Genomic DNA, 131,051 nt, shown 5'->3' with positions numbered 1-131,051 from the left:
GCAACCCCCAGACAAATGGTTAAGAAGCAATAATTCCAATTTCCCAGAGGAACCATGAAGAGAAGATGATATAAAAAAGATTAAATCGCAAAGATTTTCAAATGTATTCTAAAATGGCCAACTACAGTTAAAAAATAGATCTGAAGAGACAAGAGTGATTCTCCGTCAGCTTTTTGGTCAAACCAGAGTATAAACGTGTATTTTGCTGTTGAGACCTGCGTCATCAGACAGCTATTTTCTCCTCTCTCTTTTTTTTCCTGCTTGAACGTAAACAGGCCACATTAATTATCCACAGAGATGGAAAAAGTCTGCAATTCACGCGCCATATCCATTCGTACGCAGAGAGGCGGCCATATATAATCGATGGAAAAACACTTTTCGTTGGATATAGAAGGTGAAAATTGCTTTCAACAATCTGAAATAGAAGTTATAAGCTAGAACAAACAGATTCGTGCGTGTCTAAAACTTAACAATGTGCCTGTTTTTTTTTATGCTTTTCAGTATTTGTGTATTCACATAACAAAATATGCTTGGTAGATGAGAGATTTGCTGTTTCTGGGAATAAATTCTGGAGCAAACTGGCAGATTGAACCAAAAACTGTCAGCTCAGGCGCCCTCACATAGACAGGAGAAGAATGTGCTCAATTAAAGTGATCACCCAGAGTGGGCTCTGGTGGACGGGAGCGACTGGGCTGATCAGGGGAAGGCGGTGGGAAAGGTCAGGTGGCGGAAGAGGCAAAAGGACAACCTGCCCAGAGTTATGAAACATTTATTTTAGATTAAAAACCAGTGACAGGACTCATGTGGAGTTTGGAAGGATAACGAAACACAATGTTCACCAGGCAGCTGCTCCAGTTCTTCTAGTCATCATATATCAGCAAATCAGAATCAGTATCTCTTTGGACCTGCTTCCAATTCCAAAGTGACACAATGATTAGAAATGAGCCCCAGCGGAGCGCCCCCGTGTGGCCGCTTCCTTTAACCTTACGCTAAAGCGGCTAACGAATGCAGCTATGACTAAAACTCCCTCTTCCATCACATAAATGCAAGAATATTGTAGTCCATCCAACAGCTCGAGCTGCGTCATCTGTTTTGTTGACAGTTTGTTTGTACCGAGGGTCCAAATCTGCCATATTCCCGTCGTTACCGCTTGGATTTTCTTCAACGACAGTCTTGGTTTTACTGCGCGCCACCTGCCAAGAACACTCAGGAGGAAATCATTTGTGCTAATGGAGCGGCGGGAAGAACAGAAACGGGTTAGGGTGCAGATTGGGTGGTTGCTCATGACTCCACCAGTTCCAGATGTGCTTTTTCAGGAAATTCGATTTGGTGGCAACATTTATTTATCACGCCTTCAAATTCCTTCAATTATTCCTCCCCGCAAAAACCACAAATAGGGATGTTAAAGAAGGCAGCAAAGTCGGGAAACGAAAGACTCATTAAGAAAAGCAAGGGGATTAATTAGAGATTAGTTTGAATGTGTTTTTAAAGGAAAAAGTCTTCACGGGCGGAATGTTCAGCAGTTGGTGGTAACAGCTCTGAGTATTTAAACGAGGGCAAACCTGTTGGAGGCGTTCCAGCTCAGCAGTAAAGCTGCTTGATTAAAGGAAACCCCAGTAAGACTCACCAACATGGAGAATTCTGGGTTTTTCATGACAGTTATGGGGACAAAACGTCGAGAAAATTCATATAAATTATGATATTATGCATGATCTACTGGTGATAGTTCTCTCTCATTTTCTTTTTCAACATTTTGTTGAAAGATGTTTAAAGGGGATCAGAGCTGTCATGGCAGATTTAATAAAGCGGGCAACAAAGACTGAGGGCTCAGGAGCAGGAAATGGTTTAGGGGTGGCAGCTGAGGAAAAGAGCATGATCTGCAGCATTTGAAAGGTATAGAAGCACAAGCTTATGAAGAGCTTATGAAGAGCCTTAAAGGTGAGAGGCAGAATATTAAAATCAATATGATGTTTAACAGGGGGGCTGTGGAGCTGCCGAGGACTGATGTGTTCTGTGGATGGAGTCTTGGGAATGTCAATTTACCAGTAGAAGCTGGTAAATCAGGAATATACTGGAAACCTTTCTTAAGATTTATCAATATTTGTGTGTCTACTTTGTTGTGATTACATCTGTTATCTTCATCCTGCTAGAAAATAGTTAACTAAAGTTAATTAAAAAATTGTGGTCTAGGTTGATAGAAAAACATGTTCCGATGTGGTCCGGACCACTTGTGTGACCATATTCTTTTGGACATCCAGAATCCAGTGGATTCAAAGTGGGAGGAGAGCTGGAGTTTGGAGGGCACATTTACAGCTGCAACTCCCGATTCCCCTTGTGATCAACCACACGACCAAGAGCACAACTTTAATAAAATAGCCCTGGTTTATTAGCTGTCAAGCAACAGTGCAGCAAGAGTACTCCTAATTAAATTGGATGCCACTTCTCGCTAAGTTGGCGTGAAGAACTTACACAACTTTCTGTTTGTAAAGCAGTTTTCGCTAGGATTATGTTTGGAGTCACACTAGATGGCAAATTGGATTGTCTTGTTTTGTTGTTTGCACCAGTTGGCCTTTAAGGTACGCCATAACAATCAATAAACAAGTTAGCCAGCGAGGTAGCAGACACAGCTAAATCAAGAGCGACCTCCGCGTCGTTCCCACAATACTTTGCCATCGTTGGCTAGGTTCCCACAGTTTCTACCACACACAGCAGACTGTAAATAACTCTGCATCCAGGTCTACAAAATATAAGAGAAATGTAGCGCATCTGCAGATCGGATAGGCCAGCTTGCCCGTCGAGCTAAGCCTCCCTCAGCTAACAGATGAGCTGCACCAGTTCGTCCAGCTGGCCTTTTGTTCTGCCAGGGGTAGAGCTAAGCAGGGTTTCACCAGGGAAGCCACGTAACCACCTGGCGGTGTGATTTGTTACAGTTATGGCACAAGTTTATCAGTGTTTCCACTGTCAACAGTTGTGAAGAGTTCCAGTCCGCATCCTCCCACTTCTGGGTTTCCTTTGTTTGTGTAGCATATGGTACAAGTGGAGGAAGCCTCACACCCACAGCATCGATTGTAAACGTGCCACAGAGGTGATTTAGTGCCTAGTTTAGGAATCATTTCAGCATGTATCAGAACTCCTTCCACGTCACGCTCTTCTTTGTTGTGTGTAGACACATTTCTTTATTTGTTGTAAGCAACGCCGTTTTACGGTGGGGTGCTGCCGCAGTGTCACATCCCTTACTTAGTTGGTGCATCGTCACCCAAGGCAGATCAAGGATCCTGGACTCTGCTATAAAGTGGAAAAGACCTGAACAGAGAGGAGATCCAGATCAGACGCGGCTAAGCAGTCATTTCCCTGAACATGAACCTATGTATGCTAAACACACTACACACGCTTCTGTTCTTGCTCCGTCTCAGGCGAGCTCTTGAAACCTTTGGCCTGTTTTGATCTCATGATTCAGATTCGGACACAGGTGTGGTAGGATCCACTTGAAACACAGCAGATCCTGACAGTTTTAATAAACGGCTTTATTAAAAACCTGCAGGTAACAGCACAAAAGGAATCACAAACCTCTTTGGCTTGCAAAAAACACCACAAGACCACAAGAGGGCAAAGTCCAAACAGACACAAAGCAAAACCTCTTGGACGGGGACAGGGGGTTGTCAGGTTTACCAGGGCATCGGCAGAGAAGAGGAGTCCAAGGCAGGCAGGGTCAAAAACAGTAAATCTGATCCATCAAAGTCTGGCAAGGCATAACTGTACAGCAATGGCTTAAACAGGCCTAAGAGGGAGCAACAGGTGAAAATGATGAAGGCTGATCAGATGAGTGAGAAGGAAGGGTGTGGCAGAGTGAGCGGAATTTTCCACCTCAGCACATGAGCAGAAGAGCAGTGACAGATTCAAGCCTGTAAAACTGTAATCGGACCTCCCAACATGAAACCCACTGTGGCCTAAGAAAGTAGCCCTTGGCTGTTATGGGTGTTGGTAGTAATCCCTCATCAGAGGGTTGAGTGTAAAATTCAGTGGAACCGTCCCTCTGAGTTTGTCCTTTAACCCTCTGAAAGAGTCATTCACCTGTGGCGACAGTTGCTGCAAGCAACGATAAAAGCAACGTATTTTAGAAAGCCTTTGATTGCCCGTGCTAGGAGACCGATCCTGGTACCACCACAGTGCCTTTGCAGGTCTCATGGTTCAAAAAATAGGATTTGAAAGGAGGCAGGATAATATTGTAATCTGTGTTAATTGACCCTCATTCCTGTCATCACCGAGTCAATGAAAATGAATTCAAACAGAGCAAATGTGTCCAAAGCAGCCAGCAGCTAGCCTGAATTCAGCTACTGCTCTCGCTCTTGTTCAAACCTTGATTCTTTTTTCCTCCATCTTGATCTCCTGATGATGTTTGTGGGCCTCAGAGGATATAGAAGCTGCAGAAGATGAAATAAAACAAGAGATGGTATGTGTCAGTCAAAGGGTCTCCTCAAAGGTAAAATGTTACTTTTCTGCCTTTTCCACTTTATTCCTGCACACACACACACGCACGCACGCACGCACGCACACACACACACACACACACACACACACACACACACACTGCAAGAACTGCAAGGCAAGCAAAAAACACGCCTCTGGTACCTCTTCATCTTCCCGCTCAACCGGCACAGCTGAGGCCTGTTTTTATCATCTGAGCATCTGCTCTTTTTTTTCAGTCTTTTTACCTTGAAGCAAAATTGTTTTCTCTGCAAAATAAACCAAAAATGTCTTTGACAGTAGCCATGTTTTAGTCTTTTGTCAGTGGTTTTAAAGCTCGGCCTTTTTTTGTTTTCGTTTCTTGCCTCAGACTAAAAGCATCCTTGAAAAATATTGTAATTTCCAGGCAGTTTCCAGGCAGAATAACTAAATCTTTAATCTTGTTAGACTTGAATCTTCTGTCGAATATACACGAGACCAGTGTTTGTCTCACTTTTATCCCGGTCTGACAGCTTTACTGTCGGTCCCACCCCAGACACGCCCATGGTTAATTGCCAAAGTGAGCAAATCACACCTCACAACAGTGCAAATCGTTTATGTTGAGGCTTTAGCCATCTGTGTTTACCCTCATACACCAGAGACCGGTTTTGGAACAGGCGACCTCTTAGTCATCTGCCGTAATGCGTAATAATAATGAACAATTGAATCGTTGGAGAAAATAGAGGGATGCAGTTCTCTGTGCAGTGAGTGTCAGCCTGGGCTGTATTCCCCCAAGATTTCCTGCACACTTAATGTTTTAGCAACGGAGAATTATAACCTCATTTTGTCCCTAACCAAATGTGATGCATGGAAGGAGCATAGCTCAGCATCTTGTGAGCAGCTCGGTGAAAAATGTGGGCCGAGTATTGCGTAGAGTGAACTCATCGGGGAAAGTGTAGAGCAAGAATAATCAATTATCACACCTCCCACCACATTCCTTTTGCTGAGGCCTCTTGATTATTTAAAGGAATTAGCTATTGATCAGCTAAGTGAGTCAGCGGGACAGCTGCCAGCCTGCTAGCAGGTCAGCAATACTTGCCGTTTACTATACCGCCCCACTGCTCATCAGTCTGCTGAAGCATGGGGAGGGCTGGTTAAGCATTTGGCACTTCTCTCTTGGCATTTGACTTCAGATGAGTGAGCAGGGGTTCGGAAATTAACAGGTACTAATTATGCATGGGAGGCAGGCAGCCTCAAATCAAGGTCAGCGGAAATCTCACGCCATATGCTGGTGGGCTGGACTGAATGTGCACGTCCCAGCATACTCCCTGTTCATTACCAGCATTATCATCCGGTGTGTCTGCATTCACACCAGCGTAATCAGCCACCGGAATCGACCATCAAATGAATACATTGTGCTTTGCAGGGACAATTTATAACAATAGCCGGCTTCAGGCGAGGCGTCTGTCGTCCTCGTAGTTCCCATAATCAGTCCAGCCAAGCTGCCGCCGGTGGAAAACTTCAGGGAGATGACACGTTTTTTGTTTGTTAGTATAAAAATATTCAGCCTGTTTGAAGGCAGGCATTGCTATAACAAAGGCAACGGAGATGAAATGGGAAAAAAAGTGTCTGCAGAGCAGCTGCAAAAACAGCATGTAGGGAGAGCAGCGTGGTTGGCGGAGACTTGATGGTGCACAACTCCGTTGATCATAAAGTACACAACGTCGAACTGTCTCCAAGTGGGCCACTGAAGGTAATGGGAATGTAAAAAGGTAAATCTCAACACCCTTGTGGAGGCTTCGCTTGTTTTAATCAGCTCTAAATTTAATTGGATCTAATGTTGACAGCAAGGATCGGCTGCTCTCACCTCATCGTTACTTTATCATTAATAATTAAATAATAAGTGTTTCTAATGAATTGAGCTCGGCCAGATCCCAAACGCAAAGGCTCTGAGCCCTTCCCCGGGGCATTGTGTCAGGGTTGGGGCACTTTATGTGGCCTTTCGTCACAGACCAATTTGCCCTGTGAGAGCCTATCATGGGCCTCCTGCGTCTGACAACAAAGAAAACCTGCGGGGGTCATGACAGCCCTTAGAATCGTCCATCACGATCAGTCGTTACCTGGCAGATAGGATGTATGTTTGTAAAAAAAAACAACGATCTTTCCCAGGAATAATCCCAGCATAGCTTTAAAATCCTGCTCCTCGCCTTGCTGTGCAACTTTTGCTGCACCGCTGCCGCAATTCAGACAATCGAAGAGAAGAGACAGGCGGAGACATAACGGATGCACCTCGGATCAGGAACACGGCTGCAGATTTCACATCCGCTTCAGTGTCGATGTGGTCTAAGGTCAAAGCAAATTGAGTCAATAAAACCTTCAGGTGAAAAACACAACAACAAAGAATCAGAATATTTAGAAAAGGCTGTGAAAGAAGAAAGGCAGTCACCCACTGCCCGCAGGAGGAAGCCCTGAACGGAAAACAGGACCAGGAGAGCTCCCAGCTGTGGTGAAACATGCACAATCCAAGATGCTTTGTGTTCCTGTGGATACTCTCATTTCAGAAACATCGGAAACGGGCAGCCTCTATTCATCATTTGGAGACTGGAAGGAAAATTCCCTCCCAGCCAAAACTGCCCCAAACCAGCCGTGGCAGCAACAAACGACTGCGGCAACAGTTGCAGGTTTCAAAACCAGACCGCAGCGCTCGAGTTGAGCCCCCGCATCGCCCTGCAGGTCCACCATATATTGATAATTAATCTCCAATATTGTTTTACCATTAAAAGGAGCCACTGTAACACTGGTGCCGCATCCCGGTCCCACAGCCTCCACGGCGCACGTCCACAGGATGATACTGACACCAGAAGCTGATTAAAATCTGCCACAGCCCGCTGCACAGAGGACACTCAGGGTTATCTTGGGCCTGCAGTGCAGAAGACGAGTCTCCCTCCTCCGCTTCCACTCTGTCATCACAGCCATCACACCTTGTTTCCTCCCTTTCTCCCTTCCCATTTCACGTTATTCTCAGATCAAGAAAGATGTGGAAAAGAATGCTTTTGAGGGACTTCAAAGTGGAGACTGCTGATCTGATATCTATATGAGTTCAGGTATGTCTAGAAACTCTGGAGAAATGTTTCTATAGACATGTGGCGATTACATGCTACATTACAATGAAACTCATTACTGCTTATGGCAAATTAATTACATGCCTCTCAGCTGAACTAAATTAAAAGCTGGCTGGACGTGATGTTCAGCTGGAAGATGGATGAACGAGGATGTGTTTGGAATCAAGGTGGAACAACTGAAGCGACATTAATTAATTCTGTCAACCTGGGGAAAGTCAAACGCTGCCTCACTTCTGGGGGCAAATGTCTGCCTCGCTAGAAAAAGCTGCTCGGTGCTAATTTGGGCGGTTTGCAGGTGTCGCATGAATGCATTTCCAAATCTAAAAACCAGAAAGGCACTAGTTGTCTCGCACGCAGCAGGTAGAATATCAGTCAAACAGGAGACATCAACAATAGATAATGCTCAATCAATAACTGTGGCAATAACTGTCTGTAATCACAAGAAGAACCTTTATGATACAGAGCTGAGCTCAATAAAAGTAGCAACTCTCCACCGACTGTCATTTGGTGACAGTTTCCCATTACTGAATCCGGGGACGATGTAAGACTCGCTGTAAGCCTCTCCGGTCCTTCTGCCGACGCTTTTCACCGGAGGAATGAACGCTTTGTTCACATCACCAGTCCAGCTCACCCACCACTGCGACTCCCAACTGGAGCAGGAACCGGTCTGAGGACGCGCCGCAGCCATCCTCCCAAAGAGTGTGGAGACACCTCCAGGTTTTTAAGTTCCAAATTGAGCATTTCTATCAACATTTGTCCCTTCCATTCTACGCTACATTAAAAAGAAGCATAATGAGTTGCAGAAAGACATCACTGTTCTTGGTATTTCCACATTGTCAGTGGCAACCTCCGTGCTCCCAGATTTGCTGCAACTCACTGTTGCTGCCAAAAATAACTGCGGTGGCTGATGTGCAGGTGACACCGAGGGCAAATGCACCGTTTGCGCCCATGCATCACTTTCACTGTCAGTGGACCTCATCTCGCTGAGGTCGGCAAATCAGCCGTGCGAGGGTCAGCTTCATGCTGCCCCCTGGCCTAGCAAAGGACAAATTCTGACAAAATGTGGGGGGGGGGGATGGAGGCATTTTGGGCGAGTGGGCACAAGCATCAGAGGAATTGTTCGGGTGTCCCACAGGTACGCCGTGAAACCACTGAAACGAGCTCTGCTAATTATAAACTCGCCTCAGTTTCGGAATCATCAGTCAGACTTAATAATGTTTTCAATTTAACAAGGCAGTGAGGAAATGACTCGCATGTGGTAATTAGTAATAAGTAAATCCGTTAAATAATAATAAGCAAGTAATATTTTGCGTAATATTTCCCAACACAATTCAACTGTAAATGGAATTAACGATTCCTCAAATTTACACTGATATTGAAATCCAATCAATATCAATAACTGTGTTAACCAGTTAATCAGTCAGACCCCCACCCCCCCGCCATGAGAGACGTAATGGAACAGTCCAGATGTGCCGCCTCCGCTCGGGAACCCTATGCTGCGCAGTCAGCTGCAGATGCCCAGTTATTCATCTTCATCAGCACCCAGCTGCTCCTCGGCGGAGCTGTTTGTGCATCACACCCTGCTGGACACGCTGGACCAGCTCCATCTCCAGGAACTTTTGATTGACCTGTTTGTTTTTTTGCCATCAATCCTGCGGGGCGTCTCATAATTAATGTCAAAATCCACTGCAGCATCTGGGGTGGTTCTGTATGCAGCCTCACCTGTCTGACCGCCCTGAGCGTGACTCCGAGCAGAACCTGACTCTGGTTTGTCTTCCTGACACAAATCCAGCCTCAGGAGAAAAGAACCCCAACAATCCAGAAACCAAACAAAATGCATTGAGCCAGCATCCAGACAGGATTCAGGGTCGGCTCCGCAAATGTCAAAACATCCTCGACTGGGACTGTTTTTATTCTTTCTCTTTTGTCTTCCAGCAAAGCAAAAAGAGCCTAAATCTTTGGCATTCACACTGTTTAACTGAATAATATTTACTCTCTGAAACTCCTTGAACATGAATGATAAGTGTGTGTTTTTATGGGTGGGGGGCTTTTTCGTTCTTTTTCATGTAACACATAAACAACTTGGGGATTTTGACCACACACTCGGTTCTCCTAGATGGTTCTCTCCATCTATATAATGGATTCACTCAAATAGTGCATCCGATCAAGCTGGAGAAGCAGAAATGTGCTGTGTTTTGTAAGAATGTCTTTATTTCCATAGCAACCAGTGCATCACGTTTGTCTGTCCTGACTAATGCAGAATGAATCAAGGACTCAACTACAGCCACGTTCTATGCAGGGCTTTTGAAAAGGAAAAAATGGAGAGAGAAATGTGTTTTTGATTGCTTTAATGATGATACCAGTTTCAAAGTTTTACAGTGTGACTGAAATGGATCTACTTTGCATTTATGCTCTGTAAATATCCTGTCAAAATGGGATTTAACACACCTCTACCTAGGTTTGTGGTATCTGTTGAATTGTTGCCAAGAGAATTTGTTCCCTGGATCGAAAAAAGATTGTGGCTATGAGCCTTGACAAACAGGCCGAGCGAACGCTCGTCTAAATTGGCCTGTCTGGTGCGGATGTCTGGAAGTGAAACCAGGCTGAGCCTTCACAAAAATGCTCCTGACCCGTTGGGGGAAGCGACTCTGTCGACAGAGGATGCTAATATGAAATTACAGCCCCTATTTGACTTTACAGCTAAATTGAGAATTTATGGGGTGTAGAATTACGAATTTCCACAGAGACGAGGGGAGGATATGGATATGACTGTCAGAGAGTAAAGATGGATGATGGAAACGGTATCGTGGATGTGGCCTTTAGTGTGATTTAGCTGGGACGTGCGTAGGGTTTGTTTATTCAGAAATGTTTTTTTAAATAAATAAATAATGTTTGTTTGGATGTTGCCTGACCATACTGCAGCCTACCACCAGGGGGTGGATATAAATATTCTGAAGATAATTACAGGATGTAGGGCAGGAACACTACAGGATCATCATCACGATCAAAGGATCTTAAACTAATAAATATGGATTCTAAAGTGGAGCAGATCTTTTTTTACATTTTTAAGAAGTTAATATCCACATGTTCCTGTTCGAAGGCATTATTTCACATCGATAGTCGGAGATGATGTCGTTAATTGTCCGATAATCCCTGATAATCCAGGGATGTCATTCTCTTGCAGGTGCAGCCTGAATAGCCAGATTAGTGCTGCACTGTGGTTTTATTCAGACTCCTTCAGCACCGCGGGCAGTACGAGGCTCTCGTTTGAAAACACAGAGGTTGTAGCGGTGCAGACCGAGAATAAACTCACCCCTGATCCCCACATATCACGGAGACAACCTCCCCTCCCCGCAGGCCTTCAAAGCAAGCAGAGGTGATCCTGGCAATGTTATATCCATTGTAGACGGCGCTGTATTTCTTTAATCTTTGAAGATCAATGTATTGATTCTTCCTCTGATTTTAACCTACTGCCAAACAGCTCTTATTTCACGTTCTCTACTGTTTTGCCTTGAAAGGATTTTGAAAAATGTTCCCTGCTCTTTTATGATTTGCTGTTATAAAAAAAGGGGGGGGGGGGGCATTTTATGTTTAATCAGTAATTTATCACCTCCGCTGAGGAGGTTGCATGTCAGCCGGACTTTGTGAGTTAACAGGATAACAAAAAGTTTTGAAAAGATGTCGATAAAGGATGATCTTCCAATGATCATCAACAAATGACCTGCTTGGTGGACGTCTGGGCTCTAGTGTTCTAGTTAGTTTTAAAACAGCCTTGTTGCACTGCAGAAGCTCTCGCCACATGAAATCAGTCACTAATTCAAACTTGTAGGGCGTGCTTTATGATTCCCCCTCCTGAAATCAGATATTATTACCACAATAGGAATATTCCTATAGCACATAATGTGCGCATGCATATGCAATCTCTGGGTCCCCGAGTGTCCTGAAAATGAGGAAGGGACAATAAAATCTGCATTTATTTTACTTACAAACGTGCTCCACATCTATCCGCCATGATATAGATTTGTGTTGTTTCCCCACGTGGCTCTGTGGCGCCGGCTCATTTGCATTTCATTACTATTTTCAGGAAGGTGTGAAAATCAGGTGCAGAAGCTGCTGCAATCATGCCTGAATAAAGGAGGGAAATCGCGACCGTCTCACGACCGCCTCACTGTAGCGTATCTCTGCAGTGGGAAAACAGGAATATAACAGGTGTTGACATGGCTGACGTCAGCACATCTGGGTTGGACACCAGTCCTATACGGCGGGATCAATTATGGCCCGAGCGTCGGTCCAAGCTGCCCCGGCGGCGTCAGAATATCGAAGAGGCAGGCGCGGGCGCCCAGGCTGAACCGGTCAAATAAAGTCACTAAATTTCAGTTTCACTGTTTTTTTAAAGCCTCAAAAACAAATCATGTTTGACAGGGCTGGAAAACCAGCCGGGCATCACTGGGCAGCGGATCAGAACACGGGCAGCAGCTCTCAGATGAAAAAGGCACGGAAACGGCATAAAAGGATGCAGCAGAGCGACGCGATGAAAGCGTTGAGGGATTGACGGGATCCGGACAGACAGCGCGTGCAGGTGGCAAAGATTCTGGAACACAAGCACGAGATTGTTGCCTTTCACCTGAGACCCATCAATGTGTCAGAGCTAATCTGGACCTTTTGCTTTCATGATGTTGGCTCAGCCCTGGTACAGTCCCCAGGAAGCCAAAACAGGGGGGTCAGAAGCATTTGCCGCATCCTGATGCATGAAAAGAGTCAGAACGCTCACAGCCCATAAAGTGAAATGTCCTCCTGTAGGTCCAGGTTACATCTTTAATGGTGAAATATTAATGCTGTTTTACCGCCGTTGTAAAATCGACACATTAGGACCACGACATAGTGAACTTTTCAGTTCTTTCCAAGGACAAGAGGGCTCTGGTTTAGTACCCAAATATGTGCTAAATTACACTTTAATCATTGTTTTACCCGGTTTGAAGACATTTTAATTACAGACAAAAGGATTACTTGAAAAAAAGACCCCTTGAAAAAGACCTCAAACCCTTGGAGGTATCACAGAAACAAAAAAAAGATTGCATTTTTATTGTTTATCACAGAAATCTTGAGACAAGCTATGCCAAAAAATATATAATTTATAATGGGGTATTTGCACCGATAACTGTAATATAAGTCAGAAACTATGAGAGAGAGCAAACATTTATAATTTCAGAAAAATGTCTTTAATACTAATATTTTAACATTGATAGTAAAAATGCTAATTCAGCATTGCCATCTGGTACCGCATTGAACATTGGAGTTATGAACTCCACAGTGGTGAAATATGCAAAATATGTGCATCATCCCTGAAAACCACTTTAGAAAATAGGTCAATAAATGCACATAAAGCAGAAACTCATTGGCCAGTTGTCTGGCCGCAATATCTGCCAGCTCCTCTTTATTTTATAAATGCGTTTGAGATCTTTACGGTGCCGGTACCTTTTCTCGTGCTTGGCAGCGACAACCAATCTTTGAGTGAATGTTTAGTGAGACAGTGGTTATTACGGTTCTTCAAGTATAAAAGTAAGATATGGAAATGAATTTGAATTTGCTTGATGGCGCTGAGGTTCAGAAAATGAGTTTCCTGTAAACAACGAGAGCACAATCCATTCATTTACGAGATAGGAGAGTAAACTGGCACACTACAATACATCTGTATCCAGGAGCAGAACAGGAACTCTGGCTCATAACAGCCTTAAACACTCACCAGGAAACAATGCAGTCAACTAAAGCCTGCGAACTTCTGCGCTAATATTGGCTTTGCAGAATTCTACAGTGTAACACTCTGATACTTGCAACACCAAACGTACAGGAATAGAAGAACACAGACCCACGCAACGGTGTTGCCCTTGTGTACACAGGTAGAGGGGATCCAATCACAGATCCCAACTAGATTACTGTCCAGCAAACACAGTTTATGGAGGCTCCTCTGTGGCTCTGTGGCTTGGAGCCACTGCTTTCTGTTGCTACTGGAGCGATACTGCAAATGAGGTATTCACCAAAGGCACAGTGGCTCTTGTCATCTGATGTCTCTTGATATTTTTCATGACTGCTAGAACGATGCTTTGTTAGATGGGGAAAAAAAACATTCTCTCTTGGTAACAAGTTATTTTCTAATGATTTTCTAAACAGCAAGTCTGATTCTGTATATTTCCCAAAGAGGGATATATTTTAAAACATCCTTCTATGAAGGTCATTGTGACTCAAAAGTAGCTTTAACAGCTGAATTAATGGAATGATAGAACTTTTTTAAAGAAAAAAAGACTTCACTTCTCTTCTGCTAATCTGTGCTAGGAGATAACGCCCTTCCTTTGACAGAGTGCGGCACAGAAACTGTGCATCATGGAAGCGGAGTGTCTGAGTTACCTTGTCAGATCTGCCTGAAGTCACTGTAAATTTCACAGATGTTGCACCAAACTAACTTGACATCAGACTCCCACGCAGATAAACCTGATCCCTGCAAACCAAGAGAAACTATTTGTGGTTTTGGCTTCAAAGCGTCTCAGACAGAAAGTTCAGAAAGTCATTATCAACTCCAGGGCAGCCATCACGGACCATCTGAGCTCACCAGGCTGCCAAGGTGTCATGATCATATCTGCCAGTTCTCATATGCGGAGGCCTCATCTGGCAACACTGACAACAAGAGTTGAGTGCTTTTCTGTTTTTTGAAAGGAAAATTATGCTGCCGGGCAGAAAGTGGGTGTTTATATCACACACTGCTGCACACAACATTCGCTCGGAGGCCCATCTCTCCCGTGATTGAGCCTTTTAACTCGAAGGGATGAGGTTGGGAATGACAGGCAGAGAAATCCAGCGTTGAAGGCAGATGTTAAATCTGTGATAAGACCATTGTGGGCAGGGCACACGTATTTATGCGAGCATCAAAAAATACAGCTCTTAGGCATTTTGAAGATAAACTAAAGTTCCTTGCCGTGTGACTCAGGGGTGACCTTGGCTGAGCAAATCTAGTTCAATTTCTCATTATTATTATGTTACAGGAGGTCTCTGCAAAACGTTCCCGCCTGGAGACTGTTTTATCTTCGGTCTGCCCAATCGTAGCTGGCAGCCAGTCCTAGTCCTCATTTAGCGGCGGCTCAGAAGAAAGTCTTTTGGAAGCTACTAATTCGGACAACAAATAAGCTCCCGATTTCCTGCGTGCTGAAAAAAAGACTAACGCAAAGCTGTGTGGGGAAATGGAGCCCTCGAGACACGCGTTTGTGAAATGATCTTTGTTCCTTATTATTTCCAGCCGCGCAGCTATGCAGTGCAATCATCGAACGCACAGCTATACGCACGACCCGACCGCACACGAGGCAGAAAAGAACTAAACCTGCGCTGGGATTGAAATCAAGCTTTGCATTGCTAAACCAGCGTGCTTCCTGGATGATGCCAGCCTTCTATTGTGCCATCCTCATCAATCAACACCCACATTAAATGCAATACGGTAGCTACACGTTGGTCGCTTTTCGGAGCGGATGATTGGTGTTTGATAACTTCTCACCCAGAAAGGAAACAGGAGCGCGTTGACTTCCTGTGAACAGGAATCACTCTAGTTTCCCATATCTCTGCTCTCTTTTTGAAACAATCAGCACTTTCCAGCCGGAGGGGCTCCTCACCCAGCGGTCCCGGGCTCTTCGTTAATATTACAGACACGTTATTTGTTGGAAACCTCTTTCACACGCTCTTTCTCTCGCTCCCCAAAGTTGAATCATCCTGCAGTAAATACGGTGTGAGGCAGCCGAGTCCAGCGGGAGGAAAGGGAGGAGAGCAGAAAGAGATTATCGGAGATGCTTGTAGAATTTTAAAGATCCATTATCTCAGACCGGCCTGATTTAATAAGAGCGCAGGGGTAACAGAGTATTAAATCTATCCGAGCATTAATGGAAAATTCACCTAAATGGTGTCGTTTTCACCTGAAAGTCTTCCTCCAGTTTCCCTGCGACATAATGGGAGGTTAATCGGACGACAGGAGGCACAGAGACGAGAGACTGATTTTCTTTGCTGATTCAGCTGAGCCGATACGGCGATGGTTTTACGAGGATGAATCTTTCCTTGGGTCTGCGTCAGCGGGGTCCATAAAAAACGCTTCTTTTCTTTTTCTTTCTTTTAATTGTTGCATCTCGGACTAATCTTGCAGCCTGTCTTGCTGTGAAACATGTAAATCAGCCACGAACGCTTCGTTGCCAGCTGCTGCTCTCGTGTGTGTGTCCCCCCTCCCTTCTTTTCACTTGGATGTTATTTTTCCTCGGCCTTCGAATTCTCAACATCCCCGCTGAAGATTGGACTGAGCGCCCACACTCCTTTACATAAATTAAACAGTCCTCTTCAAGCCCTGACAGGCCTTTCAGCGTATGAATCTGCATCGCCAGGCTTCATTCAAGCAGAGAAGGTGGGGGTGGAGAAGCTGCCGATCCACAAGCAGAAGTTACTTAAGCGTTACCATTTAAATACGGTTTTCTTCCTGAGCGGTTTGAGCACGGCGTTTGCTGCAGCAGGGGTTGTAGAGAACAACAGCAAACACTGGACTCGCCATCATACTGCAGCGTTAACAGGCCTGTGGAGGGCTTCGTTTTGAGCTGAACGTATCAACATGCTGCCTTTTTATTTAGCCACAAACAAAAAACTATGAAAGGACTGTTACCTCAAAACCACCCTCATATGAAAATGCCAGCAGATAATGCTGATGGTAGCGGAGGAACCAGTACCAGCAGTGCAGAAATAGACTTCAGGGTCGCCTGTGCTCTTCTGACTGGATCTGTGAAGCCATCATGATGGTTTTTGTTAGCTGTGGCCTGTAATTTGCCTCATGGAAAGAGCAGATGCGACCTATAACCCTATAATTGTAGTGTGGAAAGCCTCGATTTAGATTTCCTTAGGGCCCAGATCTATCAAATCAGTTCAAGAGCCAAAACAAGGTGTGATTGGCTGCGTACTATTGGCCAGTCGCCTGCAGGCTCGGTGTCTTCTCTATTCCACGAAAGTGGATGTGTTTGTCTCAGCAGTAAAGGCTTCAGACGATATCCTCCGGCTTTTTTCGCAGAGTTCAACCATCTCCAAAAACATCTAATAGTCTCTAACCTCGTCACCCGCGGAGACACACACTCCTGGGACGTACACACTTTGCATCGGATGCATCGTCTCTAAAAGATCATCCAGGGCATCCACCCTCAGGTCCAGGTCAGCGCCGTCACCAATACTTTAGGTTTCCTCAGGACTGACGGGATCTTTCATCAGGTAACGTGAAAAAGTAAGAAACACATGCAGCCCTGAATTCTATAAAGAATCATAGCTTTCATGTTTCTGATTCAAGATGTCCCATTAAAGGGAAAAAGATGCAAGGATGCAGTAAGAAAGAACCACCTCTGACATGTCTTTGTGGGTTAGTGAGACACTTTTTAGCCTCACTCAAAAGGAGGCAAAAGCTGACGAGGTGCCGTATCAAAGAGCGTTTGCATCAGGAATAGGACTAAAACTGAGCACTTAAGCTGTGTGAAAGGGCAGCGAGTCCGCGCTACACTCAGCCGGCAGCCGAACAAATGATGCAACGGTCGGCCAATATTCCCTTTTTCATTAGAAGATTTGCAGCTCTCATCAGCAAACCGAGCCAAGCCTGTTGAATTTTAAATACACTGATCTGACCTCTGGTTCACTGTTCAAGGGACAACCGCTGAATCCTGTGCTAACAAAAGTCAACGTTTGCTGACCCGGTCAGCGTTTGGTTTACTCCTGATATGGTGAGGTTAAACTTTCAGCGACATCAATTCAGAAGATGTTCCGCAGCCTAGAAAGAAAAAAACAATAGAGATATATGTAGAGAATATTGCCCACACAACTCCGATCTGGGAATGTTGTCAGAGCTGTCTGACCTTGATTGGTGGATTCAACAGACAGAAGTTCGGGGTAATATGTTGTCGTTACCTTGAAGGTACACTTGTTCTTGTTGACAGACTCCCTCTCCGTTCTGCTGTCTCCTCCTGAGTTCCTCACCCACGCGCTGACCCCAGAACAGGTACAGAAGTACGGGAGCAGCAGCGCGCAACCGCTGAAAGAGCTCTCACCATCACACTGAAAGGAAGGTTCTGGGCGGCTGTAGCTGCCGTCTGCTCTCCCAGCTTTCATTTATCCATTTCATTTAGCGCTCTGGTGCTCTCGCCGGTCAGTCCAGGCCCGGGGTGAAGATACAGTGACTGATATACAGTAGACAGCAGGCAGCTAATCCCCGACAGTGTCTCTGCAATACAGAGTTGCTCCAGCTGCTTTTTCACTCCTTCCCCAAAAGGCTATTAGGTTTTTATTACTGTTTTTCCAAACACTGGTAGAGACAGAGTATAAAGGCTCATTTATGCTTGTTTTCAGCAGCAATTTCCCCTCACTTCTGGGGACACTGTGACCAATGGATCAGGAGAAATGCAATAACAAGGATTATTTCAGAAGCCTCAACATTTATGATGTTTCCTCACAAAGGCTGAAAGACCAACAATGCTGGGCTGGGCCAGGCGGCACGGCAACACCCACATTTTGGATATCCTAGCTGCGTGTGAGTGGTGCATGTTGTGAGATGGGAGAATGTAGCAGCCCGCTAACCTAACTTGTTTTTTTTTCTCTTTGGCTTATCCCCATCCGGCGCCAACTAATTTAGCTTTTACTGTTATAGCTCCCCTTTAAATGAAGCCAGAGAACTGCGAGGAGACAGAATTAACTATAGATTTTTATTATATTACTGGCCAAAGAACAAATAGAGTATATTATTGTGTAAAGTCATGGCGAGTAGCTGAAATCAGACAGTCGTTGTCTGTGATGTTCTCATCCTCCCAGGTACCTTTTGAACAGGTGCTGTGGGAGTGAATATGGCACGTACAGTAAGTGGACGTTTTTCACAGCGCTGCTGATATGGAGCGGAATAAACGCAGAAGTGGTGCAATAATGCAGAATGAAGTGAATATGGTCACTGACAACAGCGTCTCGCTGACCTCCCTGTAGCACCCCCTCAGGTATTATCATATAATTAGCTTTGGGTTTAATATCTGCTGAATGACTGTTTCTTGCAGGTATTCTGTGATAATGGCAGGTAGGGGGAAAGAAAAAGACTCAGAGGAGTCAAACTTTTTTTTTTTTACTCCCCTGGTTTTTGACAAGGACACAAAAACATAGCAGGAAACCGCAGCTAATATTTTGAGCAGCAGTCAGGACGCAACGTTCCTGCGGTGACTTTTCTAGAGTTTGGGATCTCTGAGGGGTTGGAAATCGGCTGTTATGCAAAACAGGATCCTCCAGGAAAAGTGATAAAGAATCTTTAAAACACCTAAAAAAAACCCCGTCCTTGGCGCGGACCATTGTCATCAATACTGGGAATTGGGCAATCCATAGCATGAGGAGGAGGAGGAGGAGAAGAAGGAGCTGTGAAGAGCTGGGATTTTATCAAAGTCAAGGTCAGAGAAGCAATAATATCTATTTATGCACAGCACGTGTTGGATTGTGTTCCTGCTTGCTCCCAAATGTGCTTAAAGTTAGAAGTTTTCCAGAGAACAATGTGAAGGTAATACGCCCACTGGGGAATAACTCTTCCGATCTCATCAGTCACTCAACATTTAACCAGGTCCTGTAATTTTTTCGTCAGATTCTAGCCTGGTTTTCCATTTAAGGACAGTGGGAGACAGGTTTGAGCACAGTCTGTGCTGCCATGAAGTAGATGTTTAATATGTAAGGGCACAAAATAGCATCAGAGTGGAGGAGCATCACTGCAGGAATGGACTCCCACATCCCCTGCCAGCTTGTTTAATGAAAATTACAGGAATCAACAGAAAAAGATCATTTTTATACACAGCAATGCGAGCAAACACACAGAGAGCCCATTTAAGCTCATTCTTCAGGGATTTATGAATAAATATCATTTCAACTGCAAATCTATGAAGTCATTCACCACTTTTATGGCTTTTTCACCCCATTTGCTGATAAGAACAGTATTGAGGGCTTAAGCAGGGACAACTGTAGTACTTCAAACTAGTTTTTACTGAGCAGAGTTTTGGCGCCGAGGCAGCATTTTCTTTGCCAGTCCTGCTACGCCGTCCCAGGAATGAACCATGCACCGAGCTCATCTGATGAAGATGGATGTTCCTCACAGGTTTAGATGCGAGGAACAAACATTACTGCAATCTCAAACACAGGAGCGCTATACACTCTTTGCAGTCCCTTGGTCCCGTCGTCGAGGGGACTGCAATTCTTCAGCTGCAGATGACACGGTACAAGCTACATCCTGCCCCGCTGCTTTTATCACTTTCATCAATGCGTTTAGCTCTGCAGAGTGCTGCAGTGTTGTGGAGAGCGCGGCGCCTTTTCCCTCTTATACAGAACAGGCAGTTAATATGTTCCCGCACACGGCGTTACTGCCGTGCATGGAGAGATGGACTCAGAAGTCAGAGAATTGCCTGCTGATAACGCTGTTTGTTAGAGTTCACCCCCACGTTTATCTGCATATTCTGATCCATCGCAGACGTCCCGCCGTGCACGCAAGAACGCAGCGGGCCAGTAAGTGGCAAAGGTGAGTCTGTAGTGTGAATACATAAAAGGATGGAAGCAACATTGATATTGCGAGCGTGGCACATGGCAGGAAGGCGCCCGGGGCGATGCATGTCATAATGGCATCGGAGGATCAGATTGCACTTTCCAGCACACGTGCCTTCATCCAGAACACTTGTTTGCCTTTCTTTGGAAGCAGTAATCAGCGGCAGAGAGCTAAGAACTAGCCCTCTTCCTCCCAAGTCTCACTCATCCATTCTTTTCTGCACAGTTTCCAAAAGGAACACGACAAAGGAAAAGCTTTGCAGCCCGCTTGGTTTCAAAAACCAACCTCCACCATCAGCAGCAGTTGTTCCATAACAAAGATGAAGAATTAATCATCCCTCATAATGACCACTTGCAGACCTTTAATACCTCTCAAAGTGCAATTCCGCACATTTGTGGGTGTAATTAAATGTCTCGTCGACACTGAAGCTGATCAGAGAGCGAAGTCACCCCATGCTGACTTGACCAATGCAGCGAGCTCCTAAAGGGCTGGAGTGGTCTTTTAAAGATATCCGCTCCCTCGGAAAACCACCCGCAGCAAAAGAGGTGTTAATGAATCAACGCTGAAGTCGCTGTGGTGGGATTGGATTAGTTCATCCACTTTATTTAATGCCCATCCCTGCATAGTTTTGGGAAGAGGAGTGGCAGGAAGGCTGAGGTGTGTCTTTGGTGTTATTAAAGGAAGCTTTGGGATAAAACTGGAAGTAACTGTCTCCCCGGCTCTCATATCTCTGCCAGTGTTAAAAATGCATGAGCCACATCGGATTGCACTTTGGGATCTTCATATATCTACATTTAAGCGCCAAAAAGGTGGAACAAACTGTAGTTTATGAATGAATAATGCTGCGAAAAAGCGATCCTTCACAAGCGCGCAGCACCGCAGGGAGCAAACCTTTAAGAAATTACCAACGCTTAGCTGTGAGTACGGCCCCGGAAATCAAAGCACACAATTCCCGTTTTGTTTTTCCGTCATTCCGAATTCTCTTTCAAGGGCACCGTCTGACACGCATTGAAGTGCAGAGGAGGTTCGGCGGATCAAGCGGTGCTGCGAGGGTGCCGGAGCTGGGACCTTTGAATGGAACTGAACTCATGTGATCTCGTCGGCAGCGCCGAGCCAGAATACTTTCAGCATGAACTTTGCAAACATGAGCTCCAACTTATTGGAAGTACGGAAACAATCTTTGGTTGGTGTGTAGATGTCTAATCAGAAATCAATATATGCTGCAGGTCGTGCACATGACAAACTGGAAAACATCGTGTATCGATAAGAGCCGCTTGGTTGAATAAAGTCTTTAACAAAAACCATGACCCGTGTTCACTCGGTTCACACATTTCTTTATCAAGTGAGCAAATGTTGCTGATTGAAAAGGGAAATGAAGAAGCACTGACGTGGATTTCTCTGAACTTCTAAACGCAGGGCCACCGTCTCTCTACCAACTCTCCCTCTGCAGCCTAAAAACTCGCAGCCTCCTTTGATTTCCAAAATGAAAGCCAGCGTCTGACTCCGAGTCCTTCGGCTGATTGTTAATCAGAATTAAAGGTGAATTGTACCTTCTGGAAGCAAAAATCTACAACGTCACCTCTGAGCAGCCAGACTTTGAAAGACCCAGAGAAGCCAATTTTACCTCAGTGTGTAATTTTCAGGATATCATACCTGGTTGGCCCCTCCTGAGGAGAAATAATTGGATTGAGCTGAACACACACCTCGTGCGGATCTGAGAGCAAACACAAATTCTGGCCCGAGAAATGTCTCCTTGATTATCTTTTGGGTGAAACGTGACGAGAAACTGAGGCTGACTTGGTTCACTATTTTATTTTGAAAAGACTTCAGGCGGGTTGTGGTTCCAGACGCGTCCCACGGTACGATGTAGCCCGTTAATGATGCTCTTATTCAAAGGCAATCAATAAATTCATGTTTTTTTCTTGTCCAATCAACTCAGGTCTGATGAGCAGGCAGAGCTGCTTTTATCAAAGGTGGAGAAAATAACACACCGAGCGTGACTGGGAGGAAGATGTTTTCCTTCAGAGGAATGAGGAGATTATTTGCATTCATGCTTTGAATCAGACAGCATTAATAATTACAGGTGTTCAGCTCAACCAGAATAAAAAAGCTTCATCAAGGATGCTTTCGAGTATTCACTCTGATAACATATATAAAACAAGACATTTAAAAGAAAAAGTCCAAACAACCTTTAACAAATGATTTTTAGACTAAAAGAGCTGATGTGCGTAGCTCAGATGAGCTGTTTAAACAGCACTTCCTGTCACTTCCTACTAATGGAAGCACAAACAAAAACCTGATGACTAACACAGCACGCTCGCAACCAAGGTTGTTGCATTTTTAAAATCTAATGTGCAAGTGAATGAAAAAACTGTTATTAAACTTAAAGTTTGCCAAGTTTGAGGTCACCTAACAGACAGAAAGAGAACTGTGTCACACAGCATTTTTTGATATTTTTGTCAGCCAGCTGACGGCCTGAGGCACAGGAGCTTCGGCGCAGAGGCGACCTCTCGTAAATTGGACGCAGTCGTTCGGCTAACTGCAGGGTCACAAGCAAGTAAACACCTCACCGGGGGAGGCGGACGGAGGGTACCGAAATAAAGGAGCAATACATATAAAAAAAGCTGCCGAATGGGGAGGATTTGATGTTTTTCTTGGATCACTATCAAATGACTCCACATTCTTCCCTTAAATGTCAAAAATTAAAGGTTGGTCATGGGTCACATTAGTACTCTTAACATGTGGACCACATGACCAAACTAAGCCATAAATAAACGCCCGCATATAGAAGCTGGTGAGGAAGTGTCTGTAAATGGTGAAATATAGCATAAATATCTTACTGGGAATTAGCCATCTTCATTTTTTAATGAGCTGCGAGTGGGAACAGGCTCTAATTTGCATAGTTTACATCCCTTGTTACCATGTTCAGGGCTCAAATGAAACAGGATTTGCATGTGTGGAAGTTCCTACAAGGCGGTTTGCTTTTTGGGTACATAAATAATCCAAAAGTAAGCACAAAAATAAGAAGAAAGAAAAAAAGCGAGCGATCCATCCAGCCCAACAACACATTCAGGAGATCCTGTACATTCAGGAAAGATGGTGCTTTCACATACAGTATTTCTGTTGTCAAACGACCTCATTAATGCAGCCTCACGGCGGCCGACGTCATTTGACGCGTGTTGTGTCGCTGAAATGCCATCGCTAGTTTCCACTGATTAACACTCAACCTATGTGGTTCTGTGGGGTGGAAGCAGGCAGTCAGCTCATCAGATATTCCTTTTCGTGGCTGCTGCGGGTACCTCTTTCTGTCACTCTCCTCACACACACTGCCGTCAGACTATCTCAACCATCTTTTATTCCGTATATTCAGCTCCGGCGCCCTGACACCGTCTGCAGCAGTGTGCTTCATATTTGTGTGGCGCCGTGGCATCACGTCGAGCTCAGCCGCTGGTTTTGATCAGAAAATTCTGCAGCTTCAGTGTGTGAGCGGCCCATGAGCTGACCACTGACAATCCTGAGCTGAAATGGATAAGAAAAGGACTTCAAAGGAGCTGGATCACGGGTCACATGGCACGGTCACTTGTTATTCGGGGATTCAGTTTGTGCCCGTGTGCCAGTGGAGGCTTCGACTTTCTTTTTGATTCGAGCTGAGGTGCACGTTTAATCTGCAGGGGCTCGGTTGCCGGGGACGGCGGTGGAGCAGGAGTTACGCCGGAGTGACAGCAGGTTAAATCACTCATCTCTAAAATCCGTTCAGCCCTTTTGTGTTTGACATCTAATAAGCTGGGACTTACAATCAAAGCCCATTAATGCCACCTAATCACGCTTTGTCATCCTTCCTGCTGCAGCTTCCTTTCATTCTTCCTGAGGAATTAACATAAAAGAGTTTCTCAACTACAAAACTGCGCAGCGCACTCGATTAAAGTTTTTTAAAAAACACAACAAAAGACAATTGGATCACTGCAATAGGGACTCCCAGCTGGGGAACAGCCAACACTTAAAGCACAATAACTCTTATAATTAAAGATCCTGTCAATCATTATCATAGTGGGTATGAATAAGAGATCTGGGTCTGCAGATTAGATTTGGGCCAGAGAAAGGTGCGGAGACACGCACACACTGCGGGATGCCACTGAGAGGCCCCCCGTCGCACTGGCGCGCTCCCTCTTGTCTCCTCTGAAGTAACCAGCCCTTCCTCCGCAAAAGGAAAAATGAGCAGCGCTCATGCAGCACCATCGCTGGAGGAGATTCTTCAGGGACTGGGAGGACGTTCAGGCAGCTGCAGCAGCAAACCGCCTCTTCCTGGTGATCCGGCACCATGTGGTCACACCACTGAAACTGTTTGAAGCGTTCGCCGCACAGCTGGATGGTAAAGACACGTCAGTAAAGCGTGCACGCGTGTTAGCATGAAGAGGCGTATGTTTTATTTAGGAATACTCGGCACTGCATGTGGAGGCTACTAATTCCACTACTGACAGAATGAACATCCAGGCTCTTGGGTTCCATCTAACCAGTCCAGTGGTAAACAACATCTGCTTCCACAGTGTTTGTCTCTGTTCTGCTGCACGTTCCACAGGTTGGAGAAGCCCCCCCCCCCACGCGACCACGAGCGGAATGGAGAACACAAGGACCGTGCAGCTGGTTTCAAGGCGATTTAGCTGGCTGTGATTAATTTTTCCAGTTTTCAAGGGTTTTTGTGAAGCAATTCTGAGTCAGTCAGTCACATCCTGTTCTGTAGGAAAGCAGCGGGGAGAGACTCGACTGGAGTTAATTGGCCTGGTACGGAGGACTGAAGTAAGCGTTCGTGTTCAGGAGATCTTTCCTCACCAACGGCCATCCGCTTATATCAAGACAGAAAGAAAAATCTTGTCCGCTGCCTTTGTAGGACCTGTTGTAAATCCACCCACAATCCCAACCGCAACGTATTCCAACCAATCAGAGGGCAGCATTGGGGTTAAGCACAGGTATGTTTCTAGCTGGTGAAGGGGAGGGGCCAGGTGGCATTAATATGTTTATTGTTGTCACATCTGTGGCACAACCTTAATGGGGTCAAGTGTTTTCTTATTCCTAGTGTGCACAGATTGGAGCATCATATTGGCATTACATCAGGTTTAAAAGACTTTTCTGTTAGATTAGCTTTTGAGGCAAAATGCAGCTTTATTTTGATCTGGAAATGTGAAAAATGTGTCCAAAACTATTTTCCTTTATTTTCACGACCCTAAAATATCACCCGGTGTTCTCTTGGACTGGTTGTAGTTCTGGAACATGCAGCTTCACACATGTGCGAAGCTGCATGTGTGTTTGGCTGCAGGCACCAAACACCTCTGCTGCAGCGCTGATACAGAGAATACACATTCAAAAGAACAATCTCTCACCCTGCAGATAAATCATTCAGTAATTTCGCTCCCTCGATGCCCCCTCGCCTTTAATCAATTGGCCCTTTAAACTGGTTAACTTTAAAGGGCTTTTTTGAAATGTTTTATTATCTTTGCCTGTGACCTCGTCACTGCGGTCAAGCGGGAGCGATGCCATTAAAGCAGGCACGTATCAAAAGTGTTACATTCCAGCGGGATGATGCAGCACCTCATGGTGCGTTTCTCACGCACGGCGCGGATCAGGAGGTCGCGCCCATGGATTGCATCTGAATTTCCAGCTGGTGTGAAGATTTTTATGTGTAACTTGAGCAGATATACCACAGATATGTGATTTTTCCTTTTCATTAGTGTGCAATCCAAATAGACTCTGAAGAAGTTTGTATTCAAGTGAGACTGCCCTACATCACCAGTTTTTTTCTGGTGTTTTTGTCTTTTTCTGGCGGAATTTATGACTTCATTTTTAATCGCGACCCTGCTCTGTCTGTGTTCCGACCTCCCCTACCTCCACTTGTAGGTGTCCTTTTCAATAATAACAGTTGAACCATCTCCGTTCATTTCCACTGCCCGGATGCCCGTGGCCACGGCGGTGAATTTTGAGGCCGTAAGTGGACACCTTCTTCTTTCACAGCATCAGCTGCTGAATGTATTAATATATTTAAACTTGCTAAAGAGCGAGCGCTGCAACTATGTGATTAATGAGAGCTTTAATGCACATAGTTGGATATTTGGAGTAATGAATTCAAATGCGTGCGAGCAGCTTTCCCTTGGCAGCAATTCACAACAGCTGAAGCCGAACATGCATCTCCCTTACAAACTGGAATAAATTACTCCAGCGGTAACTAAAGAAGGACCAGCTCCTTAACTTTTTATCCATCAGTAGCTACCTGTAGCTGATAGCCTAGCATAGCCTCCGCAGCGTGCACGCTCTTTTCCTCATTGACTTCAGGGCATTTGTTCCCTGGCTGGTTTCCTGTTGTCAACTTATTATCTCATCATTGCCCCATTAAACACATCCCAACTCCATTCTCTTCATGGCTCTTATTTGTTTCCCCGGCAATCTGGTGGTCCATCATTACACTCGCGGCTGCTCTATAGCTGCCACTGAAACTGGCACAACCTCAACTTTGCCTCACATTTTCTGAGGACTGAGCAGAAATCCGACTTCACTTTTCAACATAAAACAGCCTGGAATAACAGCCAGGCCTGTTTTCACACATGTCTCGCTCCCACACCACATTCCCCAGAATTATTGACTGTAATTCCATTTCCTGGGGTGTTGGTTTGGGTTCACACTCACTCCATCACAGGAACATCTGCCACCTCCCCACTGAGGAGCAACAGGAACACGATTATAAGAACTAGCCACCTGGGAAGCCCCTCCAGGACCGCTTTATTCTCCCCACATACGCACCACCAGCAGGAAATGAAGAGACATAAACCAGACCAACAGTCGTCTTCTAACAGCAAAAGAAAAAGATACGAGACTTGATAGTTAGAGCCACACGTCTAATGACGAATAGAAGAAGCAGTCACATTTATGATTCAAGGTGCCAGACAGGAGCTCCCCTCGCCAAAAGAGTGCCTTGAAGCCTGAAACAGGCAGAAACATCCCAGCACAGCAACAGATACACTCCGATCTTTACGTCTTTCCAGTAGGAACTGTCACGATTCCATCACGCTAACAGGGATTTTCAGAAATTTAGCCCAGCGCCGTGCATGTTCCCGGCAGCGACGATACAACGGGCTCTCCCCACGCCCACTCGACCCTTGTGGTCCACTTTCAACAACTTTAAAATGCAGCCCTACTTACAGCACGAATGACGCAATACATAACAGAAAAAAGTAAATAAACCGCCGGAACATGCTGTTTGAACCTGAGCATGCAGCGTGTTCTCAGTATAAAAGGATGTGGGAAGGTTTTTCTTCCAAAATGCTCAAGGGGAAGCGCGCCAGGCCTGACATCCCACGTGCTCTCTCAATCTAAGAGCAGAAAGAAGTCACCGCGCATGCATCTTTTCTAGATACATTAAATTATGAGGCTCTCAGGAGCTCCGGCTGACACATCTCAACTCCCGTGGTGCCGCCGTGCAGGCGCACTCTGCTGCGTGGAAGCAGCTCTATCTGTTTAATTACCCTGCTCCAAGGCGTCGACACTTCTCAAACGCTGTCCCCGCCACTCATGAATTAATGATGCACATCTCAGGTTGTTATTAGGAAGCTGCATCGGGGAAACGGGCCGGTCGAAGTTCATTTAGGATTCTGCTTTAAAAACAGGAAAATGAGGCAGCTCTCAGTGCAACAAATATACATTTCATTTGTTTCATCGAGGTGTTGGAACCCTCACAGGGATGCTGTCGGTGTGCACTGTATGCTCGTGTGGCTGGAAGGGACCTCTGGACGTATTTAAGGTTCATGTGTCGTGAGGGTCCTGGCTCTGGGTCAAATACCTCAAAATAAGCCGCTGTTGGTCTTCTCTAGGAACGCTGAATTCAACTTCACCCACACATGTGATCCTGTTTGGGTGTGCTGTATAAAAGATGTGGAAAAATGCTGGAAAAAAAGTATGGTGTCTTTGTTGGGGCACTTTTCACTTATAATTAACAATCGTTCGGTAACGGCAGCTTGTCCTCGGTGCTGGAGGATGTTCCAGAGCTCAACGACACCGAGACATAAATTATTCTCAGCTTTTAGACCTCAAGCAGAAATTTTAAACCGTGTTAATGTGGGGCTGGGTCTTTCATTTAATCAGAACCTCCTCCAGAAATCTCTTATCTCTTTTTTTTTGAGATAATGAATTGTAACTGTAAGGTTGTGAGCTGTTGGATGTTTTATTAATTGTTATTTTAATGAGTACTAATGTTTTGAGGAGCAAATTCACACAGGAAATCAGTAAAGAGGCCACTTTATAGATAATTGTGATGCAATAGACCCAAATAATCCTGGTAAATAGGCCAAAATGTCTATATTTCACATTTCAAAAGTCAAAAACTATAAATGCATTCATATAAAGTTCCTTATTTGCTTTCCTTTCCCATTTTGACTTTTGAGCAGCAATAAATATGCAGTCGGCTTCAAATGGACTTGTCCTTCCTTGACTGACTTGGTGTTTTTTGTCTTCTTTTGTAGAAGTGAGTGCAAAACAGTAAAAAGAGAGAACTCACTCACACTTTGCTGGGTAAAATGCATATTTTAGGTGAAGAGTTATTCGGTGTCCTCAACATTCTTTTAAAAAAAATCTAGAAATCCAACAGAAATAAAGCTGAATAAAATCATTCTGACTCTTGACATCCATATTTCGCCGCTCACCACGTCCTCGCAGGCCCACTCAGGCAACTTTGATGTGTTCTTATTTCCTTTTCCCTTTAAGCCACAGAGCAGAAACAATCACACAGGCCGGTTCACATACGTGAAAGTTAAAAACACCCCAGCAGAAAATCCTCCCGATGCATATTATCAAGGGAGTGGCTCTTCCTGTGGAATCAAAAGCAAAGGTCAGCGCTAATATCCCTGCTGCAGCGACGCTGCCTGCCATTAAATTGAAGTCCACCACTGTTGAATCCCCGAGGTGCAGGCTTTTGAGGGGCAAAGGAAAAAGAAGCTATTGATCGCTGGTTTGTGGGTATTCTTGCATGCATTTTCACAGCGCGTTCCTGTGCATCAGCACCGCCTCGGGGCATCATCGTGAAGGCAGCAGACTAGTGGAGCCACTTGATTCAGGCAAAGAGAATATAATGACTTCGCTTGCGACATAGTCAGGGAGGCTGGAGCACGCGGGGCTCTGTAACAACATGTCAATTCCTTGATCCCTTGTTCAAGGCCATTGATCCGGCGTGGTCGCTGCTGTATGCTAAAGACTTTCGACTTTAAGAGATGCCAATATACATTGTTCCAATCTCATTTTCTCACCGCTGCTGCAGCATCGCGGCTCCTGCTGTTTTTATTCCTCTGCTTTGTCTTTCTTTGCTTTCACACACTGCCAAACGTGCATCAAACGGCGACTGCGCGTTAGCGGCAGAGCTATTTTTTGCAGAGGCAACTGAAGCAGTTTAAAGTAGAAGCAGAAGTGAGGGCTGCAGCGCTCAAAGAGCCACTACTATAAAGGCAATTCTTTTATACGGCAGATATATTTGCATATGGAGATATGTTATCATCTTTCTGTTCGGAAAAGAAAGGCTGCCTGGAGTCTTTGTTGGAGCTGAAACTATCTCAACATGATCCTGTAAGGAATATTACCTGCAGAAACACCAGCGGATCAGCAGAGCTTTAAGTCACTTATCTCAGGCACTGATGTCGTAACAAATAAAGCTCATTAGTTTAGCCTCAAATATTTTATCATTCCGAGTGCCGTCAATTAGATAATTGCGTGAATCAATAGGTTGCAATAAACTTGCTTAACAACATCTTGCCAGGTTTCCTCTTGCACACGCTGCATTTTAGGTGCTGCAGAATCGTTTTCCGTAGCCGCCCTGACCTTTAAAAGCTAAATTCCATTTAAATTCTGATAGAGCTTTTCTAATCTCCTCGACCAATCAGATTGCCTCATACTGCAAACCTACGTTCCACTGCGCCCGCAATGCTTAGGCATTAAGGATGGCACCGTCCCAGAGCCATGTTTCCAACCTACAGTAAATTCCAGCAGTAATTTTCCATTATTGCACCGACAAACGTCCAGTTTGATGGAAGGGGTGAAAGAAAAGGAGCTTTCTCTCTGCTCTAAAGAGGAAAATTGCTTTCTCTGTGCTGCGATTGAGCAGCTGCCCCAGCGAAGGAGGTCAAGTATCTTGTTCGATGTGTTCGACAGGACAGAACAGTTGTTGGATGTAATGAGGTGGAATGCGGCTCGGCGTTAGAGATTGGAGTAAGGAGCTCAGTTTCTAGACCCACCGAGCCCTCGCAATGGAAGCTTCCTGTTGGGCCGCTTCCTTCGGAGGAGAAGGAGCACGCCGAGGAGATTATACTGTCTCAACTGTCTTTGCAAGGCGGTGGAACATAGATATTAGTGTGCAGAGGGATTTTAGGACTATCTGGTTTTGCTCTGCTGCCACAGCAACCCAGTGATGGACAAGTGGCAGAAAAATGCAGGGATGTTTAATCCATGAGAGAAGTAAGAAGCAAGCAGAGCCAATCAGTATCTATGTGGAGCGTAGCACTGACTGTAAACCTGCATAGGAGCTTATATCAGGACCAGTCATGTGATCGGAAAACATGCTGCGATTTTAGGACGTAGATTGTGTTTAATAGCATCAGAAACACATTTTATTTTTAAATTTGGCCACCCAAAAGGTTTTCTGAGACATAAGTATGACAGATGTTCAGAACGAGCACTAATGGACAGCGCTGAACCCTCACTCACGGAAAAATCAATCTTCTGCTCGCGCCCAAAAACAAATAAGATATCTCCCTAACAAACGCCTGCTATGGCTTTTATGGCTGTCTGAAGGCAGAGAACAATTTGTTAATCAGGGCTGTGAGAACTGGGCTTTTACCAGCAGAGTGGAAAGGATGTCACATCGTGCTTAAAAATACATGAGTCTTTCCATGTTATTAAAGAGCAAAGCAGTCTAATCAGTGCCAAGATGGCAAATCCATGTCTGGAAATGACTCGTGCTCAGGGTTTAAACATTTATCACGCACATTTGCTGTCATTTCGAATCTGAAGCAAGGTTTTATTCTAGGAACAACAAAAAAAAAAGTCTCAGAGTAAATAACAGTTTAAGGTTACTTTTATTATTTCTTTAAATGTACGTCTGGATCTTATATCTTGGCTGTAGGGCTTGCTGGCAGTGCTTGTCAATGAACAAGGATAAAGGTTAAACCTATTTTTCTATATTGCTGTTAAATTATAGAAAGATGGGTTTGTAATAATATTGGAGCGTCACCCAAAAGAGCATCTCCCACAACAGCAGCACTTCATCATTCCTGTTTGGGGTAACGTGAGCAACAAGGAGAAACATATCCATGACTTTAACATATTTATTCTGTGAATGACCACATTTCACCACAATAACTCCTTATATTTAATCTTATTTTAGAAACACCTGGTGTCACATGGTATTAAGCAGGAACCCAAAGTAACATTTGGAAATCTACGCTGGCATAAAAGAATTTTATGCACTTGCAAAAGTCATCCAAAGCCCGTGTTCCAGCTCATCTAACCTCAATCATCATTTATTCACGGAATCCATAACGTACCCGAAGTCTCTCCGTTCTTCATAAATGTTAAGCACCAGTGGTTACACGAGCAACAGCTGAGCCGATGTTTATGAATTACCTCCAGAGGTTTTATTGGCTTCATTATATTTGTCTCTCATTCATATTCATGGGCGCCACGCATCAGAGATCAGATAACTGCTTTTCAACACTGGTGAACAATAGCACAGCCTTTCCCATTCGATTGCAAACAGGTTTTCCTGTCACTTCAACCGAGACAGAACAATTCGGAGGCAAGACGCGGTAAATCGGGGCAATTCAGGACAAACACCTCAGCTTTTAACTTTGGCGTACTTGGACACACTGGGGAGGCTGATGCATTGGTATCTGCAGTAAAGCACAGCAGATTTAGCTCATCTCTAATGTCAATTACACTTCTGAGTGTGAATGAGCATGAAAATGTGTCTGCAACTGATCAAACATCCGACATTAAAACCAACTGTTACCAGTAGAGATCAAGCAGCTGCCTGCTCCAGTCTATCTCATAATCTCTTTGAGGAAGCTTCTGAGAATATTATCCAAATGAAGCGTGTCTCTGCAACCCCTGGCCTTTCAGTCTAATTAGTGGAAAGCAACTTTGAAAGACAGGAAGAAGAAAATCATGCGACAGAGAATTCCTGCTCTGATTATCGCTCCGTATCATCCGAGAGGGAAGGATTGGTGCAGCTGGAACGTCCGTCAGGACCCTGCTTGTAAAATAGAAACTGAACTGCATTTAAATACCTGGAGAGCTGGGTTTGGACTAAAGAGCATCCAGCTCAGTCCTCCCGGATCATTTTGCACATTATTCAAAGGAATCTGAGGGCTGCTGACGAAACCCAATGAGGCAAACGAGCATTAGTTTGAAGATAAAAGAGATAAAATATCAAAAGACAGAAGTGGCTGTTTTCCCCTCAAAACTACAATATGATGGCAAGGTTTCGATTCCGGGTCATCGAACGCAGATGATGGAGGTTGCTCAGGTCATCGGTGAACCGATGCTTTGGGATGTTTGGCTGCAACCAAGCCTCTGACCCCCAGTGTCAGAATTTAATGACCTGAGAAAAGGACTCAGCATCCCACAAATTGCCCAGTTAAGAGTGTCGACCCTGACCAGAAGCTGAAATCTGGAAAGGTTTTATCCGTAACAAAGTCCCACTCAGATTTCACTCCCTCTGTTAGTGAAATTCCAGGATATCTCCCTGTTGTCCAGTGTTGTCACGGGTTGAATTTAAAGTTTAACAGTTTGATTAATCTCCAAGACAATGTGTAATGTCCACAAATGTATGTCCCAAAAATCCAATGTATTTGTATTCTCCTTGATCTGGAAGTTACTAATCTGCTGGTGAGCCACCATCCCATTCAGCCACATCACCGATGACAATGACTTCCAGCAACGTCCCCCTGAGAAGGTAACACCAACATCACCAGTCATTTCAGCAAGCGCCCTCCTCTCGAGGGACAACACCTCGGAGCAGCTCATAATTATTGCAGGAGCCAAGGAGGCGGCAAGGGGACGTTGTGATGGCACAGAAAGACCTCTGAGTAAAGAGTCCATTGTGGTTGCCTGTCCTGCCTGTCTGGATGTCAGATTGGAAATGAATTGCTCCGGTGACCGTGCACCGACAACATATTTGTGGTTTAATTTGTTTATTGCTCAGGAAGTTGGAGCCCTGAGCTGTCAGCTTGCAATGGCCTCATTCTAGACAGAACAGCGGGACTGTCGTGCTGCATGTCACCGTTTACAACCCACCCGCACACCTTCATCCCAGGAAACAGCCTTCAAATCTGTGTGGCAGTTCAATATCGGCTTGTCTAAAAGTGCCATTTCAGGCAGAACCTTGGTCATTTCGATCCAACTCGGAATATGACCAGATCAGAACTATGACACGTTTTCATCGGCAAACCCATCAAGTGGAAGGGGGGCTTGAGCTGTTTGTGTAGAACCTCACAGGATGCGACCCAAATGAGCTCATCCGCACAAATGGCTTTTCTTTTTTATAGTTCAGGTTTATTGCCTCAAAATAAATCTGAGTCACTAAGAGCCACAAACAGTAGGATGGAAACTAAGATGGTGATTAAAGTGCCAGAACATCAGGACGAATGAGACAATCTGGCTGAGAAAGGACGGGGAGGGGGGCTTAAATACACGAAGACGAGTGGGGGGCAATTAGACACAGGTGAGAGATGTTGAGGTAATTAAGGTGAGGATGGAGAGAGAGAAGGAAAGGGGGAGGAAGGAAGGAATAGAGGGGCTGAAATGCAGCTGTAGCCCAACAGATCATGAGTCAGCAGGAAGGAAGCAGAGTCACATAAACTTTCAGGTTCTGGATCAATATGAGGTAAGTTCTACAGAACACATCCATGCCCTCCTGAATTGGGATCTGGACCTTCGCCACATCTGTTAATGCATGTAAAACCTCCAGGCACATCTGTCCAGCTGGAGATCTCTTCGTCGTGGTGTCACACTTCTTCCACTTTAGTTCCTCCAACGAAGCGCCAGTTTTGAACGCAGCCTTTCCCAGCTCCGCACGCTGCTTCAGACGTGCTCCAAAGTCCAGAAATGCACGCATCTGTGGACAAACATACAGTTCCCCTATTGAACATTTCAACATGGTTAAATCAAGCCAGAACACCCTTTATTTCAGACTGATTTTGGTTTGGGCAAAAATGTTTAATTCTTTTAATTTTTAATGAAAACATCATTGCTTTGCCTTCATATAGCTTTATTCTATGCACTTCATCTCACTTTAATTCTGAGAGTCTCCTTGAGTCCACATGAAATTGCTTGTAAGATGAGAGTAATCGGGCAATTTTCACACCACTAACTTAAACGTGCAACATTCACTTAGTATCCTTTAGTGACAGTGATAAAATGGTATTTTGTACACATCTCTTGTTTTGAGCACGCTTGACTGGCCACCATCGCTATAAATGACACACTAGTTTGTCTCGGCACTGTTTTGTGTTCAGCCCCTGGCAAGTTTCTAGGTTTGCAATTCAAGAGGAAAAGGGAGCCATGTATAGAAATTCAACTCTTGTTTTCATAATTCTGGCTGTGTAATTTCCCTGGAACTCATCTGCTTTTCTGGATGACTTTTACTGTGAGGTTTAAGGCAATATTACCCCTGTAGTCACTTTACTTCCCACTTCTGTTGGAAATATTTCCTCAGATTTGAGATTTTTCAACAACTTCTACTCCTGTTACACCCAGTGGAAAAATTATGCTGCTGAAAAGGACACGTAAAGGAGAATTTGAACGTACTAGCATTCGATGTTTGAAAATTATCATTAGCTCTGCCCAAAGCAGCATTAGAGCATAAAAAGGGTGCAAAAACACCACCATCCCTCTGAATTTGTGATTTTTTGAATTACACATGTGTCCATTTCTTGACCCACTTTCTTTCCTTTAGCACACCGGAGAATGGAGTTTGTCATTCCAACAGCAGCATAGAAAAGCATCAGGAGGAAGGATGATGAGAGACTAGAGGAAGACCAGAAACAGTTGCAGAGGATATGAAGAGTGAAGACATCAGTGATCCCTTTGGGGATCCCAACTCGGGGTTGTGACCGCCAGGCTGAGTGAGTGAGGAGCAACACCTGTCCAGGACCGTCAAGCTCCCCGGACTTTAGTAGAGGCCCAAACTTGGCCACCACTGAATTATGAGTGAGTATTTATACATAATTTCTTCTTCCGACTTGTTCAGTCTCTTCGCCTGATGACTTCAAACTCATTTCCACGACTCTCATATCCCACTTTATGCAGCCGTACATGTGCTGCCTTTCTCTCATCTCGAGTTTCTTTTGTGTCACATTCAGGTCTGTTTGCACCTCATTATCCTTTTCAATTCAAGCTTGTCACTGCTCGAGTGACATTCAGTTATCGCCACATCACCTGCTGCACCTGTATTGCCTTGGCAACCTTTCATTCAGGGAACCTCAGTTGATCATTTTCTTTATGACATTTCTGCCTGGAACTATGAGAGAAAACATCAAATGGAACCTGGCAGCTTTCAACCCAACTTGTGGCAATGATTGCATGTTTAAACAAGGGAGAGAGAAGAGAGAGAAAAGAAATAAGATGATAATAAAGAATCTTAAGAGAACTGTTATACTACATTATTGCACCCACATTTTCAGATAAGCTGAATGGAATCGCAAACTCAGACTTGGCACACAAACATCCAAAGAGTCTCATTAAAATGTTTTGAATGTACAGGCCAAGTGGACTCTCATGCTATTTTCCAAATGTATACCTCAGCTTCTCTGTACCTAAAATGCTGGTATGTCTGTTCAACAAGGAAGTTGGCCCAAACTTACAGCAATAAACTCAAATCGGCTGGTTTACACCCAACATTTTTTCCCCTGATTATTTCAGCCAAAAAGTCGGCGTCAGCAGTTTTTTCATCGAAAGTCATTAACCAACTTAACTGACGATCTCGACTCAATTTTCCAACAACAGGGCTTTTGTTTTGTCCCACAGTGTGAAGAATTCATTCGATTCAGATCTTGTGCATAATTGTCTCGGCGAGATTCATTTAATGGCCGCTGTGAATGCTGCCGCCGACAGCTGTTGAAAGACCTCGCAATAACAATAACAGTGATAATAGCTGATGGGAAGGAAAGGGGCCAACTGAGGATTCAGCAGACCTAGAGCCCAGGAGAGTTCTATTCCAGGCTTGTTCAGGGCAGCATGGAGGGATAAACCTCATGGAAGCTTTTGTTGGCCGAAGCACATAAACTTCAAATAGAGGGGAATCGGTTCTGGTTTGCAAAGAGTAAACTGACAAGGACCTCTTGTGAAGCCAAAAGTATGAGCCATTTCATGAGAAACCAAGTTGTGGAGAACAAACGATAAAATGCCAAGTGTGAAGGGTCAAAAGTTTGAGCAGAAGAAGAAGGAGAAACCCGGTGGGCAGAAGCACTCCCCTGCAAAATGGCCCGGGGCTACTGACAAAAGGAAATGGTAAGAGTGGCTCCATAACTGCACCAGACAGACTAAAAGGAGCTGCGAGGAGGAGAGATGGAGCATGTTGGAGCGTGTCATCTAGTGTGTGGCTCAGGGAAAAGGAAAAGGTGTGGTGAAGTTCGAAGGAAACAAACCAAAGAGGCTCCATCAGCACCAAAGCCATGAAAGTGACAGCAAACCAATGCAGGAGGAGGAGGAGGAGGGGGAGGAGGAGAGGCAGCTGTGGGAAAAACAAAAGAAAAATGCCGCAGACATCAGGGAGCGACATTGGAAAGATCAGATGTGTCAGCGTTCGACAAGGCGATGTCAAAACATTTGATGCAGGTAAATCGACAGAATCTTAGAAGACAACATACCGAAGGAATAAAGGAACAAGTTGATTTGGAAGCACTTCTTTCTCCTCGGGTGTTGCTCGTGTCAGTTCATTCCATTTGCATTTAAACATTTCTGTATTTCAATTTCACCTCAGTCATATCTGCAGCTCCAATAAAAATGCATTTTGGTCCAATGAGGAGGGTTTATTGGCCCTCTAGCATTTCACTGGGTCTGTGTGCAAATCAATGGTGAAGGCGCCGCTGTAGGAAACACTATAAAAGCCGGCAGCAGCGGTGCACTGTCCCAGTCTCCCAGAGGAAACCATCCTGGCAACCTTGATTGCTTTTCCACCACTTGGATACAGCATGTCTGCCAAGCCTCCACCACTCGCCTTCACTCACATCCTTTGTTTGTCTTTTCCTGCCACACTCGGGCTGCCATGAAGCCGTTCCAGTGCTCCCAATCCCAAACACTCGAATGAAAAGCAAAGGAAACGCTTTTATCATCTGTGTAAATGTCCCCCCCCCCCCACTCGTTTTTTTGTTTGGATTTTTTTGAAAGTCAATCCTGTGTTTGCCAAGTGATAACTTGTCTGCAACAGCGTGAAATTTGCTTGAATTTATTAATTGTTCTATTTTTTATGTGAGATTTTATACTGTACAGCATGTTATGCTGATTCCCACTGGGTGGTCTTACAGTTTCTCTATGATTGCAAATAGAAGCAAAAGCTTTTAAGGGACCGACAAAAACATGTGAACTAGATTTGAATAAAATGAGCACCGTGAGACATTACCTATAAGAGGCTGCGTGGGTGTTGAGCCTATTAAGGTATACATGATTTTGCCTGTGTTAACACATATTTATTATTAAAATGCTCTTAAAGATTTTTCCCCTGATTAAACTGGGTGAGGGTTTCATATTCAGTGCCCGAATGTGTGCTCTTGAGCCAGAGTAGCAGCCTGTTAAATCAAAATATTCTGTGTCCACTCCGCCTGCCTGTTTATCCCCTCCCATTTGTGCAGACTTAAGTTCAAGTTGATTTGCTAATTCCAAACAGGTGCCGACCAGATTAACAACAGCCCTCAGTGAGCGCAAAGAGGCATGAATCATAATAACGCAGCCAGCAACTCAGATAACTTGGAACCCCCAAGTCTGAAGGTGCCAATATATGCACGCTCCCCAGCGGGACAGCCAGGTCTGTTGAATTGTCCTCGTCTCAGACTCAGAAAATATGTCACATGACAGTGCGTTTGCAGATGAATGAACGCCAGTTTGTAGACGTTCTGGACTATGCTTGAGCAAGAATGCCATCTCCAAAACTGAATCTCTCATCTTTTGGTTTTTACCATTATTTACTAATTGTCATTGGAGTCATAAAGGAGACTTGTCACACACCACCTGGAGATCGTGAGTCTACATTAAATGAAGTGCTACCTCAGTTTTAGAGAAGATACAGTTAACCTGTCGTAATACAAGATATGTGCGTTTCATTTTTTCTGTACCATATTACAATAACAAATGATAATAAATATGATAATAGAACATAGAAATGTGCCTCTTAAAGCGAACATATTAACCACATAAATGCATCTCACCTTTGCGTGATAAAGCTGTCATTGCGGCAGCTGTAGTTTCAACTGGGTCAGAGTTTTATCACCACACCACCCAAATTCATCATCACTTTATTATGCACCACTGGACCTTAAAATATATCGGCTAATTAAGCAGCCACAGCTGGATCAGCCCACAGACCTTCATCTTTCTCCACCGGCGAGTGACAGGGAGGCGCGCCTGAGTGATGCACCATTGTCTGTCAGGGGGACTCTTTTGTTCACTATAATCTTCTCCCCACCTCATGCGTGCTTTATTTGGAAGATGTGGAATAAAAAAAAAAAGCAGATAAAGTGCTCCCTTAGGCGTTCCTTGTTGTTGAATGGCAACTTAAGAATGTCTCCAACTGCCACGCTTTTCAAGCAAAGAATACAGAGAAAGTCAAATTTTTGTGTTTTTCATTCAGTGACAGGTTCTCATCCTCTGCTGATATTGTTATTTAGACCGACCTAAACTTGCCTCCCTTCTGTACCAAATGGAAGAATTGGGGTCAGGAGTCCCATCCTGATTCCAACAAAGCAGCTCGAAAGTCTATTGTTGTATAATGGGATAAGGCTCCTGTCCACTGGGCACGGAGGCGCCGTGCCTGCCAGAGCCGAGCGTGGCTATTTTATACAATTTTGACAATTTCACCCTAAATTCTGCAGACACACAGAGTGTGCTCTGCTGACAATATCCACAACAGTGCATACATGTTTACTTATGGAGGAACTGCGGGAAGCACGGGCAAAACTACAATGCTTGAGTATCTCATCTGAATAAAGATTGGAGAAAAAAAAAGTAATTTTATATTTTGGCATGGGCCAATATTCTGATCCTTCTTATGGCCCCTTTTCATTGTCAACAATAATCTTTAAAATAGCCATCATCTCTTGAGAAGGTAGATGCTTATCAGCACAGATAATCTCTTCACAATCCTGCCACTGAGTGATCCTCACACGGAGCCCCCCCCTCCCCCACGATAGGCTATTGTAGTCCAGCTAAAGCGCAGAACCTGTCTGCATTTCACTGACAGCACCGTGACAAGATGGTGACAAAGGTCAGTTGTTGCTGCAGGAGATGTGACAAAGTGGCAAACGACACGGCTCTGTGGTTTATCCAGAGTAAAAAAGGTGAAGGGGCTGCGTCGAGAGATGGGCATTAATGGAAAGCGACTTTCGGGTCACAACTCGTAACACTGGTTATTGGTTACCACTGTCAGGACACAGAATGGAACGTTAGGCCGATTCTCTTGTGTGTACTGCCTTTGTAATAAAAGTGAAACAGGCTTCAGGAGCCAAGACTGATTCCTGGAAGTCATCTCTCATTTCCTCTGAACCAGTCAGGCCAGAACACCCAGGAGAGGTACCTTTAAAATTTAATATTCTCTTACTAAGTCATTAATACTAAATGCCTTACTCCTAATTTGCTAATTATACCAGCATATATGTATATCTCTACTGCTTTTATTTCAGAATAATGAAGATTTCTTATCTGGTGGACACTAGAGTCTGAGGTGAATTAGCTATCTTAATAGGCAAAACGTTTTGCTATGCTAACATGTTTCCTCAGCAGATTTTCTGTCTGTCTCAAGGTTTTGTTTGTTCAGGCTGCTGTTTTTTCATACCTCCTCCTCCGTCCATTCCAGACTTCACAGATTCATCAGCCTCAGCAGCTTTTCTGTCTCATCAGCTGCCAAAACAGCACCACCCCCACCAGTGTTTGGACTCCGTAGGGGGATTTATCTTGCTGCTGCCGCTGCTGCTCAGGGCAGACACCACTCCATCAAAACAACATCGCCCCATTTGCTCTTAACTCTCAAAGACTCCGTCAAGGCTTAATTTCCACAGATTGCCTGCTCAAATGAACTTTATCTTCACTTCATTTACTAGTCTCTCGGGCCTGTTAAGAACTGAGTAGCCAGATCGCAGCTGATGCTCCTGCGTCTGTTGCATTATAGCAGGTGATTGTGAATTATCAAAGATGGTGGCTGGAAACGTCTCATCTGGGAAAAACGTGAACCTCCTGAGAGCAAACTGAGCTGACCATGTTGACCAACTTTAAACTTTAAACATCCAGTTAGGTAAGTTGCTTTTTGCTGTTGCCATGACTGACCTCACTTCTATTCTCAATTATGGATCCTTCATGTCATCAAAGGAAGACAGCTGCTTAGCTTTATACAGTAGTATTATAGACATAAAGTCAGAATAGCGACACGGCTGAGTGAAGCTAATGGGGGAGAGCAGTATGAATCTGGCACTCCTGTCCTACCTTTGGAACCTGCACCGTCATTGTCTGCATTGACCTGCATTGTCATTTTTGTGTAAAATGACTATGTAGTGAGCATCCTAGTGGTAATACAGAGTAACAGCAGATGTCAAATGCATGTTCAAGGACTGGACCTTTGGCATGACAAAATATAGCGAGATGTCTTGCACAATAAGATTACACGTTTGAAATATGAATATTGTGCAGAAAAATAATAAGCATTTCTGCATTTATACAAATGTAATATGTATTCTGGGCCTCGGTTCAAATACTCTAATATTTATAATAACTTGTCATAAGCGAGCCTGTGTGATTAATGGTTATTCACTCTTTCTGTTGAATATTGGCAGCAGAGATGAAGGAAATGATTTTTCCCCCCTCTGAAACCGAAATTACGGCGCTTGTAGGTGAGATAGAGGTCAGGTGACAAATAATGTCTGAGGGCCTCAGCCACCAAAATAGAAAATGAATTGAGTGGTTTCACATTACTGCAGCGGAGAATGAGGTGAGTGCAATATAGAAGACTATCTGAAGTGGAAAAAAAAACACAGAAATGGACCAGTTCAGAAATTCATCCCACCAGCACCAGCGTGGGAAGAAAAAGCCACACCTGAGTTTGAAATGCTGGGGAAAAGCACAGACATCCCACTTTAAGTCGGAAAAGGGGGAAGAGGGGCTTAGCCCAGGCCATCAGAAGGTGTTGTTTTAGACTTCAAATGCTTTTTATGAATAGAAATTTTGGAATCATTACTAATTTGGTTTGACTTTTGACTTTTCTCCCAGATTCAGGAGGGATGCAGGTGGTGACCAGGTCTCTGGCACGGAGACTTATAGCAGGGCGGCAGCGTCACAGGTTGAGCATGACACCCTGCACACACCGCTGTAAGTTAATTACAGAGAGCTGAAGTTGATGGCTTGATGTTAGGGTGGAAGTGGTGTGAGGTCAGGGTCCCCTGGAGGAGAAAACACAAGCAGGGATGTAAACATCAGAGGACCTGACCACTTACATGTTGGTTTGAGTTGTTTCAAGGCCTTTGTGGCCCCCATCTTAAGTGCCACTTACATAATTGTCAGGAATAAACTGGGATCCCAGTTGGCTTCACGTAGACATCAATTCACATGCTTCAGTTAACACAAACAAGTTAAAAACCCTGACAGTAGAGAATGAAGACTCATCAGGATGCTCTTCATTGACTGCACCCCCACAAGCTAACACATAAACTGAACTCCTCGGACTACACCCATCCTCTTTAACTGGCCTCTGTACTTCTTTAGGCCCCAGTCTGTAAAGTCAGGGAACAGGACTTAAATCAGCATCACCACAAACATTGGCACCTCACAGGGGTGTGTTCCCAATCCCGTGTTCACCCGTGACTGTGGGCACCACTGTGATAGGACACGGGAGGGAATGAAGGGGCCTTTAGGAGGTAAGTGGCCATTCTGGTGACACAAGATGAGGACAACTTCACCTTCAGCACAGGTAAGACCAAGGTGATGATGGAGGACATAAGGAAGGAGAGATGAACCCTCATCTACTTCTTATGGTGGCAGGAATTGGAGAGGGTGAGCAGCTTTGATTATTCAGAGGGCCCACATCAGAAAGGCCCTCATCTGGCCACTTAGCACTGCACAGCTGGTGAAGAAGGCTCAGCGGCAGCTTCTCTTCCTGAAGACACTGAGGAAGATTGGCATGTCACCAAAGACCCTTCAGCAAACCACAACTGCTGTGTTGTCGAGTCCGTCCTGACCATCGCGGTGTGGTACGGCAGCTCCATCATCACGCGCCGCACACGCCTGCGGAGAATGGTGAAGCCTCCCAACACTCCCCTGACGTCTCTGCATAGCACCAACAGCAGAGTCCACAGGAGAGCAGCCTCCATTATCAAGGATCACTTCACTCTGCTCCCCCCAGGCAGGACATCCAGGAGTCTGACATGCTGGACAAGCAGACACAGAAACTCTTTCTTTCCCCTACTATCAGCCGCTGTAGCAGCTGACAGGAGTCTGCAACAATGGCCACACTAACTAGTTACCTATTTGACCTTTTCAGCTGTGTTATTGTTTAGGCATCCTTATTGCACATATTACTAGTTTTGTACAGGCACCTTAGTATTCATAAACAAATGAGCACAATTACAAATTCACTGTACATTTATAAATGGATTCCTTTGCTTAATCATGGTTTGAATCATTCTTTTCTCTTTTCATTATGTTTTGTTTAATTTGTGATTCCTTGTTGAATTATTGCATTTCATTGTGCAATTTTCCAATGTCACCTGGCAGACATCTCATCATTCAATCCTCACCTACTGTTGTAGCTTCTGGAGTATGTGAGATTTGTTACAGAGATATTAGATTTATTCTTTTGGTCTTTAAAACAATGGCTGACGGGGACAGAGAGATTAATAAATAATTGCATTAAAATGGTATTCTATAGTGGAAACCAGGCTGATGGGCCAGCGTCCCAGATGTTCTGCTCACAGCAGTGAAGATGCAGAGGAGGTGAAACTCCCGCACGGGTTTGCCCCCACATGCAGATGGCCTCATTTCTGTCAGAGCCACATCCACAAAATGTCCGTCACAGGAGTTAAAAATAGAAGACTCAGGTAAGGCACAGCATCAACCGGGGGGTGGGGTGGGGTGGGGGGGTGGGCGGGTGGGGGGTGGCAGAAGTGGCAGGAAAGTACAAATCTTCCGCACAATATTTCTTCAGCCAAATAACTTCTTTTCGCAGCGAAGTACCCAGCTGTCCTAGATAGAAAAGTCTCCGATATTCCCTGGAGCTCAACTAGCTTGCGTGCGAGTCACACGCTCGGTCTCCAGATTGCTCCCCCTGATCATTAAACGCGATTCTGCAGTAGTTTAGTTTCTCCTGAGTACTCACTTCTCTACAGAAGAAATGACCGTCGTGCTGTCAGCCGTCTGCGCTCCCACTGCCTGCAGCTCTCTCCTTTCAAACATCTATTGTGCTCCCCGCTCACACTGTTGGCTTTTCTGTTCCATCTCAGGAGGAGCAGTCATCTTTGAAGTGTGCAAACCCCTGAAAAACGACATAATGTCCCCCGCCACCATCCCTCCCTTCCCGTGCCTTGTTGCAAGAGTCGTTTCTGAGGATTGGCGATGATTTCCGCGGTCAGCTAAACACGCTACGTAGGTACTTCCCGCCTCCCCGCTGCTTTTATTCCTCTCTGCCAACTGGAGCTGTTTCATCCACCACTACCTGCTTGAAGAACCTCCTCCTGTCAGAGCAGGTTTGCTTTCATTCACATGATGAACGGAATGGTTGGGGAGCCCTTAAGCTCTTTCCTCAGCCGACCCACGTCCCAGTTTGCCGTGCTTCGCTTGATCCCGCCAAGCGCCGGCCTACTCCCTTAAACTCCTGTCAGTCTTCGGTTTTAAATTTTCATTTTCTTCGCCTCGCTCTTCAGTGTGGCAGCAAGGTACCGTTTCCCATAATTGCGGTCACCCCCGAGAAGCCCCCCAGTCACTGTTAATAGTGGGCGTCGTCCTGAAAGGTGAACCAAGTGACAGTTGTGGTCATGGCTGATGGCACCATTTTAGATAAATGGAATCAGTAACCAGCACGGACTCTTGGGAAAGGTTCAGAACGGTGTCTTATCAGAAGGTTGCTTCACAGCTAACTATTCCTGAACTGAAACAATTGGGCCTTTTTTCTTCAGACATGCAGGAGATGTTTGTTCTATTGCTGTGTAATGATCTTTCAAGTTTATTTTATTTTATTTTTTAACATCTTTCTTTCTTTCTGAGCAGAAGTTGTGGCCTGTCTTTGAACGCAGCACAGCTTGATGGCTCCCATGCAGGCGGAGACAGGTGACAGAGTGGCCAGTTGGGGGATGTTTTTGGTTTGGTTTCACGTGTCTAAAACACTCAGGCATCACAGAATTGCAGCAGGATTTGAGGTGAGTTAAGGAAATCTGGACTGACGCGCAGCCCAGGTGCTGCTGCTGACGGGGAGCTGCTGGACCTCTGATTTGTGGGTTTCCTTTCATAACTCTGCGTGTTCATTTGCTGGTTAGTACTGCCGAGCTTCGGTCTTTGTTCGTAATTAGTTTTCTTTATTCCTCCACTCTTTTAATACCTCTGAGAGGACATTGCAGATATGAAAAAGGCACAAGAGGCAAGTTTTCCCCATCTTTTGTTTGCTCAGGAATGTGTCACAGAAAGCCTTGTCATTTATTTCATTGCCACGTTGACATTGTCCTTTTCTGTTAACTCTAATTCGGTTGCTGAGGGGGAACAAGTTTCAGGGCTTAACAAGCACCAAAACATTAATGGAAAAATGGTAAAAATGAGCAAAGCTCAAAGATGGTAGTCCAGGCTTTAAAAAGTGCTTTATTCTCAGTTTTTCAGTGGGTTTATTTATCACCTGTCTCCAGACACTAGCCGGTCTATGAAGAACCATTTTTGACACCTACTAGCTTATTCTGTCTTGGGGAAAATGTCCTGTGTAACAGCAGTAGCTTCACCATGAAAGTAGAATACATTTTTAAAATTGGAAATCAATTTTTTTCATTTGTCTTATAATTACAATACTTCTCATTGCACAGACACTTGCTTCTAGTGTCCCTCAGTGCCCTTCACACACCAGAAGAGAAGATAACATTATTTTGGCATTGGAGATTTGCCACCAGTGGGGTTGTCGTGTGTTTTGAAAGATGCTGTTTGCTTTTCGGGTCTCAATGGTGAATTGCTGGGGGAGGATCCTCTGCACAATCAGATCTACCCTGAGCTGGTGGGTTTGAGAACTGGGTTAAAATGATTCTCCTGGAGTTAGAGGGAAAAAAAGAGGTTTCTGGCATTAGCACCAAAGTTCTACATGGTCAACCTGGAGGCAAAGGACACGCCCTTCTGTTCAAAAAAGCTTTAGCTCCCTCCACTTCACGCTTGGTTTGGCACCTGTTGGTGCACTCAGTAGTAGAAATTGAATTAATTTGCTCTACTTGCTTTAGTATGGTCTTTAAATGTTTCATTATAAATAAGGCAACCACAAAAACATGAAAGGATGAAGTAATTAAACAGTTTCGACATATTTTGTATGGGAACCAGACATGACTTGAAACCTTTCCATGGCTTTAAAGCGTATCATTATTTGCGGTCTTGACGTGCACAATGTGTATTCTTCTGCTAAGATTAAATCCAACGAGGCTTTTGGATCAAAGACGTCAGAGCTACATCTATTTCCTCAGACACTCCCCAAATAAAACATGAACACATGCAGATCTCTTTCCAACTGATGCTGTGAGTCACAGACGGATGTTCACAGGAAAAAGGCTTCAGAGGGGTCCAAATATGAAGTGATGCAATCTACCTGACACATCCTGGGATTGGTGGAGCTAACTACTCACTGTTTTCTTCTCCAGTCTCCCCCGCTGCTGGAGAAGAAAACGGTAGAGGATGTAGTGAGCCTTAAAAGGGCTCCTTTGAACAAAAAGATTCAATATGAAAAGGAATGAGATATTAGGCTCCTTGAAGGGCTTGTGGAGGTGCAGCTCTCCATTTCTTGAAGCCGTCGTATAATTAGATAAAGGTAGATGCTCTGCTGCATGTCCATCCCTGTTGAGATTTGCGCACGACCCTCAGGTCGGCCTGCAGATGGAACAGCGGGCGCATTGCAAGGCATTTTTATCTTCATGTCAAGGTGACATCACCTCACAGCAATGAGGAAAGAAGGAAAGGAATGGGAGCATGCCCAGAATAGAGAATGAGGATGATTTGATGACAGAAGAGGGGGGGGGAGAAAAGATACAAGGACACATCTGTAAGGTAGAAGCTAATGCGTTGATAACGTCTCAGTCTTTGCCCCTGACAATGACCCTGCTGCCCTCAGAGTCACTGCATCTTAAAACTGGACTGGCGTTACAACCCCTGAGGCAACATTTGTTTTAAAACCTCACTCTTCCCATAGTGAGGAATCCTTTCTCGAAAGGCTTTTGCAGAGGTGTGATTTTGTTCTTGATATCTGGGAGCTCTCCCGTTGTGCAGCTGCTTTTCTACGAAAGCGGTGATTGTAACACTGGCTGAAACGCCCCGATCTGAACATCACCGAGTATAATGTTCTTTGCCTCAAGTTTGAAAACCCATGCAATTCAATCAGCCCAGCCCTCAGACGTGCTTTAATCGTCGAAGGTGCATATTTTCCACATTCAAGTGGAAAAGTCTGCTTCAGTCTGACCCAGTTCTCAGGAAACACGTCCCCTTACCGACGAGCAAATGTACCCTCTGTGCCATTGTTAATGCTGCAAAACCGGCGCGGTAGTAGACGTGGCAGGTCTTTGAGTCCTGTTGTCTGTGGGGAAAGTGACTCACTTTTCAGTGCAAACGATGACAATGCATTTTAAATCTCCACCTAAATCTGCTCTGTGTTCACCAAACGGAAGCCAGCCTCATCCATTACAGTATGCTGAAAGGGGGCTGTGGTTCACTGTGTGGGAGGCAGAAATGTTTTCCTCCACTGTGCTTAATTTTTTCATAGTGCACGGAGTCCTGGGGTGTATGAAATGCATCCGTATCCAGAGTTCTCTTAAAAAATATATATAGATTTATTATTCAGTAGTATGGTTTAAAAGTTTGATTTTGCGATATCCTGGGTGTTTGGGTTTAATCACAGAAAATCTCTCTTCCCCTTATCTTGTCACCACAACTTCCATTAGTCGGAACTTCTTTGCTGCCTTGGAAAGTGTCATGCTGTTGAGCCTAAGTGGCCCCTGCTGTTTAAAATACACCTTGTGAATGGCTCTAGCGAATGACTGACTGGGCTGTGATGCAGGTTTTTGTATTTGGACCCTGCCGACTTTCAGTTCACATGTAAAAAGGAACGTGGTCTCGGATGTACCCTTGTCAATATTCCCACCTTTTATAATACCTGTAGCTCTTTTATAGTTGCCCAACTGTAGTGTGATGTGCTTCTTCAGCTTTGTCTCCACTGATGTAGCTTTGGATCATAAGCTCACAGATGGTAGTGCTATAATTAAGGGCCAACACAAGCTTTAACCATATGGTTTAAATCCATTTTTCATTTGCAGGAAGCAGCTCTAACAGGGGAAGGTTGGTAGTGTAATTTAATGTATTTTGGGATGCAACAAATAAATTTACACTTCCAGCACAATCCGTGCCAGCGGGCCCTGTGTTGATCAGCTCGAATTGTACGTAACAGAACAACAGTTTGGCTCTGGGTCTTACTGCTAAAACCTATGGAAAAATGGCTGAAAATAGGGTTTAAAACCAGCCAAAAATGTCTCGTTTGGAAAGGTCTGGAAAGATAATGATTCATTCGTAGCCGTTTCCTCCATAATGCATGCTGTTTTTCTTTCCTAATTGCTAGCTTGCAGTAGACATATCCACAGGGGGTCTTGTTGGGAGGAAGAGATTTTGATTGACACAAGAGGGGGGCGTGGTAGGGTGGTGTCTGCCACAGGCTGAGCGCGAGCTGCAGCAAGTGTCAACAGCTTTTGGCTGCATGCAGTCAAGACAGCTGAGCAGTTTAGTGTACACAGAAACTAGCTAATGCGACGACAGTTCCATGTATGAGAGGAGGAGGTGACAGAGTTGTGACTGTTGACTGATTCTTTTGACTATTTAACAACTCTTGAGTGTGTTGGATTGGAAACGCACGAGCGAAACTGGGAAATGACAGAACAGGTGCAATAGAGCGATGCACCGAGGCAGCCGTCCGTGGCAGCGTCTCGTATTCTTATATAAAACAGAAAAAATCGTGGTATTTTATAAGAGATTTGCCACAGCCAATCAAATGAAATGAGAAATGAACCTCTGTAGAGTAAGATAGGTGTGCAGAATTAGTTACTATGGAGATGAACCCTCAGTGGGCACAGGTGGTAACTTAAGATGTAAATTTGTCTTTATTTTTTCACATTGATCAAAAAAGTCTCTTCTGTTGGCTTTGGGCGCCTTGACCATCGGCAGGAATTCCAGCTTCCACCTTTGGCAGCTGTCCAGCTGTGTCACATTCATATGATGCCTGTTTGGACTTCATTATCCTTGAAACTGAATAGAGAGTAATATTTAATTAAGGCCTGCACTAGAGAGTTCTAGAACATTCTTGTCCCCTGCATCTCCTGTTGCCTTTATACCGACTGTACATACTTGGCTGCTCCTGCAGAAGCTGCTGTGATGATCTCAACACGGCACATTCATCATGATTCTGTCCCGTCCCCGATCTAGAATCTCGTACTCTCGCCTGATCACATCATTTAACAAAGGAATAAGAACCATGGCAACAACTGCAAAACACAACCAAAACATGGGAGATGACATGCAGGAAGAGGCAATGATGGTGGCCTTGGGACTACTATTAATAGAATCTCGACCCGATAAAAGTCCCGTTGATGGCGAACATGCTAATTTTTAAAAAATATTTCTGCCTGCTTTCTTGTTGCTCACTCGGTTCACTTCTCGGTCCTCTACATTCTGTTCTACGTTAGAGTTGTGCATCAGGGGTCAGCAGGTTTCTCCACACACAAAGATTTTTGCTCATAAATATTGAACAAGTTTAATATACACGGTTGTCCGCCCCGACTGTTCTCGGGAAAAATTCACTCATGAGACACCACAGACCACAGGGTAATCTTAGAGGATAAGATTATAAGACATAAAATAATCATAAAATAATGCTTCATGTATTATCTTGGATGGATTTGGAGCTTATTTAATTAATGATGAATAAGAAAACGGTGTTCCTCCAACCAACATGAGCCGTAAGCTATCATCACCATCACACTCCGTCTGTGGACTGATATTTGAGGGAAGCTGTTGCGTTGTTGATTTATCTCCAGTTTAGAAAGCCTTTAGTCAGACAACCCTCTGCATTTGAGTGGAAGTTAGCTAATACTCCTTCATGGACAGAAATCCATCAGGATGAAAGATGAAGATCAACATCCGAGGTCTTCTGTAAAGAGGAAGGTTGAGGGATTTGAAATATTTTGATTCTCATGTCTTTTGTCACTTTACACACACACACACAGCCCATATATGTATAAGGTGGCAAATTGAAATTATACTTTGTCGGCTCCAGTCCTGTCGTCCTCTGACAGCAGAAACTGCCCGTGCATTTTTCTGCCAAGCCGCCATATCTCCAGGAGGGGGATCCATATCCATCTGTCAGCTGCTCCCAACTTTAGCACCCAGGGACTGGAAGGTGACAGATTTCAGTGCACGGCTGAGAGGAAAGAATCCAAAGCACTTCAACTTTATTCATACAGCGTCTCTTACACTTGGCATTGTCAATAAGTGCTGTGCAGAAACCCAGAGTCTGGCCACAAACAAGCAACAGGGGCAAGGAAAACACTGCTTTTAAGAGGTAGAAACCTTGTGCAGGACCAGGGTCCTGCTCCTCCTGGCTGGCCATGTGGGGGGAAAAAGCTGGGTGGATGGAGAGGATGAGTATGACCTTTTAGGTTCCACAGTGGAAATTTAATATTCACTCAATAAATCACCATTGCAGGAATATGCTACTAATGCATATTCCTGCAATGCAACTTCGCACTTTTTGTTTTTGAAAAAAAAAATAAAAATAAAATCAAACAGTAAACTGGAAAAAGACATAAAATGTCTTTAAAATGCAGAGATTTGTCGGAGAGACTGGGATGTCAGAATGAAACCTGAAAATGATAATAAAAAGTCAACGCCTGAGATTAAAATACCTGCTAAATTAGGATAATTTCAGAAGTTTATTCAAAAACCTGTTTTAATTGAGGGATAAAAAAGCTGATTGTGATGTTTCTGAGGGGGGAAAACAACTCGTATCTCATTAATAACATGCTGCTTTGAGAGTAAATGTAAAATCAGTTCTCAGTGCAAACTCTTGACTGCTAAACTCTTTGCTGTTATTTATTTCTTCCCCTTATTAGATATCCTTTTACCATGCTAACATCCAAAACCAAACCCAATATTTGTGTTTTCTGTTGCTTATTTAATGACATCAAAGAACTGAAAAATGATAGTTTAGAAAAAAAATCTTCTCTGGGGACTGTAAACAGTTACTTTGGGACCTGACCATAAAATCATGGATTTTTGTACAGTTTGAACTGGAACTACCAAAAAACTGCTTTTAGAGCAAACTTGTTGGTGGCTGGTGAGCCGATGCTGTACCCTTGAAGCGCTGTCACGGGGGCAGGACTGGTGCTGCTATAAGGCTGCAGCATTTTGCATGGGGGCTAGAATGGTAGACTTTTGTTTCCATGGAAACTAAGTCTAAAGGATGGTGTCATGGTAGAGATGCATCAGAGGAGTTCATAATATAAAACATTTTTTGGTTTTAAATCATCAGACAAGTGTAACCTTCGTGATTTGGACTAAATCGGACTGTTTTTTCACGATGCTCCTAAATAAAAGAGGCTCTTTATGTTCATGCTTTTCTACAAAAACGGACATAAAGCACCCTGAGGTGCTGATGGCACATTTAAGGAGGAAGACTGACGTGGCTGAAGCAGGTTTCTTTGCTTTTTTTATTCCCTCATTATTTCAGCAGGATGGTTTCCTTTGATCTATAAAGCAAACCTTCAGAGAGTCAGAAAGTGCAGCTATAATGCATAATGTATTCAAACTTGCTGTATCTCAAAAAGACCTCCTCCGTATCTCCTTATCTGCCGTGACCTTTACAAGACTGGCATCCTTATTTTGCAGTGCACTGATTTGTGATGAAAGATTGAGTGTAAATACAGAAGAAAACGCCACTCATTGATCTGATGAGGCGGTATATGGACATTTCCATTAATACTTCATATTTTTGACCTGGGTGTTTTATATTCTAGATGTTTAACACACTGTAGACATTTCCTTTTGTTTAATTCCAGGTCTTGCATAAAAATCCGTGTACACCCAGCATGTGCGCCGTGTCCCTCTGAAGCGCCCTGAACTGTCTCATCCCTCCACATTTTTTGCCCCTTCAAAGCTTACTAAATTAACCACAGCTCCGCAGCCACTACTGTTGTTGCATTTTTAATACAGCAACAAACTGCCACGTTCATTTGCCACCGCTGCGGCGCAATAAAGCTCCCCTTAAGACCAAATGCGTCGCTTGATGTCCCCTGGCCATGCCGCATAAATGGAATTTCTTTCGCAAAGCTTGAGGATTTTCAGTCCAACGTACTTCAAATGTCCATCTGGAGGAAAACGTAGCTGATTAAAATGAGTTCCGCTGCTGTTTCCATAAGTGGCATTCCCGACGCATCATCTGGTACCAGTTGTATGCTAACATTGGGGTTTTCTTTTTTTTTTTCCTTTTTTTTTTTTAAATGTGCGAAAAGATCAAAGGATTGCATCTAATTTTGTAGAAGTTTAAAAGGATTAATTCATTCTGAGCATTACAAAAACACTTTAGAGTTTGGGAGTGAAAAAAAAAAAGCAAAACATGTTGTAATAAAAGTTTTAACACATTAAAAATGTAACGCACTGTAAAAACAAAAAACCCCAACCTATTCATAGAAAGTGAATGACGGCATTAAAAATGACCGAAGGCGTGTCTCTGTGTGTTTTAGTCTCTGGATGGCAGCAGCATTACAGCTGCCCTCCACTGCCCTCCACTCCCACTATGGGCTGGGACTTGTGTTGCTGTGGCTGCCTATTGTGCTCGCTGCTGGCCAGGTCGTTCCGCCCCAAGTCTTCCCCACAACTCAAATGGTGTCACATCGCCAGCTTTCGCCACAGTGATGGCGGTGCAGGCGTGATCAGATGGCAGACGCCAACCTTTCGGATACCATACACAAAAACGACTACAAAACTAAAGAAACAACCGCAGCAGCAATGGTTTGATAGGATCGTTGCTGTTCCCACTAAACGGCCGTATCGTTTTGAACTGGAAACGAGCCGTCTTCCCTCCGGCAGCTCAAAAGCAACTCCTCCTTGGCCTCATTATGGAGCAAAATGTACAGCCTTGCTCCTCAGATCATAACAGATGATATGTTGGACGCCGCCGCTGTGCTGTTTTGTTTTGCACGTCGTCCGTGGCCTCTGTTTCAGGAGCAGCAAGTTTCCTGCTCGATATTAAAATTCCTGGGAACGGAGAGGGCTCCACTCGCCGGGTGCCTGATTGTAATTTCTGAAAGTGCACACCTCCACCTCGCTTCTGTTTGGTTTGATCTCACCTCTGATTAAAGTTATCACGCTGCTTATTCCAATGTAAGCAATTCATTATCAAAGTGCAGAGAGCAAATATCAGAGCAGCCTCCTCCGGCAGCCCCCCCCCCCGTCTGTCATTCTGCCTCTTTAATCACATAAAAGGTTCCTGCTTTTGCACCTTTTGTCACTTTGCTAAGTCAACTTCTCTGATTCCTTTGAAATATTCATTTGGTTATTTGGGCCGTGTGGGGAGGGCGTAACTTGGTTAAAGCTGGATTTCACGTTGCGATCATTTCAAGCTGGTTTCATTACAATGACCTTATCAGCCTCGGCGACTACCCTTAGGAGTCGCTTTCAGTATTCTGTTTGATCACCAGTTGTGCCAGGAAATGAAACGACTCTCAAAAGAAATGTTTTCCTGAATGCAAACTGCTTTTGGAGATGATAAATGAGAGTTTATGAGAGAGAACACATTTTTTTCAGCCTGGAAAGCAATCCCTTTTTAAAAAATGATCACAAGTTACATCTTGATTGCATCTATCGATTCAAACATAATTAATCTCGGCCATTTTCTAAAAGAAATCCAATATTGAGGACTGTTGAGCTTTGGTCTCCTCCTCTGGTGCTGGAAGATGAAGCCGAATGTTTACCGAAGCTGTTTATCAATCCTCTTCACTGCCTGGAGGAATTTTACTAAAACAGCTTCGACTGCCAGATTCTTCAGCTGCTCGTTCAGATCTTTCTTCAGATTAAGGTCAGGATGAAAGTTTTGTCTTTTTGTTTGTCTTTTCGACGTTTCTTAATCAAACTAATGGGAGGAAACTGCAGGACCACTTTTTCCCAAAGGTGGAATTGAACCGCCAACCTTGGTCTCTGGCCCTGAGCTCTGTCAAATCCAGCATTATTGTGTTGTTGAATCTGTGACTTTCATTTCCATTTAAAGATTTTTTGCTGTTTTTTTTTTTAATGTGTCTTTTCTTTTCCTCACTCCAGTGTGGGAAGAGCAGCAACAACTGTGATTTAAAAAAAAAAAAGGACCCGTGTGAACGTTTAAGCGGATTGCTCAATTCCAACTTCAAACAAATTGTTTGTGTTTCTTTTTTTTTTTCTTTTTTTTAAAAAAGATTGTTAAACAGAGAAAATACTGTCTGATCCAACTTTACTGTAGGATGCTGCATCGACCTGGTTGAGGCGAAGTTGCACAAAGCTGAGTCTCCGTAAAAGTGGCTCGAATTTATTTTTCAGTGAAACACTGAAAAACAAATGAACCTTTTTGTGTTTGAGGATTAAATAATGAAAAACATTTGAAACGATGTTTGCTGCTGAATTTTTCCCCCCTCCTCCCCTTCAAAAATGTAAACGCCTTTATTTGAAAAGCCAAAACTGGCCGTGACAAAGACCTCGACCCAACAGCCAAGTCAAAGCCAGACAGGTGTTGGTTTGATTTCCACTCAGCCGTTTTTTGGTAAGCCTGCCATAGTCTCATGTTTTCTTCCCTGAGTCCAAAACCGGCACCACTGAAGTCACCCCTGAAGGCTCTAAATATTCTCCTGATGTGAGGTGAGTTGGTGGGAGGTTTGGAGTTCACCTGTGATGGACTGCTGGCCTGGCGGGGGTGTAGTGCTGCCTCTGACCGCCTGGTGACCGCTGAACCCTGACCCCCTAATCAGCAACCCAGATTAGAAATAGTAGGTGGACAGAAAAGGGACAGATTGACATTCCAAAAAAACAGCTTTTAACTTCTCGCAGGTCTGTATTTTTGCATTTTAGACTATTTAATTCTCTCGTTAAGCCTTTTTCCTCTATCAAATTCTTCTCATTTGCACCCCCTGAATAATATAATGATTTAGCCAAATTGGCAAAGTCCTTTTCTTGGAGAACAAAGAAAAATGCAGCAGCAGCAGCTATTTCACAGAAGGACCACTGACGCAGCTCTGCAGCATCCATCAGCGTAGCCCTGTAATAGCTTTAGGTTTGGCTTCTTTTTTCTGTGTCTGCACAATAACACAAACAAGCCGGCCAGTCGCGCTAAGGCAGAGTGGCGCCTGTTACAGTGGAATGAAAAAGACCCAAGATGACCCAACCTCATTGAGTTTTGGGGAATCTATGCATGTGTGCGGACTCCTCTGTGGACTGCGTTGCTGAAATGAGGGCAGAGCCTATTTGTTGAACGAAAGTCTGAATTAATGCAGGCGGAAAACTGTTTTCCGAGTTTATTTTGCAGATGTTCTTCTTTCTCATACTCCAAAATCAAAGGCGAAACCCTGAAAATGTTTGTTGAACAGCAGCTGAGGAGTCTATTTTTTTAAGTTTAGAGGCAAACCAAAGAGTTCTGAATTTGACCAGATCCATTGATAAACTGATTACGTGTCATTTATGCTGCTGGATCACATCAAATTACCACCTGAGGTGCTCCGGTCTGGTGAGATGAAGGGTTGGAGACTCTGTGTGTGTGTGTGTGTGTGTGTGTGTGTGTGTGTTTGTGTGTGTGTGTAAATGTTCCATACGAGCTGGTCCAGCACAAGCTGATCTCATTAACTGCTCTTTATTTAGCATAATTCCACCCAGACGTAATTTTGTTCTTTTATTAAAGCACTGTGTTTGAAGGTCTTTGAGTCTTGGTACACAGGCTGAATGCATGTCTTAAGAATGGTGTGAACATAAGTCCAAGTTTTTTGTTTTCCTGCTAATTATTCAAACAGTGTAACAAAACAATATTTATGTTGTGGTTGCACAAATCTTTGTATTAATGAACAACTGAAAACAAAGAATTCCCATGCGATAAGGCTAATGTGCCGAGAACAGTAAACCCGTATGTGTGTGCATGTGTGCGCACGCATGTGTGTGTATATTTCTAATTGCTGCAGCACCTGAGTGCATATGATAAAGGTGCGCAACAACTAGGTCCTTATGTTTTTACGGAATAACAAATGTTCCTTCTTTTTTTGCACACGGGAGCATTTTGGTGAGATGATTCATGGAACAATCCACGGATATTAATTGGCAGTCATGCAAACAAGTCAAATGGATGCTCTAAATCACTCATTTATATGCTTACACCCTGACTGCCTGTGCCTGCTGGGCTCCAGAGATCCTGACTGCAAGCAAACACTTTGGGAAAGGCTGTAAGCCGTGGCTGGAGTAGCGGCAGGCGCAGCTTTAATGTACTCTTGGGTCCGTGATGATTTGGTGACACATTTTCCACCATTTTAATCTCTGTATATCATTGCTGTGGCCTTTAAACTGAAGGGGAGCCTTTGGGCTTTCACTTGAGGGGTTTTGTGCGTATGTTAATTCTTTAAAGTGCCCAGTTATGAGAGTTGTGTGGATGTTTTCTAATCTTATGAGGAGAAAAATAAAATATGCTAAGGTTGGCGATAAATGTGCTAACGATCATTAGGGACACTGAGAGACTTTTAATTTAAATCGATAAGGACCACTGAACATGTAATCTGATTTTGAACCCATTTTATATGTAAAAAAAACCAAAACCAAATGAAAACTCTTTTAGTATCCCAGCTCTTGTGTGTTTACTTTTGTCGCTTTTTTTTGCCTTCTCCTCTAAAATCTGCTCCAAAAGCTAAACCATGCTACCACGTTGATTCAAACGTGTCGTTTCAGACCAGGCAAACTCATTTCAAAGCAAAAAGTGTCGTACTTTTCCAATCCACAGATGGACCACTGACGCAGCTCTGCAGCATCCATCAGCGTAGCCCTGTAATAGCTTTAGGTTTGGCTTCTTTTTTGTGTGTTTGCACAAGAACACAAACAAGCCGGCCAGTCGTGCTAAGGCAGAGTGGCGCCTGTTACAGTGGAATGAAAAAGACCCAAGATGACCCAACCTCATTGAGTTTTGGGGAATCTATGCATGTGTTGCGTTCTGTTTCATGAACTCAGTGCTCAGGAGGGCTCAGGTTCAAGGTGAGACGTTCGGACATTTGCTTTCCTCCTTTGTTTGCTAAGTCTATGCAGACGAAAGGAGAGAAGCGCTCCACCTATCGTGACCTTTGATTCGTCAGAGAATACTAAGTCGAGCTCTGGAGGTAGGCTGAAGAGAAGAGACAGGACTGTAATACAGCAGCTGAACTTTTCTATCATCCTGACATACGTGGCCTCTCTTTGAGGCTTTCCACCTCAATTATTCCAAGATTTTAGAGGTCAGCAGAGGCATCTACAAGTGGAGGAGAAAAAATGACCTCAAACTCATTCCGTGGCTGCTGCGAAAGTCGGTTTTAACCCAGGAAGTGGTCGACGGTGTTAACGCGGCCATCGTTTCCCTGTTTTCATGCATGTGAGCTTTCACAACATTAATGGCCTTAAATGGAACCGACTTGTGAAAAGGTAGAGCATGCCAGGCTCAGCCTGGTTGCGCAGCTATTTGTTTTTTTGTGGGGCGATTGTTCTTTATTTTTTCCATGACAACCTAGAGATTAAGGTGAACTGGACTGATGCATTGTGCTCTCCTTGTTTTTGTCCAAACTGGCTGGCCTGAGACAAGGAAAGACGGATCAGATCATTAGTATTTTTCTCTCGTTACCCACAGACGCTCCAGAATGTATTTTTATGGCCCCAGTGTTAATGAGAGCGTTGACAGTTGTTATCTGTTCGGTGTAGCCGAGGGGCTTAATGAGCAATTCACAGCTGCTGAGACAGAGGTGTCTGATTTCCAATGAAAGGTCTGGGTACTATATGGAAATGACTCAGGGAGTCTTGACATGGACCTTTTAGGCAGTCATATTATTTAAAAACAACACCCAGGTGGTACATTGTGGTATGTACGTATACTTGTGAGCACATCTGACAACCTGGGATGTAAACAGGTTTGTGACAAACTGAAAATGTCATCCTGAGCTGAATAATTATGTTTAGTCCTTTCTGGCATTTTACAGAGGAATCCAGCGCTAAAGAAAAAAACAGACAGAAGAATCAATATAAAAACAATCTCCCGTTACGACCTCAAATTTGTCCTTTTTTTCAGTTTTAAAGTTTTCCCCTTTCTTTAAATGATTATTTGAGCTGAAATGCACGCCGCTCTACCGGGATGTTAACAACATTTCAGTGACAAATACTGTAGTTGGGCCTGAGAATGCAGCCACATCTATAAACCAGGGTTTTTAAATCGGGGTTATTGATTAACCAGGCAGATATAGGAGGGTCATTTTTTGAGATGAGGCTATAAAACCTTGAAAGAGGTTATTTGATACAAGCCGTGCCAGAAAGCGGCCAGTGTTGGTGTAATTCCTTGTTTACCTCGCGAAGCCAATCATTTTGTCCGAGGACCCAGACCGAATGCTTCATCGCAGACGGGCTTTAACCTTTCAAAGGATAACTTATTCATCTCTAATGTGAGGATAATGCTCTTGGCTGTAGGGTGGCGTGGCTGCAAGGCGCTGAGACGGCATCGGGGCCCACATAAAACTCTGGGGAGGTGAGCGTCGGGGGGCGTCTGCAGGGGTTTCGGTGAGCTTCCTGTAGTTTCCATTTCCCTGGTAGGCCTGTGGGGGAAAGCCAGTCAAACAGAATCATGAGCTTGGCTTTAAATCAGGATGCCTTTTCTGCCAATTTTTTAGTGTTGATTGCACCAAATGTGCTGGAAAACTTTTTAAGGAAGCAAAACTACAAAAAGATCTGACATTAGTATTACTTTATTATTAACATTCTGTTAAGGGCTGATTTCTGAACAGATGGGGAGCAAATGTGCAGAGAAAAAGTGCTGAAATTTGCAAAGGTGAAATTAATAGAGAACACTAACGAAACCCATCATTATCAAAGAGACACGGTTGATGGGTTATAGCTTTTATATTTGGAAGTTGGAGTTTCTCTTTATCTGTTTTGGCAGCTGTCTTTGAATGGTTCAATAACTCGTATTAAACATGATAAATATAAAGGTTTAAGCACTCAGTTTCTGTAGTCCAATCATTTTACATGCTGATACTATCGGGCTGAACAAAGGATTGATGTGGTGACACATTTGGGTGTCACATTTATTCCTCTTGTATGATGCAATCTACAGCCGGATTAAAATCGAGGGCAGTTGTGAAGGCCTTTCGTCATTCTTATTGATTTCTCTAAATTCTGTCAGGATTATTTTGTCACGCAGCCTGATTTTAAACATCTGGGAAACAAAAGAAATGTGATTTGTTTCACAATTAGGAGCCAAAGAGGGAGTGCTGGCAGTAATGAGAGCTGGGGGGTCCTAGAAGACGTCTGCATCAATGCTAATCTAACTGACAGACAACATCTTGCCAGGGGATTTGCACTCTTTCGGTGCACTCGGAATCAGTTTAAATCAACTGTTCACTCCAATATTTACCTTTTATTTATGGGAGAATTTGCAGAGCCTAAACGGCCTCTCCATCTCAACCCTTTGCCTCATTTAAAAAATAAACTCTCAACACATCAGCAGGCAATTCATCCAGAGCTCTGGCCAAGAGTGGGAAATCTGAACACCTTTGTTTACGCCCTGTAAAGATTTTTCAGTCATTCACACAAATGATTCATTTCCCCCAAAAGGAAATGGTAGAAAGGGAATAAATGCTGCAGCCTATATAACCGGATTGAGTGCCTAATTAACTTTATATTCCCAGGCTGCAGTCAGTGCCATTTCCTGTCTTAGCCATGGTTCTCCATTTGTGTGAAGAGGCTAGTTGCCTTCATTTGTTTGGTTGAAGTATACGTTTGATTATTTAATAGCTAAAAAAATAGGCACATAGTGATCTGAAGTGCTTCACCTGACATACATGAGAGGGAATAAAGGTAAGGATGTGGAGCTCAGCGACCTATAGTTCTGGCTAAGGATGAGAAGATCTCTAGAGAATGAGCAGACCTTTGGTGGTGTTAAGTTGATCCATATCTTAGTAACAGAAACAGGAGTTCAGGAGTTACCATGGCAACAACGCAAACTAAATCAGCAGTCATTGCATCAAATAGCCTTAAATTTGCTCGAGTGCAACAGAGGAAACTGTTTGTAATGTTGTTTTTGATTAAAAACCACTGCAGCTAATGAAAAAGTGCTTTGAGTCCTAGAAATAGAGCAGAGGAGAGATAAGCAAGGTGAAGGTTTGGCTCTTTTTTAGGTGAGGCTGCACTGAAACAGCCTGAATAAAGACGTAGACTCGCTCAGACAAAAATAAGAGAGTCAACTAATTAAAACAGTTTGTAGGGCAGAAAATCATTGAAGCGTGGAGGTGAAGAGACAATAGAGGTACAGTAGGAACTCAGGGGTTTACAAAGAACTCTGAGTTATTGGAGACAAGGTCTGCAGTGTCAGCAGACGTAGCAGCTTTTACAGCTCCTCCATTCTCATAGTCTCAAAGGAGACGCGCCGTTAATCCTTCTACCTTCATCCCCAGCACACCTGAGCGCATGCAAGGAGCCATTGATCCAGTGCTCAGGGGGAAGCATCACAGTGGCTGTAGGAGGAGTAGAAGTGCACGTTTCATTAAAAATCGTGACACAAGTAGGGCGGCCCAATTCCACAGAAACGCTGCAGAGAAACGTGATGAAGAAATCGCTGCTAAAATAAGGCAAAGGTGTAGAGCATTTAGAACAAAGTGGCCAGAAAAAGGAAGCTGACTAATGCCACTAATGGACTATTATCAAATCAGATAACAGCCCTCCTCCCATGGGTGAGGGGGACCATTTTCCTGAATCTTGAGGAATTCATTGAAAAAAGCGGTGACGGTAAATATTTGTCAGCCTCAGATGTTTCGTGTTAGCAAAAAGGACGGAGAGTGTGGGTGGCTTGGAAACAAAATCAGATTTCCAGAAGGAGCGTTCATCCAGGTGATGACCTCTCCAATATGTGCCTGAGTGGTGTCTGGATTCCATACGTTAAAACAAAGGTATTTGCATCTTTGTTTAATTAACAGTATTTAACTTTGAGTGGAGGTTTATGTGTTCACAATCGATGTTGTAATCTCTGGCAAAACACTCGGAAGACAAAGATACAAAGCAGCCGTGTAATGTGATTCATGACTGGAAGAGACGAGGAGCGCACTTAAAGGGTTCAGTTGATTAAAATAATTGAAGGAGCAATCTTTGAAACGACCCTTGAAATCTGCAATGGCTTAACTTAACCAGTCTGGATGGCTTTCTTCCCTCTGGTGCGCCAGAGGAGGTAGCGGCTGAATTTGACCAGTTTTTGCTCAGTGATGCAAACAGGAGGCCGTCGAGCCGGTCACCACCTCACGCAAGAGCGCCGTCGCTGAGATTTGCGAGCAGCCCCGAAGCCTTCCATGATCCATAAATGGTGTTCCTAAATGGTAAAGCGAATGAGTTCTAGTGGGATATGTAGTGGTTTGTACACACTAAATGGAGACTATTTTTCACTTGGCTAAGTGCAAACACAGATTTCCTCTGTAGCTCAGCAAAAAAAAGCTGTGACGAAGAGGCAGTCAAACGAGGATCGACTACTCTGATCAAATCCCAAAGGAACTGATTCCGAGCAGGCTTTGCGTCCCTCGGCAGCTCTGAGTATTTTATTGGAGGTTTTGAAGGTTGGACCATTTGTTTCCAAATGCCTCTGACGGTTCCGTATGCTTACTGCTCAGCAGGATGCACACTTGTCCTAGAGAAGGCTCTCAGACTTGTAACAAAGGCCAGATCACGGACCCTAAAATAGCAGCGTACACCTGTCGCCTAACATTTTCCCAGCCCAGTCGCCGTTGGATCCAGTGACTGCACCAAATGTCACCAAGAGGATGCTGCGAGCACAAAGCCGATTAAGGATATTTGGCTTTCAGGCTGCATTGGGAGCTGAATCTCCAAAGATTTCAGTCACACTTGGAAGGTCTTAGATGGTGGCCTGTTTCCGTCTGTCCCACTTCAGACACTGACGCTTCAGTTTTGCTCCATATCAGATGTTTAACTCGGCTCTCTGATGCATCTCGGAGCTCATTTGCAGTCAAGGACGTCCAATTTATAAAGTCGTTGCAAACTTTATAAATTGGACGTCCTTCCAACGTACCTTAGGAGGATATTGAGGTAAGATTTCGGGGTCTGGAATCTCAGAGTTATAGTCATGCTCACACATCCGTTTTCTTTATTGTGCCGAGATGAACAGTAGATTCTGTCTGGAGGTCAGTGTTGTAGTCTGACAGAGGTGAGCTGGGAGGTCAGCCAAAGGGCAGAGTTCTTCTTTAAACAACTGTGTCTGTGTGTATAATGTGTTGTGCATTTGTCAGCCGTCACACGGCCCACCAGGAAAAGTCCCCGGTGTTCCAGATGGCTGGTTAGAATATGATTAATGTGTTTAAATACCGCATAATCACACTTGTTTGTCCCTAATTATCACACAAAAGGGTGATTAACAGGTTATTGGAGCTGTAACAAAAATATCAATGCAATTCTTTTGTTTTTGCTCCTGTTTTTCAACAACCCCAGGACTTTTTCTACGTATTCACAAATTTGTCTGAATCTGTGTCAGTGCCGAGATAATCCATCCTCCTCACAACTTGGTATTAAGATGCTGATCAGACAGCGCCATTATTGCACAGGTGGGCCTCAGGCTGCCCACATTAAAAGGCCACGCTAAAATGTGGACTTTTATCGCGCAGATGTCGCAGTTTTGCCAAGTGCATGCTCCCTTTGACGTGTCCCTCCCAGCCCACAAATGAGCGGTTGAACAATTCTTGGTCTGTTACCTCCTCCCAGACCTGTTTGCCAGGGGAGACCATACTGGCAGCACCATGCTCCAAAACTCACTGCCACCTTGAGGTGATGATTTGAGTTGAAAGTCTTGAAAATGGCAGCGAAATGAAAAGTACTGTTTTTTGTTTTTTTTGGTCCAGCGTTCATTCAATTAATTCAAGCCAACATTTGTGTGCTGATCGCTGCTCTAACTCGCAGAAATTGAACCCACAGTTAACAAAACGTTTGATCTCTGTTTTGTTCAACAGGCGGCGGTAAATTACCACAATGATGGATCATTTCAAAAACCAAACTTCTTAACCAAATATCAATAAACTCGTGTGTGTGTCTGTGTGTGTCTTTCTCTCTGTCTCTGTCTATATATTGGTATATAATTGATTTTTTTTTCTGATGTCCAAGCTAGTATCATTTCGACTATTAAAGGTTAGACATGCTTCTTTGAGGGTGCAACATTTAGAAACAGTTTTATTTTGTATTCATTAATGTGTAACAGCTAGCCCACTAATTGTCATACACAACAAATCCACAAAATGATACTGAAAATAACACTTGTCGCTGCCGTCTGCTCATTTGTTGGCCATGACAAATATATTCAGCCGACTCTTTCCCACAAAGAACCATTTATTCTTCACACATTTACTGAAAATTACAGTTTATTGAAAGGACACAGAAAGGTCAGATAACACGGATACATGTAGCTAGGAGTTTCTACTCAGTGCATGGCACATTCTTGGGGAGACGACCCATTGTGAGTCTTTGGCTCTTCATCGCCTCTTGGCTGGTAAAGGCAGAAAGAGTGCTGAAATATTAAATGTTGAACAGTTGGCCAGCCAACTTGAGCCTCTATATTTCAAAATGTGCAGTAAATTAACCTTGCTACAATGGGTGACAAACAATATTCAAAGCTGGGTAGTAGTAGTGGTAATAGAAGTAGTACTTTCTTACTTGTCAATATTACATTATACAGTGTCAGACCAAACTAGTGCAAAGGGATTTTCCTAGAAAGATCAAACATTTAGAAAGCAGTGTCCTCACGCAGAATCAAACTCAGATAAGTAAACAACAAATGAACAATCATGAAACAAGTTACCGGTGCCACCGCTAGCTCAAAAAGAATGTCTATAGAATGCATGCCTTTTTTTACTATGGAGGTTTTCAGATGATGCCTGAAAATTTGACAATGATCCAGTCTCAGCTTTAGCAAACAATGCTGATATGTTTCTGTGAAGCCGTGTGTGTGTGTAAGCGCACATGTATGTATGTGTGTGTGTTTTTTTTCCTTTTGTGAGAGTGCGCCAGTGTGTGCTCTTCGAAGGATCCTTCAGGCGTTGCCGGAGTTCTGCGTTTTGGTGAAAATGGCCCCCGCTCAGTTGCGTTCGTGTGGATTGTTGTTTTGGCTGTCGCCTCCTTCTGCCTCCTCGCTGCTGCGTGAGGGCTTTGTGTTGAATTTTCCGGTCTGCGTTTGGCTTCTCTGCTGTGGGGGAAGGGGTTCAGGAGATAATAAAGATTCATGATGAGGAAGACTGACACAATAATGCTACACAAATGACACATGGTGGTCTGTAATCTAAGCAGGGGACACTCCACATCCTCCATGTGCTCATTAAGCTAAAATGTCTGATTAGGATGATGTTTGTGCTTAGAAATGCTGCCAGTGATTCTAGGATTATTAAGCCTGAAGTACACTCACACTCAAGTACCTCCCTCCTAACATTCACACCCGCACGCCATTAGCCGCACAACCGCATCCGACCACAGTAACCTTTTGTCGAATGAGACACTCAGGCCGTCGGACCCCCCTGTCGCGCAGTTTTGTTGACAAAAACAGCGGCGCAGGCCACAGATTGCGTCATTCATGGTTCTGCATCCAAATGGGAACCATTTGCCACCACTGTGGTTCCGCCATTGTCAAGAGGAGGAAATCAGTTGTGTGACACATCCATGACGCTTGTGGTGCTCCCGTTCTTAGGCACGCTCGCACACTGAACGCAGTACTTGGTACAATAAGAGATAAAGCCATCTGTTTTATAATCAAATCAGCATAAATCCACTGAATTATGAACCAATTGCAGCACAATAATGAACAAAACTGAGCTTTACTTTGATGAAGATGCATGAATATAGTCTATTAGTACTACTTATGGCAGTGAAATGACAGCAAAAGTATAAAATGCTCATAGTAGAGCTAATATAGGCTCCGTATTTGTGCTTTCTCTCATCATATTTCTCTTTCTATGGTGGCATCAATGAATCTTCACCTTTGAGCGTCCCAACTCATGGAACGCCTGCCCACGTGCGCACTGCGCACAAAAGTCCAAACTGCTCCCCAGCGAAGCATCTTCCTGCACGTTAACCACTGACATTTAAGGCCGGATGGCAGATAATTCTGAAATCACAGCAGCTTCACCTGAACAAAAACCAACAAAGCAAACTGTGAACTGAAGCCGTGCACGTTTAGAAAGTCTCCCACTGACAGACTGAAGCTGAGCTGCTTTCAGTCACTCTGGCTTCCATCTGCCCCACATGCGTTTTAGTTTTTTCTGTGAAAATGGCTCTTATTTATGAGCAGCTTAAACTGCCTTTGGAAAGTTTTGAGCAAACCTGTCAATAATAGTTGGCAGAACTTTCCTTAAAAGGATCATTTTGAAGGCAGTTTGGATCTTCTTTTCTCTTACCAAGTCGCTGTGTTCCTCGGGAACAGACGGAACAACACTTTCACTGTTCTGGCCCCATGGCAACAATTTGTACAGTGAGTAAATCAATTCCTCTTCTTGATTTATCGCTTTCTTCAGCTAATGCGGCTGACTGCTATTATTTACTCTCTGCTGCTCCAACCAACAAATTCTCCTAATTCTTAAAAAAAAAAAAAGAATTAGAAATCTACTTTAGAAGCTCTGACAAACAGACAGACTGACAGATGATGGTTTTTGGAAACCCTCATATTATCTTGCATGATAAACTTCCGAGCGAGAGCGGCGCTGATCACAGAAACGCGTATCACAGTCCATTTACTCTGCTGCCGTCTGAGATGAGAACCAGAAGTCTCTGCAGCTGGACCCACACGGAGCAGCTCTGATTCTGGAATCACCCTCATTATGAAAATAGATTATTCCCCAGGGCTCCATAATTTCTTCATTAGTTAATATTTGTTCTTTTGAGACCGGGATTATTCACTGCAACGGTAATTCAATTAATTAAGTTGATGAATTTAACAGAAACTTTGGGTTTTGCTGCCGAAGCAGGAGGATAAAGGTATATTATCAGTACAGATACCCATAAACATTGGAGGCCTTCATTAACTTTAACAGAATGGAGTGGAACAGATGCATTGACCAAGTCCTTTACTTTACTGTTGAGTTCATCTTTGTGGGATCTGTTGACCAGGGCCGCATTGAGCAGAGAAGACATGGAAGCCAGTTAATCTTGTGCACGGATGTTTTTTTTTATTTATTTCTTTTTGTTTAATTTAAACTGGCTTTTGTGTTGGAGGAAATGCAAAAACACCCAAGCTCTGGAGACAAGGGGGTGTGATTGCATCAGGGTCCTGGTTCTTCAAGTAAATCGAACATGAGGACACATAATGGAGGTGGAGGAGTGACAGGAATCCAGGGCACAATAATGTAGATTGATCCAGAGGGACTGAAATGCCAATCGTTGCTAATCAAATTGTTTGCTGCAGCCGAATCGCTCTGCACTGAGATCCTGACCACAAAAGAAGACAAGTGCACTTCCAGTGCTGCAGTACAAGGTGAAAGATTCTCCATTACAACAAAGATGCTCTGTACACAGCGCCGTGACTCCGAGCGAGACATTAGCATCTTTTCTCGCGGATCGTACTGTTAAGTTTAATGTGGAATATCAAAGAAATCATCTCTCAAAGCAAACACCATTACCACTGAATTTCCCATTCTTCTCTAACACATTTTTTTTCCATTATTGTATTTTCAGTTAGTTTCTACGTCAGGGGCTGATGCGGACGAGCTGAATTCTGCGGGGAGTGGGCTGCTTTTCACTTCAATAGCATGTAATATCATGTAGTGTTATTTCACGACACTGAATCTCAAACAGAATATCAATATCAGCTGCTATGAATTGGTGACACAGACCATTGTTGTATTTTATGGGGTGGGGAGGTGGTGGGTAGGGCCAGAATCTCACTGGAAATCTGTCAGGCTTAAAGGAGTGAAATGAAATCTGCCCATTTGTCAGGATCTCTTCTTGAATTAATCCCACATTCGTTTGCAAAGAGAGTTGGCCTAAAAATGGAACTGTGCCACTTGAAATGCAAGATGGTGGCTCATTGACACGGTGGCGTCGAAATGAGATGCATCGTTTGGCTGCACCACCTGCCACCATCGCACAGGTGTGACACTGTTCAGTAATAGGAGGAGAAGGCAGCGACGCTGAGGCTGAGCCAGGCTAATGCTATAATTGCATGTAGTGCAATTGACTGGAGCGCGGAAGATTAGCTTCGACGCAGATTGGATGGAATGCGTTTACGGGTCTTTCGTTCCATCTACATGTTTGAATGCACTTGCTCTTTTTTGTCATTGGAAGAAAAGAATTGATGAACACTGACAGCCTGTGGGATTTCTTAAGGCTCTCCTCTCTATACCTGAGCTCATGTTCAAAGGATACCCAGAATTCACTGCTGCAAAAAGAGCAGCGACTCTGCATCTGTTATCATTTCCACACAGGATGAGGCCCAACGCACCTGCTGTGGTTCCGGTAGCTTTTTACTTCCCACGACTGATTCCTCCATCTGATTCTGGGAGCAGTCACCTGCAGCCTGCAGGAGCAGAGAGAAATCACGGTGAACTACAGAGCAGTGCACGTAAGGGCCATGTGATAGCACGGACTACAAATGGTACGATTAAGATCTCCAGAGGAGGCTCGGATCGAGTGATATTGGTCAATCTGTTAATAAATCAAAAATCAGAACTTTGAAATCTGTTGCCGGTAGTTTTCCAGCTGATGAAGCCAATTGTTCCACTTGGAGAATGAGGCCGTTTTCATTTCTAATTCCAGCCGTGTGGCGAAAGATACTTAAGCTTCCTCATACTTCAACAGAACAAGGTCAAACGGAGGCCACCTGCTGCTGTCAAGACTTACCTTTTCCATCTGGCACACTTTACTGCCTCCCTTCTCTCTACTCATGCTGATGTTCACTGGTGATTTAGTGGCTGCGACGATCCTCTGAGCTTTAGAGATGTCCTGCAGGAAGACAGAATATTTCAAACTTCGGGGGGGGGGGGATGTGGCCAGTGTGATTTGTTGCTATGTGCTTCCTGGTCTTTGCATGAATTACAGCTACAACAACAGTAGCTAAAATTAACTAGCATGGCGCTAACTTGTCTGGCTACACTTCTGCTGGTATTGAATTGGTGTTTTGTGTATTTCGTAATCCTGAATGGTGTTGTTCTTTGTCATATATACTTATATTTTAGTCTATCAGTACTGGTGTTATTCATCGTTATTGCAACACAGACGGTACCAAGTTCAACTGAACTGTGGCTCTTGGTGAAAATGCAGCTATAGATCAACTTGACATGGTGTGGGAGCGCCGTGAGCTGGAGGATGAGCTTCCTGTGAAAACCAATGGGAAAGCTGTCAAAGAGACATCCCAACAGTGGGCCGCCAACAAAAATGAGCGCCGGGTGATGAATAGGATTTTACCGGAGGTGGTTGAGAGAGCAATCTATAGCGGCGCCTTAAAAAAAAAGTCCATATGGGACAAGAACACTTGTGAGGTTGATCTGCTTTAAATTTAACTGTTTACCTCAGGCAAACGGACGCGTTACATCTCACACAAACACGGCAAAGGAGGCGATGTTGGAAGGGTTGTGAATTATATCTTATAAGGTCTTTTACAATCAAAACTGTCTCAGTGCTTTGCTGAAGCCCAAAGCCTGACCCCCCCCCCTCCTATTAACAGGAAGAAACCTTGAGCAGGACCAGAAATTACTCACTTTTTTCTTTTTTGCATCTATTCTCTATTAATGTTACTTGTGTTTGCAGTCATGAATATCTCGTCTCTGTGACATATATAATCATCAAGGTGTACAGGCGGTGTGGAGAGCAGGGCAGGGGAATGGCCCATTTCTCCTCAGACATCGTCTCCCATTACTCTGATGAAACTTGCATGCTGTCGTGAGACTTGGCTCTCGCCCCAAGACTGAAATATGAAGCAACCTCTTCTCCGATGGTGCTGATCTCTGCATCCTCGCACAAATGAATCTTTCATCAGCAGCAACACTTTTGTGCATACGTGTGTGTTTGTCTGCAAGCATCAGATCTGTCGCCCATCTCCACACCGTAAAACCATCACGTTGACCCAGCCGATGTAAAGCTCCCATTTGTGTGGGTGAGTGCTGCGTCTCAACCGTGCAGAACAAAGGTTATATCACTGTCACGGAAGTGTGTTTTTTGTGTGTGTGTGTGTGTGTGTGTTGGGCCAGGCCAAAAAAAAAAGAGCTGCGCCATGTTTCTGTCTCTCTAACTGAATTCCTACTTGTTGAAAATTAACTGGGCAGTGTTTAAATGAGACTGCCCCACCTCCACGTGCACGGGCAGAGTGGACAGATGGAGCACCTCAGTAATAAAATGCTGTTTTTATCAGCGAGCCTGTCAACTTAATACAGCGACTACCCACGGGAAAATGGCAGCCATTTGTATGCTGATGAAGAAGGAAGCAAGAACTTGATTTGCATAGACAAAAAGCCTGTGTTGTGCTCCTCAACAGGCTTATCTCCTGTAAGATGCTGATTCCTGCCCATGTGACTGCATATATGACTGAGTCCTCCAAAAGGAGACGAGGGAATACACATTTGTCCTGATGAGCTCATCCAGTTTTAATGGGAACCTGGATGTGAATACAATTATTGAATATTATATAGTACTGTGGCACAATAGAGGGAGAATTATGGCGATGGTGCAGCACCGAAAGTGGGATGAGAAATAAATAAGTCCCTTCAGTGGCTTGTCAAGTCTCAAAGGCAGCCGTGAAATAGACGGAGTCAGCTGTGATTGCTTTGAGAAGAGAAAAGCCTGTTGAAGCCAGATTTGCTCACCAGGATCACGGCTGATAAGGCACTCAGGTGGCACGATTGACTTGATGACTGCAGGGTTTGCTGTTCAGAAATCACAACTAGCTAATCTCGGATCGACATGACTTCAGAGGAGGGGGGGAGATCGGCAGGTTTTTCAATACCGGGAAAAGGTTCAGCGTGGAAAAAGAATTCGGATTAGTCCAAAAGGGTCAAAATCATTTTCTGGTGAGACAAAAAGCTTCATCTGCAGTGAGGCTATTTTATTATTATTTTTTAAGAGAATTCAGGGCTTGTTTTTGACTTTGAGAGGCTAAAATCAGATTCTAGTTCACATCTAATATGAAATGCACCCTGTCCGCCACCTCATGCTTGTGACGCAAAGAACTGCTGCAGATGTTAAAGTTTTGACTTACATTTATAGTATAAATCCATATGTAACTGATAAGCACATGAACATGGTAAAATCTTAAATACTTCACATCATGTAAGACTTTAAACATTTGAATCTCTTCCTCTTTCCACTGTTTGAAGATCAAGGCTGAAGGTGTCAAATACAAATCTTAAACTACAACTTCCTAATCCTGGCACATGGATTTTTACAGAAATGGATGTTTTACTTTCTAGTCATCTGTGGGTCCCAAACATGCAACATCCTGCCTTAAATCTGGGGGAAAAACAACATACTTTCCAGTTTGACTTTCAAAAATAAACATATCTAATTCTCATTCCAACGCCACAAGTCCCAATTTGAAATTGTGGTTGCTGACAGCTGGAGCGAGGAGCCGCTGCAACAGTCAGCGCAACAGGCGTGAGGCTGTGCCTGTTTCAGGGCGCCACCACTTTGTGTGGTGATTTTCTGACACGAGCCACTAAACACCAGAGCTGCTGCTAATTGTAGCAACGAAATGTCCATTTTTCCTGATTAGTCAAAGTGTTTTTGTGCAGGTTCATGGGCTTGTGTGGGTGGGTGGTTTGGGGTCGTAATTACACATGATTAAGTATGTAATTATCTCATAATTATGAGAGACTGGACAGGTGCCACTCCCACTAGTAGCTGCCGAGCAAAGCGCTGCCGCCTTGGACCAAGACGTTGGGACATAATACTGCAGCCAGTCAATGCACAGCACCAGTAGTTTTCTGCTTTTAATTAATATCAGTTACTTTCAGTCATAAGCGTGTCAACACTGAAAGCACACGGACACCTCGTACGTGCGCACATACATGCGCTTAACCGTAGCATACTTTGTGAAAGAAACTCCCTGATGCATTCAAACAATTGGACATAAGAGAGGGGGGAAAATGTCCTTTTTTTCCTACTATTATTATTTTTTTTATCCTTTACAGTGAGGGATCAAATGCTGTATTTACGTACGTGAGTCAACACAGCACTTGACCTCCTGATTAAATGCAGAGCGAAAACTGTGCGGCGTTTATTTACAACGCTGGGCCAATGTTAAATCAGGCAGCTGAGCGGACGTACCTTGGCATGGGGCTGCTGAAAGGTGACTCTGGAACTGTTGATGAGTGATGAGTATCTGAACAAGTGGGTGGGGGAGGCGGGGAATCTGTGGCTGCTGCTGGGCTGGTTCTGCAGGACAGCTGAGAAGCAGATGTGAACAGTGTCCTTCAGCGCCTTCATCTGAGACTCCTGTCCCCAAACAAGATCACACACACACACACACACACACGCTTTACATTTAGCCACATGAGAAATACTTGGATAATAAAGCCACAGGAAACCTTAGAGTCACTTAAGAAGAGCTACACCATCTTGTTAGGCAGGACATGAAGCTGAACCCACCAGGGTAATAAAAAAGAGGGAATGGGTTTAAGATCATTTACTTTTAATCAATAATGGATAGAATGGCTGGTTTAATTATGTTATCATGTTAAATCTCCTGAACTCGGCACCAGAATTACCTGTTACATTAATCACCACTTTTCTCTGCATAAACTCGCAGGACACCCCCCCCCCCCCCCCCCCCCCCCTGCAAACGTGCCACTAAGCACATATCAGGCCAACAAATCCAAGTCCATTCCCATCAATGCAGCGCAATAACGTATTAGACATGTGTCTAAGGTGAAGCCCCGCCCCCTGTCAGTCACCTTGTCCAGTGCAGTCTTCTCCAGTTCCTCTTTAGCTACGGTCAACTTCTGCTCCAGGTCCATTAACTGCTGCCCCTGCATGAAAAACTAGGCCGTTTGAATCTTTGCTTCATACACACACAGGTAGACATCAAATGACGCTATAGCAATACATCTATAAACATGACATTAATGGGATGCCTTGCTCATAGTCGTTATGTATATTGATTAATAAAAATGGGAGGGTGAATAATTAGTCATAGAAATGGAGAAGTCCCTGTGAAACCCTCAGAGCCTCCACTGAAGTGAGTAATGGGTGTAATTCAAAGTGACAATCAACACGCTTCCCTTTTATTCTTGATACATTCATCAGTGTAAGTGATGTATATTTGTCCCAGCGATCAACTCTTTCACTGTTCTCCCAGTTAGATATAATGAACCGCACAGGATCGCATTCTGAAGGGGGGGTCATGTGACCTACTGATCATCAGCAGCCTGTAAAATCAGTCATTTCAAAGAGGACTGATGAGGCTGATTGATGTTTCGGGTCTGAAGAGCTGCGCAACAAGCTGGTGGGATTGGTGACACAGAAGGGAGATGTCAACCCTTCATCACCGCGACGTCTGCCAGGAAAGTTTTCATTTTAGTGACGAGTGCGTCTCTTTGAAAGGCAGAAACGTTTAATCAGCCGGACAGGGCGGGACTGCAGATGCGGGGGTGGTAAATTGTGTTCCCGCGTGAGTGCAGAGAGAACAGCAGCCTGCTTTTTGTTTGTCTTTAGATCTGAAGGGTGGGTGCGAGTGTTTGTCCCATATTATGTTCCAGCCATTACGCTTCAGTAGATGTTCCTCAGAGGGATGCAGGTGCGCGGCCGCTGACCCAGAAATCCTGACTTTCAGGGTTAGTGCCTCAATGTCTGCGGATCCATTTGTCTGCTTGAGTCCATTACAGAGGCGCGGGGGGTCAGCGGTGGGCCGGCCACTCATCTGGGTGGGTGGCAGAATCCTGCATCATGCCGTCGGCTCTAAAAATGCACCGGCGGCGAGAGGATGGCGTAATAGTGGTGACCGTCGTATAGGGATGAGAGGAAAGTGAGGGCTACTGGACTCTCTTTGCATATTTTAGAGTCTTTCTGTGGCTGTGAACACCACATGACATGACTTCTCCATTAGAAAACACTCTGACCTTAGAGGCTCTTTGATGCTACCACTTTATTTTGGGATGCACCATTATTGCCTTCTGGATATCGTTTCATTTCCTTTCTTGCTATGATGGGATTAGATTCTCTGCCACTGGCCTCCTGGCTGGTCCCACCGGGTTGGTTTTGTTGTTGTTGTTGGTTTTTGTTTTTTTTTCCTAGTACATGACATTGAGAGACCGCACGACAGCTGTCGTGACCGATTCAGCGGTCGGATGGTCAAGGTGCCCGATCTGCACCTCCCCGGTGAGACTGACGTCATTGCTCTTTTTGAGGGACTCTTCTCTACATGTTGAATTTCATGCCGCCCCCCCACCCAGCTTTTTGACCACCGCCCATGTAGAATACATAATGTGTTTTCAGGAAGATGCAGATGGATGAGGGGGGTCATGATGCAATTCTTATTGACCTTTCTATTGAATCAAGGGCCGGACTTGGTCCCATGCCTCATGTAATCGCGTTTCCAGGATACAACGTTTAATTAAATTTCTCATCTCTACGCCACAATAAATCACCAAAGATCATAATATTAAGGTTCCACATGAAGCTGGGTAATAAGGTTAGGCTGCGAGCGGCATTTTATGAGCAGTGATACACGGGAGGCCCAGGGAAAGCCTCCCTCCTGCACAGACTGGAAATGAAAGCTGGACACTTTATGGCGGAAGGAAGGACGGATCTCAGAAATCAAAACAAACTTTAGTGGGACATTTTGTTCGGGAACTGCGGCAGAAATATTGCCTGGTGTTTTAAAGATGGCAAAGCAGGCCGGAAAGGTCAGTTCATGTCCTTGTAAATGCCAATAAACATGGTGCCGGTGCTCAGATCTGGGACCAGTTAGGCCAGTAGTAGGATGAGAAAAAGGATGTAAAAAAACCCAAACCCTCTTATTTGAGCATTAATGTATACAGCCTAGATTAAAATCCATTTATTCAGCAGTTACTCCAATTACTGACTAATTGTAAACATGTAGCTGAATAAATTGGAAGCTCTGTTATATCGTTGAATGCTGACTTGTCTTTCTGAGCACACGACACCAGCTGCTTCCAGCTTGTCTGTCAATTCTAATCAAACTAATCTTAGATATAACACCAGTTTACCACTGATAAATCAAATCACTGTGGCGTTAATCTAGGCAAGACAGGGTGAACAAAAGTTGGTGGCAGTTGCAGAAGAAATTAATTGCCTCCTGTGATGAGATCAAGGGGGACCGACTTGTTTATTTCTCCTCTTCAGCTATGAAATAATGCATAATAATGCCCCCCCCCCCTCATGTCGCAGTTTGAACTCACCTTAAAAATTAAATCCTTTTTTCCGTACCGCAGCTCTTTGAGTTGGGCCTGGATTTTTTTGGACTGCAAAGGGAAGATAAGAAAATAAGTGTTAGCTTAGTCAAATAGTGAAATTGGTTTTAGATCGAATAGCAGGATTCTGCCAGCTACAGCAGAAGAGTTCTTTGTGAGTGTTCCCAGGGCAAAGCTGTGGCTTAAAGGAGCACTCTCCCAAACGGAAAGAAAATATCAAATCTCCCCCTTCACGGAGCTCCACAGTGCGCACAATGCAGCCGTGCACTTGCTCTTCGCCTACTGAAGTTCTCCCTCACACTACACCTACACTACCATTAGCTCACATACACGTTCCACGAGCTCTTCTCAGTATGCACACAAAGACTACAGCCCCAAATACACGCTGCAACACAACACATCTGTTTGGGACCCCCATGGAACATCTGCCGTCCCTGGCATGGTAAGTGAAACGGCCCCTATGTTAAGCACAATCCTGTAGCTTAGCGGTTGGCTAAATCCAACAGCTCGTGCTAATATTGCCCTGTTAACCAGTCAAGGAGCGTGGCATCGTTCAGAGCTGTCCTAGGCCTGGATTGTTGGGGGACAGATTTAATCTTAGAGAATTTGCTGCACTTTACAGGCAGCTGTGTGTTTTATGCGAATCTTCTGAACTTCTCTTCCTGGGTACTCCGTTTCCCAGGACACCTCTCCCTGCCATGGTTTGCTGGTAGTGGAATTGCTCCCTAAGGTTCCTCGTCAAAACGGGCATAAACCAACACTGTGCTAATTCTGAAATCCAAACACGGAGAGGCTAAGTCATGTGTTTTTAGTCTGGCCCATGAAGTCGCTCTGAGGAAGGCGAGAATAAATCATAGAGGAAACAACTCTGTCCAGTAGAAATATCTGAAAATATGCTGGGCTCAGAGTATTCTGAACATGGTTGGAGGAGCACAGCAGCATCTGTGGTTCAGCTCTGCAGAGGCCGAGCTTAGGAGAGAGGAAAACTAAACTCTGCTTCAAACACATTGTAAAACACTTTGAGCACTCCAGAGCAGGACCCACAGGTGGGTTGACATGAGCACGGATGGGATCTGCACTCTGCATGAGGACGTGGGTGTCCTGGCTGCAGCTCTGTCCCTCTTCAACCAGTTGACTGTATTTATGAAGCATGTCTGATTAGCTGAAGCAAACTGATGACTGGTCGTCGGCCAAAACCTCCTGAATGACACACATATTTTTCTGTAATTAACTCGGATGAATTTTTTCCCCCCAATACAAATAATACATAAAGAGGATCAGCATAATTTACACAATTGTTTGCTTAATGTGCACAGTTGTAATTGTGATACAGGGTATAGGATGGGAGATTGGATGCTACAATCCAAGCTAAAGCTAAAGACCATATAAACACACACACACACACACACACACACCTCTCTTAATGAACGGCTCTAAAGAAAATGTTAAGGTCAAATCTGAGCTGATCCCTGTGTCTGCTCACACGTAGAATTGTGGCAGACGTGGAAATATAGAATTAATTATGAGGCTTTTGAACCCGGTTGATTACAGAAAACCCTAATGACTCCAGTGTAACGCATATGATCTGAATATTATGAATAAGGATCGTGTCCAATGAATCCTGAGACAACTGCTCCCCTTAACTGAACAGAGGAGCGCTAACCTTCACTCGAGTGTCCAGCGCTCTCGGAAGAGTTTGAAAAGGCTGAAAGATATTCCCAGTAAATGGGATAAAGAGCAAAACGTGCTGGATAAACACACACAGATTTGAAAGACTTCTGTATTTAATACTGGTGTTGCATACGAACAACAGCCAGCTAATAGGTGGGTTAGCGAAACTTAGATTGGCAACCATACAACTAGTTTAGTTCCGTGGTTTCGTGCTAACCGATTAATTCTAAGCACACAAAACAGATTAAAACCTTGATCCTCCAACTCGCACAGAAAACCAGGCACAAGTTAAAGCTGCTTTCTAAAAAGCGATTACCACGCCAAATTAAATTTATGCCGGCATACAAGTTAGAAATTCCCAAAGAATATAAGTCAAACAAATAGGTTCCCTTTTCCTAAAATACGTCAAACAAAAGACAATGGTGGCTATAAATTTACCCACTGGAGGCAAATCTTTCCTAATCTCAGTTCTGGCATGTGGCTTTAAAACTGTAAATTAAAATTCAGAGGTTTTATCAGCAGCATCTTTGAGTCACCGCTCAGAGATCATAAATAGAAAATATGGAACATCAGAAGCAATAGAAAATGATTTTAGCAGCAGGTGTAATATGCTTTAAATATGAAAAGACATCAAAAAGCTTTTTGTTGCAGTTTCTTCCTCCTGTTCAACTGAATTTATGCTAACGACACTAAGCTTCGTGAGTAATCTTTCCTGCCAGAATCATCACACCCCTGCTTTTAAAACTGTCCAAACAACAACAAACAGATTTAAATTACAGCATTGCTGGGACAGTAATAGTCCTTCCAAAATCTTAGTTCTTCAGCTATGATTATTTGAAAAAAATAACTATCATAAATCCTCTATTTTACACAACAACAAGCTGTCTATGAGCAACTGTAGAGCTTATTACAGAACAGACTGCTTTAAAAAGGCTTAAAAGGCTTACCTCTTCGGCGTAGGCGTCACAAAGTTTGTTTCCTGACAGTAGTTTGTTTTTCAAGCTCTTGTTCTGGGGGGGAAAAAGAGAATCATGTGAAGACTTAATGCTGCTAACGCGTGTCATCTCTTTCATGGCGCTCTTTCCCTTTTGCCCATTACACAATTGTTGCCGAGGCTGAAGCACAGACAGTGAAGGCATCGTGCAGGAAGAGGCCAAGCGCTCATCGCTGAAAGGTCACAAATGGATCAGGAGCCAGAACCAGGCTGAACTTCAAACATGATCTGAGCAGCTGTGAGCTCGATGACCTATTTATTCATTCATTAACTATGAAAGCAATAGGTCAAGAAAATCCAATTAAAGGGACAGAACACAGCAAATATGAAATTTTACACCAGTTAAGCACGTCATGAAATAGATTTAAATCCATTCTGGAGATTATGATTCGATCCATCTCCCGCTGAAATCATATAGATGAATAAATTCCTCTTTGAGGTGTAAAATGTGCGGTGTTCGTCGTTAGCTTCTCCGTGGGGTTCTGTGGCTGTTTCCTGTACACGGGGTGTTTTGAGCTGCAACACAAGAAAACTACAGGCAGCCTCAGAAGAAAGCTGGTTTAAAAACAGTATAAAGTTTTAATGATCATCTCCACATTTGAGGTATTTGCAGTTAACAGCGCTGTGGCTAAAATTACTCCTCTCGCTTTACGGCGGCATGAAAGAATTCACTTTCACGATATTTCTTCTCTTTTCCTTCTGTCACTGATATGAATGGAAAGAGCTATGGGACTTAAGCAGACCGAAACACAGGAAACTGGACCTGAGGGTTATTCCAGCATTTGCAAGGCAGGAGTTTCACTATATAATTACCAATTACCTGTTAGCAAGATCGTCCTTTAACTAAAATATTGCACAACCTGAAGTACCATTAAATCCTGAAGAGCCAATAAAAAAGCAGAGTCATTCATGTCTACAGCCGCAAGGATTGAAGCTCAGGCTGTAGAAAAACCAAGAATATGAGGCCATTTGAAAAAGGACTCCCCCCCCTCCAAAAAAAAAATTAAAACCCTTGTATAAAGACAATATGTGCATGTTTTGCCATGTTAATAGTATGAAATTTGTGAGGTAGGAGGTCAGTTTACCTGGTTACTCAGAATTTTTTGTGCCTGCTTGAGTCTAAACACAAGAAATGCTAATTAAAGCTCATGATTGTGCTTCTTGGCATACAGATGACACATTATTAGGGTTAATTTAAGGTAAGATTGCCCGTTCGTCCTGAATGTTGCTGACTTGCTGTTTGCCTTCAAAAAGACTCTTCAGTGTTAATGAGAAATAACTGGCTGTGCACCAAAACACCACAAATCTGCCAGATACAGTAAATTTTACATTTTTATGCTTATTTTAAAAGAGAAATGTCTTGTCCTTTGGAATATTGCTCCTTTGGCAGCTGAAAGAAGATTGGAAATAGCATGCAAATGTGCTATATTAGAGCCTGCGCTAAAGCCACAGATGCAAACATTTTCTACCGCACCTGTCTGACATGTGAGTATTGTGGCTCACTGATCACCATTATCTGGTGTTAAAACACATCATTTATAACCTCCAATCAAAATGTGACAGATATTACAGGTGTGTTGCTGGTGTACATTAAACTATATATGTACAAACAGCAACCTGAACCTTGAACACGATTCACTTTCACTGTCAACAGTGATTATATAAAAACCCAAAGCCATTATCATAACAGCTATAACAGTATTCTGGATTTCACACCTCTTATGCATTTGGCCTTTACTCCCCCACATTTATTACACATGCATACAAGTGAGCTAAAAATAGTCGAGGTTTTATAATTCAGTGACTCACAGTTGCACATCTCACCTGTATGTGGGACCGACACTTAAGGACGTGCAAAACTGGCAGCTGTCAGGAAATGTGACAAGTCTCCAGGCTCGACTCGGAGTGACAATGAGGTCCGCTTTGTTAAAGTGAATTATGCTAATTATGACCACATCTCGATCAAATGCATTAATATATAGGTGTTCATGAGATCTTTACCCAGTTAAAATGGAAAATGTGCCTGACGTGTTCATTTGGTATGTTTCCCTCTCATATTTTATGTAAGATAAAAGTTACATAAATTGCAAGAGGAAAAACCTGCAGTTACTTTAAGGCAAAATAACATTCAGAACACAAGTGATTCCAAATACCTTTAAAAATTGCATCTGTATCCTACATTTTCCTTTCAAACAGGTAATTTAATCCATATCCTGCACACATCTGTCTCTTTTAGGAAGGAAAGTATGACTTGAAGGTAGACAAATCCGGGCGTGCACGCAACACGACACGTCGAAGGGGTGGGAAAGACGTCGGGAGAAGTGTTGCAGCATATTTTCTCTGGAAAGGTCAGTGAAGCCTCACTGTCATGATGGAGAAACAACGTGACGGTGCTGCTGCTGCAGTGCTGCTTTTAATGACACGATCTAACTTCATTTTCAGTGTCAATTAAAGGGCCCCAGTGAACCATGACACAGGTCGACACTTTACAACATACACACTGGGACGTCTTTGCAAAAAATACACACGTTTGTACGACACAGATGATGATTGTGACCTCGACGCCAGTGATTTCCCACAGCTACATGTGCATTATTTAGCTGGATAAAGTCCACCTTCTAAAATATGTCAGGTTGTACTTCCCACAAACATTTATATGTGAGATGGTCCAAAATCTGCACTCGCTGGTTATAACCCAATTAAAGGGCTTAAATAACCAAACTCATAACAAAATGGAACAAAACATGGCAGCGTTTATAGACACATGGTCTGGAAGTTATGGTTCTAGTTTACGGTTCTAAACCATCAATTCTTGATCGTGAAAAACAATTGTGCATTATATTCTTATAATAATAATCTGACAGACTGACTGAAGGCTATAAAGACAGATGTACCATTTTACAGCACCATGAAAATACATCAGAGATGTTTGAATCAATGCAGAGGCACAGACAGATGGAGGGGGGGTGCATCCAATAACAATCTAAGGTGGTGATCCCTCAGAAGTGGTTTAGTCCCCCTTCACCTCAGTTGTCTCCACATCTACCGACTGGACCTCTGTTTTGGAGCCACGACCATTGTGAACGTTCATATGGGAATAATGGGTCACATGTAAGCCTTTCAGATGAAGGGTTAAAGGTCATCACGCACACCGGATTGAAGCATTTGGGCCCTGTTGGTGTCAGAATCCGACCCATTTGGTGACCAAACCCCAAACTCTGGAGCATCGGAAAGAATCAAAGTGTCTGGAGTTGCAGTATTATGACACCAAAATTCCCCAAACCACCCAAATATGCAACCGTGTTACTGGTAGTTCAACTAGTAAATAAGGATTTTTCAGTAAAAAGGGAACGTAGGAGATTTTGGGGTCATTAAAAGCCCCCCCCTTAGGCAGAATAGTTCTTTACAGCATCATTTTGTACATAAAACATTTTCAAGGATTATATTTTAAGCAAGGGGACATAAAGAGTTTTTTATGTCTTTTTGTTTTCCTGTAGGGTAGTGTGCACTGACAGTTTTGTAGATCTGTTCAGCTTCCTGCGGAAAAGCTGAACAGATCATGAATTCTGTACTCTTGAGTGGCCCGAAAGGAGTTATAGTCATATTCTTCATCATTCTAAAAACGTTCTGAAAGCTAAAAACTTTTGTAGCATCTGTAACCATGGACGTCTGTGAGGAATAAAGTACCACTGCTGAGTGACAACTTGACACCAGCACCCCCTGAGACACGTGGGACACATCAGCGCAGTGCAACAATGGCGCCATGTGCCGTACGCTGATGACTGACACAAATTTTAATCCCACTTTTAGAGGACTTCTCCATAAATGCAGGAGTTGTCAGCAGGTGGCTGAATTATCCCGTCAGACGTCCCGCACACTCACACTCGGAGGAAGCCGGCAGCAGTTTCCTTCATAGTAACGGTGACGTTATGGCTGATTGTGGCTTTCAGCACTGATTCACTGGTGTCTGGCATCCAGGACTGGGCCAGAAGTCAGAGGGGTCGGACCGTGCATAGACCGTGCACGCTCCTGGTATTGACTGACCGTTTAGCACATTTTTTATATATAAATCTCACAGAATTCCATCTCTACGGTGCTGCCAAGCAGCAAGAGGCTCTTTTCTTATGCTTCGTCATTAAACATTAAATCTGTGACTCTTCTCTCTTTTACTACTTCTTTTATTTATTTATTCTTTTGATCTGACAGATTCTTGGTTGATTTTAGGACGGCTGTCCAGCAGCCTCTGGCCGTAGCTCCTCTGATGTACAAGACAGAACTTTCAGGATGGCTCCAGATTAATGCTGACCTTGGATAAACACCACAACACACAAAAGGAAGTCCATCTACGATCAAATTGATGTATTTGTATATCAACTTTGGATAGAAGTGGACACACCAGATATCCGGAGGACTTCGTCAGGCACAACCCTTTAAACAGGAAGAACACAAAGCTGTTTGTGATTTAAGACACTTTGGCTGCTTCAACACCGGCCTCATTTCAGTCCGTGTAAAGAAAGTTCCAGTTGTTCAGTAACTCAGTTGGGTCTGTGGAGCGGGAAGGGCAGCAGTGGTCTCAACGCTACGTGAGCACGCTCATGAAGTTTCTGGCCGGTGTTTTAAATAAATACAAAGCAGCAGGCTTGACAACTTCATGAATGGCTCTCCTGATCAATTTAGTATTTGAGGCATTCTGCAGCTCATTAAAGAAGTCACATGATGGACTGAGTCAGCAGGGATTCTGATAACTCCACACATATGGAAGAACTGCATACTTTGCTCTACCGTCATAATAACTCTCTTTCATCTTGAGTTGCTCCATCACTTTTTTCTTTGTCCATTCAGCACAAACGATGATGTGATTTTCATATTTCGCCTACCTACACCTTTTTTTGCCACCTCTTTTAGGCCAGTTTCACAGTCGGATCCTGTAAATGCCCTGATGCATCGTTTCCATGCTCGCCATTTAGCCGGTGAAATTACATCAGGACGACATAAAAGGAAGAAGACAATGATGGGAGGCCATTTCAGAGCAAAGATCATCAGCATCAGCGGCAAGGAGCCGAGTCTGTGGCAAAGCCAGCCATTACAATTCTCAGTGAGACCCTGATGAATCCCAGCAGGAGGCACATCGGTCTGCAAATCATTCTCTCTGGAAATACTTAAAATAGACCCTGAAAAGAGTTCACTCATAATGACTTCACGGCAGACGGCAGACTGCAGCTGCAGCGCTTTCTGTTGATATTACTATATATTCAGTCATATATAAACACTCACACAAACATCAGGAAAGTGAAATGTGGCTCGATCGGCAGGAAAGATCAACTTGATGAAAGTTCATTTGTTAGTTAAGAAACTAAAATGCTTCACCTTCCCATAGACACAATTTATTGCGACATATAAGGACTCTTTTGGATGGGACTGGTCATTTTTCCCATATAAACTGAAAAGTTTATGTAAAATACTACGTTTTTCACAGTGCAATGTGTGCGTGAAAAGGAGAAATTAGTTCTATCACAATTAAGGACATTTTTTGTATCTATTCTATCCTAAGAAATGATGCTATAAGGTTTTCTTTTTTATGAATGGGGGGGGAAACATGCTTGACCTTTGAGATTCTGCATGCAAGGCTTCCTGGCAGATGCGTGCTGGATACAGGGAAATAGTTCCTTACGATCCCCTGCGCAGAGCTTCAGCTTAAATGTCAGAGCATCACAGGTGTGAGTGAAGTTTCCAGAACCCAGCTGACCCACAAAGATCCTTCCTCTATGTGATTAGAAAAGCTCCTAAACCCCCTAAGGCCCATTTTCAAGATAAGTAGCTCTGGAAGAGAATAAGGCCAACAGGGAAATGTCAACAATAAAGCTCTAATATGGTACAGTAGCCGAAGTGTGAGGCAATAGTTCAGTTTGGACCAGGTCTCTTTGCCAGACCCTCCTCCTGGTGCAGTATCTCTCCATGCTGCTTTTGGTCACAGGGGGACACACAGGGGGTTTTCTGCCAAAATCTATCTATTTTTTCATTTCTACTATATTCCATCAAAGTCCCATTTAGGTCAAGTGTGAGGCAACACTATTGGCCGACTCATTGTTTTGGCAGGCTCAGCGTGCGTAGGGTTCCATCAGTGGCGGAAAGCTTTTGTATGAAGCTGAACTCCATCACATTTCTGTGTCTACCCTGTCAACATTTTGGTTCTTATCCAAAAGCAAAATGCTCAACGGTTAAGATTCACTGTCTCACGTAGACGTGCATGCACAGGCGAACGGAGTGATCGATTATGGAAGAGCTCCTAAATTTATGTCTGAGAGCCCGCTGCAGACGTAGGACCTTTATTTTGAAATATCAATCATATTTTTTTTACCATGTTTACACCAACCTTGGATTCTGGCAGCTAACTGCTCTGAACAGTTTGGTATCTGTAAATTGATGTGATTAAGTCACTGTGTGTCACAGGGATCATCATTTGAAGCACTTGATTGTGTTACCATGGCGCAATTCATTTGAAATTAGTCTGAGATTAATGGGAACATCTGGTGAATATCTGCCTTCTCCCTGCAGCAGCGAGCGTTTTTTTTCTCTCCGTGCAACAGCATCCATCTTGATCTTGTCATGTAATTAAGCAGCATGCATGCAGTACCAAACACACGGCGTCGCCGCTCTTCCTTTCTCAAGTTGGATTTTGATTCTGGCATCGTGATTGTCACAGTGCAGGTTTGAAGATAGATTTCTTCATTTTTACCTGGACCCAAGCTGACCAGCACGTCCCAGAGAATCCGTGCGCCTCATAGAGGTGGACCGGTGTTTACCAGAATATCTTTCCATTAAATGTCAAAATTCGTTGTGCCGACACTGATGGGACCGAGAAGGAAAGTTGCTGTACATCATGTTACATGGTTGTTGGAGTGTTGTGCAAGCGGTGGGGTGGGGGGTGGGGGGGTGTAGAAGAAGCAGAAAGAGAACCAATTTGTCAGCCACACGAACCATGACAGTCACAATCACAAGGCCGATCAAACGGCACTCCAACGTACTCTGGAGAAGTAGATCAATTCCTGCCTGTACGGCCACCCCTGATTGAAACCAGCCCCCCTCCAGTCTTGTGAAATTATAGGAGCAAATACATGAATATCATTGAATTAAAAAGACCCCAAAAAAGGTTCAGCTGCCGAGTACCGGTCGAAGACTCACCTCTTGCTGTAAATCTTTGATGATTTTGGTCTTTTTTTCCATCTCCACTTTGAGAAACTTGATCTAAAGAGAAAATAACCAGAAGATAATCAGACTGATATGTCGTTGTGACTCCCATTCGGTGATGAGCAGAGGCTCATTTGATGTTATGTTCAATAATCTAAAAGCAGCGCCAGAATTACTGTTATCCACCTCTAAAGGACATTGAAGGCAGTCTTTCCTTTGTTTTTCAGACACTATCCTTGCAGGCCTGTTGCCCCGAGCCTTTTAGGTACAAATGAACACATAAATCTTGGCGTGACAAAATTTAGCAAACAGAAAAAGGGGAAACTTTATAGCATGTGCATCGGAGGACTAGTTTCAGCAGCGCATTAATACACATTCAAGGGAGTGTTATTCACAGGGCCAGGACAGTGTGAGGGATTGCCTCCAGATAAACTCCATTGCTCTCATTCATCATAATGAAACCTCTTGTCAGCCAGGGCAGCACTTTGGACAAGAATGAAGCTCAAAGATGGTCTCATCTGGGTACACTTTAATGGATACAAGCTCCTTTTCTAATCAGCTGTCGTTTTATTTGTCCGTTGTTCACTTCTGGATCTGTCCATTGTCTCATTTAAGTGCAGGAGTTTGTAGGAGAGAGAACCCCCATTTCTACCCAGTATCACCTCGGAGAGCCTTAAACAAGACGGCAGCAGTTGACTCGCCTCCCCGGGCAGGACACGATAGCATTAAAGGTTAATGCTAAATTGCTGCCGTCGCTCCCGAGAGTGGGCAAACAAATAATGTGAAAAGTGCCTTTAAAATTTAAAAGCGCCCCATCCGTGAATCAGGGAATCGGGGTGTGATAATCACAAAACTGCGAGAGGTGAGATCACTCTGATTTGCAGTTGTCAATTAAACCAGGATGAGCATCATTTTCTTCAATTTGGAAGCTGCTAAAGAGCAGCGCTCCCCGTAACAGAACAAAGGCTCAGACACCAATGTGCTGTAGAGAAAGCCAGTCTGGGTTTGCAAATCTTTGGTCGGGGCGTTTTCCATCTTAAACTCAGATCGACAGTGCACGTTACAATACTCATAAACTACTGCAGGCAGTGAGTAACCATTTCCAATGTTCCAAGTACTGTATTTATTATGTCTGAGTGTTATCTCTGTTCATCTCCTTCCTTTTATCAGTTCTAACCCTAACCCTCCGCACGCCGGTGGCTCGTGTTCACCAGCCAGGCAAAGCCACAGATTTTGCCACACACTGTGTGTGTGTGTGTATGGTTGGCCTTTTTTTCAGCTTTCCGGTAATTCATTGTAAAAAGGCATTTCGGGCGCGGTGTGTCCTTGAGAGGAGGCTTTTGGATTGTCTGGAGGACAAAGACAAAAGGATTCATGACCTCATACTTGGTACCCGCCCCAGGGAGTCATAAACTAAGCCTCACCAGTTGACTCACCACCCCCCGAGCTAAATGCGATAACATCACGATTCATGTCTGAGTCTTTCAGTCATCACCACATCCCCAGGGAGGGGCTGAAACCACGCCCTGATGCAGCAGTTATGGTGGAAAGGTGGAAAATAAAAAACAACTTGTTCCTCAGGAGGTGTACACAAAATCAGACATATATCTGTTAATGTTGAAGTGATTCTTATAGATATTTCACTAAACAACTGCCAATGGCCCATGCTTGGCCTCCTTTTGTCCCGTGTATGAGCTTTCATCGTGCTGACATGAAACAGAATCCACTTTTATCATGATGGTCGTTTGGAAGTGCAGCACCTTCAACGAAACATTTTCCATCTGGATACTTTCCCACCTGATCTTAATGGGGTTTTACAGCTGAGAATTGGCAGATATTCCCCAGATAGTCTTTCAAGACCAGATCTTTCATGCATATATAATGGATGTGAGCTCAAATGTAAAAAATATATGAAACACCAGCTGAGACTGTCTTGGAGCTTGTTAGAGAGCACTAGACTGTCCTTCAAAATGCCCATTCGGATGAGATAGCAAGATTGATTGAGTTCCATGGAGATTGGAATGTCATTTCCCACATTTATACTGAAATAGGAACCTGCTAGGATGGTTGTAACATTCCTAATGTTGGGTCTCTGTGTGTTTTTTTTCCCGCTTCTCAAATGTTTCTGGTCAGATTTGGTGTCTTGTGCTGACGAACGTGTGAAGCATCCGTCTGCCACCAAGATTTTTTGGATTGTTTTTCATTTTTAAACCTTCAATATCGTGCTGATTATAAATAACAGTTGGCGGAACATAATGTCGGAGTCGAATTATAAAACCGGCGACAGGGATTTGTCCCTGGTGCCAGGAGAATTAATACAACCTCATGTGAAATGTTATTCGACTGTTGTTTATCTGACGGGCTGCTGTTGATCACATTGTACATTTAACCTTGTAACTGCGCAGGAGCTGGAACCGTAATAAGACCAGATTTTTATTGAAATCCCAGAATCCTAGGGCTTCTGTCGCTCTCATCCTGGCAGCAGACGTCACGCTGATTTTTTTTGATAAGGTGGTTGGCGGCGGAGCGGAAGGTGGTCCCCAAGAATAAGATGAGGAACAAGCTCTGCTTTCAACTAAAATCAACCGATTTTGTATCAGAACACCTGGGCTGGGACCCAACAGTGACTGGCTTTTGGAGTTTGGGCAAATCCCAGATTCTGCACAGGCGCTCTGTTTTTGAAGCCTTTCTGAAGTTTGTAAATAAAAACTTTTCTCTGTGTAGTTATTTCTGGGATTAGTCAGTGAATTCAGAGCCGTAGTTAGCGGTCCAAATCATTGTGAGTCACCAGAACATCTCCATTACTTAAATGTCACTGCCGTTCTTGTTGCTGTGCTGAAGCCTCCTCTCGCTCAATGTTCTGTCCTGACAATCATCATCCTGGCGCATAGGCGAGAGCCATTGTTGGACTAATTTAATCATTTTTGAACATGCAAATGTAATATCTTTGCACTTGTTTAAGCTTTAATAAATGTGTTTTGGGTATCTTGCCTGGATAGATTACCCTCGAGAAATGAGTAATGAACCCAGATTCCAATTTCATTTTTACGATACCTGTGTGCAGTTTAATTAGAAGCAGAGTGCCGGTCATCTGGACACAAGGATGAAGATGGAGGGTGGTTACTCTAGATGGATGAATAGATCAGTACATGGTCTTGGGTTATAATGGCTGCCCGTCTTTTTAATTTTACTGTGGGTGTCAGGGAAAAGACACAGGGCCTTATCAGACCCTTTCTGAGGGTTTCAATTAGGTGGTACAAGGAGGTGAAAATGGAAAAAAGCAGGCCGGCTGGGTAATGAGCACGGAACACCGAGTGGTCTGTGTGACAGGTGACAGGCCTGTTTAGGAGGGACCGGAGGCTGACGGTCAGTTCGGCGCCGTCTCACCGTGGCCTGCTGCTTCTCAGCTCGCTCATTTGCCTCATCCAGCTGCTTCTGCAAGGCTGCCTGGAGGGACTTCATTTCCTCTCTGTCAAGTGAGTCAAGAGAGAGGCAGTCCGTTAGCACATCTTCCCCAGCGCTCAGAAACATAATGGCCTTCTTAAACACCAGAGCTCGTCTGCACACAAACCAATTTGTTTTGACCAAGTTTCATTGCGTTGCCAAGTGTTTTATGGCTCAGGGTTTATGGGATTAGATGGTAATACAATTTTTTGAGCCTTTAACAAGAAAGCCCTAAAATAAATTAATGTTCCACTAGGCGAAGCTATAATTGGTTGGCTTTATGAAATTTGTAATGCAATTGTATCTGTGACAAAGTCCCCATTTAGGCCAGATTTGTTTTTTTACTGTAAGTAGACAAAAAAATCTGCTATAAATATAACATGAAGCCTAAATTAAACATACTACCAGAGGGTGTAGGTGTACAATTTGTCAATTATCGTCAACATTTTAAGACTCTAGCGATGTTTCCAATTTCCCCAGTTAGTTTTCTGATGGATGAATATCTGGTCACAGTCCGATATCATCAATGGTCAAGAATACGTGCATTAAAAAGGTTGTAGCCTTGATTCAGCAGACTGACGCGCCGGATCTCTCGAGACAGTCTGCGCGGAGTCGTGTTCGATGTATATTGAATCAGTTCAAACGGCGCGCATATTTGTGTGGTATTTGGCACTCCGGAACGCAGGCACCAGTCGTGCACGCTGAATTATGGATCGAGTGGGCAGCTGATTTGGGTCAGTGATTTTCAACAAAGCATTCGAGCCCGGCTAAATTCAAATGGTCTATTTATGGTTTCTTGGTATGAGTGCAGAAACACACACTAATGCATCCGTTTGTCCGTCACCATTGAAGGTGTCTCACTGCACAGAAGCCTGATCCCCTTGTCTTTTATCTGATAGTGGCTCCCGTCTCTTGGCAGATTTTTTCCTCCCCTCAGCAGCCAGTCAACCACCAATGCTCTGGCATTTCATTTATATTCTCATCTCCCGTGTGCAGGACCGGGAAGCATGTTGTAAAAATAATATCCAAATTGTCCCAGCTGACAGAAAAGTGAACAGGAGAGAGAGATGTCTTCTGCAGGTGCATATGAGGCAGAGAGCATGAAAACATCGCGTCTACCCCAAAGTTTATGAACCTTTACATTTTTTTCCTGGTCAATAAATAACATGTATCTGCGTATTTTTATTGTTTTTGGTAAAAACACCAGATCTCTGATGATTCAAAGGAGTGAAGTGGTAATCAGGTGTGGCAGGCATGGAAGCTGCAAGGGCATATAAATTATGCTCCCGATCACAATCGGTGTCCAGACACCGAGATTCAAGTTGCCGCATTATTGTTTTTAGACGTGTAAGAGCCGCCGTACTGTGGTGATGGGTTATTGATTGGCCATCGAGATACTTCACACACGGGGCCAGACTTCAATCAGCCTGACATTTCAGAGAGTGAAGGCCAGAGATGAGTCCTAATCATTGAAAGTCTCATTACACCCAGCAATTATTCAGAAGTTCCTAACAGGGAAGACTTTTGTGTCAACCCTTTTCCAGCTCGATGCAGAAAAGATTAAACATTACGTGTCTGATGAGTATATTTGTATCTATTGTTATTTGCAGATTTGCAAGAATTAATGCTAGTAAATTACATTATTACTTGATTTATTTTCCTTAATGACTGGAGGAGTAATCCATATTTCTGATGCAAGTCTCCAAATCACAGAAGTCAAAGTGAACAAATCAAACAATTCTTCCATTGAATCTTGTTCAGTGGTAATGATGATTTGGACCTTCACATCACAAGGAAGGTTTTTAACCAAAGTTTTGGGGGTAGCCGACAGCCCCAACGATGCTGCTACTTTACCTCTGTTTGTGGCTGAGCTCCAGGATCCTCTGAACATCCTTCTTGGCCACAAAGTCATCATTTTTCAATGTCTAAAAGAGAACAGACGACATTTTTCAGGTAAGACCGTTCTGCATAACACAGGCCATCAAGGCAGCATGCATACATATATAACCAACGTTCAGGAGAGAGCTGAACTGAATATGATTTCCTAGAACTGTACAATAAATGATGCTGATAAATTCCTGTTTTCAAGGCTGCCAAGTGCTCTGAGCAGATGCTCAAAGCTCCAGAGTAAACTTTGAAACAGAAGAACACTGTAGTAAACCAGCAAAAGCCCTAGAATCATGAAATAATTGAGTGGTTATTTGAAAACGAGGCAGCGGATACCCCGCAGATGTAAATATCCTGTAAACATCTCCCATTTGGTGTCTTTTGAAAATCCTAACGAAGGTGCAGACAGACATGCAGATTGGCTTCTACTGGTGCCTAATATCTGCCTGCTAGGTAATTATGGATTAGTCAGATCTGTGATTGCCTAACAAGCCCTCCTAGATATTTCTATTTGTTGCGAGCCGAAGAAGAGCAATTTTAAAAGTTCTAAGAAATCGTGAACTCAAGGAGGGGAAAAAACCGGTGCCTGAAGGTAATGTCTGTGGCAATTAACATTCCCATAACCCCCCCATCCCTCTGTTCTGTCAGTGAGGACATGTTCTTTCCTTTTCTCTGGGTATACAGCACAATTATTGAAAATAGATCACTTTTATCCCTGCAAATTCAACGCAAAGAACTACTTCACAGGTTAATTCCAATCCACTGCTTCCTTGTGTTATCCTTCCCAAAATAAGGCTCAACCCAAAGCTAGAACATTTAGTGTGGAGAGGTTTATTTTTGTAATAAAACACTCCAGATTTAATTGACTTCTCCCTTTGCTAAATGTGCTACACTTTGTAGACATTTTAAATGATCTGTGTACACATCCAACCAGCAAGCAGTGATTTTCGCTTCACTACAAAATTTTGAATACCGGCATTTTGAGTGACTTTAATCTTTACTCTGCCTGAATCATTTATGCCCTCAATCAAGCTGATTTCATTCTTTTACACAGCGAAGAACAGAGACATTTCTGCATGCTTCTTCAATGTAAATGTAAAGTGTGAAGGAGGAGAATAGGCAGCAGATCACATGCCACTGTGGCGTTATGTTACTGTTGTTTCATCCAGTGCCGTGAGAATCATTGCACAACCCTCCAACTGTAAAAAGGCACTGCTGGGACATGGATTTAAATACGTCCCTCAATTATTCAGTCTTTCGGTTCTCTCACTTCATTTGGTTTTCTTGGAGTCTCGCTCAACCTTCGGGGGAGCAGATCCAGGGAGGTGCGATTTGTTAGTGTGGTCGCTGTTCATGTAGAGGAGGAAAGAATCCCTGGCAACGACCTTGAAAATGTAGGCCAGCCATGACGATCCGCGGCTCACGAATAATGTTCGTGTCCAAGCTTTACTTTGAAAGGCTACAAAACGAAAGAGGAAGACTTATTTTACGTGTGCTTCGATCGCGCCGGCTGACATAAAAGGCTAAATAGATTGAGGTGTATGAATTCTTATCAAATTCTTTTGCAAACTCCAAACAGGAATGTATTTAGTAGCGCTCCCTGAGGTGATGTAGTTATGACATTGAATTTAAACAACCAAAGCATTTATCCTTCCTTTGATTTTTTTATTTTTTTTATTTTTATTTTTACAGACTTATTACCTCAAGGCCTCTGCCACAAAGACACTCCTTGTCAGAGAAATCTTATTTATGAGGGTCACTGAATGTCACCTTTAGGCCACTCATTAGAGCTATAATCACTTCACATCAAATAGTTGCAGAAACTCAAAATGTTTCCCTCGTTTGACATGATTTCCCTTAACTCGATTTATATGTAGATGATGCGCATGCCCCGAAGAGGAGTTCCGTGCTGCCAGCCAAGCCTCCGCCCTGACCAGTGTGCTTGAGCAGAGCCGGTGTAGGAAGATGCCAATGCATCTCGCCTGGAGTGAACAGACATCAAAGCGGACCCCGGGGAAAATGGTAATCAGACTCTGCATGCTGCAGCAGAAACACTGCGCGTCCATCAAAAAGCGCACGGCCGCATGAAAAAAAGAAGTGTGCACGATTATCCAACTTCATTTTCTGATAATTCTGTGGATCCGCAAAGAAAAAGTTGCCTGAAGCTTATAAGCCGTCTCAGCATTATCAGCACCCAGGGTGTAAATGGCCAAGAGGGGCTTTCTACCAGATCACTGCCGTACACGCGTGTGCCAGTAAAACATTAGAGATTATTAAACTGTTCAGGAAAAAATGGAATCTTCATTTTCTGTGGAAATGGGTAATGAAGCTGACCTCAACCGACCGGTGGAAAATTGCATTATATGCATTATCTTTAACTGAGATAATTGTGTTTTTCGACTCCCAGAATTGAAATATCTATAGTATAATGAGGTATATTACTTGATATGAGGTTTAATGCTCATGACAGATATACAAGACCCCTCTCATACCCTTTTTTTTTTTTTAATCAAGCCTCATCATTGTTGAATTTGCTGTAGCAGTTTGGGTGTTCTGGTAGCTCTAAAAGGTTCACTGTGTACAAAGATGTCTTTAATTACCATTAATGGAAGCAAAAGCCTGTAGCAATATTGAAAGCAAAAAGGTAAAATTTATTTCAGTTTCAAAAATAAATAAAATAAAAAGCTACCTGCACCTTCATTAACCCACAAACCGCACAATCAAAGAAGTAATTTGTTCTCCATCGTTTTGATTCAGCAAACACTGGCCATCTGTTAATCCCGCGGTGTGGGACTTTTCCTTTTACATGTAAAGAGGTGACCGTTAGCTTTTAGCGCTCGCCAACAGATTTCACACGCCAGAGAAGATTCCAGCTTCCAATATTATGCCAGGGAAACACCAACGGACATCAACCGTGTTTGTTTGGTGATTCTCACTGCAAGCTGGGAAGAGTTGCTTGCTAAGACAAGATTTTGTTCATTAGCGTCACACAGATGAAGACCCAGGAAATTCTGGCCAGATGTACTAATAATCAACGTGACGGCCAGGCCGAACGTTAGCCTCTTTGGTGTGTTTCTGAATCTGAAGTTTTCTCAAAACCACCAATTTACATATTCAACAGCTGCAATTCCCGGTACATTTCCTGCAAATAGCATGAGTTGGCCTCAGCCAACTATAAACATTTTCACATACATATATTCCATAGTTGGTGAGCGAATGATTGGATAGCAGATTAATTGAAAATCATATGAAAAGAGTGGAGGGGTTTCATCGTCAGACAGGCTGAAAATGAGCTCCAGCCCAGAAGCCAGGGCAGGCTTGGCCTTCAAACGCGGCCATGTCGCTCACAATGATGCTGCCTACCTGAAGGTTGCCTTTTATGCTGTCCAGTTCCTTTGATGTTTTGGAGAGCTGGTGCAGGATGTTGGTGCGTTCACTGAACACTTCCTTTAGCTTCTTTTCCAGCCCATCGTAGCCATGTCTGCTGAGGAAAAACAGAGCACGGTTGCATTATGTTCAGGAGTCGGGATATAGTGGTCAAGAAAAAGATCAGTTTATATCCTACTGTGCATGTTTTAAAGAGGTAAATTCTGGATATATCAGAGCTTCATTTCCAGGCTTTAATAGAAGCCAATGTTATGATGGTGAGCTCCAGCCATTATGAAGACAGTTTCATTTATTTGAGCAGGACACAATGAACACCAGAAATCCAAAGGAGGTCAATCTGAAAATTGGTGGCTCTATAATTCTCATCTGATTCTCTTTATGCTTTCTAAACGTTTATATTGTCAGATTCATCTTACATCCCAGTTTACTGACTGAAGGATGGCCACAAACGAGGGCCACAATTTCCCCAAAAGCAATTAAATTAACAAGACCTTTAGCCTCTAAATTTGTTATTAAAATACTAATGACAAACACTAACATCAATAAAGATAAAAGGAACGACAGCAGTAATTTATTATTTATTCCTTAGTTAGACACTGGGATAAATACATGATTAAAGAATTGATCTAATGGCCAATAAGTGTGAAAAATATTCTACAGGCTGCTGCTATATTGGCAGGTCAGACTGATCGGAGTTATTAGAGGTTAGCACGACCACAAGGCTCTATATGCTTCTCAGATATGTTTTTCATTCTAAGGCATGTTTTTCACTTTTGACATTTAAAAGCTTAGCTGATCACTATGGGAATGAGAGACTTCATCACTAAAAAGGAATTGGAAGACATTTTTGTATCCTTAGCCACTATAGCTCAATTTGTATTGGAATGCTTACAAATGAAAACATTGACTGAACCCAACAAACTTCAGCACAAAAGGAAATTGTTCATCTAATAGTTTTCGATCATTTTTTTTTTCAGTTTTAATCACCCCGCTCCTTAATTTTGACTAACCCCTTTTTTAACGGTTGCTGTTATTCTAAATGTAATCGTTTCGGCTTTGACCTTGTTCAAACATTTGGTTAGATTCTTTATCAACGCGTAAAAAAATAAGTCAATCGGAAATCTACTGCGCGACTTTGAGGGATACAAAGTTGCATCCAAACATGGAAGACAAGTGGGGGTTGGTCCCCGATCAGTGTTTACAACCTAATAGAATAAGGCCCTGAGGTTCTATGAAGTAAATAATACCCCTGACACGGAGACACATAGTTCCCATGGTTCCCCTCATTCTTCCATAAACTGCTCATTACAAACCAGTAGTAACGGCTGCATGTCGGCACCATGAACTGTGAGAGTCCACTGCTGTGGCAGAAAAGTGCCAGACAGAAAATTCTCACCACAAATGGAACCTACGGGCACACAGCAACAGAGCAGTAGCAGATCTTTTGCGGCCTGTCTGTCCATCCGCAGGTGCAGTCAAACCCAGAGAGTGATGGGGTGTCAAGGTTTATTGGCTCTGATTATTGAGGAAAATATGTCTTTGCCATCTGAGGCAGAGCGGGTCTGACCCCGCAGAACTGCCGAGGCTGAAAGAAAGGCTACCTAACACAACAGTCAACAGCCAAGCCATGTCTCAATAAGAGAACCCGAGGTGAGGGCAGCTATAGGCTGCCGGGAGCAGGACTGGCTGAGTGTGTCTCCTCTGCTGCCTGTGTTTGTTCAAAAAGGTAGAAATAATTAATCAAGACCATTTTTTGTGGCCTACATGTTTCATACAAATGGTGTATGAGCCTAATTGAGCCATGGGTAACATCTGTCCATCCGTCCATCCACCCATGTGGCCCAATGCCAACGAAGCCGTCCCCCATATTCTGCTCAGAAATTAGCTACTAAATGAGCAAAGAGCAGATTGAGCAATCTTATGCAATCTTATAAATGCTCATAGCTACTTTTGGGAAATGAATTTCAGCAGACGGACCTGTTGCAGATGAGCACCAATTAAAAGGATTTCAGTGGACTCTTCATCATCGGAGGCTGCCCCTGTGGACTTTTTTATTACACACCTTTAGCTGAAAGGCGAGCACCTCAATCCCGATCCCACACGTCCCCAGCTGATAAAACTGCATGGAGTTTTCCTTTCGTTGTGCTGTTTCTACTGCCTCTTTGTCCGCAGTATTTAGAACATTAATAAACATCTTCACTGTGGTGTTGTTGAACATCATCTGCATATTGTGTAGACTGAACCTGCTGGCCTGATGGTTCTGACTCTACAGGTGAATCTGCTTTGGTCCAGCAGTAAATCTCATTATCGCATCAGAACGTGCTGGTCCAGATCGAGCCTGGGTCCTATGTGGAACACGCTGAACACATCACCCGTCTGTCTTCCCGTTTAATATTCAGCACTGTATCAGGCAGGAGCCACAAAACCAAACAGCCCCTGAATAAAAATGGAGTTTATTTGCTTTGTGCAGATTACGAGGAGACAGCAGTTTATGTGGTATTTCCAATTTCAGGCTGGATTAATTACACCATTAGAAGGGTGAAAATGAATAGCTTTAATAAGGGGGACTGCCCAAGGTCTGTCTCTGAATTAATATTTTCCTCCAGCAGAGCGTGGCCACCATCCAACATCCGCCACCGACGTCAGCCATGTTTACCAACTGCTGTATAAATATCACACACGGGGGGGTATTAATGGCGCCCATGCCAGGACATGTCTGCTGTTGAAGTTGATCATTTGGTGATGTAATGAAACGGGTTTATAGTGAAGGAGCCAGTTTTGCTTCTCCGGGGGCGGTCAGTGAGCAACACTACACGTCTGCTCTGCACATATGCACAAAAGTGCACAACCAAATGTTAACACCTCCCGATGGTCAGTCAAAAGTTTCAATTTGACCACGAGGCTGTAAATGACAGCGTAAGTATCCAGCCACCACAAGCTGGAAGAATATAAGATGTAAAAAAATATCTATAAGAGCAGAAGCTATTTAGTTATTGAATAAATCGGATAGATGAAGGCAGCATAAACCAATTTAACACATGAGCAAATGATGCAAATATTTGCCGTCCTTCATTCTTTCTCGGTTTATGGGATTGAAATTGGGATGGGCGGTGAAGTAATGGCTTTGCTATCTTAAAGATGTTTGCGTGAGTGGTTAGAAGATGTTGACCCCCTGGTTAATTATCTAAAGCATCGGCGCTCTGAAATATATATGCCTCTTCTGAATTTGAGCGGTGGATTTGAAGCCGTACGTTGATCCTGCTGCTATTTCCAGCTGTTTCTTTCTAGTTGTGCATTTTCCCACCGAAGCAGATTTAAGATGTTGAAACAGAAACACTTAGCATATTGAATGAATAATTCTGCGATTCCTCACGGGCATTTTCACGCAAAAGTAGATCCCTCGACATTGAGCCTATTATCTGCATGTGCTTGGAAACAAGACCGTGCGCGTGCAGGAAGGCACTTGGGGAAATGGTCACCTGTCAATAAAAAGTAGCGCCAACAAACATTTGTGAGTTTTGGGAAAAGATGGGGTGGCTTCAATAAGCCTTATCTCCTGGAACTTCATTTATAATCCATAAGAAATTGAAAGCAACCACTTTAAACAATCCCGACTATGTATCTGGGAAATAAGAATTCATAAAAAGTACAAAGCATCATCCAAGTATCTTTGTCGCTCTCTCAGTTTTTCTTTTAGTCAACCCCCCCCCCCCCTCCTTTTTCTGCCTTTTGTTAAGCTCATCACAAGAGGCAGCCTGCTCTCTTTGGCTGTCATGTCCATAAAACCTTCTCGACTAAAGTGAGGAAACTGGAAAAAGCTGAAGCCATTTCCTTTGATATCATCCCTGTCACAGACTGTTTTTGCTTTTTTCCTCTCACATACGCTCGGCCTTCGCTGCACTTTGCATAATACAGAGATAAACACTTGTGCCTTGTCTCCCTTCAGATTGATGTATAATGCCTGGCTCATTTGTTCCATCTCACAATGGTATTTCACATCCCGGGACCTGCATTATGTTGTTCTAATGATGGTTTTGGAAGCACCTTCACATGGTTGACAGCTACAATTAGAGATATATGGGTATCAAATGCAGTTCTGTCCCTCTAAGCTTTTCTGATTTTATGCAACGCCGTTAACAGCATTGATGATTGTGCTATAATTAACCTGCATTAGGCTTGCCCTTTTGTGTTTACTCTAAAAAGACCTTCTCTTCCAACATCAAGGCTTTTTGATGTGGCAGACTAAAAAGCAATCCCTTTTGAACCTTACATTTTCCTAGAGAAACATTTTCCTGACATGTAATCCAGCTTTGTTCCTGGATTTGGCAGGGATAATGCTGCAGGAATTATGCTGATTGTATGTTTTCACCAGAGGCAACATCGTCGGGACAACCTCAACTGAAAAAGTATGAGGTTGTTGGAAGGAAGAAAAACCCCAGGAGGCTGTGAGGGGAAGGTTTTCTTGTGATTCTGCGTATTATTTCACGTATATCGTAGGATTCTGTGATCCAAAAGCACCACGCAGGAGGAGATACACATATAATCTTCTGCCTCATCTCAAAGATGCTCAAATTCATCTCAAAGATGCACAGCAGACGACTGGAGGATGCTCATTATTTACATATAGTGTTGATTTGGTCAGGAAGCAACCAGCTACCTGCTGGGAACTTTCTCAGCTAACGAAGATCCTCGGAAAAAGAATTGCCGATTAATCGTGTCCTTTGACGCCTTCCCAGTGCTCGTGTTTGATCCTTCCCACGCAGAAGCAAATTTTACACACTCCAAGTCATCTGCTATTCTTTGCTGAGAGTGCAGAGGGTAACAGACCACAGACCATCGGGAGGGCATCATAAACCACGGATAATTAACCAGGCATGGGTAACAAATGCCCACCGAGCAGACCAGAGTAAAGGACTGGTGCTAGTAGTTTGGGTCTAACATGGGAAACAAAATGGACAAAATGTGTGTTTTGGTTGTTGGAATTTCTTTTTTCTTTTTCTTTTTTTTTTTGCATTTAATTGTTTTACGGTAGCATCTGTCGGATAATAAATTCTTAACACACGTATTTTACATCAAGGCCATTGCAGGAAGTGTCTTCACGTCCGCTACGTCACTGGGGAAAAAAGCAATAAATGGCAGTGGGAGAGTGTGGGATGAGGAATTTAGGCCTGGATGAGCTGATAACCCAGCAGTCGGCTCCAAAATGGAAAACTGCGAAGGCGAGACGGCATTAGGATCAATTGTTTTGCTCCAGACAGGCTGACAGTTGCTGGGCTCTTGTCTTTGATTGAGGGGATGAGCTGGTTTTCTGACTTCTCTCACTTGCCCCATTGATTTGCCACATTGCCACCTCTTTAAATGAATCTTCCGTCAACCTTTTCATCAAAACGGCTCCTCTTTAGGCGCCTTAAAGCACCTGAATGCGACTAAATATGCAGCTTTGCACAGAAAAGCCTGCAGGCTGCTATTATGCTGACCGTGACGTAAAGCAAAGCAAAACCAAACATGAGTCAGGCTCTCCAGCAGTAGGGAGCAGACCTGTGAGGAACGCTGCACACAATGAGACGACAAAAGAGAGATCTGAGCTGCCCAAATGCATGAATTCAGACCAGCGTTCATCCTCCCATTCCCAGGAATTAGTCTGCGGGGGAAGTTGTGGGTTATGATGCCCTCGTGGACGTCGTTCTCACACATACGTAAACCACACCAAAGCTTTATTTAATGCCCCTATATGATTATGTTATTTCCCCCCAGTCTTGAAGATTCTTTTCACCTTTTTTTCTTTTTTTACACAGTCGTGTTTTAGTGGTTTTGGTTTTAAATGTAGACAACTTGTATGGAGAAGGATTGTCTGAAGTGATTTTTCTTTTGCCCAGTCAGGAGTCACCAGCGTACGTGTTCTTTATTGTCTCATCTTTGATCGGAAAGAAAACAACAAGAGCTTTGGCCCGACGGCAATTTTCTGATGAATATTCCTAAAATGGCTTCACCCCTCCTCGTTTCATGCATTAGCTGCTCTTTGATCAACAGGACCTTTTCTTTAATATCCAGGTGGACGTCAAGGATGATGAGGGGAGATTTTGGAATGTTTGAAGTGCATCTTGGATGCACAGCTGTGCTCCTCTGCTGAGCCGGGACTCTAATGGCATCTGTTAGCACCAGAGGGTTGTATTTCAAAGCACTGCTGGAAACAACATTCCATTCATTTTATTACTGTAATGACTCAGAGCCTGGAAAAGCTTTTTACCACACAAGCTCCCACTAAAGTGGAGGTGAGCTCCATGTTCACATTTAATAATTATTAATTTAAATAAGCCGCAATATGTGAATCATAAATCATTCAGCATGTTTTTATAAAATAATTGCGATTTCTGCTGTTCCGCTGCAGAAACGCCTCCCGCTCATTTTAAACAGAGCTGGTTGCTATAGTAATCTTGGAGGAAAGTGTTCTGGCTGTCAATCACTCGTAGGAATGTATTTTAAACACTTGTATAAGGCCGGATGTCAAAGTGGGTGTCTGTGATGGCTGTGAGCGGCGAGATGGCGGCCTGCAGCGGGAAAACGTCCCTTAAAACTTGAACAAATCTATAACATAGGAGGTCAGGTCGATGATTGCCACCCATCGCACATACAAATGTGCTTTGTTAGCAGCCACAATAGCAGCTGCATTAAAATATTAGCACTGTAATCCAGTTACATGTAAGACTCTTTACATGTGTGAAATGTTAAAATTAGAACCGATCTAATTAGCATATCCAGCATGTGAAGAATCCATGCTAATCTGCAAGCCATTCCTTTTGATCAATTATACCACATCATGCCGCATTTAAATCGAAATTATCCATCATGCCTACAAATACAGGCGAGCTTACGTTGGGCCAAAATGGGCCGAGGTTAATGGAGGTCTCCACCCTCTGTTGATAAGAAGGAATGTTGCTTTGCTCCAGTGAGTGACGGGAGAAGGTGAGGAAAAGTTATCTAAATCCAGATAATTATCCACTAACTTCATTTGAGAAATCCCAGACCTCTTCTTACATTCCCAAGCTTATTCGCCCTATTTCTCCAGCCCCTCGCTGTCCCCATCTGTTAGCGGCATCCTGGATCATCCAGCTCAGCTTTCAGCGGTTGTTTTCCGATTCCAATCAGGAGGCAACAAACACAAACATCAACGCCAAGGCTGACAAACGGCTGTCTCATGTGACGCTGACAACAAGCAACACTGCGGCATGCTGGGACTTCTCACAACTCTGACGGCTCAGTCTGTCAGACTTATTTGCTTTCCCTTTACGTGATTTGGTGATTAGTGGTAAAAAAAAACCCAAAAGCGCCCAAGTCCTTCTCCCTCTGAAGATCTTTTTAGTTTACTGGAACACCTCTGGGGGTCCCGATGGATGGAGCTGCAGCTTCACAGAGAGAAAAAAAAAAAATATATATACATATATACATACAGTACATACACTCTGCAAAAGAGACATCAATCATTGGTCTCAGGCATTTTTGGGGTAGTTTCATCAACACACATCTACTCCTTCTGGCATCGCTTCACTCGCTTCTATTGGGCCGGCCGCTAAAAGGGCCACGCATTGCGGCTGGCCTCTTGCTTTCCCGTCTCTAAACGTCCGTGATAGTTTGTATTTTGTTCCAGCTTGACCTCGTCTCCAAAAACATTTCTGCATTGAAAAAGCCTCAATCTCCCCGTGCTGAACTCGGCTCCTCCCAATTGCATGTCGGGGAGGGGGAATAAATACCCGCTAGATGATTTTTGTTTGGGGAAAAAAGGCTTTACCCTGGAGCACAGGAGAGTCGGAAATGGCTTCATCATTCATAACTCAGAACTGCTGCTGGAGCTACCTGTGTGTGAATATGTTCAGCAGAGAGAATGCTGATATCTCGCAGCTCTAGGGGTTAATGAAAATGCCATTTTAGCATTAATTTGCATAACAGTCAGGTCGCTTCAGACAGATCGGGGCATCATGTCTTTAAGTTGGCCTCAATTATGGTTTTCCAGGCCCAGTTTTGGAATACTGTCATCTATTCTGGGCTGTCTTCACAAGCCCAGACAAGTTACTCAGCTGTCGAAATTTTCTCTGGCCGTAGGACACCGAACCGTCAAACTGCTGCTTTTAAATATTTACCAAAGGTTCTCGCATCACCCCACAGTCGGCTTCATCCGTATCGAGTCCAGCAGCCAAAATCAGATTTGGCTGGTTGTTCTAAAAGATACTGAATTTTTCTGTCAGGCGGCCAAAGAAAGTGAATGAATCCAAACGGTTTTAAGGTAAATGGCTGTAAAGGATTTGATTGCTAGTTTCAAAAGAAAACTTCTGATGTTTATCATTTTGCATTTTGCAACTGACAAGTTTGTCCAAGTTGAACAAACCCCAAACTGCTCCAAACTGGTTACTCTGAATATTCATCCCACATGAATTAAAAGATTATATGTACTCTATCTGGGGCATCTGGCACAATTCCGTCAGTCTTGGTAGTTGAGTTTCCTGAAGAACTTTTCACCTTGGACAGTAAAAATCCCAGATAATACTGCTGCTGCGTGTCTGTGTCTCCTATCTTCGGCTTTATATTAACTGTGAACTCTATAATGGAGCAGAAATGTCATTAAATGGTCTTTAAAAGGGCATTTACCCAGAAATGCTGAGTGGTCAGAGCCCACGGTGAGACCTTTTATGCTGTGTGTTGGACTGAGGAAACTATCCACACAGCAAAAAGCAGATATCCTGTAAAAGGCAACCGTTTGTGTCCAATGATGGTTATTCATTTATAAACTATGCAAGAACCAGGGAACAGTTTCAGCCTCCTTCCCCAAAGTTGTGAACGGAGATGTTAAAACTTTACTGAATCCAAAAGCAAAGCAGGTTTTCTTTTCACCGACGTATGAGAACCTGCCTTTTCTGGTCCATCACCTGCTAATATTAGCCCTCCAGGGAGGCAGTAGTTACTTTCATTTAATTAGTTCTTTTTTTTATTTTATTTTATTTTTTTTACAAAACTGTTCAAGTATTGAAAATACCAAGCCTACTACAGCTTTTAGTTTTTAACTGTACTGAATTATAACAAAGTACAAAAGAAAAAAGTTAGAACATAAAAATGCTAGCTAATTCTAATTGGTTGGGTTTTCTTCACACACAAAGCAGATGTCAGGTTGACATTAGATGATTAATGTGGACTGCCTGTCCCACTGTCCTTGTTTTACTTGGGTTGAATGGCGTCGTCACACTCAAAACTGCAAAGCCTCTCCGAAGTTAACAGATTATCTATAACAGATAATGACGCTAATCTGGTGCTCTGAGAGGAAAATGTGACCCAGACAAAATACATTTAACGTGACACAATGAGCACACGTGCTCGTGGTGTGAAGCCGGGACTCTGAGTGAATTTAAAAAGCATCTTTGTGCTGCAGAGCCCCACAATGAGGCTCCACCATGGAGGGTAATAAATGTGACGAATGCTTGATGGGCTGCATTTCCCCCCCTCAAATTGGACAAATGGAGGAAGAATTAAACGCCCAGAATAAGAGACATGTTCTCCGAGGACAAGTCTTTAACGATGCCGCATCTGCATTTTTCAATTTGAGCTGTGCCAAATATAGATCACTGGACATCCATTGTTAAGCTGATTCCTGTAAGACGGATGGAAGCCGGGGAGGGGGGAGGATCAGTTACAGGGGCTTACGTATCTGATTTACCAATGGCAAGTCAACAGTTCTCACTAGGCAATAACAAAATTTTTAGAGCAACCCTAACCTGCCTCCCTTTGGGAGGAAGCGGGCGACAAACCAGGGCTGAGATGGCGCCGCGGTAGATCCGGATGACTGTAGTTTTATCACGCTAATTCCTGTAAACTGTGATTTTCATTGACCTTGACAGTTGCCAGCAGCTTTTCCCCCTGCTGAATCTTATTTGCGTGAAAGAGGGATGCTAGTTGAATTTGTCACGTGCAGTCCGAGCCAGAATGTGCACAGATAGCGTCGCTCCAATCAGCGAGCCACCGCCCTGCTTAAAGCCGGAGTCGAGGCTTGGCTCTCCACTCCAGATCCTGGCTCGGCCAGTGACAACACCGGGGATCATTTCCCACTGCTCTGCTGCCAGGACCATTAACATTTGGATCGCTGGGAGAGAGAGGAATCATAAGCCGATGCCTGTGATGAAGTGAGACAGTTGATGGCTAAAGCTCGCGTAGTGTTATTGGGCAGAATGTCTTGTTTGTTGCTCTGGATCGTGCTTTCTTCTTTCAATGTGGCCGATGCTGTACGATCCTGCACCTAATCAGAAGGGCAAAGCGGGCGGTGGTGTCATAGCTCAACCGTGTCTCCACTGGCTTGAATGTCTCTCTCCGTTACTGTCAAAAAGCGTGAAATATCTAAAGACATCAATACGTGAAAGAAAAACGTGCCTTTCTCCGTGTCTTCAGTTCATGCGCGACCTTTAAGATTAACGCAGTGCCACCTAATGTTAGCATCAATTTGCCAGTCCCCCTAGACTTCTGTTGGTTCATTTTTGATCCATGAATTAAGCATAAAAATAATAGAGTGAGATGCAAACGGCTCACACTCCCTAAAATGACACAATTACTTGCATTAAACATAATAAAGATTTCCACAAAACCATTAAAGGTGCAAAAAGCTGCACTTGAGGGAAAGAAAAATGTGTGTAGAAGAAACGGCCCACACTTTTGTGTGTCCCCAAGACGGTAGAAGGGGTTAGGTGCTTGAACTGAGATGGCTCCTCTGGTTTTAATTTAAGATCATTCTCAGGTGCCATGTACTTGATAGACTCCAACAGCACTGAGCCCAGGCTGCATCCTTGGTGTCCGCTACCAAGTTGGACAAAGAAGTGCACTGTGAGCACCCGAGCATCGGTATGAAAGTGATTAGCTGGATTACCTCCAACTGTTAGCTGCGATCCACGGCGGTTTCGGCGGATCTGTCGCACTAGGACAGAAATGTAATGTAAATTTCTCTGCCAGGTTCTTGTTAACTCATGCAGAAATATTTACTAAATATTGGTAATATTGGACAAGCGACAAGGATTTTAAAACGAAACAAATCGGACCTCCAGTTGTGCACCCTGCGGCATCCGCCAATAGTTACAGAAGGGTTCAGCACAGACGCTCCAGACTGGCAGCAGTTTTTCCCTCAAGCTTAGACGGCTGAAAAAAATCAAGTCCTGCCTCACAGAGACTTTACTTTTTAGGTCGTCTGCGCAATAATGTTGTTAATCTTATCTTGTTTAATGGCGATTAGAGGCTACAGAACGGGTTGACATCAGCATGCTAACGTCAACACTTTCTTTTGGCATCAGATTAAAGAGTCAAGCCGTTTTGCAAGTACTGTAAAAGTGTTCCGCTCTTTGTGCTAAGCCTGTTGACTTCTCTCCAAGCAGCACAGCCCTGTGTTGCCAGCCCACCAGTAGAGCAATTTGTAAAGGAGCCTCAGTGAAGAGTGGCAAAGAGAACAAAACAACATTCATGATTAATCCTTGCTTAAAATTGCATGGTTGGTTTCAGAGTTGGCGTTGACAAGGAGTGGAGGGAGAAAAAAAAAATCTTGTTTGAGTGGAAACTGTACAGTCTGGGTTGACTCCAGTTCAATATTGAGAGGGAAAAGAAGATTCCATGTTATCAATTACTGGCTTTTGTGGTGCCACTTGCGATTATGTCTGATTCTTGTTAAGCGTTTGCATTCTTTTTTTTTTCTTTTTTTTACAATAAAATTGCAAAAGGGACAGAGATGAGAAAGGGGGTGAAATAATGTAAATTTACAAATGCTGACAGCACAGAAAACCACACTCTGCAAACATTGTTGCATAATGTCATCCCTGAATGGGAAATAAGAGTAAAGCGGCTCCTTGGGCTCAAAAGAACATGGACGAGCCATCTCCCACAAGGGGTTTATGTGACAAAATGATCACAAAAGTGAGGGAAAAAAAAGGCAATTTGGAGAACTGGTTGATTTCTGACACGTTACTGCCTTTCTACTTTCATTAGAGCACCAAATCCCCAAATCTAAGATTTTTTTTTTAAAAGGAACTTTAATAACGGAGCATTAGGAAATGCAGGGTAATTTGCAGAGTCCTGTTTGTGTCCCATTTATTCTGGTAGCATAAACCCTGATGGACAAACCGTCCCAGGTAAAAAGAGGAAAGTTTGAAAACCTAAGTAGATTTTGTTGTTGAGCCTGTAATTAAAATTTTAGTTGAGACAAAGCTTTTAAGTGAGGGTGAATTCCAGTGAACTCAGTTTGACACAGTTGCGACTTTGCTTCACTGACTGAACAATCTCCCTATTTGCAGGATAAATGGTTAGTTTCGCTTAGCGACGTTGTCATGGTATGTAATCCAACTTGCACCGTCTGTTGACCTTTTTGACGTCAACTGTGCGATTCCTCCTGTCAACCTAATCTTTCCGCTGCATTTCTGAAATACCCATTTCTGAAATACCCACACGCTCCTCGCTGCGTGAAAGTGCAACAATAGGGATTGTATGGAATTTTTGTAATATCCAGCACTGAAAAGGACCCTAATGAGGGACAGCTGGGCGAGGAGGATTTCAGCTGTTCCTTTCCACTGCTGAATTTTGTATGAAATCATATTTAAATGTGTCGGAGGATACATTTCACGGCCAATTCTGGTGACATTTATCGCCACACTCCTGAGGCTGAATGGTAATGCACAATATTCCCCTTTGTCTTAATTACTGCAAACATTAAAGGGCCAGTGTTTCCAAACACCTTCTTCAAAGAAACATGTCCCCCACCCCCACCCCCAGCCTTGCAGGCCCAAATGAAATTCATACGGAACTAAACTGTGAAAGAAACATCAGTCATTAACTCTAAATATGGAGGCAGCTGAATTAAGGCAAATGTTGTTGGGTGGAAGAAACTGGAATGAGTTGATTCAGGATACTGGCGCTCTGGAAAGGGCTGCTGTGGCTCTGCGATTAGGCAGCTGCCATTATTGGTTAATACAGAAATCTGACAAGTAACTACAACAGAGAAATGATGCTGCTGTTTCTTTATACAGAAGAACAAGCAGGTGCTCTTCCAACTCCTGGTTTGGATCATGTTCAGGTTTGAAGGATCTCTATTCAATATGAGCACAAAGATGAAGCAGGAAGCACTTGGGATATTTTAGATTTGGCTCTTTCGCCTGGCATGATCAGAAAGTCTCCCAATGTGGCGGATGGACAGATCTTAGAGCACAAATAGGCCCTCTGATCGATCACCAATACATACTAACCCATGAAGGTGATGCGGGGAAACTTTGCACCAAAGACCTGAAATTACCGCGGCTATATCGCGACAGTAATTCTCTACTAGAGGAGAAGGTTGCTGAGAGACGCCAAGGTGAGGAGCGGCCACAGGAACTGTACTTTAATCCATCAGGATTAAGACAATTACAAGCCTCACCGTCAAGGGAGATGGTAAGCTGGGGCGCACAAATCCCTGCGCCGGCCTGGTTTAGATAGCGGCTACTCTGCTTCTTAAAAAAGCAGCCTGACATTAAGATGGCCTGACTGTAACAGTTTAAAAGGAGAACAGAAAACCTTTTTCAAATGTCAGCAGGTACAGACGGGCGAGTTTTTGTCCCCCTCGCCCCAATTTTTTTCTACATCCTTTGCATATAATCCCTTTTTATACATTACCCAATAATCCATATGGGAACAAGGCATGGCAGTCACTTGCTGCGTTACCGAACAATCAGATTTTGGCAAATCAACTTTCTGCCAGCGAGCGATTGTTTCTGCTCTGAGGGGAAATTAAATCGTGACAATCGAAAAATTAGCAAACAGGCCAACCGAGGACCGAATTCAAAAAGATGCTAAATAAAGAGCGTGGCTGATTACTAGCCGTTTTTCCACACCAGATGGATGGTGTTTCTGTATTTGCATACCACCAACAGGTGGAAACACCATCGCTCTCTTTCGGCAGGAAGTCTTGTTTGTTCCTGACAGAACAGAGACAATAAATTGGTTCCTATTTCCAATTGGGGCCCATTTTCTTCCAACCAGACGTAATTTGCTGTCATTTATTTGTAGAAAGAAAATTACTGCCGCTTCTTGAGTTTCACACGAGACAGATCACATAGTGCTGTAAACACAGAGGCAGTAATTTGGCCTTTTTACCTGACATCCGCAGCAGGAAATGGAGGCTGAGAGGAAGCTCGCTCGCTAGGCTGCCATTTTAATGGCGTGATTATCTAAAATGAAAGCACCGGACCAATATTATTCTAAAAGTTGACCTTCTGGAGACAATGCCTGAAAAAGCTTTGGAATCAGCGCCTGTCAAGAAGGTAAAACTCAGTTTTTGAAGTTTCCCAGTGACTGTGCTGCACCCGCTGGAAATGTCTTTGCAACACGTTTGACTGCGACACGGTTTTTCAGGGAGCGCAGCAGCTAATTGAAGCGGTGGATGCGTCATCGTGGAAGGTTTCATCCCCACACCTGCCTGTTGCCTGGGCTGGTCCTGTCATAGGCCTTGTCTTGCTACTGCGATGTCAAATAGATCAAGATGCTTCATAAAAGAGCCACTTGACAGCACAGTTGATTGATTTTCCAGTTGAGGGCAATTTTCAGGCTTTTGTGCAAAGGCAACATTATCACCACAGAAAATATTCACTTTTCTGTGGTTAAAAAACGCAGGAAATGAAAGACTGGACTTTAATCACTATTGTCGGCAGACTGAGTAGTTGCAGTAGTAGTAGAGGCAATGATGTTAAATTCATGCCCCAGGCTGTTAAGAGGTTTCTAACAGATAGGAAATTCCCTCCATTTAGTAGAAGGCTTAAGTGTGATATATTATTCAGAGCGGCAGAGCATCCTGTCAGAAGTCTCTGAGTTGCCACGGTGACCATGAAAGGACAGATTAAAGTGTGAAATTGAATTACAATGGAAGCGTCGGTCAAATGAAAATCTTTATTTTCTGTTAACAATGCATCGTTAATAATGACCAATCTGATCTGGACATGAAAAACATTAGATCGATATTGTATCTCTAGTAACACGCTGACATCAGATGGAACCATTTTGGATCCCCAAAGCGAAGGTCACTTAATGATTGGTGCGTTCATTTAATTTATTTTTTTTTCTTTTGATTCAAACCTTTATTTAACCAGCTCACAACCACCTCCCATTTACAACACTGGCCTGGCCAAGAGGCAGACTGTACACTCCTGTGTCAATGGCACCTTTAAGTCCGATTTTATGTCAGCGGAATGCATTTTGTTCAAAGAAAAGGTCAACGAACAAACGATCAAACAAGCCCGCGATCAGAGAAATTTCCGAGTCCTTCTGTTTGTTGTCTTTGGGCTCTAATCTCATAACTACTACGGTGTCACAGCCCCCATTTTCCCAAATCCCTCAAACTGGTTTGTTATTAACCTTGAAATGGTCGCCGACACTCTTAGATAACGGAGCAGGCCAGGAGCCATTTTTCTTGCTGCCTTATGAAGAAGCAGCTGGCAGAGAGACACGTGTCATCACACAAGAGCAAACTGGAGATGTGATGAACGAATTAATCAGTTTGAGGTTTGAGGACACCGAACTGTTGTAAATGATTAATAACCCCAACATATTTAATCCCTCAACACAGGAATTATGGATCCATTATCTCAAGAAATGGGGGGCAAATGAGCACTGAAGACAGCCATAATTTACCAAACATTACTCAATTATTACGTTAATGACAGTTAAAAAGGGGGACATCCCCGATTCCTGAAAACGGGACTTTAAGCACGCTGTCATCGATCTTTTCCCCACTTCGCTCCTAGAAGTTTATTTTTTGACTTATTGCGTTTCAATCAACAATCCTGGATCGTAACAAACAAAGTCTGTGAAATGATTGTCATTCCGAAGCAGGAAGCGCACGGCTGCGCACGCCCTCGGGGAGGACGCGAACCCGCCGATGTCGCTAATCATTAGAGATGTGGCTGAAGATACTGTCCAACACCGTAATTGTTCTTCTGCAGCAGCGTTTGAGCTCAGCAGAGGCCTTTGAACCCACCGCATGGTGCACGTTTCTGAAAGGTTTATTGCTTTTCTCGACGCTACAAATACAGAATATATCTAAAGACATCAATACGTGAAAATGGTCCAAATGGAGTGAAATGAGGCGGCCGTCCGTGTTGGACTTCTTCTGAAGGTCACGCTGTATGAGTCAAGTGAAAGGTTGACCTTCACAGCTCCTGCACAATCAATAAAGAAATCTAATCAGAGATTGTTTGCCAGGATTCGAAAACCAAATTATGTCAGGCGGAAGGAGCCCAGGGTTCGACGGCAGCTCGCTAGGTTGGGGCACAAAGTCGAGCATAATGCCGTTAATTGGAGAGCACGTCGATGTTTGCTCAATCCACCGTTCATGGAAAGAATCACCTGCATGATCTGGTCGCTAATCTTCAGGACGCCTTAAAAACCCCCAACAAAAACAACATATTTCCAAGTATTTTTCAAGGGTTTATACAACACGTTTCATAAAGTCCAACCTCTGGTTCTTCAGGTTGTGATCAAGGCTGTTGCTGTTTAAAGAGCCGTCCCTCCGCGTCCATCTCGTCATAGAGGACGTACTTTTGGAATTTATGATGCGGTCGTGCAACATAATCGCAATTTGTCAAAGTAAGTCTGGACAGGAAAGAGGCTGAGCGTAAAATTTAACAACACAGAAAGCCGCGCGTTTATCCACGAGAAATTTATGTGACGGCTAATCTGCCCAGGAAACAGGCAACATGCCTTCTTCTCAAATCTTGGAATTAAAGTGGTGATCTGAGCGGCCCAGCAGCACTGCCTTCGCCTGCGTTGGGTTGAATTAGACGCTCGGGACTGTGAACTTTTCAGTGAGTCGGTGACAGTTCGGCGTGCGAACTGTGCGAGCTGCAGACGTCCTCTCCCACCAGGCCCTGACCCCGGATGAACCAGTGACTTGGCGTTGTGATCACATGAGGGTTCAGCTCCCTCTCGTTGGTTCCCCACCTCTCTGCTGCATCTCCACAGCTCCTTCAGCAGAACTCCTCTATTAAGAAATCAGCACGGCGGACTTCTTAACTAGGCTGAAGCGTGCAATTTCCCAGGTGCATTTGGAAACTTAACACCCGGTCAAGTGAGCGTGTCGAGTGGCGGCAGGCACCTGGTCGCATCCCAAAAGAAAACTCAGGGGCAACTTAAGTATTTTCCTCCCAACAGCGTTGGATCTTTTAACAGCTTCTGCGTGCAACCCGAAGCTGTATGACACGAACACAAATACTCCCTACGAGCTTTGTCTTTCCAGCAGCAAGGATTTTACTAATGTTACTATATTTCATGTCACCAGTGCTGAGTTTGTGCTTGGTTTTTAAGCAGATTTTTGTATTTGACTTTCAGCATTAGGTCCAACTTTGCAATGCAGAGAAATGATTCCGCGGTAATTATTCATGGATTACTTATGTTCAAGTCGCAGCGTGAATGTAAAACAAAATAAAAAAGTGAAATCATTCAATGTACTCAGCATGAGGGATTTAAAACGCCCCCAGTGTTTTCAGAAGCCATTTGAATGGAATCAGTGCAAACTCCTGTGATTTTCTCTGGAGAGTCCAAATATAATGAAAGAATATGTCAACGACCGGGGGCCGGTCCCGTGACCAGGCGTGCTGGACCTTGATTATCAAAGGTTTGAGTGTGTTTCATCCTGCTTAAAACCAAATGTGACGACCTTCAGCAGCACATTCTGGCAGATCTGAGAGGCGAAAGGCAACGCTGCAGCAGCTCAGATACCAAAGTATTTCCATTCTCCTTACTAAGCACTCCTCCTGGCATCAAGAGAATAAATAAGATCCCATTTATCTGATGAAAAAGCATCATCCTTTTGCACCTCAGAGTCTGGAGCAGTTTCCACTTTTGGATGTATATTTTGATTGTACAAAGAGCTTTTTTCCAGTTCATTTTACCCCAGAGTGCCGCACTTAGACACCTGACTTTGACACATTAATTGCTTCAGTAATAACACACCGTCCAAACACGTAAACCAGAGTGTTTCAGCTGAAAACAATATTCAGGCGGGGGTGTCATTCCTCAAAATTGCGATCACGCTGCATTTAATGGTAAGAAGAACAGGTGCTGGAACTCTGTTCATTTGTAATAAGTCTGAGATGTCATTTATTTTTCAGAATTACTCTATGATATTATTCCTGCTATGGCTCGGTGCTGCTGAGTGATAGCATGCATATTTCAGTGGACTTTGAAGTAGAGCGGCCTCCTTACGCGTCTGTATACTTCACGCAGCATTGTCAGATCACACAGGGCTTCTGGGGAGTTCTCCATCATCACCGCATCTATAATGGAAAACCTAAAATGTCACTTTGTTTGACTAAAGTGGAAACAATCTGTCCCCAGCGAAGCTGTCAGTTTCACAGATGCTTTAAACGCGTCGCTATCATTAATTATAGTTTTTTACAGGGATACACGGCTTGACAAAACCCACAATGTTAGCGAGGTTTCATGTTTGGCAATAAGATGCTTTCCAAGGGCAGAACTCATTTTTTGTTGTTGTTCTTGATTAGAAATATTTTTTTAAACATGCCCCCAAAAAAAGATCTACTTTTTTGGGGAACTTTGCAGTAAAAAGATCAGCATTAAGCATTCAGGGAAAGTTCCAGTAGAAGATCTATTTGACTGACCCTGCTGCTGTGACCCCCACGAAGGCCACAGGCTGAAATATGAGCGTCAGATAGAGCTGTGCTTCAAACTACAAGGGCGGCCATATTGATTTCTTTCTTTTTTTTTTTCTCCCAATGAGGTCACGGTAATGTCACGTTGCTGACACAAAATCAAGCTGAACGTTTCCATCGGGGCTGAAATTATACCCAGAGGACTCCCTCGCCCGTGTTTCACAATATTAAATAAATTCCTCACGCTAATTCTTTGCCCAGTCGGTGGATCTTTAACTCTAAAATGTTGACACCCAGTTCAGATAACAATGATCCCAAAACTCCATTTCATTCATTTTGTTATTTTTCTCCAAACCTGACAACCCCCATGGGACGACTGGATTATGTGCCAAGTGCAGGCTAGAGGATAATTAACTCAGCTTTCCAATTAGAACAAAGCATTCCACTGAGGTTTCCAGTAAGGCGAGAAACGTACTCAAGTGTTGGTTTGGGATCAAGACGGAAAGATAAACAACGAGGCTAATGATAAAACATAATTAAATGCCACGGTGTTAGAGTGACGACTGGGTATCTCAGTGTTTGGTTTCACGTCAGTGTTTGATAAACGCCTGGAACTGTTTGAATTTGCGTATTATTTAAAGTTTTATCTGTGACACACAGAAAGTAATTAGTTGAAAACAAACTGCATTTACAGTGGTTATATGTTAAAAAAAACAAAAATAAAAATAGAAAACAGAAAAAATCTATCATCGGCGCAGAGTTGGCAATGAGTCTGGAAATGAGTTGCAATTTTGTACCACCGAGCACATTTTTTTCCCCTTTCGAGTAAACAAACCGGTACTTGAGTTCAAAATAAAACCGTACTTGTAATCGGGACATCACATAATAATTATACTTTTGTTAAGTTTTTTAAAAAAAAAAAGTATTCTTCCTCCTCTGTGGTGAAAATCTGTCTTCTTCCTCCGTCACTATGCCAACGCTTCATCATGGCACCTATTTGGATCAATACTAACAGCAATGCCGGAAAATTCCAGTGAAGCACAATAGTATTTTGGGTGGAGGGTGCAGCATGAAAGTGATGCAACTTGAGAGGGAAAATCAAGACCGGGCAGCCCAAGGGTTTGGTGTACGGTGACAGCTCATCGGTGTCTACGTCTCACTGTTGGCAACAGAGCAAATCATCTACGCTTCGTGCACGTGTCACCTATCATTTAAAAATAAAGACTGGACAATGGAGGCTACAATATTTAATTAAAATCATGACACTGTGGCTTATGATCCAAAGCTTTTTTTTTTCATTATTGTTATGTTGCTCAAAGTCCTCTGTTCTCCCATTAATTGGCTAAAAGTCTTAGCAGAATTTAGCCTTCTGACAGCTTTTCAACAACATGTACTCTACAAAAAACAATATGGAAATGGTCTACAGGTTATCCGGGACTTTGAGCCTGGAGCTGCTGAAGGCTTCTCCCTGTTAATAGGGTCTATTTTCATTGTCGCTGTTGCTGTTTAGCATCTAGAGGTGATGTTGATTGTAGTTACTCAATCAAATTAAATTGAATTAAATCAAACCAAACTGATGTTGAATGCAGATGTGTCCTTTGTCAGCATCTTCTTTCATTAGCTTTATGCACTTTAATACAAATCCAAAAAAAGCAGGAAATCAATTCTGCAGGAGCAACAAGAAATGTTACCTCATGCTAATGCTAATTTGGCTAGTTGCAGTAGTGCTTTCTAAAATATGAACAATTACTTCCATGACATATCGAAATGTCTAAAATCTTACTTACCTACTCCTTTGCTGAATGAATTGGTGTGAACAGTTTGGAAAATTGCCGGTCGCTATAGCGACGGTGAAGGTTCTGCACAACATTCTCAAGGTTAAGTCAGTTAGCTAAAATCAGCTGATGGACGCTTGAGAGGTGCTTAGTCAGATATATTAACCAAATATAACAAACACTTATTAAAGGATAATATATTTGTCACTGAAGTTCAGCCAACAAACCTGCAATTGATAAGTCTGATTAGGCTTTACTGGTCCAAACAATCCCACAACTAACCCTAAGAACAAAGTGTTGGATGTTGATGTGTCGGGATTCTTTAGTTGGTCGCAGGTGTCTGGTCACATGTGACGTAACAACACTCTGAAGGAGCAGCTGGGTTGTTCCAGTTCAGGCTCGGCCTCTAAACGCTTCTAATTTGGCTGATATTTTGGGCTCCAATCAGGCAGAAACTCCTCTCTGCAGCAACTGGGCAATTTAAAAACCATGTTCCATTTAGGGGGATCTGGTGTGATTAATAATTCCATGCTGCCATGTTTGACTCCATGTTTAAACACATGTTTTTCAGTACTTCCCTACATTATCGCATTTTAGATGGCGCATTTTGAAACACGTGACTTTCTGAGGGTGTGTGTGTGACCTTTTGCGGTGCCCTGAGGCGTTCTGAATCACCGGGGCAAAGCCTATTTATTGCAAATGCCACACCAGTATAGAGTCACAAAGATACCAGGGAAATCTGCGGTTGATGGCTTTATTGTCAGCCCAGATCAAATCTGGATGCCAATCAATCTCATGAAATGTCAACTTATTTAGGAAACGCGGCGGGATTACACGGGAGATTTGCATCAGCAAACATTGCAAATTCGCTGAGATATTTCTGCGTCGCGCCGGTTTGATCATGTCGGCACCGTTTCCTCCGCAAATGTGCTTTACCAGCTCCCCTTAAGGACGTGCAACTGGCAACTGTGAACCACTCGCACATTATGGTTGCCCGAACATGTCCGCTCTTCACCTCTGGTGCCACTAACAAATGTGTTAGTGGAACAGCTGACGAGCGTTTAATACTGAAAATGACATTACGTAAAATGGGTGGCAAAGGGCAGGATGGGGGTGAACCGGGAGGTAAAGCTGATAAATTAATTTAAAGAGGCTGATGGTGATGAGGCAGGCAGTTAAAATCTTCTTCCTGGGCTGCTGTTCGCCCTCAGCGACTGTCCCCATGGCCTTCCACATGTTATTGGTAAGGACAGCTGTCTACTGCCACATAAATATGTACTCCTTCCTCCCTGAGGGGGTCACTGTAATCAATGCCCTCTGAGGATTGGCTGTCACATTAGATAGGGAGGCAAGAGCGAGCTGTAACCGAAGGGGCTCTCCTACACTCAACTGGAGTCTGAAGGACGAGGGTGGAGGGGGGGTTGGCAGCAGTTGATTTGGCAGAATTTAAATGCTTTTTATTGGCCTCGTGTCAGTCGCTCTGTCACTGTGGCCGGAACCCACGGACCTGAAAACTTGGTCAAGGCATCGTGACATTTTCGAAGAGCCAAACAAGACGAGACGTCTGCTTTTCTCAAACGGCCCACAGTCGTACAACAAGTGCGGCGAGCTGTATAAATAAACTGCAAGCATCCACTGGAAAACAGACACTTCTTTCGGAGGCTTCTACAACAGGGCACCATATGTGCTTGCTGAGATAAAACGGAAGGGATGAGCATACCCCCGCAGGTAAATACTCATCAGACCGGAGTATTGGCTGCTCTGTTTCCAGATCATTCCATCATTTTTTGGCAGCGGCAGACACTGTCCTGCAGTCTTTTTATACCCTCTGAAGAGTTTGAACCATGGACGCTGGTCCAGGAACACTTCTGAAAGCAACACATATCTTATCCCGATGCCCTGAAGCAGGGATGTCGAAGCCAAAGTCCTCGTGGGCCGCGATCCAGCCAGGTTTTCTGTCTTCCAAGGCAGACAACAGCGTTCTCCAAGAAAAATGGGCACTCAGGTGAAAGGATTGTCCACCCGGTAGGTCAGAAAACCCGGTTGGATCGCACTCCTTGAGGCCTGGGTTTCAAAAAGGTTAGGGTTAGCCACACCGACGCATCTTGTAGCCCTTTTCTAGCCTTGCGTGATGCACGTTAATGCCGTGCTGTGTACACAAGCACCATTACAGATACCACTGAATTCAAGGCATTTAAGATGTTCATCTGGATTTAACGATATAGGCAAGTTGAGCAGAAACATGTGACTCAAGGCTAGAATGCAGCCTTCAGGGTACGTTCTGGGATGCCGCAGAGCACAGGCAGCCATGGCGATCACTTGGTGCCCATAAAAATTAAATTAGAAGCAATTCAATACTTTCGTTCATTGCACATCAGAATGTTCAACCAACTCAATACACCTGCTTCACATGCATTACGTTTTTATGCCCCGCTGCAGATTTAATATTAGGAATTCAATAAGAGTCTTGGGTGTCGCCTCCGCTGTGATGGGAGCTGTGTTTTGGTTGGTGGGAGCAGGAAGTAGATCTATCTGTACAGATGACTGCACCCTTAACCGGACCGCTTCCACTCCCAGTACGCCACGCTGATGATGCACCCAGACTCCTGCTGTCCTCCAACACGCCTCTTTTCCAACACAAACACTTGATGTTGTATCATGTGGTTTTATTGTGATATTACTTTTTTCTTAAGATGTTACCGTGGGCATTAATCCGTTTAATCTATTACATTTAAAGATTTTGGGTTGCATCTTTCCTAATTATAATTATTATTTTTTTAAACTTCAATGGAAATATTTAAATGAATAAACATAATTTAAATTCACATTTAACATTTTGCTGCCAGAGTTGTTTGATTGATTAGAATTCTATTTTTAAAAAGAAAGTAAAACCTTAGATGGACACTCCTGGTTGTGGTGTTAGTTACAGCAGAGCTGTCACCCCAGTTTGTGGGAATGTGCCATGGCACCAACGCGGCGTCAGAGACGCGCGACTGCTGAAGGCGCCTGAGGCGAAATCTGCTTTTTGCATTTAAAAAAAAAAAAGCGAAGCTAACTCTCATCCGCAAAGTCACATTCGATAAAACCCCAACAGATTATCTGTTGTTCTGGATGTTATTAGCTGAAATTAAGACATTCTGTCCAGGAAAAGGAGCATCCCGTTAGAAAGTTTGTTCAGAAAAAGCCAACAGAGCCACACTGGAAGCGTTTTCTGGCTTGTTGTTGGAACTTTTGCTGGCTGTTTCGTCCAATCTGCCTCTCTCTGTCAATATCAAAGCTCAAGAAAAAGCCACTTTCTCTGTCTCATAGCCATTGGAGAGTGCTCTTTTCTTGTGCTTCTTTGGACATCCCTTGGCTCTCAGGAAGATAAATCTTTGATAGACTTCAATCTACTCTGTTCTTTCATGTATTTCCATCCTCTTTAAATTACTCCAGGGGCTCGGTTCTTGTCCTCAGTATCCTTCAAACTGTCTTTTTCATATAAAGTATTCACCAAACTATTTCCCCCTTTTGAACATTTTTTTATTGATTCTTATAAATAGAATCCATATTTTTTATCTCATGTGATTTAAAAAAAAACCCAAAAAACTGTGATTTCTACAATACAATGTTCATTAATTAAACATGATGCAAAATAGGTATCTCAGAGAACTGTAGTGTAACAACGTGCACGTTGGGGATCCAGTAGCTCGAGAACTGCTGAAAACATACATTGAAGATCAAGGTCGTGCAACATTCCAAAGGGATTTCTGTGTGTGTGTGTGTGTGTGTGTGTGTGTGTGTGTGTGTGTGTGTGTGTGTGTGTGTGTGTGTGCGCGCGCCAATCAAAGTCTCTCAGCCACAGAAATGATTTAAAAAGATGTAATTTGTGCACTCTGGCTCCTAGAAACTCTCAACTTGCATGTTGAAGTTTTTCAGGTGCCGCGTGCTTCAAACTATTAGCTGCCTGCTGATGTGTGAAGCTGTAAATGGATGCTAACGAGATGATTAACACCATTTCTTTATTTAATTCCTTGATGAATATCCAAATGTGCATTCGGCAAGAAGACATTTCGGCAGCTTAGACATTTTAATTTAAGCCTTCAGATCCGTCAGTTGGCCTCCTTGACAGAAAAGCGCTCAAGTACGAGCAATGAGGAGGTCACTCGTCTTCAATTACCGCACTTCTTGCATACGGTATCTGCCTGTCTGCTCTAAGGGCTGGCCCACTGCAGGGCTGTGACTGGAATTCTATATCCTTTATGTAGCTCTGCAGGAACAGCTCTAGTTATAATTCTGCAGTACAGACGCAACCTGCGCTCCTCATGTGCAGTCACTCATTCATCACCAGCCAAACACAGTGCTGTTGTTAGCTTACGTCAAATATAGGCACTCTAACACCTCAGTAGTACAGCAAAAACTGTTGCTCTATAAAGTTATATGTGATTTATAGCTAATTTTCCAACTGTGAAACTTCAACTTTGCAGTGTATTTATGTATCTTGCTAAAGGAAAATGGAGCCTGACTCATGCGATGTGCCTACACATGCATACATTACTGATATGTCTCTTCCTGATGTTTACTGAACCGTCTCTTTATAAGATAGCGGCCCTGCAGGGAAACCCAACCGATAGCAGCACCCGAGTGGGCATCAATGTCCGACAGGCTGGGAATGAGAACGTGGGGAAAATATCATGTTTTACTTTGAAATATCCAGCTCTGTTGGACCATGGCCAGCTGGAAAATTACCCATTACAACTTTCATTAAAAACACAGTAGATGGTCACAAAAAGTGTAATTGGTCTCAAATATTACTTATAGTTTGCTACTGAGCCTGACTGGTTTCCAGAACAATACCATTAAGTGAGCATAGAAAACGGTCCCATTCTCCTCCCCCAGTGCTGAGATGGGATAGTGGCTCCATAAATAAGAAGCCTCTATCGGGTGTAATGTCGCTACACATCTAGATGTGAGCGTGTTTACCATTTGCAGGTCAGCCTACACCAATGCTCCAGGCTATCTAGATCTTCTGAAATAGGGTTTTGGGTTGATTGATGCCCCAATCGACATAAATGTCAGTATTTTAAACGGGAGGGGGAAAAATACAACATCTCATGTACCTGGACTTAAGCAGCTTATTAAAGTTTATCCAGGCCCCAGTGTTGATCTTCCAGGTCAAACCTAATATGTTTGTCCCTGTGTAATCAGGGTTTGATGATTTTGCCAAGGGGTCTGTGCACTGCAACAGCAGCCTCCACATCTTCAAGTGTAAGGAAAATTGTTCCATTGGGGGTTTGGTCTTTTGTTACGCTTGTCTCCAGGCAACAGCACTCTGATGTAATCACTCCGCGGTATTTGGTTGTACATCAGATTTCTAATAACTGAAGGAATGATTCCTGCTTTGGACCCGATGGAGGTGTTCCGGGAATTAAACATGCGTTGGCAGCGTCCAGCCAGCAGATCCCCTCTTAAAGCTTGTGTTATACAAGCTAGAGTGCATTAATCCAACACATCCCAAACCGAGCTGACAACAGGTTCCTCTGAATAGAGTGCTTGGCTGCATAGCAAGCAGAATCCTATTACCTAAATGGATAGAGCCAATAATATTACTTCCACCCTAACCAGATTAACGGTGATCTTGTGCACTTGAGAATTTGTTGAGATGCCTGAGCATATATACCCTTTTTATATATGAAGCTTTAAATCACGATCCTGCTCCTTGTGCTGCTGTGGACTGAAGTAGGGATAATAAATGGATGCTTTACAAACAAGGAGTGAGTAAAGGCAGGGCTGTCTAAATAGTCTGTTTATGTAGTGCTGCACCACCCTGGATGAATTAATGCCAGGCACTGTATGGGAATGTTGGATCAGCTACGGAATCTTAAACATGCAAAATTAAGCAGGTTGCAAATTTGGAAATGGAGGAAGTCCAGATAAAGGATGAAACACTGAGTCGACACTCAATACACGCAGAAGTAGATGACTGGCATCACCTTAGCAATTACTGTCACACTGTGCTATTTACACAAAAGCTACAAAGTCAGTGAGGAATAATTTGGGTGGGTTTTAAGAGTCTAACAAGGCGGAACCAGAGTTGCGATAAGTATCAGCTCCACAGCCGAAGTCTGTACGTCATACACCAACGTCCCTATAAGCTGTAAAAGATCTACTAATGTTAGACAAAGGAAGACTCACATCTGTACCCAATTGTTTTAGATGTGACATTTTAATATTTCTGTCCACTTGGGGCGACTCAGAACTCAGCTGTACGTGACGCGGCCTGAGAAATTAGGTCGGCTCAATCCCACCGGAATGCACCACTTGTATTCGAATATGTGATCAACTGATGATTACAGGGAAAAGAACCAAGTGCAGCATCATTTTATACCTAAGGCCCAGATGTGCAAGCACGTCAGAGGAATGCACGCCTGGGGTATTGTTGTTCAATGTAGATAAAGTAACAGTTGTTCAGGCATTAATCTGATACCGGCGCACCGAGCCGCCTGTTAAAAAAAATCCAAATCTCTCACACACATTTTGATGATATGGTTTCACAGTCCCTGCTGTTGTTTAAAGAGATAAGGACACTGACACATTTAAATGGATTCGGAGCTGTATTTCTTCCAGTCGTGTGCTTTTAACAGTAGCCTGGAAGGAAGTAATCCTCAAACCTTCGGCTCATCCTCCCGGGACCCTCATAAAACCCATTAAATCAGTGTTAATCCAAACACCTGTCATGGAATGCTAATTAGCTAAACACACCAGGGAGGTTGTTTATTATAACTTATTTAGCATTTTAGGTGAGTTTTTATGAACACAGCTTGAAGCAGTAATAAACCGCGACGCTCTACGATTGTCAAGATTAGCAATTCCAATTTGTCCTCTGTGTCCCCAGTAACCTCCAGATTCCTCAGCTTGATCTGTTCACATATTTGCAACGGGCTGATGTGTAACCGGGCCCATATTAGACAGATTATAAGATTAGAGGCATGTCAGAATGCTTCTCTAATCCTCCCCATCATGTCAAGACAATAAGCAATCAAGGAAAAGCTCTGAGAACACAGAGGATCTCAGCGAATCGGACGAGTCCGTTACCATCTCGTCATAGAGGCAAATGTCAGGATTGTTGGATGGTGATTCAAATGTCATATTATTGCAGCTGGCATGTGGGTCCTATCACGCGCTGTTTCCAGTATCACTGTGTATTGTGACCTTGCAGGTTTTATGTAAATATGTGAGTTTGTTTACCATAGACCGGCTCTGTCCTTTTGGTTTCATGGCATGTGGGAGCTTCTGTGGAAACTGTGCTTTGCAGCCAAATTGGCATTCACTGGCGTGTGCAACCTCCCCCCCGTCATTTTGTCACCACCATCGCTGTGCGGAACTCAGCCAAGCAAGACATCTGACAGACAGGCAAATGGAAACGGTGGACTTCAGTGGCACAACATCCTTTCACTCCCCCCTCCCGACCGCTGCTTAGCTTCAGTATGCAAACACGCACAACTGGGCCGCGCTTAAAACCAGAAGGTCCTGGTTTTTAGACGGTAAAACAAGGAGTGGGGGGGCGGGGGTTCGATGGAAAAAAAAAAAAGAGAAAAGAATCAGGAATCGGTGGCAGACAGATTGATCAGAGATCCAATCAAGAAGAGTCTGAACTGCATGAGTGGGTTTCCATTTATTGGCAAATAGTAAGCCAGGCACTAAAAATTGATTGGCAAGTGACAGTTCCGCTATAATTCTTGGACAGATAACAAAGTCTGAGGGTCAAGAATTGTAGCGAGCAGCGATGCGATCTACTATAGAATGTTATGGCCAGCTGCGAAGCAGGACTTTAAGTTTAAATAATCAAAATAGAAAGCAGAGTGTGACGAAATAAACGCACATATTACAAGTGCCTGGTACGAACCTACCTCTGCCCCAGAATCCCCCCAAAGCTTCTGCTGTGGTTCTGCCTGACAGCTGTTATTGTGTTAATTACTGCTTATTCCTGACTAGGTCTTGTGGGGGGGGGGAGAGCACACGTAATTGGGTGAGAGGCAGGATGTGACATGTTGTTGGGCCATTGTGGGGCGCACCTCCCGTTCACCTCCGCCTTATCTCCCCTTCTCTTCATCCTCTACCCAGTCAGCATTCAGCATGAGGGCCCCTCCCAGATGAGCTCGGTCCTCCTCAAGGTTTCTTCCTGTTCAGAGTTTTATCCTTGCCACTGTTGCTTGTTTGGAGGTCAGCCCCTGGGTTTCCCTGAAGCACTTAGTGATATATATTGATCGTAAAAGATGCTTTCATGTTATTTTTCTTTTTAATAGCAGTAATATCAGTATAAAAAGGTATAGGTAGCAGTAATAAAGTAGCAGAATATCTATAGCTTTTCTCATAGCTGCTATGCATCACTATTTGTGCCCCCACTAACCAATCAAGAAAGAGACTTCGGGCTCTCTCAGCGGTCTCTATCGTCCCCACTATGATTGTGGGGAAATCCTGATTCTTTCTTTATTAAAACCGACGTCACCTGGGAGTAAAGTACGCTGGGAGCAGCACTGTATGTTTAGGAGCCACAGGATGACATTTCTTTTGAACATCTGCTACGTAAGTTAAATTTCACTGGAAACTGGAGACATCTAGCAGCTATTTCATCAGCCTCTGAGGAAAATAAAGCCATGATATAAATGTGCCACTCGTTTTACACTGGCGGCAAATTAATATAAATCGAGGCTCCCTCGGCAAAAGCGGGCAGATTAATAACTGGTCTACATTTCTTCAAGACACAATTTTTCTTTTGTAATGAATACGCGTAGTCTCTAAAGGGTCCTCCAAATGCTTCAGCCCCAGTCTGGAGACAAGAATGTCTCAGTCAAGAACACCAATAAGAAAGAACTGCGAACAGGGACTTGTTCAGTGTACCGAACAGCTTCTCCGTGCTAAACACCACAGTCCACAGACACACACAACACAGAACACCACACTTATCACTCAGGTGACGGGAAAACAGTGGAAAAACAGCCAGATAGGGGACTCGGATGGGAGCGGCACTTGTCGGCACGGACGGTTCCTGACACCAGAATATGCCGTGGAAACGATTAGATAAAAATAACAGAATCCTCCCGGCTGTCTTTAAGGAAGTGTGCTGGCGGCTGATAAAGGATTCAGATTTATGTGGCCTTCACCGAAATAAATAAATATTATGTTTCTTGAATAATGCAGCATTCCAACGTGGCTATAATGTACAGCATTTCCAGCAGAGAGCACAGTGCAAAGATGGCGGGGGGGGTTAATAAAAGACAGGAAATGAAAAACTAGTTTGGCACCTCTCAGTGGTATCTTTGGCAATCCGTTTTTCAGCTCTTGAACATTAGTTCTGTTTTATTTTTCCTTGGGGGGGGGGGGGGGAATCGTGCCACGTCCGTGGCATATTTGCTCCTCAGCATACGGCAACAACCCATCAGAAGCTTCTCGTTGGAGGTATATGAGAGTGTGGACTTTTGAAAAAGACGGCTGAATTAAATCTATTTTGATCGTTAAATTTACCTTTTTGTATTAGATGATCTGGATTTTGAGGGTAGAATCCTTCAACTATGAATTTACTAAATCTGAGTGGCAGATTATTATTATTTCATTATGTTATTTAGTTTTTGGTGAAAAGATTGTTCATGGATGCAAAAGCTTAAGAGCAAGGTGGACAAAGACACATATATTATACCGTTATATTAAAATCAAGACATTTGAACACTAGATGTCTAAATTGGTCCAGTTTTGAAGGCTGTAATAATGAAGAAGGAGGAGCTGTGGGCACTTCAGATGTTGGTAAATGTCTAGAGGCAAAGATAAATTAAGACTGGATACAAAAGGCATATTTCTGCTTCAATAACATGCATTTGTTGCATGCAGCAAACCTCTGTCCTAGTACTCTGGAAGCAGATCTAGGGCATGGCTTATCACAGCGGTTTTCAAAGCAGGGTTTGGAAAACCTCAGGGGTCCTCCCGGGGCTTGATTGGGGTCCTCACATACGAGGAGCATATTTTAATTCCAAGACATTTCTACTTCCAGCATAAAGCGAGCGTGCATCGCGTTTGCTGGCTGAAACCTGCCCAACGGAGGTTTACGTTTAAATGTGCTTCAGCTCTGAAATCGTTCGTGTTGCCTTGTGTTATTGTCCCAATTCAAGGTTTACTGTCCTCTACAGGGAAAAAATAAAACAAAAAAAGTAATTTGTTCCAAAACTGAAAGATATTTTTTCGATAAATTACACTGTTTTCCTCGGCGGACCTCCAGCACGACTGTTAAATGACTCTATTATCAGCAAGTTATGAGGAGATTAGAAAAAATGTTACCACCAAATGTTAACAATTATCAAAGGATCAACTGTTAATGATCTGACATGAGAGAAGATAATGTCTTTGTGCCTGAAGGTTGTTTAATTTAATTTTCACTGCAGGGGAAAAAAAATGCAATTCACTGATATTCAGTCTGCAGTGTTGTTTAACTTTACAGAGAAAGGGTGAATATTTATTCATCGAGGATCGCTTTTTAATGTAAATGATAGAGAAAAGGTTAAAAACAAGAAATTCTGAGCAGCTTTTTTTAAGTGCCCCAGATCTCCATCAGAGATGGGTCAGAGCTGGGAAATGCAGCGAAGGTGCGGCACATGAACGGTGTTATTTATGTTCCCATATTCTGTTCATGACCCAAACCAATACTTCCACATTTTCTGCACCATCAAATACTCGTCTGATTAATACCCCAGAGCCTTGATGTGGCTCCACATTGAACCAATTAAAGAGAAGAGAAGAACAAAATAGATTAGGGATGGATTCTTGGTGTCGCTTTAACGATCTGAGAATCGCGTCCCCAGTAAGGTGGTAAAAGGCACAGTGGAGGCAAACCTCCTCAATCTGTTCAGGCCACGATCATGTCACCATTGTTCAGATAAAGATCAGGTGACAGGAAGGGCCTCAAAGGATCGCTTGTATACAGGAAGGTTTTTTTTTGGTGGGACAATGTTACGATTTATCTTTTAAATATTGATAATTACCATCATTACTCTGCAGACTAGAACCAGAACCATGCTGGGAGAAGTATTAAATGACTAATGCTGCACTCTTCGCTGCTGGAAAAGCCAATACAAACATGCTACAAAAATGTGTTTTGGAGTTCAGGAATGTTCAGGAATCTGAGTAAACGCTGTGTGAATAGTAAAGCTTTATTGATTAAAAAAAGGGCCTAACTTGTTGAAGTTCTTGGCCAAATGCAGCTCTTAGAATACCAATCTGTTTCCTGGTCTTAACCATAACTGTTGGCCAATCAGAGGCAGACCACAGGCTATAGAAACATTCTCATGTGGTTTTGTAGTGTGCATTCAGCTAATTGTGCCCATCTGCATTATGTTTGTGGATTTGGCTGCACGCAGAGCGTTTGCTGTCAAACTAAGTGTTTTCCTAATTAGATAGTGTTCCTTTAATTGCGTGAGCATTCTTCATTTGTCGGGCATCGCAAGCAGGAGAAGAAAAGACCACAAATACGAGCACAAACCTGATTCCCCTTTAACTTCAAAGGGAACGACTGCTCCGAGACGATCCACTGAAAGGAACAGATGCATTTTAAATGCGGTGCCAGTGAAAACACGGTATTGGCTGCTCAGCTCTTGTTTATTATGGTTATACGTCTTTGGAGCTCCACTGTAAAACAAAAAGGGTTCCACTAATGACTCATCGTTGAATGAACACGGACATTACTGTGCAGGGACCCGGCAATTAAGTTCCAGCCAATTACAACAGGAGCACTGACAAACACTCATATTTGTGCTGACAGCAGGAACAAGGAATAAAATGTATGATATGGCAGCGGAAACCTGAGCCGGTGGTCTCAAGTGGGCCCCTTTACTGCAACTGTCACCCGTTTAGCTTAGAATTTTTATTCATATTAGGTGAAGCTGCTATGATTCCAGACCCAGAAGGAACTTTTAGCTTCTAACAACCCAACTGAACTTTCAATGCACACTGATAAAGTGAAGCCACAGCTTTCACACTTCGTCTGCCACATGAGCCAAAATTCAGGCGGACCCATGGAAACAAATCAATGCACATTTGGATGTAAAAAGGTTGCGTCAGTTTCTGCTACTGCCCGACTAAGTTGTGGGTTAGAGGTTGTAATCGGCTGGAGGCGTTAGCGTGGAAGCTAAGGTGGGGGAGATAAAGGTCACCGCGATGTGAAGCCGACTTCTGCCTTGCTCTCTGTGAACGGATGTAACAGCCTTAATGTACGTACCTTTCAAATGTTTTAATTCCCTCAGTTCCCAAATGCTCCCACCCAGTAACAGGATCATTTTATGAGAGGGGAGGTATAATATCACCAAAACCAGTCACATTAAAAGGCTTCACCAAACCTGTGCGTCCCAGGACAACAACACAATCTTGTTTGAACACCACTCTTATTTCAAACGTCTACACAGAGTAACTGCAGCAACAGCTCAGTGCCTGGAACATGGCCTCGAATATAAACGACTGGTCTACTCAGTATATAGTGAAAGTGGCCCTTTTAATTACTTTCTCATTTGTCGCAACCAAACAAGCTTTGTTTACTGTAGCCAACTTCATTCCCATCCTCTGGCCTATTTGGTTGCTATAGTGTGACCCCTATGCTGCCTCCAATGAATATGAATTATTGTATGGTTATGAATCTGTTCACTACTGCAGATTCTCTCTAACAGAGGATGTTCACGGCAGTACAGAGAGGAAATCACACCCAAATATGTGTTTCTCTTACGCAGATCACCGCTGAAGATTAACCCAAAATGTTGCCGATGCAACAATTTAGATCCGCGCATCATCCCTCTGGCAACACACACATTCGTCACTTTTCACCAATCTGCTGCGCTGCAGAAATGTTTTTGCAGAGGTGTCGGCTCAGATATGCCAGGTCCCCTCAACGTTGTTCAGGATGAATTAAGCACCGCTCCCTTTAGGTAACGACGGTGCTCTCACTCAATACCAATCAGGACCAAAGGCAACACAGCCCAGCTCCACTTAGAGATGGAAAATAGCTGAGCTTTAGGTAACCTTTCTTGTTTTCCATCCCACAAGTGCGCTGTGATTCCCAGGGACGAGAGGCGAATCGTTCCCACCGATTCATTATGCCAGTGGACCATTTGCATTCCATGGCTGTACAGATTTGCATCTATAACCTCTCCCAGGTCAATAAATGGGCCTAATTCCATACCTGCTTCACACTTGGCTTCACTTTCACAATGCCAAGGGGGAGACGCTGTGTCCTAGCCGAACATTTGAAACATGTAGGGGAATTCAGTGAGACGTCACATTGTCATATAAGATGTACATATAAGCTGCTGATGGTTGGGAGGGCAAAATGTAAAAAAAGAAGAAGAAAAGTATCATTTCCATAAACCATACTCACTACACCACATAAGCCGTCTTCCCTGGCAGTTCTGAACCTTTGCAACATTAAAGAGACGTTCTATTTCATATACAATCAGCTCTTATTCGCATGCTGCTGTTGATATATCATGCACCGTGGATGACGTGTGTCTAGCTGCTCCACACAATCCAAGGCTCTCTGTAGTCCTTTTAATTGCCATCCAAAATACTCATAAATATTTCATGCTGTGGAGATCCCACCCGATACCCCGGTTCCTCAGAACACTTGGCTAAGGTGAAACACATCAAAGCCGGCGCGACCAAGGCGTCTCCGGCGCGTCACGAGAAAAGGCGCTGAAAGGGAATATATGAAAGCGTAAAAAGGCGGAGCTGTTTGATCCGCGCCGTGACGGGAAATAGCGCCAAACGGCGAGGAGCTTGCTGACTGTAGTGACTCTCCGACCCTGACCCAGAGGTGGGCGGCCGTGTCTCATGGGGCTCGTGTCAATGCGGCCTTGTGTTCTTCCAGAGCGCCGATTGATTTCTGCAATGACACACAGCCCCGCACCACTGCTGGATGGCCCATGTAATCCACTCAATACATTAAAATCTAATCTTTCTTCGCAAACCGCTTACACATGATCGTCCACCTTTTAAGCATCCATAACAATAACAGGAAAGCCCGCGGGGGTGCCGTTCGAAATCACAACCCAGGGTCCACACGCCCGATGGCATACTGATAGCACCCAGTCATACTAAAGGTGTCTTCTCAATCCCAGTTTATTGAGGCGACTTTATTGGGTCACCCATTTTTAACGAGCGGTTCAGAGGCAATTCAAGTAAACCGAGGTGGAGAAGCGCAAAGATGTAAACAGCTCGTCACAATTCATTCCCCGGCTGCATATGCACGTCTCTTCTATGCAGCGAGGAAATGAGGATGTCACATGCGATACCCCTTGTCTGGATCCACGACCTCCCACAGTGACGGCAGATCTACACAAGGCAGCAAAACAAAAAGTCCTGAAAGCTCCCGAAACCAGTTCAAGAAAAACCATCTTCAGCAAGGGGCTTTGTTCCACTTTTATTTTTTCCTTGATGGGTAAAAATGACAAAGAAAGAAAGTTTTCTTGGGAAAATAAAAGCAGCAGACCTGTAAATGCTTAAACCTCATCTGTTATTGTTTCAGCAGTGCAATAATACGCTTGTTAATTACCCCCGGCTGTTAAAAGCCTAGCTAATTTTGCACAGTAGACAAGGGATAGCAGCAGAAAAAAGGTGCTATTGGAGCAGTGCAATCATGATGTGTTATAGATGAACTTCACCCTTTTTTTTCCTAAATTCTGCTATAACAATATTGTTAGATGACCTAGGATACAAATATATAGTGAAAAAAAAAAAAAACATTCATGCTCAATACAGTTACAGTTACAGAAATTCAAATTGCCCGTAAAATTTCACTGCCTTGAAGATAAAACCAATAAAACATTAATTACTGTTCTGCTAATTACCTTTAATTCCCTCTGGAGAGGCAGCAGAGTCGTTGTTATCCTACTACAGTCCCACTGTGATGCCTCCCTTCATCAACCCCATCCCACCGTGCAAAATGGGCTTCAACATCGATTTTGAGAACGCTGTTACATTAAAAACTGCCTTAAAGGCTCAACTCAAATTGCAGGTGTGTTGCTGCCTGCAGGATGTTGGTCCTAGACAGTTCAATGACTCATACAGCAACGTCTTGTCGGACGTTGGCAATAACATTTATTTCCCTTCAGAATCTGCTGGAACTTTCATTCATATCGGGGCAAAAACAAAGAGCAACGAGAGCGCATTCCACGGCAACCGCATCCAACCACAGGAGCAGCAACAGCATCAAACCGTCCAGGCGCTTAAGCGGACCAAGTTTTCTAATGCACGCCAGCCTGCGCAGGATGTCTCCGAAGGCATAGTCGGAACCCTGGAATTCCTCTCGTGGCTCTCATTCAGCCAGGAGAAGAAGAAAACCTTTCAGAAATGATTGCCTTAGCCATCAACCCCCCCGACACTCCCCCCTCCTATCCATCCTTTCTCGCGCTCCTCTGAAACAGAGGTGCAGGCGCGGGAGCGTGCAGCGGCATCTTTTTTTTTCTTCTTTTACATCCGACGCTGCAACACAAGTAGCCTTGTCCTTCCCCTCACTTCCCCCGTCTTCAACTTGCTCCCCTCCCGACCCAGCAGGCAGCCGGAGTCCCGGTGAAGCCGCGCCACTGTTCCCCACGCAGCCTCCTTCGGTGCCACCACAGAGGCTCAACTGTCTCTGAGTGGAGGGAAAGATAATAGCCAGTTTCCAGACGGATCAGCTCTTCTTTCCTCCTCCGAGTGTTCGCTCCGCGCACAAAGAGCTCCTGCCGTGGCGACTTAAGGCTCCAGTGTTTGGCAGGACTGAGGGGACCTTTGGATTAGTAATCTAAGATTGCCAGTTTTCATCCCATAAACCCACACCTCCCTTTTCTGTTGCGCTCCCCGGCTCGGATAAGCTGCACACAGAACATTTTCACTTATTCTCCTCTTACCTGGAGTTGATGCTTAAAGCCGGACAGAGGAGCAGGACGCAGATAGCCTGGATGAATTTCATCGCTGTCTCCCACTCCTGTTGGCGTTCTCCCTCCTCTGATGCCTCTTGCCTTCCTCCCGTCTCTCTATCTCCGCTCTCTAGCTCTCCCACTGGCTGCCTGCGTTTTTTTTAGCGCACTCTCGCATACACACACACACTTGCACATGCGCGCGTGCGTGCACACACACGCACTGACACACAAGCAGCCAGGCAGACGGATGCAACACAGTGGCAGGGGGAGAGAGAGGGAGGATCTGTGGCTTTAAATAACACAGGGACAGGGAGCGACCCGCTAATGGAATGGAGCGGGTGGGGCTGAACTCAAGAGCGGGAGATGTGGGGGAGATGTGATGTCAGCACCCACGTGGCCGCAGCCATTGGCCGAGGGCATTCTTGCCACCATTGTGTCCATTCACACCGCTTAGCTACCTGCACAGTGGTGGGCAGAGGGCCCTTACTTGAGAGTGTAAGTTCCGCTACAGAAGCACTGAGGTCAGCGTGGTCCAACCAAGGGTGGGGTAATTTGGGGAAATTCTGAAAACAGAGCTAAAAGTTTCAAAATGCAGTTCTTGAGCTTTTCTTCCATTCCAAATATTCACTTAAAAGGTCAGAAAAGACAGGAAATGTCTTCATTATTTTGGAGTGCTGTTATTTCTAATGGACGGAATGAAAAATGCCTGTGAGAAAGAGCCGCAACATTACGCAATCATTTCATATTTGCCAGACTTTTAACAGATTTCGCTTTTTCACTCTTGCATTTCCATTTCGCTCTCTTTGTTTTGGCCTCGCCACTGAAAACCAAACTTCATCTGCAATGTTGCAACTGAAATGATTACGATCCGATTGAGAGGCCTGAAAAATGAACAGAACGAACCAAACAACTGTCCGCCTGAGGTGGCATTTGCGGTGTGGAATGTCATTAAAGTTTGCTTCCTTGCCTCAGACTAATTACTGAGCTGGGAGTCAGCAACAGTCGCTCTGGCGGCAGCAAACGCTGCAGTGTGCGCTCTGCTGCTCGGACACGTGTGGAAAATGGATTTCCTCGCCCAGTAACTCCAACTGTGCCTCCTCCATCCTCCAGTGCATCCTTTCTCTTTTTTCACCCCTTTTATCGTTGACATCTCTACTAGTTTTGCCTGTAAAAGGAAACTTCTGCACTGCGATCCCTGCACTTTGCAGCAGCGACTGAAGTTACGAGCTGGACATCAGTTCCACGCGGTGATATCGAAGAAGAGACGATGCATGATTCATATGTGGCGCCACTGTATGGTGAATTACTGGTGCAAGTTCCAATAAATCCCCCCTGTAATCTGTCAAAATGACGAACGGCTTTCATTCTTCCGTCACTGCCTCTGACCCAGATCATGCCAGACCGCCATTCGTATGCAAGCACAACGCTGCAGGCGGTAAAAATCAGTCCAAAAATAATAATAATAACGACATCGAAACGACGCACAAGATCGGTGGCGCTGGTGGCGGCGTGGAGGCAGCGCTACAATATCCCAGATAATTTCAGCGGTGTGATGGCTCACACCTGCGTATTTGTAATAATACAGTAAATATTGAAGGTTCTGACAATGTGACAAGATATAAAGGACGGGAGAGAAAGCAGATTTGTAATCTCTGGCAGAGATGATGAGGTGGTGCAACATATTGGGACTGGAAACACAACCATTCTATAAAAATACCCATTTATGTTTATGCATAGGAGAGGTGTAAGTAGGGAACTCTCCCCCTTCATGCTTTTAAATATAATAAAAGCTCAAGAACACAATGTTGAGCCTCCAGGCTCTGTGATACAGGAATAGTAATACAGAATATTAAGCAGTCCACACAAAAAGGTGGAGGTCACACACCAGAGACATGATAAATGATTCC

The 131,051-nt window shown here is 43.7% G+C and overlaps 1 protein-coding gene and 3 long non-coding RNA genes across 7 annotated transcripts; 2 read left to right on the top strand and 2 right to left on the bottom strand.

Annotated features, from left to right (window-relative positions):
• Positions 1-3,221: 3,221 nt before the first annotated feature.
• Positions 3,222-3,777, bottom strand: LOC115252158 (uncharacterized). Its single transcript, XR_003890598.1, has 3 exons — positions 3,568-3,777; positions 3,390-3,484; positions 3,222-3,303 (listed from the first exon to the last, which is right to left on the bottom strand). It is a non-coding gene; the product is annotated as an uncharacterized lncRNA (long non-coding RNA).
• Positions 3,778-33,956: 30,179 nt separating this feature from the next.
• Positions 33,957-36,112, top strand: LOC105417265 (uncharacterized). Its single transcript, XR_965018.2, has 3 exons — positions 33,957-34,069; positions 35,141-35,394; positions 35,547-36,112. It is a non-coding gene; the product is annotated as an uncharacterized lncRNA (long non-coding RNA).
• Positions 36,113-40,290: 4,178 nt separating this feature from the next.
• Positions 40,291-43,258, top strand: LOC115252225 (uncharacterized). 2 transcript variants are annotated; one of them, XR_003890645.1, is made up of 4 exons: positions 40,291-40,684; positions 41,653-41,751; positions 42,145-42,349; positions 42,421-43,258. It is a non-coding gene; the product is annotated as an uncharacterized lncRNA (long non-coding RNA). The 2 variants fall into 2 exon arrangements; XR_003890644.1 differs by having other exon boundaries at positions 40,293-40,684; positions 42,145-43,258.
• A 19,958-nt stretch (positions 43,259-63,216) lies between these two features.
• On the bottom strand, positions 63,217-129,426 carry luzp2 (leucine zipper protein 2). 3 transcript variants are annotated; one of them, XM_029846390.1, is made up of 12 exons: positions 129,133-129,426; positions 92,794-92,914; positions 89,398-89,468; positions 87,487-87,568; positions 84,094-84,156; positions 76,865-76,927; positions 74,235-74,297; positions 71,769-71,843; positions 71,143-71,310; positions 67,726-67,827; positions 67,328-67,402; positions 63,217-64,084 (listed from the first exon to the last, which is right to left on the bottom strand). In XM_029846390.1, exons 1-12 carry the CDS (start codon positions 129,192-129,194, stop codon positions 63,980-63,982), a joined length of 1,050 nt encoding a protein of 349 aa, XP_029702250.1. In that variant the 5' UTR covers positions 129,195-129,426; the 3' UTR covers positions 63,217-63,979. The 3 variants fall into 3 exon arrangements, with proteins under 3 accessions (XP_029702250.1, XP_029702249.1, XP_003969836.2); XM_029846389.1 differs by having other exon boundaries at positions 63,217-64,087; positions 92,794-92,911; positions 129,133-129,425; XM_003969787.3 differs by having other exon boundaries at positions 63,217-64,087; positions 129,133-129,424.
• Between the last annotated feature and the right edge of the window lie 1,625 nt (positions 129,427-131,051).

This window comes from Takifugu rubripes, chromosome 13 (genome assembly GCF_901000725.2).
Source record: "Takifugu rubripes chromosome 13, fTakRub1.2, whole genome shotgun sequence".
In the NCBI taxonomy this organism is placed as follows: domain Eukaryota; kingdom Metazoa; phylum Chordata; class Actinopteri; order Tetraodontiformes; family Tetraodontidae; genus Takifugu; species Takifugu rubripes.
This window is presented reverse-complemented; position numbering and strand designations above follow the sequence as displayed.

Bases quoted from the DNA above. Each gene is read 5' to 3' on its own strand.
- luzp2 (XM_003969787.3), bottom strand. From the start codon at position 129,194: ATGAAATTCATCCAGGCTATCTGCGTCCTGCTCCTCTGTCCGGCTTTA. The intron at 92,915-129,132 runs GTAAGAGGAGAA...GTTTTTCCTCAG, and splicing joins GCTTTAAGCATCAACTCCAG to CAGACATGGCTACGATGGGC. The intron at 67,403-67,725 runs GTAAGTCTTGAC...CTGCTCCTGCAG, and splicing joins AAGTGTGCCAGATGGAAAAG to GCTGCAGGTGACTGCTCCCA.